General features: G+C 42.3%; 2 protein-coding genes across 5 annotated transcripts; one reads left to right on the top strand and one right to left on the bottom strand.

The window, feature by feature from the left end:
- Positions 1 to 3,804: 3,804 nt before the first annotated feature.
- Positions 3,805 to 28,586, bottom strand: LOC141148383 (interferon-induced very large GTPase 1-like). 4 transcript variants are annotated; one of them, XM_073635822.1, is made up of 4 exons: positions 27,918 to 28,586; positions 25,844 to 26,044; positions 20,607 to 20,903; positions 3,805 to 10,527 (listed from the first exon to the last, which is right to left on the bottom strand). In XM_073635822.1, exons 3-4 carry the CDS (start codon positions 20,896 to 20,898, stop codon positions 5,786 to 5,788), a joined length of 5,034 nt encoding a protein of 1,677 aa, XP_073491923.1. In that variant the 5' UTR covers positions 20,899 to 20,903; positions 25,844 to 26,044; positions 27,918 to 28,586; the 3' UTR covers positions 3,805 to 5,785. The 4 variants fall into 4 exon arrangements, with proteins under 4 accessions (XP_073491923.1, XP_073491922.1, XP_073491925.1 ...); XM_073635821.1 differs by having other exon boundaries at positions 25,844 to 26,047; positions 27,918 to 27,986; XM_073635824.1 differs by having other exon boundaries at positions 25,886 to 26,047; positions 27,918 to 27,986.
- A 17,207-nt stretch (positions 28,587 to 45,793) lies between these two features.
- On the top strand, positions 45,794 to 93,742 carry LOC141148379 (uncharacterized). Its single transcript, XM_073635817.1, has 13 exons — positions 45,794 to 45,935; positions 46,010 to 46,129; positions 57,402 to 57,541; positions 59,780 to 60,074; positions 64,012 to 64,053; positions 65,865 to 65,906; positions 66,726 to 66,767; positions 80,558 to 80,599; positions 83,238 to 83,465; positions 84,613 to 84,720; positions 88,163 to 88,476; positions 90,180 to 90,256; positions 93,576 to 93,742. Exons 3-12 carry the CDS (start codon positions 57,536 to 57,538, stop codon positions 90,219 to 90,221), a joined length of 1,161 nt encoding a protein of 386 aa, XP_073491918.1. The 5' UTR covers positions 45,794 to 45,935; positions 46,010 to 46,129; positions 57,402 to 57,535; the 3' UTR covers positions 90,222 to 90,256; positions 93,576 to 93,742.
- Positions 93,743 to 109,728: the final 15,986 nt, after the last annotated feature.

Genomic DNA, 109,728 nt, shown 5'->3' with positions numbered 1-109,728 from the left:
GAATAGTCACATGAATCTTTCAATTTCAATGCATAACTTCCTACGTCCTGTTCCCACCCCAGCTCCTCACACAGCTATGTAAATACAACACATGCATATTCTACATCTTTCCCCTTTTAAAGAAATGCATATGTAGCGCACTACCCCCGTAGGAGCTGCTGGTAGTTCATTCTTTTCTGTAGTGTGACTCCATTACCCCTCTCCAGAACGAACGACACAGCAGACAGTCCAGAACATTTGAACATTTAAACTTTATTCTTTTCCGGCACTCATTGCGGTACTGCATTACAGAGTCACTCTGAATAACTCTTATGCCGCGTACACACGGTCGGACTTTTCAGCTACAAAAGTCCAACGGACGCTGACGGACTAAAGCTGGCTGGTAATCCGATCGTGTGTGGGCTTCTCCGGACTTTCAACGTATTTTTTTAGCCTCAAATCCGACGTACTTTAGATTTGAAACATGCTTCAAATCTTTACGTCGTAACTACGACGGACCCCGAAATCCGCTCGTCTGTGTGCTAGTCCGACGGACAAAAACCCACGCTAGGGCAGCTATTGGCTACTGGCTATCAACTTCCTTATTTTAGTCCGGTGTACGTCATCACGTACGAATCCGTCGGACTTTTGTGTGGTCGTGTGTAGGCAAGTCTGTTCATTAGAAAGTCTGCCGCAAGTCCGCCGCAAGTCTGCCGAAAGTCCGCCGGAAGTCTGTCGGACAGGCTGTCGGACTTTTGTAGATGAAAAGTCCGACCGTGTGTACGGGGCATTACAGATTTGGCATGAAGTGAAACAAATCCTGTGAATACATAGTCCAGATTATATAGAGCCACTGTGCATAACTCTTAACCTGTACTTGCCTCCAGTTGTACTTTGAAGCTTTCCTTCCTCCTGTTTATTGCTACTTCCCAACCGTACAACACTTCCAAGTATTCCCAAAGAACGTTACTCTGAATAAAGTTCTTTTGGCAGACTGATTGGATTTCTCCGAGGTATTAATTCTCCAAGGTCCAACTCCCTTTGCACAGACTTCTGTATTGACCCGCACAGCAACCCTCTTTTGAGGCATTGATTCTCTAAGGCCGAAGATCTGCACCTCCTCCTCCAAGACCCGCACTTTAACACCTTTATGTCTTTTAGAAGCACTGTTTCCCTGGGTTTCCACTCACTTGTACTCCTGAGCAACCGTCCATGCTTGCCACAGAGGGTCCTATCCCAGTCTTTGTTTCTGTTAGTAGTAGCAACTTCCTCCTGAAGTCTCCTCCATCTCTCCTCTCCACATGGCACGTTCCCCTCCCCAGAGGGGAGAGCACCCGAGCTGCACCAGCCCTTACATGCTGTCTTCTTCTTTTCTCCCAATCTCCAACCCCAGGAGCATGTGACCTTTGCTTTTATAGCAGTCCCGCCTCTGCCCAAGCAAAACAATGATTGGTTCAGAGGGGTCTCCAAAAACTACCTGCCACTCTACTCCCTCAGTCCACCCACTTTCCAGAACATCTCAGAGAAAGTGATGGAAATCCTTCAGGGCAGAGTGTAGGTGGCCACACCTTCCTCTATTCTAACAAACCTCCACATTAACTAACCAGCTTACACCAACAGGGTAAAACACTGACAATTTTACCTACAGTAACACTAATCCTAACTGACCACTTTAGCACACACCTAAGTAGGTGGGCGCTACACATATATAAATAAAGTGTGTGTAATATAGAACCAGCAAGGAGTGCAGCATAGCAAGGAACAATGACAAACTACAATAAAAACGAAAGATGCTTAGTAAAAGTCAGTGTGTGATCAAGTCTTGAAACTTTGGATTGGATTATTATGTTCTTTGTGCCCTATGTATTTTCCCAGCAAACCAATAAAAACCAATAGACATAAAGTACAACTAAAATAAACCTTTTTTTTGCACATAGTACTCTCATTTTGTTTCTGAAACAATGGTTTTGGGTTGTTGGAGAAGTGCTGTCTGTGTGAAGGAGAAATGATTAGCATGGGGGTGTGATCAAATGTAATCAACAATATCTCCAAAACTAAACCAACACAAATGATATTTTTGCAGCACAAATCCGCAAGAGCAAATGGTATTTGTTTTTAAAATTTAATCACATGGGGTGCAAAGTGGGCGGGGTGGGGTTTGATTGAATATTATGTGTAATATCTTCAAAACCAAACTGGCACAGATGGCAATTTTTGCACAAATCAGCACAAACGCAGCACACATGGGATGCAAAGTGGGTGGGGTTTGATCAAATAAAAACAAACAACTGAAAAATCAAAGCAGCAGAAATAGTCATTTTAACAGCACAAACACAGCACTAACCAACCAGCCTGGTCTCATGTCTTTTAGATGTTGTAGGGGGGCTGAGTGACCTTTGGTGACCTTTAATAAATAGTAAATAACTGAAAAACAAAAAGCGGTAAAACTTAGATTTAAACGTCACAAATCATCACAAAGGCGGCACCAACCAGCCCGATTTCATGCCTTTTGTCACTTATAGGGCAGCTGGAGGAGCTTTGGTGACCTTTATTAACCAGCTCCAGACCTCCTTTTGCACATTTACTGCAAGGCAGCCCGTCTGTGGGAAACGACGTACCTGTCCTTACAAACAATAAAACCTCTCCATTGTAGGTTGGGGCAAAACACAGAGGCCATTAAGTCTGTACTGGTATCGGATGATGTTACCATCAATCTATTGGGAGTGGATATTTTGTCAGAAATACAGGCGGTCATTGAGTAGACTCCAACAGGAATTGTGGTTAGTAGTGCATTGTTGGATGAGCGCCTGGTGGCAATGGTGGCTCTATAGAACTTGGTTGTTTCCTTGGATTGGATGTGCTGGCGGAGGTAGTTCCCAAACTTTGGGCGATTGACAAGTATTATGTTGGTCAGAAGCCAACATCAGAACAGGGAGTGTTTTGCCCCAATTACCACAATACCCTTTGAGTGTGGCTCAAATGGATAGTCTCAAAATCCAAATAGACTGATACCTGCAGATAAAAGTTCTCACGCCAACCAAATCCCCCTGTAACACTCCCCACTCGGTGCAGGAGATTCTAAACATCTCCTAACCCCTACTAATTTAACCATCAAACGATGCACCATTCTAAACCCGGTGTCTCTTCTTCCTGTTTGTAATGAGGAAGAAAAGGGGGGAGATAATGGTGAAAATGACAATTTTCAAACTAACAATACTCACCTCTCTAATTCTAACCAAGTTTGTGACCTAGTAGGATGACATGTTGAAGATCACCACGACTGTCTTTCTTTGATGGAACTTGAGTCAACAACCATCAGTCCGGTGAAGGAGGCTCCCATCCCAGACACTAAGAACCTTTGTGTCGATGGTTCCAGGTATTACACCCCAGATGGTAAGCCACAAACAGGTTATGCAGTGACTACAGTCGGTAAAACTGTGAAAAAGGGTTCATTGAGCTCCCACATGTCTGGGTTATCGCCATATGAGGTTTGTTTGGAAGTCATCTAAAAACGGGGTTGTACTTTACTCAGCAACTGTCGTCTTTACATTCCCAGCTGATGGGGTATGTGCAGGCCCTGCAACGTGAGCTCCAAAAAAAAAATCCACCACAGGGTTCACGAGTCCCTTCCAGACCCTGATTCGATAACCGGTTTACATTCTATCCAACCAGGTGAATGGGTCTTTGTAAAGAAACATCAGAAGATGGGACTAGAGTCGAGATACCTCGGGCCATTCCAGGTTCAGCTGACCACGTGGACCTCTCTAAAGCTTGATGAACGGGCCTACTGGATCCAGCCACTGAAAGAAGCTGCTCACCAAAGAATGAGGAGTATCTTTTTTATTTTATCTTTAGCATAGTATATTTTTGCAAGGGTGACAATAAAAAGCATCCGAACTTATTGTTTAAAATGCACCTCCAACTGGCTAAAATGGCGAACAGGACCAACTGCTGGGTATGCTCTAAACCACCACCGAGCCTTAATACCCCGGCAATGGCAGCAGTACATGCTATATATGATGTCCATTATAACAACCTTTGTTGCAGATTCCTACCTTTTGTTATTCTGAAGAAATCCACGTGTGTTCCTCTCTGCCTCTGGGAGTGGGTCTAATGGGAGTGGTTTCATAGTTATCTGTCAGCTGTGGCAGCTGAAGGGCACTAATGAGGAAAGTTGCTGGGCCTGCATCCCTTTAAACGTGTTCCTATTGGAAAATTACATTTTTGTTGCAGGGGATGCCTGAAATCTGACTTGTATTTAGGTAGACTTCTGGGAGAATTGGTGAGCCAATCACACAAGCAGGAAATTATGTTTTTGGGGAGTGGTCAGTACACATTCTGTGTACAGAACAACTCCATGTAGCCATATTGCATTTATAGAAAATTACAGCGGCTGCAGATTGAAAGGGAAAGGTAATTTTTAATAACATTCAATTATAATATGACTTGTATCGCAATCGTACACACTATATTATTTTTTCTTTATTTGCTATTTTTTTCCCCCATGAAAGTGGAGTTACCCTTTAACCACTTCAATACCAGGCACTCCCCCTCCCTTCCTGCCCAGGCCAATTTTCATCTTTCAGCCCTGTTGCACTTTGAATGACAATTGTGCGGTCATACAACACTGTACCCAAACTAAATTGTTATCATTTTCTTCCCACATATAGAGCTTTCTTTTGGGGGTATTTGATCAGCTCTGGGGTTTTTATTTTTTGCTAAACAAAATAAAAAAGACCAACATTTTTGGAAAAAAAAACATTTTTCTTAGTTTCTGCCATAAAATTTTGTTTTCTCCTTCACTGATGTGCACTGATGAGTTGGCACTGATGGGCACTGATGAGGAGGCACTGATATGTAGAATTGATGGGCACTGATAGGTGGCGCTGATATACAGCACTGATGGGCACTGATAGGCGGCACAGATGGGCGCACTAATGGGCACTGACAGGCGCACTGATGGGCACTGACAGGCGGCACTGATGGGCACTAATAGATGGCACTGATGGGCAGCACTGATGATGAGGTACTGACAGGTGATACTGCTGGGCACTGATTGGCACTGTGATGGGCACTGATTGGCACTGTGGTGGGCACTGAGAGACTTTATTGAGGGGGCACTGACTGGCAGCTGTTGGGCGTTGATTGGCAGCTGATTGGCACATCTGATGCGGGCTGTGATGATAATCAATGTTCCGATTATCAGCAAAGACCCCCCTCGGAAGGGAGAGCCGCCGATCAGCTCTCCCTGTCAGCGCAAACCGAGGAATGCCAGCATCCACATAAATTACAAATATTTTAACAAACTTTCTTTAGAAAACCTTCCCTATCTCTGCTCTGTAGATACTGTACTGAGGTGACCTACTTAAGCTCAAATGCTGAAATCCATCAACATGAGTGCTAAAGGGAAGCTCTGTTTTAATATAGTATAAACTATAGCAGACTAAAACATAAATTTAAATGTTCATTCCTAGAGAGATATATCAAATATGTGAACATATGCATTTTCCAGTGCAGTGCTAGGAATGTCATAGTCAATGGATAAAACAATCATCTGTAATGTGTTGGTATGTTCTGAAATATTCTGAGAGAAGCAATGAGTCCATTATATCATCAGAAGAATGAGGATTATCAGAAATTCTGTTCACACCCTGATTACTGTGGACATGGTTGTAAATATTTTTTTTAATGTTTTTCCAGATACAGAAAATCAACAGAAGAGTTATTTTTATTATTAATAAATAATTTGCAGATAATGGGATGAGGAAATAGGAGGAATTACACATTGTTGATCTTTCTTCTCTGTTTAGCTATTGAACATTTTCATTAAGCTTTCCAGAACTTTTTCTCTTGTGATGGATTTCCAGCTATCTGGTATTCTTGCTGGTCTTGCATTGTATTCTTTAGCAAGCTTCTCATTAAATGTAACAAAAATATATTTCCAGTAATCTGATGACTCAATGCTGGGATCTGGTTGTATGGACCAGTCTGGATAGTATGTGCGATACTCCCTGTATGGGTGAAACATTTCTCCTGTGTCTGAATTACCAAAATGAGCATCAGACACAACAGATGTACTACATATATCTGTACTTAAGATGTTGAAAAAAAGAAATCGGTATCTCCCCAGTCCTTGCGGTCTGTGGATAGTAGCAAAGTGCTCCTTGTGTTCATCACCTCCGGCCTCACAGGGGACACCACAGAATGGACATTGCTTCCCACAGCCAACAACCTTCCTGAACAATACATCCTGAGGCTTCACCGTCACCCTGGAGAGTACAGACTTTATATCCATAGATTGCAGCTCTGATAAGACTTTTGTTTTTGTATCTTGGAGGAAGAGCTGAATGGTAGATGAAAATTGTCCAACATCAGCCGTGTTCTGGAAAGTGACCGCTTGCATCTCATTCTGTGGGATCACTAATTCTTCCTTTAGTATCTCACATACACTTTTCAGAAAATGTAAGACTGACGGACTTCTAAGAGAGTTGTCTTTAGTAAGAGCTGCTCTTATCTTTTTGTCCAGTGAAGAGAGCAGCATTTCTTGTAATGGTTTTAGGATTCGGGGCTTTGCATACGTTTCAGTGTAATTTAGTATCCAGGCTTTCGTATATTCCTCATGGTTTCCCATATAGTCCACATATTTCTGGAAGGAGTTTTTTTCAAGGAGCTCCTTCAATAAAAAAACTTGAAAGAATGTTCTACTGCTGAATTTCTTGTTGTCTGAACTTACTATGCCATCCACTATTTTCTGCCCAAGATGGCGGAAAACATGTTCCATCATTGCTGGTTTTAGGCATCGCTCACAGAATTCTTTGGCTTTAGTCTGACAAATATTCTTCTCTTGAAATATGTTGATAAATGTTTTTAAATATCCAGGCTTTATTTTCTCCACACACAGTTTTGGATCGTTCTCTCTGATGAATTTCTCATGCATCTCCTGAAAATCTCTGGAAGCTTTTCTAAGAATGTGAATCTTGATATCCACTTCAAACCAAGTGGACAAATGAAGACTTTTGGAATGTTTAGAAATCTCTGTTGTAATCATATGAAGTAATTCCCGGCAATAGTTGTCACAATAGTCCTCTCCAGTGTCCACCTTCTCTCTGATATATTTGTTACAGATATCTATAAGAGAACGAGCAAAATCATTTATTTTGTCAAAATGCTCATTTCCGGACCTAAATGTATCTTTCAGTTTTGTAAACCAACCCTTCCCAATATATTTCTCATCCATCTTGAAATCAGTCTGTGTGATATCTGCCAAGTCCTTCACACCCAGTAAGTATTGATTTACAGCTGATCCTTTATAGCTCATGTCATTCATTAGCTGCTGAAACATAGATCTACTGACAATGCATGTTTTTAATTCCTTTATCTGTAGATCTGTCAGTGTCCTCTTCCACACCTCCTCAAATTCTTTCCTTAACACTTTATTGTTCGGCTTTTTTACCATTTCTCTGCACTTCTTGAGGAGATCTGTGATTTTGTCTTCAATCAATTTCTGGGTATTATTTTGCATATTCTGAATCTTGAATTTCCCTTTCCGAATTGAGACAGCTTCATCCAAATTCAAAAAAGAACTATTTTTTAGATGGTTCTTCAGGGATGTTGTGTTCAGAATGAAGTCTTGTTTGTATCGTTCTATTAGATGAACATTTTCATTTTTATTGTTAAAGTAGTTTTCCAGCAATTCCAATACTTTACTTTCTTTACTAATCAACAAATTGCTGAGCTCATTGCTAAATTCCAAACACAGTTCATCACTTAGACTCTCTGCAGTCTGATTCTTAATCTTTGTCTCGGTACGGATCAGCCAATTATGGACAGCTTTTCGGAACTCCCATTCCCACCGTGAGTATTCTATAGACAGTTTATTATAAGCTTCTGCCACCAGACTGTTCCTGAAATTAAAGATGAATTTCTCATGTTTTACAGCTTTCCATAAACTTTCTATCCATGTTATAAATTCAGGAATAGTTAAAGGCCTGTGCAGAGATTCTTTACTTGTCACTAATTCTAATAAATACTTTTTCAGTTCAGACACATGTTCACTGTACCCAGAATTTACTGGAGCCATTGGTGGGACCCCAAGCCAGAGCCCAGGAATGTACCAGTTGTCTTTCTCCAGATTGTAGTCCATCACATCAATGAAAGTTTTATGTTCACTTTTCTTTTCCATCTCTGCAGCTACTTTTGTCATTTCATTCAGTTGTTCCAGAAGTTTCTTCCTGTCTCTCATGTTCTTGTCATGAGCGGACACATCGCTCACATTCTGATGTACAAACTGGCAGTTGGGTCTCTTCCCTACTTCTTTCATTCTAAGAAAAGCATGGACCACAATCTGTAAAATATCCTTCATTTCTGTTGTATTTTCCGTTGACATATTGATGATGGTGATATCACTCAACCCAACCACTAGTGTGGCCAGTTCATTGTCATGTTCATAACTGCCCTCCAAGGAAGCCAACTCTGGAGCTTTCAGCCCCTCAGTGTCAATCACCAGGATGAAATCACAGCCCAGCTCCTCCTGGAAGTTCTCTTTCACATTAAGAAGAGTCATGAAGGCTCCTCGTGTGCATCTTCCACTGGCCACCGGGAACTGCAGACCAAACATGGTGTTGAGAAGAGTGGATTTTCCTGTACTCTGCACCCCTAGTACAGTGATTATTCTCATTCTGCATTTTCTCCTGGTTTTGGTGTCCAGCTCACTAAGGACATCAGTTATCCACCGTAGGGGAATGTTTGACGCATCTCCATCTATCAGCTCCAATGGGAAACCATCCAACAAGAGATCAGCAGCAATTCCTGGAAGTCTAACAAATTGTCTTTTTCTTTTACCTATTTTTTTTTCTTGAACCATGGAACATTCAGCTTCATAAAACTGTCCCATCTCACGTAGGAAATGTTCAATTCCTAAAGAACTGTCAGAGATTTTCTGGTCTATCTTTTTTAGTTCTTTCTTGTTACTTAAGATATTCTTACATTTTTCTTTGTATTCAGCTTGTAGATTAGAAAGATGACTTCTAGCAATTGAATCAAGTTCAAATTTCATCCATTTTAGAAAATATCGTTTTTCAGTCTCAGACAAATGAGTGATTGCATCAATAAAAAGCATTAAACCATGGGGCAGATCATGTTTATGTTGTTGCTCATGCAGTGAAATGCGTTTCTTTCTCAGTTCATCTTGATATTGTTGTGTGTCTTTACCACTTTGCTTTGTCATTCTGCAAAGTTCCTTTTCCACTTCAGATAACTGTCTCCAGAGATCTTTCTGTAACTTCATAGTGTTCTTTTTGTAGTCCGACACATTTCTTATTTCTTCTGTAATTTTCCTGGCATGTTCCCTGGCCTTCTGACATGCAGGAATATTCTCATCCACTTTGATGTCCAATCCATGAGTTTCTTTCTCAAGGTCCCTCATTTTCTTTTCTTTTGTATTACCGTTTAAGAAATGAATAATAATACTTTGTAGTTTTTTTACAAATGCTGCCTCATTTGCCATGCCTGCATGTATTATCACATTTGATTTTTTCAATGTTAGCACTGGCATTAAGTCTTGAAGGGTCTTCCTTGTCTTTGTACTCACAGTTTTGCCAGGACCGGGAGTAACAATGAAGTAATACTGGGTGTCAGTGGTTGGGCAGGATGATAAAAGTCTGAATTCCCTCTCAGAAATATCCTCAATGAATATAAACACAGCTGATGAAATTCTTGTTAGAAACAAGAACTGGTCCCAGTTGGTCTCCAGGTCTCCTCGTAGGTTGGTCACTGTGATGGGCTCGGCGAAAACATGAGACTTACCAGAGGGAAAATACCAGGAAACTTCTACCAGTCCATCAGATATTTTCCTCTCAATGTTTCCTCCATCCATATTGTCATGTATGAAGAAGTTATTTTGTAACTGATCTGGATTAAGAACTTGATTCAGGACTTTTGATTTTGATAATTTGCTTTTTCCCAATCTGACATAAGAGAAGATTGGCATGGAAGTATTCACCACATTTTCTTCTCTGAACCCTTTACTGTCTGCTAATGACTGAGGTGTCCACTTCTTCACTATGTCCCTTATTGCCCAAAGCATGAGGGTGCAATGTGACCCATCACCAGCAGGGAGCAGCATAGGGACAGCAAACTGACACATGGACAACTTTGTTACAATCTCTTGTTGGAGAAAACTGTCTGAGCAATGCAGGAGGACACACAGGACATCCAGGGGGTGAACAGAGGCAGATGAATTATCAACTGTAACTAAAGAAGCATCAAATAGGTTGTAATCATCATCATCATCATCATCACCACTATCATATACATCAACACCAATAGACTGTTTTTTTTCAAGAAGAATGTCTCTTGCAGTCCTGTTTAGGGCCATGAGTTTCCTTAAATATCTCCAGGGAAGATCCTCTACAGTTTTCGGTGGTTTATCATTCACATTCTCTAAGCCAATACTCAGGATGTCCCTCAGAGTCAATTTTGTAGTCAGGTGAGTCTCCATGTTCATTTTTTCTGCAAACTGATGAAAGGTCGTTTTTCTGGAATGAAGTTCTGTAAGAAAATACATTTTTATTTTATTATATGTTTCTACATTACCAGTCAGTCTATTTGCAAAATTTTTATCAACTGGAAGTGATTGTAGCCACATTAGTGCATTTGTGACAGTAACAAGTGAGTACTGTCCATGATACTTTTGTATTTTCACTAACATCCAAATGTTAAGGACAAGCTTTTAGTGTGTACCTCCTTCTTCAAGGTCCAAGCAGTACTATATCACAAAATTTTAGCAGAATGTTAAAAAAAAAGACAATCTCTAAGGGAAAAAAAAAACCACAAATGTACACGGCAATGATAATTAAACTGGGATAGTTAGTGACATAAGACCGAGAGAGAGCTAGAGACTGGGGTTGGGGGTAACAGTTACAGAGGGGGTCATAAAATTGTTGGATAATGAGTAAGAAAACCCATATCTAAATTTAGGCTGTTATCTTTTGTGTCAAATAGAACTATCATTCTTAAGCCTCTTTCACACGGGGCGGATCCATTCTGATGAATTTTGTTTGCTCAGCAGAGATCGCTCCGTTAATCTCCGCTGAGCAGGCGGATGACAGGTTCATCTCCGGACCTGTCAGAATCTCGCTATCCTCTATGGCAGTGATGGCAAACCTTGGCACCCCAGATGTTTTGGAACTACATTTCCCATGATGCTCATGCACTCTGCAGTGTAGTTGAGCATCATGGGAAATGTAGTTTGAAAACATCTGGGGTGCCAAGGTTTGCCATCACTGCTCTATGGGCTGAAAACGGTCCACCTGTCTGTTTTCATCCCTTCCCATCTGATCCGACCCGGACTGATGTTGAACGTATCACCATACGTCTGTTTTCAGTGGATCTTGTCGGATCGGATGCCAGGCGGGTGTCAGCGGACACATATCAGCTGACATCCGCCTCCCCATTAGAAGTCAATGGGTGACCCGATCAGATCCGCCTGAAAAACGGACAGGCGGATCCGATCGGTCTGATCATGTGAAAGGGGCCTAAGTTCAAAAGTTTTTCTTTTCTGAATAGTTTTGAAATTATCTTTAAAAACAAAAACATTAGTAGTGTGGTCCGGTTGTGAGAAATTATGTCCCACAGGTGTGCAGACAGGTGTTCCTTAATGGTATGTCTGGGCAAACTTATCCTTGTCTGTAACTTCTGTCCTGTTTCCCCAATGTAAGATCTTTTGCTACATCTTTTGCTTTGGACGAGGTACACAACATTACTGGAGGTGCAGTTATATGATCCTAAGATATTGAAGGTCCCATTTGTGTGTGTGATACTTTTAGATGGATTGATTTTGGTTGCGCAGTTTTAAGCATTTTTTTTTATTGGAAGGTTTGCTTCCATTATTTGTGACTTCATAATCAAAAAGAAGTTTCCTGCTGATTAGTTTATGTCTGAAAGCTAGTATTGGGGGTTGTTGAAATATTTATTTCAAAGTTTCAGCCTCTGTTAGGATTTTCCCCTCCTTTTTTTCCTCCCCCTTCCCCTTTTTCCCCCTTTTTTCCCTCCTCCCCCCCTTTTTTTATCCCCTCGTTCTTCCTTCTTTCTTCCCCCCTCCCCTCCTCTTCCTTTCCCTGGTGTCTTCACTTGGCATCATCCTCCACAACATTCCTTTCTCCCCTTCTTTTTTCCCATTTTTCTTTCCCTTTCTTTTCCTCTCCCTTGTTTGTCCTTACCTTCTTCACTCCTTTCCTTTCCTTTCCAGTATCTTTTGGAGTGTTTTTTCTCGGGCTGCATGATCTTCACACATGACGTGTTTTCACACACCACACTTATGACTGATATCTACCTGACAGTAACTTATCATTTATCTTTATACTGTCTCATCTAGATACTGGCTGATATCTCATATACCCCCTTCCCAATCGCCGGGGAGACCTAGCCGGGTTGCCTTATAGCTGTATACCCTCCAAGGCTCGGGTAAGCAGTCCTATTATGACTCTATTTCATTTCCCCCATTGTACAATTGTGTAAAAAACCTTCTGGTGTTTATTATTTTCATCTATATTCACAGATGTACTGTCCTGATGAAGCAGTAGACCCGCGAAACATGTCATGTAATATCATGTCATCTGAACCTTTTTAACTTATATGTGTGTTCTTTTATTGCATTTGTAAAATAAAGTTTGTGATTTTTTACTAGTGATTTTACCATTTATGCCTACTGTACTGCAATAGTCCACTTGCCTCTTCCTTTTGGTGAGTTTGGGGTGGGGCCCATACTCCCTAATATTCTTCCTCTGTTAAGATGGGTTGTAAATCTTTGATTATCTTTCTTATCCCTTCTAGTGCTGGATTGTATGTGGTTTGTACTAGAGGTACACAGTCAACAGACAACCAACGGCCAGGGTTGTCGGTAAGAGGCCCTTGTCCTCATCAACATGGGGACAAGGTGCTGCCCCAAAGCGCCCACCCCCCCATGTTGAGGGCATGCGGCCTGGTACAGTTCAGGAGGGGGGGCACTCGCTCGTCCCCACCCTCTTTCCTGACCGGCCGGGCTGCATGCTCGGATAAGGCTCTGGTATGGTATGGAGTAGGGGGTTCCCCTTAAAATCCATACCAGACCTAAGGGCCTAGTATGCCCCTGGGGGGGAACCCACGCTGTTTTTTTATTTAAAATTTGGCGCGGTGTTCCCCCTCATGATTCATACCAGACAGCTGTCAGCACTGCCTGTCGCTCATCGCGAAAGGAAAAAAAAGTTTTCCTTTCCCGATGAGTGAGCCAGCGCAAGATGCACAGTACCCTGTCGCCGAGAACCAGCGCGATTGTGTTTCCAGCGCGATGGGATCGCGCTGGAAGCACAATCTCACAGTCAGGTACTGTACCTATTCACTGAGAAAAAAAGCCCTGGTAAGAACACTACTACAACTATAGTAGCGAATGAGCAGCCTATGCCAGGGTAGAGGGCCTAATTTATGTCTGAAAATGGATTTCTCAAAAATTGTATGATTGTTATATTCCTCAGTTTTCCCCTGGCAGTAAAATATACCTCTGATTGCTGGCTATGGGATTGACAAGAAAGGAAACTCCCCCACCAGAGGACAGACTCCGCATAGCTCCATCTTTCAAAGAGAAAGTTGAACCACAAAACCTGAAGTCCATGAAGTGACATATTTAGACTGAACGGCTACAGCTTGTATTCAGATTACACAAGTCACATGTGGTAAAGCTTCTAATCCGGGATGAATGTGTAATAGTCTGCCTGCCCCTGACCCCCAGTGTTAAAGTGGGTTCAATTGGGGTACATTATAGACCTTGTCAGAGGTGTAACTAGAACCCTCAAAGCACCGATGCATGAAACCATGGCCTTGACCATTGCCTGGGCACCTCCCTTCGAGCCCAGGGCCCTTTTCACTAATCCTGGGTCTCTTTACTCCCATCACGGGACCCTTTTATATGTTCTGCAGTGAGCCCTCTTTCTGCTGTCTTGGAACCCCCACATGGTGGAGGAACACCAGGGTCCAGTCAAGTGTGACCTTTACAAACCTGGTAGTTCTGCCACTGGGGTTGGTAGTTAGTTTGTTTATTTTTTTATTATTTTTTTTTTAGCATTACATTTTATTTATTCCTTTTGTACATTTAAAAAAAAAAATTTACAATATTTTTAAGAGCTTGGTGAGATATCAGCGATCTAAACAGACCTCTGATGTTCCACCTTTGAGACAGAGAAAGGAGATTGAGGACATAGCCCTCAATCTCCATCTCTGCAGCCTCAGCTGCACTGAATCAATGGACAGGAATAGCTCTGTACAGAGCTTCCCATTCATCCACAAATTGAAGCATAGTAAACACAGTTTACTATGCTTCAGTTATGAATGAACAGAGTCAGTGATTGGTACCAATCACTGACTCTGTCCATTTAATAAAGGAAGGGGCCAGTAAATTACATATTTACCAACCCTTCCCCATTCTCCATCCTGACACATCCCCCATAGCAGCCGGCAGGAGAGGAAAGGGAAAACCCAGCAGCGCTGCAGGGGAGTGAGAAGGGGCCAGGGGTGGCATACAGAGGAACCGATTCCCTTGATTTTCCTCCAGCAGCCACTGAATGCCTGTGGGAGGGAGAGGAGGAGAAGCAGGCGTTCAGCAGCTGCAGGAGGAAAATGGAGGGGATCAGTTTCTCTATATGCTGCCCCGCCTCCCCTTCTGTCCAGGTGTATTGGGGAGCTGCACCGGCCCTGTGGAGCATGGGGCTGGGTAACAATTGTGACCCCTGTGACCCTCGTAAGGTATGCCCCTGGACCTTGTGCTACTGATGTGATGTCAATATTTTTCTATGGGGTTCTGTGATTTCTATGTGTGCCCCTGAGGATTTCAGCACTGATGCATTGGGTAAGCCCCAGCTCTCGTAGATCTTCACAGAAAGTATTCCATTTCATGCTTATGATGTGCAGGTTTAAGGGCCCATTCACACTAGGAACTGCATGTGCGGTCCCTGTGCGATTCACATGCAGTTCTGTGCAGTGCGATTTCAGCCCCATTCAGTTTGAATGGGCTGAAACGGCATCTCATCAAATGTAGTGCATGCACTACTTTTTGAAACGCACTGCAAAGGCATCAAATGGTACTTTTGTACCATGTGATCCAGTGCGGGCCAGCGTGGGCGTTTGCGACCTGCATTTGGGGTGTCATTGACTTTGAACTGACCCCCATAGCAGATCGCAAGGGCATTGCAATAGGAACATGTCTCTACCGCACAGCATTCTAGTGTGAACGGGCCCTAAGGAAGGGTATACATAAACACAATCCCTCAAAAACCAACTCCAGTCGAATCTCTTTATGTTGTTATGGATTTATTAGGGAAGAGTTAGAACCTCTGCTGGCAAGAACCTTCGCTGACTTGTGTGTGACTATTAAAGACATTTTCCCTCAATGCTAAAAGTGAAGGGAAATTTATCCAACAGAGGCACAGACAAAAAGAAAAGCTTATTGTTAGAGTGGAGAAATGTAAGAACCCGTGACAATGATTTATTGCTCTGTCTACCTTCCTGTCCCAGGGACAACTTCGCACCACATTTCTTGTACATGCGTCACACATACAGGAAGTGAGGGGAAAACTCCTGGTGGGGTCACAGACAGAAATAGAGAAAGAAGACAAAATATCACCTGACTGTGAATGTGGAAAAAGAGTAGAGGAGAAACAGCAACTTTTTTCTGGCCCAGGGGGACATAGAGGAGGAGAAGAGGAAGCTGATAACAGAAATGGTGAGAGAGGATATTCTACCATGTTGTAGGGTTGCCACCTGTCCGGGATTCACCTGGACAGTCTGGGTTTTGAATCATGTGTCCGGATTTCAGTCCACCTGAAACCCGGACACAATATTGAGACTAGAATGTGGCTCGGAACAGGGGCTGACAGCAGGGTGAGGGGGGGACTATGTGTGCCGTATGACTATTCTCTTGGAACGCCCAAAGGTGTCCCAGTCTTACAATCCTATAGTGTACATACTAGAAAAAGATTAGCTGTGCCCCACTAAAGCGTTTGGGTTTGGCTTGAAGAAAAAATGGCAACCCTACCATGCTGGGACATTGGGGGGGTGGAAGAGTCAGAGCAGGGACAACTTATACTGGGAGGGTAAGAGAAAAACTAGAGGTGGAGTGTGAGTTTATCAAGGAAAGAGAGAAAAGGCAGACAGGAGATGATCTTAGATTGGAAAAAAAGAAGGCAGAAATAAGGAATAAACCAAAATACCTCTGCTCTACCACATCTTCAAATATAATATCCAAAAAAATCTAAATAAAATAAAACACATTTAAATATGCCCAGTTGAAGCTGAACAATGTTGTGTATTCCCACATCAAAAGAGATATAAAGTGCAGCACAACCAATGAATGTTACCTTATTTCATTAATTTATCCTCATATAGTGCATATCCTAATGATATAACGGAGAGAAAAAGTTTTGTTATAGGGTTTATTTGTATTGGTAAAATGTTTGTGTCTATTTTGGCAAAATAGAAAAATAAACATACAACAGAAAAGGATTTGATTTTTTTCATAATTCTATTATTAGGTTATGTACTATATGAGGATAAATGATTGAAATAAGGTATTATCCATTGGTTGTGCTGCACTTTTGCACTTTATATCTGTAGAAATATGGCATACAACATTGATCAGGGACAGGAGAGAGTGATAATTATATGATTGTGTACTGTTAAGGGCAGGTTGGATTTAAATGAAATCAAGTCGATTTAAATGCAATTTAAATCACAATTTAAATCACTAGTAAAAAGGCTTGATTTAAATCAACTCCATTTAAATCATAATTTTTAAAGAGCAACTGTCATCTGTGTCCCACAGCGGCTCCTCCTCTGACCCACTGTTGGCTCCTCCTCTGACCTGCTGTTGGCTCCTCCCCTGATCCGCTGTTGGCTCCTCCCCTGACCCGCTGTTGGCTCCTACCCTGACCCGCTGTTGGCTCCTTTTCTGACCCGCTGTTGGCTCCTCCCCTGACCCGCTGTTGGCTCCTCCTCCAACCTGTTGTTGGCTCCTCCTCTGACCCACTGTTGGCTCCTCCCCTAACCCGCTGTTGGCTCCTCCTCTGACCCGTGGTTGGCTCCTCCTCTGACCCGCTGTTGGCTCACCGACAGTCCCATTCACTTTAATGGGGCAGCTGGTGATGCGGCAGTGACACAACAAGATGAGGGAGGTGGAGGCAGCAGCAGGTGAGTGGATGCCCGCTGATAGGCACTGCCAGGATGGACCTGAAATGACAGGTGCTCTTTAAATGTAAGGACTCATTCTTGCTGGTAGTTAGAATCTTTAATATTTGCAAACAAAATGAAGGTTTCCTATTTAGAATAATAAGCTGTTTGGTTAGTAAAACAGCGATATCAGAACCGATTCAATCACACAGTTTTTAGTGTACATAGATTTGCAAAACAACGGGATAAAGGAAAATCTGGAACTTTGTTTTATCTCAGTATCTGGTTACTGTGAAATTGCGTGAATGCATCAATGCAGTGCATGTTATCTCAGCTTGCAGAGCTTGGATTCGTTGAATGAGTTTACCAAAAATGTAAATATTGCAGAATTTACAGCCTCATGCTACATAACTGAGCTCCATTTCATGCTGAATAAGCAAAATTGTTAATGTATCTTAAATAGAACACTATCTTTAGATAGATTTTTACTCCAAAAGCATTTTATTAAAATAAATTTGATAAAAAATCCCAAAAATCCAATTTAAATATAAGAAATCCAATTTGAATCAAAAAAATTGGATTTTTAAATGTTTTTTTTTTAATTCATTGATTTTTATCCACCCTGGTTAAGGGTAGGGCAGAGAATGATAGAGATGGCAGTGGGGAAGTTAAAGTGGTTGTAAAGTCTCAAGGTTTTTTGCCTTCTGTGTGCAGCAGCCGCCCCTAATACTTATCTGAGCCCCAATCTTGACCCAGTGATATGCACAAGAACCTCGTCTCTCCTGGGTCCATCCCTCCTCATTGGCTGAGACAGCAGTGGTAGCCATTGGCTTCCACTACTGTCAATGACAGCCAGTGAGCTACTGAGGAGAGAGCAGGGGGCGGGGCCAAGCCTCGCTCTATGTGTAAAAGAACACACAGAGCAGCAGCTCAGGAGCGAGCCTGCTTGGGTGCCCCCATAGCAAGCTGTTTTATCAGCCTTCCACTCAGCATAAGGGAGGGGCCAGGAGCACCGCCGGGGGACCCGAGAAGAGGAGGATCAGGGCTGCTCTGTGCAGCAGGTAAGAATTTTATTAAAATTAACAGAGTGAAGCTGTTAGTGGCAGAGCAAGATCTAATCATAGTTGGGGGTGCAGGGAAGGCAGTTGAGAAGGTGACCATTTTCAAGGAGCAGGGAGTAGGACCCGATCATAGTGGGGTGAGTGAGAGCAGGATCTGGTTATAGCAAGGAGGGGAAAGTTAAGCTGGAGCTCGCTGTTTTCCAGGGGGAATAACATCACTGGTGGGGTTGAGGCAGGCAGTAAGCAGTAGTTGGCCCTTCACATCAGCCACAATCAGGCCTCAGCAGGCTTCAGTATTATAAGTCTCAGGTAGGTGGCAAGAAGAGTCTTTTTAAAGGCTTAAATACCCTCCTGGCCACTCCCGGGATCATTAGTGTGTGTTGGAAAACAGGAAAAATCAGGACTGAACTGAAAGAAGAGTCACAAGGAAATCCTGGGCTGTAGCAGAGCAGAGAGGGCTGGGACAATGTCTGGACAGAGCTGTAACAAGCATGTGAAGTGGAAAGTTAGGACTAAACTATAAGAAGAAGAACAAAGAAATTCTGGGCTGTAGCAGTGCAGAGAGAGCAGGAATAAAGGTGGATATGGGGAATGTCTGGACAGATATATAATAGGAGCACTGAGGGTGATGAGGGCTCTGTATCTGGGTGCCACTTAATGAAAAGGCCCTTTGTGGCCTCCAGACATTACTTTTGATTGGTGAAATGTCTTTTTGCTTGACCATGGTGGGCTTGTGATATCTTGGACTGTAGATGGCTGTGGCACACTGTGGGACAATGGGGGCTTTGGAGGGGTCTGAGGAGCACTTTGGGCTCTGAAGAAGCTGCAGAGCTCTGGAGGGGGCTAGGGGCACTATAGGGGGCTATAAACTCTGCAGGGGCAATGTGAGGATTGGGAGAGATTTGGAGGGGATGTGGGTGTAGTGCCCTGAGGTTTAGTCAGGGAGCTCCTCACCAAATTCCTTGTCAGGGATAGCTACTGTAGATAGTTGTTAGAGATCCATTGATTTTTCCCTAAGTTTGGCCTTGTTGTACTTTTCTCTTCTGCCAATAGGTGGCCGAGAACTTGGTGGCATTAGATGTGAGGACATTTCAAGGTCACGTTATGGGTATATGGGATATCTCAGCCAATGGGCAGGGGTTTTCTTGAATCCCTTAGCCTGCTGGGAGAACCTATATATTCGGGTGAGGTCAGGTGATCTATGTTCTGTGCCACCCGGACCGCTGTCTGAAGGATGTGTGTCATATGCCCCGGGCTGCTAGGCCGGAGATTGGGCCTATCCCGGGGGCATCTGGCTGCCAGGCTGTGTGAGGGCCTATCCAGAAGTAAGAGGGCAGTGCAGGGTTGGGACTGCAGCTTCCAGTCCAACCAACAGTGACGGTTCTGCCGGCCAGGGAACTTGTCATGATCGGAGGTAGAAGGGAAGCTGTCGCCACTAAGGGTAAATCATCTTATTACCGGGGACCACAGTGAGTAACTGAAGCAAGTACCATGACAACATTCTCACCGAACGGGCACGGTGGAGAATCGGAAAACTTCAAGCAGTGATTAAGTCAGGGACCCAGCCAGTGGAGGTGACGCTTGCAGAGCAACCCAAAGAAGCGCAAAGAAGCGGCTCCTACAGGCTTCTGAGCTTTTTTGAGCTCTCATTTTTTCTGCCTGGAAACTCTCCTCAATGGGGGTTATTTACTAAAGGCAAATCCACTTTGCACTGCAAGTGCACTTGAAAGTGCACTTGGAAGTGCAGTGGCTGTAGATCTGAGTAGAAGATCTGAAATGAGGGGAAGCTCTGCTGATTTTATCATCCAATCATCTGCAAGCTAAAATGCTGTTTTTTAATTTCCTTGCATGTCCCTCTCAGAGCTACAGCGACTGCACTTCCAAGTGCACTTGTAATGCAAAGTGGATTTGCCTTTAGTGAATAACCCCCAATGCGTCCATGCACACTATAGCTTTTTCAGGAGTTTACAGGCATATGCTCTTATAGGCAGAAAAAAACCCACCAAACTCACGTTTGTGAGAGGAGTTTTCGAGCAGAAAAGACGCCCAAAAATGTGCAAAAAAGTGCAAATGAGCATGAAAAAGCTCAAAGCAGCTTGAAAACACAAACACAAAAAAATAGTAAAAATCAACGAAGGGGAGGGTTTGTAAAAAAAAAAAAATGGTTATGCTCAAAAAAGCTCTAAGAAGCTCAATAAAAACATGCAAAAAAATCCAAGCTTCTTCAAGCTGAAATCAAAGCTCAAATGCCTGCAGCAGCTTTTTTTTTTTGAGCTGCAGTATACATGAGTCCGACACTATAACTTTTACACAAAATAATTATGACAGTTCTGAATTACACTTACAGTATTTAAGAATTAATTAAAGGTAACTCACCCTCCAAAAATGTAGACACACCACGCAAGTCTGGAAACCTGGAAATCATGTTCTCAAGGTGATCCATGAACTTTGTACAGGCCGGCTCTCCCTTCTGTAGAATGAGGTCTATGAGTCTCTCCGTTCTCTCTACACGTCCCTCAGTCCTGTACAGATCTATATACTCCTGAGGGGTTAGGATGCTGAGAGATCCAACTTCATCACACAATCCGTCCACATTCTCTGCAAACACTTGTGTTAGTTTTCCTTTTAGATGCTTAATCATCTCTGACGCCTTCATGGTGCAAGTCATGATTTCTGGATTTTAACACATGAAAAAAGGACATTATGTCATGTTTACATTAAAGTGAAACAATGATGATTTTGACAAAATGTTATATTTAACCTGTGTAGCCTCCTGTTCCTAAAATTTGGGGCTATAGTGTAAATTTAGTGTTTGGCTGAGCTGTAACCAGCTCAGATTGATTGTGCGTAGTTTATTGATTCTGTCCTAAATTTGACTGTGTTGTGCATTTCCCACTGTTGCCAGTAGGTGTCACTGGTACCACTGGACAGTGTGAAAATAACAACTAGGTTGAGCTAATGAATATTCTTTTTTCAGAAACAGCCCAGTAGGAGGTTCCTGGCCGCTGTGCATTCTGGGAAGGGGTATTTATTGAAAGATGCCATGTGCTTTAGTCAGTTCTTACCTCGTGGCCCTCCAGGCCTGAGGCTACGTTGCTGCAAGCTGTGCAAGTAGGCTCAGAAGCCTGTCTGGGGCCTACTACTCCTGAGGGGGTTCTTAGGCTGTCTTGTCTAAGTGGAAGAAGCTGAGCTAAGTTGAGGAGATCCAGGGGAGGACCTCTGCTGGAGAGAGCCAAGATGAAGGCTGGTCTCTCAGAAGGGCCTGGTGACTTACTTGGAGGATGCACCTACATCTAACCTACCCTCACAGTATCGCCGGAAGGCCTAAAGGTTCTGGTATTGTGAAGCTGTTCTACAATCCAATCAAGGTAATGCGTTCCCGGCTGCTAAGTTTGTGAGAGAGACTTATCCAGGCATCTACTGGCTGCTAAGTCTGTGAGAGAGGCTTATCCAGATATCTTACTGGTTGTTAGGTCTGTGTGAGAGACCTACCCAGGTATTCAAGATCTGCTAGAAGAAAGAAAGCTGTGTTGTGTCCTTTGATTTAAGGAGTCTATAAGTGATCCTCTAAAAGGGTATCTGAAACTTCCCCTCAACCTCTTTCCTACAACCTTTCTCAAGTTTTAATTAAAGCATTGAAAAATACCTAAAGTGACTGGCGCCCACATTTGTTCTAACTTCCAATTATAGCCATGGACTCAGCCCTGGGGTGAATGTAAGTCCGCACCCTATATCTGGAGGTACCCTCTTTGTTCCCAGTATACTCAGGGGGGGGGGGGTGCTACACCAGTTCCTGCCTGCCCACAGGACATTTACTGCGGGCGGGCGGCAGGGCAAGCTGCATCACAGACATGTATGTCATCCAGCCTGTTTCGAGTTAGGGACGCATATGTGCACGCTCCCTGCTAACCTGCGCTGTCACTGGCTACTGCGGGATTGTGTCAACAGGTCCTGGTCAATAATTTATGGTTGAGACCTGCTGAACGGCTGTAGCCAATCACAGCACAGAGTCCTGTGTTTACAAACACACAGGGCTTTGTACATAGATCAGCAATCTAAATGTTTCTTCCAGTGCAAAGCAGGGAGAAAAAACAGCAAGATTATTATTATTATTATACACGATTTATATAGTGCCAACAGTTTACGCAGTGTTTTACAATGTAGAGGGGGGACAGCACAATTACAGTACAGTTCAATACAGAAGGGACAGGAGGACCCGGCTCGTAGAGCTTACATTCTAAAGGGAGGTGGGGTGGTGGTACAAAAGGTAATATATGCAGGGAATGATTTGATGGGGGTGGCTCGGGGACAGTTGTTAGGTGGGTGTAGGATAGGCTTCCCTGAATAAGTGAGTTTTGAGGGATCTCCTAAAGGTGGACAGGTTAGGGGCTGATCGGAGATACCGGGGCAGGGAGTTCCAGAGGATGGGAGAGGCTCTGGAGAAGTCCTGAAGGTGAGCATGGGAGGTGGTACCAAGGGAGCTAGAGAGCAGGAGGTCCTGGGAGAAGCGGAGGGGATAATTTGGGCGATATCTGCAGATGAGGTTGGTGATGTAGCTGGCGCGATGTTGTGAATGGCCTTGTATGTTATGGTTAGCATTTTGAATTTTATACGGTGGGGTAGGGGAAGCCAGTGAAGGGATTGACAGAGAGGAGCAGCAATCATAGATCGATTAGTGAGGTGTATTAGTCTAGCAGCAGCATTCATAATATACTGAAGGGGGGGATTGCCTGCGTAAGGGTAGGCCATTAAGAAGAGAGTTGCAGTAGTCAAGGCGGGAAATAATCAAGGAGTGAATACGTTTCTTTGTGGTGTCATTAGTCAGGAAGGGTCAAATTCTGGAGATGTTGCGGAGGTTAAGGCGGCAGGATTTAGTCAGTGATTGGATATAGTGGCTGAAGGAGAGGACAGAGTCAAGGATTACACCCAGCACCCTGGCATGTGTGGAGGGACCAATGGTTGTGCTGTTGATCTTTATAGGTAAAGTCACAGGGGGGGACCGGAAAGGAGGAAATATAACAAACTCAGTTTTGGAAAGTTTGAGAAAGTGGTGTGACATCCATACCGATATGTCATTCAGTAAGTTTGAGATCCGTGAGGAGATCGAGGGGGTGAGTTGTGGAGTGGAGAGATAGATTTGGGTGTTGTCGGCGTAGAGGTGGTATTGGAAGCCATGGGAGGTTATCAACTGGCCCAGGGAAGAGGTATAGAGCGAGAATAGGAGGAACCTTGAGGTACCCCAACAGGAAGGGGAGCGGAGGAGATGGAGTTGTAAGTGACACTGAAAATGCGCCAAGATAGGTAGGAGGAGAACCAGGATAATGCAGAATCATGGAGGCCAAGGGAGTGTAGTTTGCTGAGGAAGAGCAGTTGGTCACCTGTGTCGAAGGCAGCAGAGAGGTCTAAGAGTATGAGTATGGAGTAATGGCCATTGGTTTTAGCAGTTAGTAGGTCATTGGTGAGTTTTAGTAGGGCAGTTTCAGTGGAATGATGTGGACGGAAGCCGGACTGTAGGGGGTCGAGAAGGTTGTTGTCTGCCTCCAAGCTCATCGAGCAGCTTGTCCATGACCGAATGAGTTGCTACCTCACAAACGGGAGCAGGGACATGGGTCTTTAGTTATTCAAACAGGTGGGGTCTAGTGAGGGTTTTTTAAGTATGGGGGTAACCAGTGCATGTTTGAGCGGGGAAGGAAAGGTGCCGGAGGAGTGGGAGAGGTTGAAGATGTGGGTTAGATAGTTTAGGATAGAGCGGGAAGGTGGTCACAGTAATTGTGAGGGTCCAGGGGACAGGTGGTGAGGTGGGCCATGGAGCGGAGTTTATCAACTTTATCAAGCTAGATCAGTTAGTAAAAGCAGCACACATTACACATTGTTAGGCACATCGTTAGCCCCTTGATGTTAACCCCAGTGTCATTATTACAGTGTACAGTATTATATCTGATCACTGTATTAGTGTCACTATTGCTGTCATTGTCAGTTAGTGAACCTCCCAGTGAGGGTCTGTTAGCGCAATCATAGTCCCACTATAAGTTGCTGATCACCACCATTACCAGTAGAGTTGGGTGAATGATTCAGCCGAGCAAAGATTCAGCCCAAACATTGACTGTTCGTCTCTTCGGTGAACACTAGGACTGCAGTGTGCACCCAGTCCTAGTGTACCCTCCACCAGATGTACCCTCACATTAACCGGTTCCCGACCGGCTCCTGTACTTATACGTCGGCAGAATGGCATGGCTGCGCAAATCAACGTACCCATACGTTACTTTGAATTTGCCGTCGTGTGCGCGCGTGCCTGCCGCGATCTCCGTGAGTCGGGTCGCGGGTCCCGCGGACTCGACTGCCGCGGGCATACCCGCAATCGCCTCACGGAGAGGACGAACGGGGAGATGCCGTTGTAAACAGCATCTCCCCGTTCTGCCTAGTGACAAGTGTCACTCGATCTCTGCTCCCTGTCATCGGAGCAGAGATCAGTGACGTCACAGACCAGCCCATCGCCCTGACAGTTAGTAAACACTCCCCTAGGACACACTTAACCCCTCCCCGCCCCCTAGTGGTTAACCCCTTCACTGCCAGTGTCATTTATACAGGAATCAATGCATTTTTATAGCACTGATTGCTGTATAAATGACAATGGTCCCAAAAATGTGTAAAAAATGTCCGATGTGTCCGCCATAACGTCGTAGTCACAATAAAAATCGCTGATCGCCGCCATTACTAGTAAAAAAAAAATTATTAATAAAAATGCCATAAAACTATCCCCTATTTTGTAAACGCTATAACTTTTGCGAAAACAAATCAATAAACGCATATTGCGATTTTTTTTTTTTTACCAAAAATATGTAGAAGAATACGTATCGGCCTAAACTGAGGAAAAAAAATGTTTTTTTATATATTTTTTGGGGATAATTATTATAGCAAAATGTAAAAAATAATGCGTTTTTTTCAAAATTGTCGCTCTTATTTTGTTTATGGCGCAAAAAATAAAAATCGCAGAGATGATCAAATACCACCAAAAGAAAGCTCTATTTGTGGGAAAAAAAGGACGTCAATTTTGTTTCGGAGCCACGTCGCACGACCGCGCAATTGTCAATTAAAGCGACGCAGTGCCGAATAGCAAAAAACTCTCTGGTCAGGAAGGGGGTAAATCCTTCCGGGGCTGAAGTGGTTAAGGGCTTTGTATAAAAGCCTGTAGTAAATGATAACAGCTTAAGAGATCCTCCTGTAATTCCTCCTTCCTGTGATAGCTATTTGGCTCAAAAGGACAACTCCTTCCTCCTGGTTACCAGCCTCCTCCTCACATCTGTCACACATTTTTTTTAAAACATTTATTACAGCTTAAACTCCACAATAATCTATCTATCTATCTATCTATCTATCTATCTATCTATCTATCTATCTATCTATCTATCTATCTATCTATCTATCTATCTATCTATCTATCTATCTATCTATTTCTATACTACCCCACTGCTTTTCTCCTTCCTCCACACCAGCGTTATTACTCAGTATTCCTTATGGGATATGGCTCCACATTCATGCAACAATAAATAGAGGATACATAGTGCTCTCCGTTTGCAACATTTATTAAAATGCCCCAATTAAAAAACACTTACAAGATATTCAGTTAAAACCAGCTTCTGTATAGTCCTGCTCACCACTATGGCCGCGTGACCTCACAGGCTCGGCTCCTCCCCTCTACACGCGTATCACCCTCTGATTGGGCTTTCTCAATAGAAAGAAGAAAGGAATTCTCTTGAGTCTGACTCATGTATGAGGTGATCAGGTATAACGGTTGGTGAAGGTGTGCACATTATCTGCTGAAGACACGATTTGCACAGTGGTGGATGATAAATGAATTCAGAAGTCACAATAATTCAACGCAGAAAACTTTCAGCATATGAACTTTAATTGAACACATTATTATATAGATTTATTTATTTATTTATTTGATTATAATTTGAAATCCCTGGATATTTCGCGCAGACAACTTACAGGCACGTTGTTTCGCGCAGCCGGGCTGCCCTGCCGCAGTATATGTGCAGTGGGCGGTCTGGAACTGGTTTAATCGCATGTGATTCTTTGCAGTGCGATTTGTGGCAATTAATTTTGTATTGACACAAATTGCACCGCAAAATAACTGTTTTAGTATCAGCAGAGTTTGTACCGATACTCACACAAATGCCTGCTATCAGCACCAATACTGATACCGTTATTGGTATCAGTGCATCCCTATGTATAATAATAATATTAATAATAGACTCTACCATACATAGGTACATAGTAGGTGGGGTTGAAAAAAGACACAAGTCCATCAAGTACAACCATGGTCAATCAGGAGGAAGAAGTGAAGCTGCCTGGGATCAGTTAGTGAACAGCTTATGCCCCGTACACACGATTGGACTTTCCGACAACAAAACCGTGGAATTTTGTTCGAAGGTTGTTGTCTTGCATACACACGGTCACACAAATGTTGGCCAACAATTTACGAACGTGGGAACGTAGTGACGTACAAGAAGTACGATGAGCCGATAAAAAGGAAGTTCAATAGTCATGTGATATCTCCATTATGAACGCTAGTTCGGACGGACTTGTGTACACACAATCGGAAAGTCCGACAACAAAAATTTGTTGGCGGAAAATTTGAGAACCTGCTAGCCAACATTTGTTGGCGGAAAGTCCGACAACAAATGTTTGATGGAGCATACACATGGTCAGACTTTCAGCCAACAAGCTCACATCCAACCTTTGTTGTCAGAAAATCCGATCGTGTGTACGGGGCACCTCATCCCTTTAAACCCAAACACTTTTGAATTACACAGGTTCTGAGGCTAATTAAATGCAGATAAGGCACCAAGTGAGTTTAATTACCACCTTAATCAGCCACAGAACCTGTGTAATTAATATGTGTTCGGGTTTAAAGGGATGAGGTGGCAACCATAGAACAGCTCTGTAAATCTTGCTCGAACTTTGTAGGGCTCATAAGGAAGTTATTGTCAAGCAAAAGGCAATGCGAAGCCAGGCTAGGGTTAGCACCTCATCCCTTTAAACCCGAACACATATTAATTACTCTGTGGCTGATTAAGGTGGTAATGAAACTCACTTAGTGCCTTATCTGCATCAAATTAGCCTCAGAACCTGTGTAATTCATATGTGTTCTGGTTTAAATAAATGAGGTGGCAACCCTAAGCTGGGCACCACCATGGGGACGTGAACCAATGGCAAGAATAACAACAAAAAAAAAAAAAGAATCTCCCTATACAGGATTGTCAGCTCTCTCCAACATCTCCAATACAAACCGCCAATCTGGCTGCTGTGAGCCCACCATTTTATGGAAAAGATGTTTGCCTCTTCTGACTCAGCTGACCTATTAAACGGCTATGTACAGCGTTATAGATTGGTCCTTATTTGTGGTCGCTGACTTGCAAAGCTTTCAACCAGAAGTTACCAAATCTCGGGGAATCCCCAGAAACCCATTATAGTACAAAGCTGAACCTCGTCTTTATCAATCAGCATTGGATTGGCAGCGCCTAACTGGCAAATAGGAGCAGCTGGGAGCAAAACCTTCCGTTCCCTGAGGGCATTGTAGGAAATCTATAATTACACTATAACAATAAAGTAACTAATCCCATTCCTGAGATTAATATTTCCCAATAATGAAATCTATATGATAACAGAATTATTTCTTACCTCTGTAGAAGTGTTGTGGCTCAGCTGCTGTACAGATACTGTAGTTTCATTTCCTCTTCTGAGTGTTGTATGGATGGGAGTTGTTATACGTTTTTCTCACCTGCCCTACCTGTATTGTCAAGGAAATTCCTTTCCACTTTTCTAACATCCAATAACAATAAACATGCCACTGTGTGCTGAGAGCAATCCCTCCTACTCAGTGACACCGTAGAAGAAGAGAAGTACTCAGGGCCACTTCACACAACAAAAAGTCCAGATGCGTTCTGGATGCATTTCTGTATGTGTATTTTTGATGTGTTACGGTGCGTTTTTTTCTTCCTCTCATTTTTGTTCATCTTAAAGCGGAGTTCCACGCACTTTCTAGAAGTGGTCTTAAACGAAAGACCACCCCTTGTTTTTTGGACATTAAATTTTTTTTTCTTTAGTACTTTTTTTTTGAAGTACAGCCTGTACTTCCGTTCCATCTGGGCCGCAGCGGAGGACGTCATGTCCCCCCCGCTGTCTTCTGGGACCTGTGTGTGTCCTATCACAGAAGCCAAGCTGGCCATTCACAAAGCGCTGTGCGACTCGCCCATGTGCAGTAGGAAATTGGCAGTGAAGCCACAAGGCTCCACTGCCGGTTTCCCTTAGTTACAATCGCGGCGCCTGCACCCGATCCGATGGAAGCGGGGTCCCTGGACAGGTAGGGGTCCTTATTAAAAGTCAGCAGCTACAGTGTTTATAGCTGCTGATTTAAAAAAAAAATAAATGTTTGTGGCTGGAACTCCGCTTTAAGGCTCAGTTCACCTGTAAAAGACTCATATGCATTTTTGCTGTTAAATTTTTTTTTATATATCAATAGATTTTTAGTCAAGTTTCGAAATCATAAAGGTCAGCAGGAAAATGATTGCAGGCGCAGCCACCAAATCACATTGTGAAGAACAGAGATTTGAAATACAGTGTAGCATGAAGACGCAGTCAGAAAACTACAAACATACAAAAATGATAACATAATGTAATACAATATAATATATGATGTAATATAAAGTAATATAAATCACAGACGGATCACAGGCTGTAACTCCGTGGTGTTATTTGGCCCTGTAGATAAGAATTCACATATACCCAAGTATACTGTATAGGACCTATACACCTTAGGAGTGTAGAGCCTTCATTTAAGTGTCAACAGATCAATGGTCGTACCAATCGAGCCATGGCTTCCAAGCCTGTCAAATGCCAAGAGTGTGTCAGAATGTACAGCTATTGCTCTTTCATAAGAGTAGTGTAGATACGTTGTATTAACAGCTTCTGAGGGATTAGGGGCAAGATCTTTCTTCCAGTTTTGCGTAATGGTCAGTTTTTCAGATAAAAGGATGTTCGCTATAACCCTGCGATACTGGACCTGAAAGGTGTCGATCCCTATGTTTAAAATGGCTAGGTCGGAATTAGGAGCTGTTAGGACACCTGAAATTTCTGATATAATCTGGAAGATCTTCCTTCAGAAGCTGCGGATACTCTTACATGACCATAATCATAGTTGCCAACAGTCCCGACTTGCCCAGGACATTCCTGGAAATCAGACCAATATCCCGGGCTGAGCCTGTCCCGGACAAAGTCCCAAAAATCAGGCTCCTTCACAGGCTTTAGGACTTTTGGCACTGACAAAGATAAGCCTCCCCCTCCTGATTGGTAAATACTAGCGAGTGGGGGTGTGGCTAGCCAAGGGTTATCACGCCAGCCGGGAGCCCGCCTAGAGCAGGTTACATGTGGAGATTAGAGGCAGCCAATGTCAGAGTGGGAGCCGGCAGCACTGTTGAGCCCATGGATGGTGAGCGGAGCTCGGCGGGTCAGGACCGGGTAGTTCCTTCTCCTCACTAATCCAGGGTGGTAGAGAAACCCTAACCTGGGCACTGATAGGTTGAACTGATGGGGCTGCGCTGATGGGGCTGTGCTGATGAGGCTGAGCTGATGAGGCTGTGCTGATGGAGCTCTGCTGATGGGGCTGCGCTGATGAGGCTGAGCTGATGAGGCTGTGCTGATGGACTCTGCTGATGGGGCTGCGCTGATAGGTTGCACCGATGAGACTGTACTGATGGTAAAGGGAGGGCTTAGATGGTAAAAGGGGACTCTGATGGTAAAGGGGGACTCTGATGGTAAAGGTTTTTTTTTTTATAAAACAGTCACTGGACTGTTAGGAATTGGGTTTAAAACTGCACTGGCCAATTTCTCACAGTTATGACAGTGCTACATGTCAGCTAACAGCACTCTTTTTTTCTAACTTTTAGATGAAAAAATGCTGTTAGCTGACAAGGATGGTATCTCCTTTTTTCATGTAGCACTGTCCTGACTGTGAGAAATTGGGCAGTGCAGTTTTAAACCCAGTTTCTCACAGTCACTCCTTGCTGACACCATCACTAAAACCCCTTTCACATGGCCGGGCGCATCAGGTCTGCCTGTCTGTTTTTCATGGATCCCTATGGACAGGCGGATGTAAACAGACTCTATTTAACCACATCCCCTTTAAGCCACGACCAATATTTAGCATAATATTAACCACGCCAATTTCACCACGCCCACAAACTGAATGCCCCTAATTAACATACTACTCCACCTACACTGGCTTTCTGCAGAAAAGTGTCTCTAAAAGGTTTTTGAAATGTTGGCAACTATGCATAAATGACCTGTGAGGCGGCAACCTCTCCAGCAAAGTGAAGAACACTCAAGATCTAACTTCGCCAGCTTATATGGTGTGGGATACCATTGAACATTAATTTTCAGGGCCAGTTCCCTATGAGAAACGCAGTGAGTACAGTTATATGTGGAAGGTAACCCTTGTTGCCATGGGGAATCAGAGAATGTAGTTTGCTTCCCATTTGACCATGAGGCTATTCTTACCAAAAACAGATTTGCTATGTAGTAGCTTGTACATCAATGAGATGCCCTTTTGAGGTTTCTTTGTGGGCCCATAGGAAACTCCATAATTTAGGATGGAGAGCTACGAATGGAGATGGCAAGGAGGATAAAAAATGCCTGATGTGTACTAGCGTGAAATATATTGTCCACGGTAGGTGAAAAAGCTGAGTCAATGGGTTTGCCATCAAGCAGGAAATCCTCGACTACTGAATACTGTAGTGTGCCCTGGCACAGGGAGATCTTGAATAAGGGAAGGTAGTATGTTGATAAGGAATCGTACCTTTTAAGCATGCTCAGGGGTGGAGACAGCATGGCATGAATCCCTCCACGCCAAGGTAGATGGTGATGGGTAGGTCGGAAACTGACAACGGTTTCCATAGGTCCATAAATAGCCCATCACTCAACTTGTCCATTTTTGTGAAGTGGCGTTCAATATCAACCCATAGTGGGGTCTCCCAAGTGGAGAACCAGTGTTTTAGTTGGTCTGAGTGCATTGCAGTGTGATGGTCATAAAAATCTACCATCCCTATACCACCAACAGATCTATGCTTAATGAGAATAGAGTGGGGGCACCTAGCTCCTTTACCCTGCCATATGATTTTTTTTAAGAAGAGAAGATAGGGACGCTAAGTAGCGACCAGGTGTGGGAATATGCAGTGTCCTAAAAATATATCAAATTAGGGGGAGAATGAGCATCTTAAAGGCTGCTAGCCTGCCTACCCATGACATCTCCACTTTCGCTAGGTTGTTAAGTTCTTTATCCAACATAGCTAGGAAAGGTTTGTGATTTGCCCCAGCAATAAGGGATGCTCTTTTCAGTCCAGGTATAGGGAAAATGGCCTTGAAGTAATAAGGACCAGGGGCGGGGATAACCAAATTCAGAATGAAGGACTTTTTGTAGTTGACCTTATGATAGGAGACTGTGCTAAATTCAGATAGAATAGCTTCGGCGTGGGGAAGCGATGTATCTGGTTTGGTCAACAATAGAATAATGCCGTCAGTGAACAGGTTTAGGGTGTGTGGCCACCCTGCTAGGGAGAAGCCGGTTATATTTGGATGAGAGCGAATACTTTCTGCTAAGGGTTCAATCATTAAGTTAAAGATCAGTGGAGATAGGGGACAGCCTTGGCAGGTGCCATTAGTGATATTAAATGGTTTGGGCAGAGGACTGGAAGTCTATACTTGGGCAGAGGGAGCTGAATAAAGGGCAAGCATAGCTGTGAGAATCGGACCCTGGAATCCGAATATGTTAAGGACTTGGCGCATGTACCCCCAGTGAACCCAGTTGAATGCCCTCTCCGCATCTATAGAAAGAGGAAGAGAAGGTGTTTGACTGCGCTCTGCATGGTAGATGATATTCAGCAGTCTCCTAGTGGCATCAGAGGGTTGTCTTCACGCTATAAATGCCATTTGGTCAGCTTGTACTAGTTTGGGTATAATATTCGATAGGCGGTGGGCTACCATTTTAGTAAACAGTTTAATATCTGAATTAGGAGGGAGAAAGTTCTAAAGTTTTCTGGGGTATCAGGATGTTTCCCTGACTTAGTAAGAGTCATGTTGTGCGCCCTTAGCACCTCTGAGGGGAAGGCAGCTTTCTTAGCAGCCGCATTATACATGCAGTAAGGTAGAGAACCCATCAGGGCCTGGGGATTTTGCCTTTCGGTAAGGTTTTAAGGACACTGAGTACCTCCTGGTCTGGGAACGTACAGTTGAGGTCTAACAGGTCATAGGGGCTATGGATGGAAGGTGAAGGTGATCCATAAAAGCAGTAATTGCAGATTGCAGTGGCTGAGGGGTATTAGGGTCCACTTCTATATTGTACAATGATGCATAATAATCTGCAAATGCATCTGTAATTTCCTGGGGGTTGTTCATTCTTTTCTTGGTAGTGGAATGAAATAGTTAGAGAATTTTAAATTTAGCACACTGTGCTTTCAGGTGGGATGCTAGAAATTTGTCGGCTTTATTATGCCAGGCTAAATATTTAAGCTTGAGTTGTCACAGTAGTTGGTTATTATTTAAAAGAGTTCACAACTCTAGTCTCAGTTTGGCAAACAAGTCGGCTGTTGCAGAATTGGGGGTGTTTTTATTTTGGGCTTCTAAAGAATAAATGGATGCAAGAATGTTCTGCAACTTGCTAGATCTACATGTAGCGGTGTACTTGCCACTAGTAACAAACATCCACCATATCACCCCGCTGCCAAACTCCCATATATCACTTAAGGGACAATGATCTGTCATTCGCTTTGTTTTGTTTTTGTTTATTGGGGGGTACAACTTGGTTGGGGAAAGGGGTATATGGGATGCCCATAGAACAGATCACAGTACAGATCACAGCACAGCGGTGTAGTGGGTAGCACTCTTGCCTAGCAGTAAAAAGGGTCGCTCGTTCGAATCCCAACCACGACACTATCTGCCTGGAGTTTGCATGTTCTCCCTGTGCCTGCGTGGGTTTCCTCCTGGTATTTCGGTTTCCTCCCACACTCCGAAGACATGCTGGTAGGTTAATTTGCTTATGCCCAAAATTGGCCCTAGTATATGAATGTGAGTTGGGGACCTTGGATTGGGGGCTCATTGAGGGTAGGGACCGATGTGAGTGGGCGATGTATGTGTGCAGCACTGTGTAAATTGACGGCGCTATATGGGTATCTTAAATAATAATATACTAGACACAATGTACAGGGATAGGGAGAATTGTAGACACGCACCCACACTCACTTAGGTTGAACTGGATGGACTGGTGTCTTTATTCGACCTTAATATGTAACTATGTAACTATGTAACTATCACTTTGCCATCATATTTAGAGATTGTATAGATTAGCACATAGTTTGAGCCTGAAGGAATGATGTTTAACAGCTACAGTCCTTTTCCTGCATCACCATGCAGACTACTGCTCCTCCTCTCCGTAACTCCTGCAGACTATTGCTCCCAGGAATTGCTCATTAGTTACTGTGTAAAGAAAAAGGACTTCACCCAAGACCGTGTAAATGTGAAGTTCCCAGAAATCCTCTCCTCCTGCACAAAACTTATGCTGTAGCACATTAATTTCCTGTCACATCTTCTTCTATAAGCAAAAGAACCCACTCTGAATTGTCTCTTATGCTGGCTCTGGTTGCTTGCTGCTACTAGGCCAGAGGTCTGCAGTACCTCTCCCCGGAGGCCTAGTAGTTTAAAAGCATGTTCTGAACGGTGGACTACTGTTCCCAGCCAGCCCAACTTGCAAATCCTGTGCCGTCAGGCCACATCGATTTGACACTACTCCCCAAGTCTCTCCTCTGATCCAGGACTCGCTCATCAATGACAGTGTAATGATGAGGACTTCACTAATTACCGTGTAAAAGTGAAGTTCCCTCACAGACTTCCTGGCACATCCAGCCCTCCACTGTAGTACACCCACCGACCTCTCTGCCCTGAGTCCTTGATGGAGAACTTAACCAGACCGTACGTTCCGACAACTTCACCTGCCCCTCTGCTCCATTAGTTCCTTATCAATGACCGTGTAATGATGAGGACTTTGCCGATGACCATGTAAAGGCAAAGTTCCTTCACAGTTATCCCCGGGCCTCCTCCTGTGATCAGCGCACCCCCCCCTCCTCCACTTCACCCGGCCGACAACTCCTCCCAGTGGCATGTTACCTCAGCTTATATAAGAAGCCCGCCCCCTGCCAATACCAGTTGGGGATTGGTCAGGGCTCCCACATGAGCTGCCACTCCAGTTCCAGGCCCTGCCCCTCTTCCAGAACATTCTCCCTGGAAGCAGGGGAGGCGCCTCAGAACTAGAGCACAGATGGTCACACCCACTGCTACACTAACCACTCCCTTCCCCCCAGATCAAAACAGACATGCCTAGCTTAAAGCATAGGCCTGCCTAAATTTACCTGTGCTGACAGTCTCCCTAGTAAAAAATTGGTAGAGGGTGCTAAATACACTTCTTTTCCTGAGCGCCCAATTGAATTAAAATGTCCCCCATGTACGCCTTATGGGCATTCCATGCAATAAAAGCATCAATGTCAGATGAGCGCCCAATTGAATTAAAATGTCCCCCATGTACGCCTTATGGGCATTCCATGCAATAAAAGCATCAATGTCAGATGTGGGGTTGAGATTACATAGTTAAATAGTAGGTGAGGTTGAAAAAAGACACAAGTCCATCAAGTCCAACCTATGTGTGTGATTATATGTCTGTATTACATTGTATATCCCTGTATGTTGTGGTCATTCAGGTGTTTATCTAACAGTTTTTTGAAACTATCTCTGCCCCTCACTGAGACCACCACCTGTGGAAGGGAATTCCACATCCTTGCCGCTCTTACAGTAAAGAACCCTCTACGTAGTTTAAGGTTAAACCTCTTTTCTTCAAATTTTAATGAGTCACGTGTCTTGTTAAACTCCCTTCCACGAAAAAGTTTTATCTCTATTGTGGGGTCACCAGTACGGTAATTGTAAATTGAAATCATATCCCCTCTCAAGCGTCTCTTCTCCAGAGAGAATAAGTTCAGTGCTTGCAACCTTTCCTCATAACTAATATCCTCAAGACCCTTTATTAGCTTTGGTGCCCTTCTTTGTACTCCATTTCCAGTACATCCTTCCTGTGGACTGGTGCCCAGAAATGGACAGTATACTCCAGGTGCGGCCAGACCAGAGTCTTGTAGAGTGGGGGAATTAGCGCTTTATCCCTGGAGTTAATCCCTTTTTTAATGAATGACAATATTCTGTTTGCTTTGTTAGCAGCAGCATGGCATTGCATGCCATTCCTGAGCCTATCATCTACTAGGACCCCCAGGTCCTTTTCCATCCTAGATTCTCCCAGAGGTTCTCCCCCTAGTGCAGTAGTCATCAACCCTGTCCTCAGGGCCCACTAACAGGCCAGGTTTGCAAGATCACTGAAATACATCACAGCTGATATCATTTGCTGCTCAGTGATTGTAGTATTCTAGTCTGCATCTCCCCAAGGTAATGCATAAAACCTGGCCTGTTAGTGGGCCCTGAGGACAGGGTTGATGACCACTGCCCTAGCGTATAGATTGCATTCATATTTTTGCCACCCAAATGCATTATTTTACATTTTTTACATTAAACCTCATTTGCCATGTAGTTGCCCACCCCATTAATTTGTTCAGATCTTCTTGCAAGGTTTCTACATCCTGCAGAGAAGTTATTGCCCTGCTTAGCTTAGTATCGTCCGCAAATACAGAGACTATTTTCTATAACTATTTACCCCATCCTCCAGGTCGTTTATGAATAAATTAAATAGGATTGGTCCCAGCACAGAACTCTGGGGGACCCCACTACCCACCCCTGACCATTCTGAGTACTCCCCATTTATCAACACCCTCTGAACTTGCCCTTGTAGCCAGTTTTCATTTCATGTACTCACCCTATGGTCCATGCCAACGGACCTTACTTTGTACAGTAAATGTTTATGGGGAACTGTGTCAAATGCTTTTGCAAAATCCAGATACACCACATCTACGGGCCTTCCTTTATCTAGATGGCAACTCACCTCCTCATAGAAGGTTAATAGATTGGTTTGGCAAGAACGATTCTTCATGAATCCATGCTGATTACTGCTAATGATACCGTTTTTATTACTAAAATCTTGTATATAGTCCCTTATCATCCCCTCCAAGAGCTTGCATACAATTGATGTTAGGCTAACTAGTCTGTAATTCCCAGGGATGTATTTTGGGCCCTTTTTAAATATTGGTGCTACATTGGCTTTTCTCCAATCCGCTAGTACCATTCCAGTCAGTAGACTGTCAGTAAAAATTAGGAACAATGGTCTGGCAATTGCTTGACTGAGTTCCCGAAGTACCCTCGGGTGCAAGCCATCTGGTCCCGGTGACTTATTAATGTTAAGTTTCCCAAGTCTAATTCTAATTCTGTCCTCTGTTAGCCATGAGGCTGTATCCTGTGATGTGTCACGTGGATAAACACTGCAGTTTTGGTTAGTGAAGCCCCCCGATTCCCTCGTGAAAACTGAGGAGAAGAATTAATTCAATACCTTCGCCATCTCCCCATCCTTTGTAACCAGATGTCCTTCATCATTTTTATGGGCGAATATGGTCTGTCCTCCCTTTTTTACTGTTTACATACTTAAAGAATTTTTTGGGATTTCTTTTTTGCTCTCCGCTGCTATGTGTCTTTCATGTTCTATCTTAGCCGCCCTAATTGCATCCGTACATTTCTTGTTGCATTCTTTATAATGTCTGCATGCTGATGATGATCCCTCAACCTTGTATTTTTTGAAGGCCTTCTCTTTTGCTTTTATATGCATTTTTACATTGGAGTTAAGCCATCTAGGACTTTTGTTCCCTCTTTTAAATTTATTACCCAATGGGAAGCACTGGCTAATGCCCTTATTTAATATGCACTAAAAGCGAACCCATCTCTCCTCCATGTTCTTTGTTCCTTGGTGCGTCTACTATCTGACCCATGAAATTGTCCTGCAAGACATTTGGAAACTGGCGAGCCTTAGACGGATGCGTGGTTCCCTCCGCCCAGTCCATGTCTAGATAATTAAAATCCCCCATTATTATAACACTTCCCATCATTGCTGCTAATCCAACTTGTGATAGGAGATCTGTCTCCCCCTCCTTCCTCAGGTTAGGTGGCCTATAGCACACTCCCAGTATTATTTTCCCCTTAGCTTCATCCCTTTAGAGCTCTACCCATAAGGATTCCACCTCCTCCTTAGCTCCCTTAGTGATGTCATCTTTCACATTTACTTGTACATTATTCTTGATATATAGACATTCCCCTCCACCTTTTTTACCCTCTCTATTCCTGCGATAAAGGGTATACCCTGGAATGGTTGCCAGCCAATCATGAGAGCTGTTGAACCAGGTCTCTGAATTTCCCACAAAATCCAAATCCTCCTTGTACAACAGTATCTCTAGTTCACCAATCTTGTCCGCCAGGCTCCTGGCATTGGTGAACATGCCACGTAGGTTAGACCGGTCGCATACTATCCTCTTATTGGGTGTTCCGAGATTGCAACTGGGACTTGTTACTATATTTACCATGGATTTATGTGCTTTAGTCAACCTACCACTAATGCCCCCAATACTACCCTCTGGACTATGTTCTGCGCTGACTATCTCTACCTCTGGACCCTCTCCCCCGTCGCCTAGTTTAAAAAACCCTCTAACTTTTTGGCCATCTTTACTACCAGCAGATCTGCACCCTCCTCATTTAAGAGCAACCGGTCCCTTCTATAGTACTGATGACTGACTGAGAAGGTGGAAAAATTATTGGAGATGCTGACGGAGTACACAGTTGGAAGTTGGTTTCCTGAGGATTTTGTTATTGCATCACCTTATACTGGCACGGAGCCATGAGTTTTCCTTTGAGATCCCAAGGGATACCGTGGTGTGGTCCCACCATGTTATGTCTGCTATTTCAGAGGAAATTACTTTTTGCAGGAGCCACTTAACTAGAAAAAAAAACAATGCATAAATAATAGTTATTACTGGGCAAATAGTATGTGTAGTCCTTCTCAGACACATGAAGGCATCTCCAAGCATCATAGATATCCTGAGTGAGCAGGAGAGGGTGCAAGGAAAAGGAGCAAGCTCCCAGCGGAAGAGTTTAGGTGTGGGTCCGCGACCAAGTTCAGATTGCCACATATTCTAAGATCAGGTGTATTAGAGGCACTGTGATCAGGTGTATTAGAGGCACTGTGATCAGGTATATTAGAGGCACTGTGATCAGGTGTATTAGAGGTACTGTGATCAGGTGTATTAGAGGCACTGTGATCAGGTGTATTAGAGGTACTGTGATCAGGTATATTAGAGGCACTGTGATCAGGTATATTAGAAGTACTGTGATCAGGTATATTAGAGGTACTGTGATCAGGTATATTAGAGGTACTGTGATCAGGTATATTAGAGGTACTGTGATCAGGTATATTAGAGGTACTGTGATCAGGTATATTAGAGGTACTGTGATCAGGGAAAAAATTGGATGACTCGCGCTATATAGATTGGTGAATGTGTGACCAGATTCACCACACAAAAAGTACTAAATACAACCAGTGTCAGTGAATGCATAAACCAACTGTGTGGTAATATATCACAATCAGTGCAAACAAATGACAAAAAGTATCAGTGAGTACATAAATCATCTGTGCAATAATATATAGCAATCAGTGCACACAAATCACAGAAATAAAGTCCAAACAAAATAAATATATTGAAGAAACCATTATAAAGGCTAAAAAAATGTCCAAAAAAGAAACCCGAGAAAAAGCGAATTATCAATCACGGGTCCTTCAACCGCATGGAACCTCAGATGTGCAGGACCACCACCAACAGTAAGAGCCTGGCCGCTTACCAGAACCCCATGACCCCCCGTTACAGAGGGTCTAAAAGGGCTTTAAAGATCCTAGTAGTTCGGACTTCCCAGGAGCAGGGATGAAGCAGAGATGGGAATGGAAACTGGAAAAGGGCGTCAGGTGCTGGGATGGAGATGGATGGATCCACAGGAAGGGGGCTCACCCCTCAGCATAGTGGTGTCATCATAGGAGAAAAGAAAGGGAGGGCTCCCATAGTGTAAAATCAGATGGCAATTTATTGTAAAAAAAACGTAAACACTCTCATGTAAGTAAGACAATCAGCATCATCAAATGGAAGAACAAACTGTGGCACCGGCCGGATGACCACAGATAGCTCGTCCTGTTAGATATGCAGCAACAGTGGGAGGTGGCGCGATGATACCGCTCAGCCCTACGCTGCGTTTCGCAAAAAAATGCGTCTTCCAGGGGCACGAGCTGCTCATCGCATCACCTCCCTTAAATAACAAGTAATAAGCCTCACCTTGGAATCCCCCACACCGGACTTCTGCATTAGCCTCGAGCGCACAAGTTGCTAGTGCGCATGTGCAGGAGGGATCTAAGCTTCCTAGAGAGCCTAGAGCGTCCCCGACCTCAGCGCTACCGCGCATGTGCGGCCCCAAACTCAATATGCATCATTCGATGTCACATCGGAGGATAGGATCCGCCCGCTCAAGGAAAAGAACGCCGGATCCCTGTGCGCGTGCGCGTCCCCTGATGTCAGTCTTCACATACAGTAGACAAACGGGCAGCCTTGTATGTGGCACGGGTGGGAGTTGGGTGACAAAAAATCCAATGTATGAAAAAAGGGGATAAAAGAATAAAAAAAATTAAAAACCAACTGATGCAATGTATAAAAAACATCATCTTAAACCAGATCATCAGATTGCTGTCAGTTCAAATCGCTCCCAAAAGGATCATTTACAGCAATCCTTGGTGTTGGCATTTAATTGGTGATAGAACTGAGGAAATATATAAGTACAAAACAAATATAGGATGTAGCAAGTCTATGTAAATACACTTGCTGAATGTGAATAGCAAATGTTAAAACAGTTTAGGCGTGAATGGTGACACGCACAACCTGAACTAAAATTGTGTTGTAAGGGGACATGGACAGATTACAAAGAGCGACCCCTAGTGGCCTTAATGAAAATACACACCCTCAACGCCAGTCTTCTCATATAATAAATGGTCAGACGGCTATGTGGGTGAGCATAAAAACTAGATAAATACGAATACAATAGGTCTAAAAGATACATAAATGAATCATAATCAAATTAATGCAAGTTATGAAGAATGTCTGTAACCACAGATAAGTTGTCAAAGGCGATCACAGCCAAAAATGGTCAATGCTGGCATATAATATGTGATTGCATTGGAGAATGCATATCCCAAAAAAATTGGCATGGCAAAATGTGGGTATGACAAATTAAAACAAACTCCCTAACTTTGGGACTAAAAGATAAATTTAAAATCTATGGGGCCTGAATGGTGACACATACAGGCTCAACCTAGAAATTAGTCTTGAGGGGACATAAAGTTGTAAGTCACTGGCAAAATGACCCCTAGTGGTCATCCTAAAATTCTCATATGTCTTGGAAATGAGATACCTATATTGGTACATGGGAAGAGAAAATATTTTTGAAAAATATAAACTCAATGTGATCAGGTGTATTAGAGGTACTGTGATCAGGTATATTAGAAGCACTATGATCAGGTATATTAGAAGCACTGTGATCAGGTGTATTAGAAGCACTGTGATCAGGTGTATTAGAGGCACTGTGATCAGGTGTATTAGAAGCACTGTGATCAGGTATATTAGAAGCACTGTGATCAGGTATATTAGAAGTACTGTGATCAGGTGTATTAGAGGCACTGTGATCAGGTATATTAGAAGCACTGTGATCAGGTGTATTAGAGGCACTGTGATCAGGTATATTAGAGGCACTGTGATCAGGTGTATTAGAGGCACTGTGATCAGGTATATTAGAGGCACTGTGATCAGGTGTATTAGAGGCACTGTGATCAGGTGTATTAGAGGCACTGTGATCAGGTATATTAGAGGCACTGTGATCAGGTGTATTAGAAGCACTGTGATCAGGTATATTAGAGGCACTGTGATCAGGTGTATTAGAGGCACTGTGATCAGGTATATTAGAAGCACTGTGATCAGGTGTATTAGAGGCACTGTGATCAGGTGTATTAGAGGTACTGTGATCAGGTGTATTAGAGGCACTGTGATCAGGTGTATTAGAAGCACTGTGATCAGGTATATTAGAGGCACTGTGATCAGGTGTATTAGAAGCACTGTGATCAGGTATATTAGAGGCACTGTGATCAGGTGTATTAGAAGCACTGTGATCAGGTATATTAGAGGCACTGTGATCAGGTGTATTAGAAGCACTGTGATCAGGTATATTAGAGGCACTGTGATCAGGTATATTAGAAGCACTGTGATCAGGTATATTAGAAGTACTGTGATCAGGTGTATTAGAGGCACTGTGATCAGGTATATTAGAAGCACTGTGATCAGGTGTATTAGAGGCACTGTGATCAGGTATATTAGAGGCACTGTGATCAGGTGTATTAGAGGCACTGTGATCAGGTATATTAGAAGCACTGTGATCAGGTGTATTAGAGGCACTGTGATCAGGTATATTAGAGGCACTGTGATCAGGTGTATTAGAGGCACTGTGATCAGGTATATTAGAGGCACTGTGATCAGGTGTATTAGAGGCACTGTGATCAGGTGTATTAGAGGCACTGTGATCAGGTATATTAGAGGCACTGTGATCAGGTGTATTAGAAGCACTGTGATCAGGTATATTAGAGGCACTGTGATCAGGTGTATTAGAGGCACTGTGATCAGGTATATTAGAAGCACTGTGATCAGGTGTATTAGAGGTACTGTGATCAGGTGTATTAGAGGCACTGTGATCAGGTGTATTAGAGGTACTGTGATCAGGTGTATTAGAGGCACTGTGATCAGGTGTATTAGAGGCACTGTGATCAGGTATATTAGAGGCACTGTGATCAGGTGTATTAGAGGCACTGTGATCAGGTATATTAGAGGCACTGTGATCAGGTGTATTAGAAGCACTGTGATCAGGTATATTAAAGGCACTGTGATCAGGTGTATTAGAGGCACTGTGATCAGGTATATTAGAGGCACTGTGATCAGGTGTATTAGGGGCACTGTGATCAGGTGTATTAGAAGCACTGTGATCAGGTGTATTAGAAGTACTGTGATCAGGTGTATTAGATGTACTGTGATCAGGTGTATTAGAGGCACTGTGATCAGGTATATTAGAGGCACTGTGATCAGGTGTATTAGAAGCACTGTGATCAGGTGTATTAGAGGTACTGTGATCAGGTGTATTAGGGGCACTGTGATCAGGTATATTAGAGGCACTGTGATCAGGTATATTAGAGGCACTGTGATCAGGTGTATTAGAGGTACTGTGATCAGGTGTATTAGGGGCACTGTGATCAGGTGTATTGGGGCACTGTGATCAGGTGTATTAGAAGCACTGTGATCAGGTGTATTAGAAGTACTGTGATCAGGTGTATTAGATGTACTGTGATCAGGTGTATTAGAGGCACTGTGATCAGGTATATTAGAGGCACTGTGATCAGGTGTATTAGAAGCACTGTGATCAGGTGTATTAGAAGCACTGTGATCAGGTATATTAGAGGCACTGTGATCAGGTGTATTAGAGGCACTGTGATCAGGTATATTAGAGGCACTGTGATCAGGTGTATTAGAGGCACTGTGATCAGGTATATTAGAGGCACTGTGATCAGGTGTATTAGGGGCACTGTGATCAGGTGTATTAGAAGCACTGTGATCAGGTGTATTAGAAGCACTGTGATCAGGTGTATTAGAGGCACTGTGATCAGGTGTATTAGAGGCACTGTGATCAGGTGTATTAGAAGCACTGTGTTCAGGTATATTAGAGGCACTGTGATCAGGTATATTAGAGGCACTGTGATCAGGTGTATTAGGGGCACTGTGATCAGGTGTATTAGAAGTACTGTGATCAGGTATATTAGAAGCACTGTGATCAGGTGTATTAGAAGTACTGTGATCAGGTGTATTAGAGGCACTGTGATCAGGTGTATTAGAAGCACTGTGATCAGGTGTATTAGAAGTACTGTGATCAGGTGTATTAGGGGCACTGTGATCAGGTGTATTAGAGGCACTGTGATCAGGTGTATTAGAGGCACTGTGATCAGGTGTATTAGAGGCACTGTGATCAGGTGTATTAGAGGCACTGTGATCAGGTGTATTAGAGGCACTGTGATCAGGTGTATAAGGACTATAGCCACTAGCAGTAATCATTGTGCTCTGCCGGTCGGTCAGGCCCCCTGCTGGCAGAATACAATAGCTCCATGGGAGACATTCCCCCATCAATACTGTGTTGCGATTTTGTTTCCTTCCCCCCATGTCATCTATGGCCTGCTATAAACAAGGTATTTCATGAACAGCTCAGGTGGAATAAATATGTTTTGGCCCCGAGTCTAAAAAAGCCTCATAGAACATTAATTGCTATTTTAAACTGCTAAAGGCTATCATAAGCAGAACCCCGATAACCTGAGACCTGTCAAGGGGCCTCATCATACACGACTAATTGGAGGCCATAAATTCAATTAACAGGCGTCACTCAATCCAGACCTACTAATGGATCTTAGAAGGCCTCGTATGGGACACACATTCACAGTCTAGGATCTGATTTATGTAGAGTTGATCTTTCATAAAGTTTTCATAACGCTGGCTATGTTTCAGATATGATTAGAAAACATGTATATGATATGGGGTGCAGAAGTAACGATCAATTTCAGACTAAACACGCCTCTATTATGAGGTGCAAGAGGCAGATTCGGCACGTTCCGTCTCCTAGGCATCTGATAAATGTCATTTTTACATTTATTTAAAAGATAAATTCCATTCTGTACAATAATATACTGGTTACTAGACTATAATCTGTGAGCATATAAAAATAGTGACCGATCGCCTTTACCAGAAGCATCAGCCAAGAGACTTATTTCTTAGAAACAGGAAGTGGCTGCAAAAAGGATGCGGGAGATCAGCAACAAAGAGTGAACAAAGCTGAAAACAATAATTCAAAGTAGAACTATAGGCAAAACTTTTTTTTTATTCATTTTGTATAGAGTAAGAGATGGTTATATCCCCTGTCAGATTTTTTTTTTTCTCCCTTTCTCCGCCCTTGCGGAGATTTCCCTTCACTTCCTGTCCCATAGCCAAACAGAAAGTGAGAGGAAATCCCTTCAAATTATGGGAATTCCTTGGGGACCCCCCCAGGTCACCAGAACTCGTGTCCCCACTGGAAGATTTCCCCTCTATTACTTTTCTGGGGACAACCCAAAAATGTGGGATTTTCTTTTACTTTCACTTTCAATGATAACAGTAAACAGGACAATAGAGAGGGGGAATGGGGGCACAGACAGCAATAAAAACTGACAGGGGTTCTAATCCTTCTCTACCGTATCCAAAACTAAAAAAAAGTTTTGACTTTAGTTATATTTCCATTTATTTTAAAAAAATGTACACTTGTTTTTGATACACAGTGTTTTAGCAAATGAAATGCCATGTAACCACGTGCCTTGTGCCCCAGGGTGGCTCTCCTGCACAAGATCATAAATATATATACAGTATGTGATTCTGCACCTCTGCCTGCAGGGGGCGTGCATGCGCTGCCGGCAAGCCGCTTCTGCTGTGATTACTCAATCTGGTAAAAATCAAAAGGAAAAACACACAGAACAAAGACCTGCCTATGTAAACAAGGCAGATCACCGTTCTGATTGAGGTGGAAGGGATGGATTTTGTTTTATATGCAAAGCAGGGGAAAAAAATCCATCTCTTCTCTTAGTAAAGCACCTAACACAGTATACCTAAACACAGGGTAGGCACACATTTAACCCTTTGATCACCCTAGATGTTTCACCCCTTCCCAGCCAGTGTCATTAGTACAGTGACAGTGCATAGTTTTAGCACTGATCACCGTATTAGTGTCACTGGTTCCCACAAAATGTCAAAAGTGATCCCGTTATATGTCACTGATCGCCGCTATTACTAGTATTAAAAAAAAAAAAATCCATAAATATATATCATAGTTTATAGACGCTTTAATGTTCGGGCAAACCGATCAATATACGCTTATTGGGATTTTTTCTACCAAAAAATATAGCAGAATACATATTGGCCTAAATTTATGAAGATTAAAAAAAAAAAAAAAATGATTGGATGTGTATTATGGCAGAAAGTAAAAAAATATTATTTCTTTTTTCAAAATTGTCGCACTTTTTTTGTTTATAGCACAAAAAAAATTAAATCACAGAGGTGATCAACTACTACCAAAAAAAAGCTCTTTGTGGGAAAAAAAAATGACATAAAGTTTATTCGTGTACAGCGTCGCACGACCACGCAATTGTCAGTTGAAGTAACGCAGTGCCGTATCGCAAAAAAATGGCCTGGTCATGAAGGGAGGTAAACCTTCGAGAGGTCAAGTCTTTAATTACTGTGTTTACATCTCCTTTTATATTATTATCAGTGGCCCATACAGTAATACATGGAAGTTTAGAACCCACGTTACTGAATATAGGTGATTACACAATCATGACTCGTTCCGTCTGCTCTCCTTTTGGCTGCATTACAACAGAGTTTTAAGTCCTGCGGGGATGAGCAGGAAATCGAAACTATCAACAGAGTAATTATACACTCCTTGTATGAGAAGTGAAAGTAATTGTACAGAAGCCGCTCTCAGAGGAAGGTTAGTACACAGTCTGCTTTCCATAACTAGAATTTAAAATGTATGAAAAGACAAAAATATTTTTTTTTCGACAGAGTAGAAGGATTGAAGGTTTTACTGATTGTATCCTCACTGGAGAGACTCCACTTCTCTATTTGTCTTGGTGACCATTGTGGATGAGATACATGATGTCTGAGTTATCTCCAGAAGAAGAGGTGAGGGGAAATCTCCAATAACTAAACATGTTCTGGTGACAACAGTCTAAGAGGGGATACCTCATGGGAGGGACCTTCTCTTACTTCCTGTGGGGGGGTCCCTGGAACAGAATATAAAGGGATACAGATAGAAAATATTTAGTGGCAGGGGTCTTAACTAGTCCCTACTCCATCCAAAACTGCAGAAGAACAGAAGAAGCAAATATTGAAAATGCTTTCTTTGTGTGTGCTTTTTTTTTCTTTCTTTCCATAAACAATGGTTATTGAGAGGGGCATAACTAGAAATAGCAGGGCCCCATAGCAAAATGTTGTATGGGGCCCCCCCTGCAAACAGCCCCCCCCAAAGCTGCCCTAGTGTCAATGCAGCGTGACCTGTGCCACATACAGCGTGACCTGTGCACAATGCAGCGTGACCTGTGCCCCATACAGCGTGACCTGTGCCCCATGCAATGTGACCTGTGCCCCATGCAACGTGACCTGTGCCCCATGCAGCATGACCTGTGCCCCATGCAACGTGACCTGTGCCCCATGCAGCGTGACCTGTGCCCCATGCAGCATGACCTGTGCCCCATGCAGCGTGACCTGTGCCCCATGCAGCGTGACCTGTGCCCCATGCAGCGTGACCTGTGCCCCATGCAACGTGACCTGTGCCCCATGCAGCATGACCTGTGCCCCATGCAACGTGACCTGTGCCCCATGCAGCGTGACCTGTGCCCCATGCAGCGTGACCTGTGCCCCATGCAACGTGACCTGTGCCCCATGCAGCGTGACCTGTGCCCCATGCAGCGTGACCTGTGCCCCATGCAACATGACCTGTGCCCCATGCAGCGTGACCTGTGCCCCATGCAGCGTGACCTGTGCCCCATGCAGCGTGACCTGTGCCCCATGCAGCGTGACCTGTGCCCCATGCAGCGTGACCTGTGCCCCATGCAACGTGACCTGTGCCCCATGCAGCGTGACCTGTGCCCCATGCAGCGTGACCTGTGCCCCATGCAGCGTGACCTGTGCCCCATGCAGCGTGACCTGTGCCCCATGCAACGTGACCTGTGCCCCATGCAGCGTGACCTGTGCCCCATGCAGCGTGACCTGTGCCCCATGCAACATGACCTGTGCCCCATGCAGCGTGACCTGTGCCCCATGCAGCGTGACCTGTGCCCCATGCAGCGTGACCTGTGCCCCATGCAGCGTGACCTGTGCCCCATACAGCGTGACCTGTGCCCCATACAGCCTGGTCTGCCTGTGCCCCATACAGCCTCACCTATGCAGAGGAAGAGGCAAGCCACCCGGATCAGCAGAGAGCGGGATTGCCCGCTGTAATAGCTTTCATTTGAATTTCCCGTCTTCCCGGCGCTCATCGTCACATAGCCCCACCTCTTGGCCTGACACCTTTGATGACGTCACATGTCCCGCATTGGATCGGTGTTCTGTCTATCAAAGGCGCCGGGCCAAAAGGTGGAGCTATGTGACGTGAGCCCCGGGAACACTGGAAGTTCTAATGAAAGCTATTACATCGGGCAATTCAGCTCTCTGCTGATACGGACAGCTCGCCTCTTCCTCTCCTCTCTCTTCCCCTGTGCTCTCATCCTCACTGGGCCCCACTCGGCTGTGGGCCCCATAGCGCCCGCATGCGTCGCTATGGTGGTAATTCCGCCCCTGGTTATTGATTTGCAATGTGCCTCCAAATTTGCTGACTACTTTTCCTGACCCCTCCCTCTTTGCACATCATAGCCCTCTCCTCTACTGCTAGTGTCTAATTACAGGTTGTGTTGGTCCATCTCCTCCACCCCTCCCGTCACCTCCCTACAGAACCTTTGATGTATCAGCCAGGCGATGAGTGAAGAATACTACTTTAGTGAGAGCTCTTAGTCTGCTGGGGCTGTTGACATCCCATCCAAGATGGTGAAACTCAACAGCACTCTCAGAGCTTTTGGATGTCTATACAAGGCAATCTCTTCCAGGGAAACATGCTTAATGCTGAACTCCAGGTATAGATGTTGTACTGCATACTTATATTGGCCAGCTTTTCATAATGTAAGCATGCGTATGCCATACCCATGGAAGGTGGTAATCACTGTAGTAGTTGGCACTACTGGCTTCGCTTCAGCAGACTAACCACAGGAGGTCACCTGCTTGGCACCTCCACCATTCACAGAACAGACCTACCTCTATTTTTTCAATGGATACAAGGCATTCTCTGGTTAGATGGGGTGGAGAGGAGAGGTGTGATGTCACAACCTCAGCTTTGTCTATTCAGAGAATGCCTTGTATTCATTGAAAACATTCAAGACATTCTGTGAATGGCATTGCAGGACTCAGAAGCCTGAAACTATGACTTTAATAGTGCCGACTACTATAGTGATGTCCAGCTTCCCCAGAGGCCCTCCAGATATAAGGTATAGTACATACTTACCATGTGCCAAGCTGGATCAATGTAACTATGTAATATAAGCCATTCTTTTTTTTCGCTATCTTTTTCTTGTTCTTTTCATTTGTCTGCCCTGATTTTGATACTAACGGTAAGCTTTCTCCTGAACCTTTAAACTCTATGGGCAGTGCACTGTACTGATGAGATTGTGAAAACCCTTTCATATACACTTGGATGTTTCATGCCATTGTATTGCACATAGACAACATTTGTTTGTAAATTTGTTTGTACTTGTATGTACTTTATAATAAGTCATTCCTACTTTTACAAATCCTTTGTCATACTGACATGTTTTTGTATGGCTTTTTCTAAAAATTCTTGATAGAAAGACTTATGGTTAAAAAAAAGTCCATACCTGGAGTTCAGCTTTAAATGACCGTAAATGTAGATATAATAATATATAATCTTATGGGAAGACTGTCTTCTGTTTCATCTGTATTGTTGTCTCAGGAAATACATCCTTTACCTTCAGTCAATGTTCACTTCTTATAGTAATTATGCTGAAGCTGCTTTCCTATCACACAGTTGTGTGGTAGCAAAACTATTTTTTATATAATTTCCTTTGCACATGATTGGATATTGCAAAGTGAACACATCTTCATCATATTCACCAACCAAAGTGAACATATCTTCATATCTACTAACCAAAGTGAACACAACTTCACCATATCCACCAACCAAAGTGAACACAGCTTCGTATCTACTAACCAAAGTGCACACATCTTCACCATAACCACTAACCAAAGTAAACATATCTTCATATCGACTAACCAAAGTGAACACAACTTCACCATATCCACCTTCCAAAGTGAACACATCTTCACCGTATCCAACAACCAAAGTGAATAGATCTTCACCATAATCTAATTGAACACATCTTCACCATATCCACCAACCAAAGTGAACACATCTTCACCATATCAACTAACCATAAGTGAAGACATCTTCACCATATCCACTAACCAAAGTAAACACATCTTCATATCTACTAACCAAAGTGAACACAACTTCACCATATCCAACAACCAAAGTGAACACATCTTCACCGTATCCACCAACCAAAGTAAACACATCTTCACCATATCCACTAACCATAAGTGAACACATCTTCACCATATCCACTATCTGAAGTAAACACATCTTCATATCTACTAACCATCTTCTAATGGTTAGTAGATATGGTATCTACTAATACATCTTCACCGTATCCAACAACCAAAGTGAACACATCTTCACCATATCCACCAACCAACGTGAACACATCTTCACCATATCCACTAACCATAAGTGAACACATCTTCGCCATATCAACTAACCAAAGTGAACACATCTTCATACCCACTAACCAAAGTGAACACAACTTCACCATATCCACCAACCAAAGTGCAACACATCTTCACCGTATCCAACAACGAAAGTGAATACATCTTCACCATAACCTAATTGAACACATCTTCACCATATCCACTAACCAAAGTGAACTCATATTCACCATATCCACCAACCAATGTAAACACATCTTCACCATATCCACTAACCATAAGTGAACACATCTTCATATCCACTAACAAAAGTGAACACATCTTCACCATATCCACTAAGCAACGTGAACACATCTTCACCATATCCACTAACCATAAGTGAACACATTTTCGCCATATCCACTAACGAACGTGACCACATCTTCACAATATTTACTATACAAAGTTAATGCATCTTCACCATATTCACTGACCAACGAGAACACTTCTTCATCATATCCACTAACCAAAGTGAACACATCTTTACTGTATCAACGAACCAAAGTGAACATTCATGTCACAACACAAACATTCTCAACTTCTAATAAATCATTGTCACGGTGTCATTATAGATGGAGAAGGAATTCTATGTACAAGTTAAACTTGGATAGGAACATGAAATATAAATATATATATGTATTTTTTTAATTATAAAAAAAATACAGTCCAGTTTTTGTTAGTTATTACACTATAAACATAGGCAGCAGCACAAAACTGGGCCAAAACATAGAAAAGAGCACTTTCAACAACTCTAGTAGGCCAAACATTTACAAAAAAACCACATTTTTATGAATGTATTACATGATGGATTTAGTAAAGGAGCTTGGATTACCAAGCATCAGAAGACATACATTTTAAGAAGGTAGTTCACATTTCAATGCCTTCAAATACAGAGTACTGTAAAAAAATGTTAGATTAAAAATGTTTTTTTTTTGCAAAATAAAAATAAAAAACACGTTAAAAAGTAAAATATTAAAATATAAAATATTATAAGGAAATAACCTTAAACAACCCTTAACCACTGACGTGCGATAAATTACCGCATGAGAAAATGCGGTAGTTGCTGCACAATAGGAAAAATGCCGCATTAGTTATTTAACGCTAAATTCTTTATTGAATTGAACTTTCACAACTGATTTACCGCATGTGTTATTTTACTGCATTTTATTTACCGTTATTTAACTCTTAGTGATTTGACCCCAGTGTCCCTTACTATGTCTCTACCCACCAGGAACCTTTCTCTGCGCTAAGCAGCAGGTTCCCCTCCCTAACCCACCACTTGCTCAAATTATGTGGGATCCCCTTTATAAAGATTCCATCGTTAAGATGGCCACCTTAACTCACGTGGGAATTTGGCATCAATTCAGATACATACCTTCCCAGACAAGGCTAATGGAATCCCTAAGGGGACAATTTCCCTTAATGCACAGCAGGTGCAGGAAATAGGAATACCTGAACCTGCCTACAGGAGGATGCTTGTAGACAACAAATTACTCAATGCACCACGTTTTGCTCTATTTTTCAGCAGTGTAGCATTTTTTGGACTGACAGGTCTCCTTCAAATCCCAACCATTCCCAAAGACCTAAGAAAAGTCAAATGTCCCCTGTACCTTCCAAACGACAAGAGCAAATTAAATATTCCCTCTCCCAGCTTACTTTTAGGCTTAAAGTGGTTCTAAAGTGCATTAAGGTGAAAAACGTTCTGTGCTGCAATGTCTGATCCGATCCAGCGATGTGCATGAGAGCATTATCTCTCGCCACATTCTCCCTATTCCTTGGGTGAATTGATAGCAATGGGAGCCAATCAAATGCTGTGCCGAGCAAAAGGGGGGGGGGGCAATAGACGCAGGCAAGGCAGCTTGGGAGCGAGCAAGCCCAGGTACACTTGCTGAAGAGGAGGAGCCTGGAGTGCCAGTAGGGGACCCCAGAAGAAGAGGATCTGGGCTGCTCTGTGCAAAACCATTACACAGAGCAGGTAAGTATAACATGTTTGTTATTTTAAATAGTATACCATGTTTGTTAATTTTAGTACCCAGAATAGAGTAATGCAAAGAATAGCTGAGCCAGACCCTGGTGAAAAAAGAGAGGAGGAGGAAAATCCAATATTTTGGGGATATAAGAACCCCCTTTCTCAAGAACCTCCTACCTAAGTTACCACTGGAGCACATGTCCCTTATACCAGTTGTCGACCGCCCCATAGAAGATTTACTGCTACAAGGTGGTCGCGCTGTGCAGGATCATAGATATTTACTTGATCCTGCATTATAGGGTATCGAATCCGATCAGCGGATCCGGTAGACTCGATGTCCGTCTGTACCCGCCAATAATTCTGTACACAGGCAGAGCAGCGGTCTGCCTATGTAAACAAGGCAGATTGCCGTTCTCTCAGTATGGAAGACATTGATCCTGTGTTCCTACAGGGATCTATGCCTTCCATTAGTAAAATCACCTCCCACACTGTAAGAAAACATTTGTTAGGCGTATATTTAACCCTTTGATTGCCCCTGATGTTAATCCCTTCCCTGCCAGTGTCAGTGAGAGTGCATATTTTTAGCACTGATCACTGTACTGGTGTCACTGGTTCCCACAAAGTATCAAAAGTGTCAGTTAGTGTCCGATTTGTCTGCCACAAAATTGCAGTCCCGCTATAAGTCACTGATTGCCGCCATTACTAGTAGAAAAAATTAAACAAATAAAAATGCCATAAATCTATCCAATAATTTTTTGACACTATAATTTTTTTGCAAATCAATCAATATACGCGTATTTGGATTTTTTTTTACCAAAAATATGTAGCAGAATACATATTGACCTAAATTTATGGAGAAATTCGATTTTCTTTATTCTTTATTTATTAGATATGATTTAGGGGTGTGGCCATGGATGGTTCCAGGGGTGGAGTTTATGGTGGGGCTGAAGGAGGCCCCATCAGGTAGGTTGTACGGGGCCTCATGATTTCTATCAGCGGCCCTGTAAGTGACATCAGTTCCAGTTCCTGTTTCTGGAAGTGACATCACTTCTGGTTCCCCCCTGCACATAGACAACCCTAGTGCTAGTTAATCTTGGGAACAATAATGATTGGATACGGTTTTTGTAACCTGACAAAGCCAGGGGTGGCCCATCCATTAAGGGTGCACGGGCGCTGCCCATTCTGTCACACCACCCCCTCTATGTAGAATGGATAGATTCATGCGTAGCTACCCCTATTCAGGGGTCTGGCTATTTTTTCGGACACCGGGCGCCTGAATTACAGCGGCTCTAATCTACCTGATTAGAGCCATAGACTCTAATAGGCTTCAAAAAAGGTGGACTTGGAGAGCAGCCCAAGTGTGTGAAATGAATATTTGCTTTTCTAACACTGAACTGTGTCCGCCAATCAGGAGACGCGGGTCTAATACCCGCCACCTGATTGGCTGAAGGCACAGGCGATCCCATTGGCCACCTAGCAGAAGGCAAGAAGAGATGCACGAAGGACACAGGAGCCGTCTTCTGACCCGCGCTGCCGTCACCCGCCACAAGTCATGCAGCGAGTGGGCAGGCGGGCAGGGGGTGTCACAGTGGCTGCATTTGCTGGGCACAGTTGGCTGCATTTGCTGGGCACAGTTGACTGCAATTGCTGGGCACAGTTGGCTGCATATGATGGGCACAGTTTACTGCATATGATGGGAACAGTTGGCTGCATTTGCTGGGCACAGTTGGCTGCATACGATGGGAACAGTTGGCTACATTTTCTGGGCACAGTTGGCTGCATATGATGGCACAGTTGACTGCATATGATGGGAACAGTTGGCTGCATTTTCTGGGCACAGTTGGCTGCATATGATGGGAAGAGTTGGCTACATTTTCTGGGCACAGTTGGCTGCATATGATGGCACAGGTGGCTGCATATGATGGGCACAGTTGGCTGCATATGATGGGAAGAGTTGACTGCATATGATGGGAACAGTTGGCTACATTTTCTGGGCACAGTTGGCTGCATATGATGGCACAGTTGACTGCATATGATGGGAACAGTTGGCTGCATTTTCTGGGCACAGTTGGCTGCATATGATGGGCACAGTTGGCTGCGTATGATGGGCACAGTGAGGCTTCATTTAATGTTTTTGTTTCAGTATTTTTCAGAATTTTTCAGTTCCTTTGTGCCTCCCCAAAAATTTTGAGCACCAGCCACCACTGGACAAAGCACTGAAAATGATCCTTCAGGGCTGTCAGGGGCTGAACACTGAGCACTAATGAGCCTGTTCTGATTGGTCAGCTCTGATCTGTCCCGCAGTCCATAGGGAAAGAAGAGGAAGATTTGCATGACTACTCCAGGCCTGATACACCGCACTGTGTGTATGATGAAACTGTATCACCCACAGAGGTAAGTACAGTGAGGATGGAGGGGGTGGGGATGGGGAGGGTATAGGGTGTTAGTTCACCTTTTCATTTGTTCTGAAAAGGAGAATTTACAGTTTTGCTTAATAATCTGCTGAGACTAAACATGATTTGCTTTTTTTTTATATAGAAGGTGTGATTTTTTTTTTTTTTGGTATATTTGGAATAGTTTTCTTTATTTTGTTTTGCTCTTTTAATTTTACCCAACATTTTGTATGTATTTGATTGTTATGTGGGTATGTGGGTACTATTACATTAATAAAATGTTATTTTGCTTCATTTATGTCATCTGTTTCCTGTAAATGGATGTAATACAATGAGTCTAATTAATGGCAGTTTTTGGCACAAGAACAGAAAAAGGGGGAGGGCTTATCACACCCACATTGCTTAACACCACAGTTGTGTCTCTAAAATTCTGAATGTGTTGTGTCTGGCCTGTAATCAGCCTAAGGATTTTTTTTAGTCCAAAAAAAGATTTTATTAGTATTGAAATGGATGTGCATCTATGTTGTACATTTTCAGTCACAACAAGAATAGATAAGACAAGGTGTCTGCAATATAACATACAGAGAAGGAAAGTAATACACGACAATGGGCAATCTATTAAATTGCTGAAGACAAATGAAATGAGAATCCTAACCACAGACTGTTTCCAGGAATGAGAACAAAATAATATAGCAAAGTCCATATAATTAGAGTATAACCAGTTGAGAAACTGATTCAGCCTTCCACATAACCACATTTTCAGATTTATTTTTTTTGGCCAATCTCTGTGGTCTTAGGTCAGTTGTTTATACGGGAGTGTTTTTATTAATCGCCACTTTCCATTGCTGTAAGGTACCTTGGATCCACAATTTAGCTATCAGCTTCTTGGCATTAAAGTGGTGTTCCGGCTGAAATTATACTTTTTAAATAAAATCACCCCTATAATACACAAGCTTAATGTATTCTAGTAAAGTTAGTCTGTAAACCAAGGTCTGTTTTGTTAGTTTATAGCAGTAGTTTGTTATTTTATAAACTTACAGCAGGCCGTGGCCATCTTAAGTGTGGGCATCTGAAGCCAGACTGTATTTCTTCCTGGATCTCATCCTTGCAGATCTCGCACACGCTCAGTGCAGCACAAGCAGTGTAATAGGTTTCAGGTCAGGTTTCCATAGCAACGGCGGTGTCAGAGGAAGTTGCCGCCCCTTCCCAGAAGGCATTGCAAACAGGAAATGATGCGATGGGCCACGGCCAGGGAGGAGGAAGTGAAAAATGAATACAGCAGATATACAGTAGGTGCTGAGAAAAAAATTTAAAATATCCAATTAGTTTACAGTGCACAGTTTAGTGAGGGATGCTGAAAAAGTTGTAAAAGTGGGTGGAACTCCACTTTAAACAATACCTTGTACAAAAAGGTGTTCAATTCTAAAGACTCAGAAGGATCCAGCAGGCATAGAGAGGGTCTAGTTGTACAGGGGAACCCGTGATGTCATGTATAAAGATGATTTGCTTCCAGTAAGCATGTACAGTATATGTGGGCAGGACTAGAGTAGGTGGAAAAAAAGGAGCCAGCGGCCCCCGGACACTTAAGGCAATTTATACTTCCTTGTCAAAAGAAGTTTATTGAGTATACAATATTATAAAGATACATAAAGTAAGTTTACAAGGATCTATAAAGTAAGCTCATTGTTTTACAGTAGGGTTTATATAGGTAAATATCATGAAATTTCAAATATTAAACATTGGGTTCACGTAAACCTAAATTAAAGATATATATCATTTCCTTAGTTACTTTTGTAGGTATTTAAATGATTTATACCTACTATACATATTGTTTACAAGTAGAGTGTATATAAGTCAAATAAATTCTGATAATGAGCTTTAATCGTAAGGTGGAGAAAAGGAAAGAGAAAGAAGAAAAAGGGTAGAAAGGTAGAGGTATGGTCCACAAGGTTGTCCCGCTCGTCAGTTTATTATTCTTTTTAGTTCTCTTTGAAGCCTTAGAATGGGTGTCTCTGTAAGTCATTTAATCTGTTAGGCAATTTATATTTCAAGATGGTCTATATCTTGCTAACTGAATTTGCATTCAGTAGGTATGATGAACTATAAATTGATGGGGTAGCTTATCGGTAAGTTTTCAGGAGACCAATCAGTGGTTGTTAGAACCTCTTCCTAGGACCCATAATCAATGCCCAGCCTGACACAAAATCTTTCTATAATAAAGTTGAGCTCATGCCGCGGAGTCCTGCAAGGCTGTATAGAATTCAAAAATAATTTGTGTGGGAAAAGCTCTAACCATAGCAGCAACCAAATGGTTATCTGCAGGCATAGGTCATTTGAGCCCAAATTCCCTTGTGACTTAAACTATAAGCAAAACTCAAGAGACAACCCAAAATTTGGGGTTTTCTTGTACTTTCACTTTCAATGGTAATGGTGAACAGGACAAGTAGAGAGATTGAATCTCGCTAACGGGGGACACAGACAGGAGTGAAAACTGGCAGGTGTTCTAATCCCTCTCCACTCTATCCAAAACTAAAAAAATATATTGTACTTTAAACTGAAGGTATCAGAAAAGCATGAAACTTGGCAAATTAAATTCCTTTCTTTAGATCCGAAAAGGATTTGAGTTACCCAGCAATATCTCAGAAAAACAGAGTTTGAGTCAACATCAGGTTATAAGACTGTTGGCTTGGATAGAGGGTCTAGGGGAAAAGTATTACTGTCGGGGCCATAAGGTGCATGAACCAGGGGGCTTCTGCAGTGCACCAGTGGGAAATAAGCGAAGGCCAAGAAGCCTGGGAAAATATTTACCTTTTATTGGTTCTGTTGGTGTTCCCTAAGCTTGGTGGGTTGCTAGAAGGAGTGCAGCTGTTTGTTTTCCATGAACTTTTTTATTGCGTTAAGGTGCTGGAGAAACTTGGTTTGCCATTGAAAGCTATTTTTGTTGTTGCCTTAAAATTGTGCAAAATTATGATTAGGTGGAAACAGTGTCAGGAAAGAAATGGGGATGATGTGGTTTTGAGCAATGTGAATTTAGGAAGTTCTTCCCGTTTGCTATATATTTTTTACTATACACCTGGTGGAGCGAACGAGCAATTTCACTATAGGGATAGAGTATGGATCATCTTCCAAACTGTTATTTCATCTTTGTGTCTATCTTTCCTTGTTCCTGTTGGCTACATGACAGCAAGACTTCCATGATGATTCTGGGAAAGCAGGAAATTTGAAGCATCAATAAAACAGCAAATTAAATCTCTGCACACAACAGCTCAGGACAAGTGAAACTATCTGTACAGCAGAAAGGAGACTTCCCTCTTCTCAATGGAGGTAAGTATTCAATCTATTCCTTACACCTGCAATTTAAAGTATACCTAACCCCAAGGGCAAAAAGGTAATGCAGTTTACCAATCCTTAGATGTCATGACTGCATTCATTTTCTTTTTTCTAGCTAAGTACATTTTCAGTGAACACAGAAAATAGCAGTTGATTCTGCCAGAAATGGTGTGCCTTTGTCAGTTCCTGCACACTGAACTGATAGCGCAAACAATTGTTTCTTCCTTGCCAACTCTCTCCTTTAATGCCCTGTACACACGGTCGGATTTTCCGACGGAAAATGTGTGATAGGACCTCGTGTGTAGGCTCCATCACACATTTTCCATCGGATTTTCCGACACACAAAGTTTGAGAGCTTGCTATAAGATTTTCCGACAACAAAATCCGTTGTCGGAAATTCCGATCGTGTGTACACAAATCCTATGCACAAAGTGCCACGCATGCTCAGAATAAATAAAGAGATGAAAGCTATTGGCTACTTCCCCGTTTATAGTCCCAACGTACGTGTTTTACGTCACCGCGTTCAGAATGATCGGATTTTCCGACAACTTTGTGTGACCGTGTGTATGCAAGACAAGTTTGAGCCAACATCCCTTGGAAAAAATCCTAGGATTTTGTTGTCGGAATGTCCGATCAATGTCCGACCGTGTGTACGGGGCATAGGTCTGTGTTCCTGTGCAGGTTATATTTGCATGTACACCATCCTAGATAACAACTACATGTGATCCTGAGCCTCTATGGCTGAAAGAACTGAAATCCAATGAATAAATGATGAGGTGGCTGCATTAGATTACTTTTTTACATTTTTCTCCTGGTTGTCCTGAAAATAATACACTTCCTGTTCCAAGATGACAACCCTCACTCACTGTTCTGTATCTGTGGTGGAGGCCATGGTTTTCACCCAGACTGGACATCAGGCATGTTCAAGGAGGACATTAGATACTTACTTTATAGAAAGAGTCACTTTAAGAATGAAAACACATACTGAGAATTACATGCAACACACAGAACAAGAGAAGTGGTACTGTGTAACTGTGTAGCATCCAAACATATTAAGCACTCCCTTGGGAGCTGTTGATTAATGATGAGTTCTATTGACATGCCTATTAGTAACCATCCCAGGACTGGGCCGATACCTCTGTTGCAACAATAAACTTCAATCAATTTAAACATTTTTACAGTTTTGCTAAACTCTAATACAGGAGAGAGGGTTTGGGGGTTCCCTCACTCAAGATGGCTGTGGCTAGAAATGCTAGGGGGCTGTTTTTCAAAGCGATTTCTCAACAAAATAAAGCACGGAGAAATGGGTGGATGGATGGGTGAGTTTCCTTTGAATATTAAATATGAATTAAATTGCATTTTCAGTTTATGTTGCTCAAATACAGTTTAGTTCCACTTTAAGGATGACCTCCAGGTGGATTCTAATAGCAAGGGAGCAACCAGACCAGTCTATGTCCCTGTACAAGTAGTCATGGTTGTTCTCTCCTACAAATCTGGCTTATTGACCCTCTATGAACTGACAAAGGTACCTTAGTCTATGGACAAAAAATCCTTCTCACAAAGTCTAGACCAGGGATCCTCAAACTACGGCCCTCCAGCTGTTGTGGAACTACACATCTTATGAGGCATTGTAAAACTCTGACATTCACAGACATGACTAGGCACGATGGGAATTGTAGTTCCTCCTGAACAACTGGAGGGCCGTAGTTTGAAGACCCCTGGTCTAGACGGTAGCTCTGCATAGCTTCTCTGTGATACTATTTGGCAAGAATATCCTTTCCAGTCCAGCTTTCTCCAAATACACATTCCAGCCTCAGTTTGGTTCTTGAGCTTTAAGAACATGCTCCAGACTAATGCAAGGCCTGAGCAGCAATCCCTTCATACAAGTACCCTCATAGCAGGGGAACTCCCAGAAAAAAAGTTCAGGCTGGCTATATCCTAGCAACTAACACATACAATTTTAGCTAGGGACTCAACCTCGTAGGGCAGGGTCTCTGCCCATAAAGGAAAAACAATAGATACTGAGACTTAACCTAATTAATAAAACGAGAAGTGGTATTGTGCAGTGTCAAACATACAGAATTAGAACATATATGGAGATTTACACCTAACATACATGACAAGAGAAGAGCTATGGTGTCACATTGATGCATACAGGATAAGAAAGATACTATCATTTATGTCCCAGTAGGAGAAAAAATGGAACATTCTTATTGTTTTTGTAATTGGCAGAGTTCAGAACTTCTCAGCCCAAATATAATAAAGAAACTAATAATATCAAGACATCTTAAAGATCTGGATGAGAAGAGGATGGCAAATTTTAAGAAGGCTCTTTGTCAGCTGAAGCCTCGTCGTGGAGCTGGACTCATTAAGATGGAAAACCTTAAAAACAAATCCATAGAGGAAATTGTTGACTTTATCTTCAGATGTCACACTGAAAGACGTGGAGCATCAACCGTCATCAAGACGCTTAAAGAAATCAATGAGAATCAGATAAGGACGTCGATAGAGAAAGCTCTCAGGGATGGTGGGTACACTATAATGTTACACAATATATTCTTTATAAGGCTGGCCACGCCCACAAATGTCTCCATCATATCCCTGATTTTGCAGCCAGATGAAACTCTTGAGCAAGTATTGAGACATTTGAGCTAGTATAGGAGCAACAAGAGCTTTTCTAGAGCTGAAAACACCTTTAACCCACGCAGTGATTTTCAGTCTTCCAGCTTGAAACCTATTCTGTAGTGAGGCTTTTGCTTCCTTTCTCTATTAATGATAAGATAGCAAGTACAGAACCCTTCACCAGTCACCTTCTCTTGTAAAATACACAGTGGAGAATACCCAGGCATTTGAGGATAGACGATTGTCCCCCAGTTCATTACTATTGGAAAAGCTTTTGTCTGCCTGCAGTCATCTTAATAAAATAAAGCAGCCCTTCTCAATCAGGGTTACTCCAAAGATTGCTAGGAGTTCCTTGACTAACCAAAAATGTAATCACTATTGTAAAGAACAACCTTCTTTCAATTGTCTAGCAATGTAAGTTTTCCCTTGCTCCACTTACCATTAGTAAAAGGGACACTTTTCTATTGGCCGTCCATGTAAGGAGTGCCTTATTCACTGACCACCAGTATAAGGGTGCCCCTCTTCCAATGACCACCAATATAGGAGGCTCTTCTCCACTGGAATCTGCTGGAGGCTCTACTCCAATGGAAGTAGGGCCTTCTTCACTGACCACAAATATAGGGGGCCCTTCTTCCATGGACCACCAATGTAAGAGGGCCCTCCTTCCGGTAGGCACCAGTGTCAGGAACCCTTCTTTCACTGACCACCAATGTAGTGGGGTCTTTTCTTCTGAACACCAAGAAAAAAAGGTACATGCTACCGCCCACCAATGGAAGAGGTGGGATTCTTCACTGATCACCAATATGAGGGTGCCCTTCTATCAATGACCACCAATATAAGGGGCCCCTTCTAAGGGACACTTTTCTACTGACCACCAATGTAGAGGGAGGCTTCTTCCCTGACCACCAAAATAAGGGGCCCTTCTTACACGGACCACTGACACATAAAGACCGTTTTGATCAATATAAGGAGGGACCTTCTCCACTAACCACCAATCTAGGGGGCACATTTGTACCGACCAGCAGTGTAAGAGTGGCCTTTTTAGCTGACCACCAATATAAGCAGTCTTTACTTCCATTGACCACAAAATAAGGGGGTAGTATTCTCTGACTACTAATACAGAGGTCAATTTCTTTGGACCACCAATGTAAGGGGGCCTTTTTCAATGAACACCAATAGAAAGGGGTCCTTCTTCAACTGATCAACAATGAAAGGGGGGGACTTCTCTGCCAACCATCACTATAGGGAGCACATTTCTACTGACCACAGATGTGATAAGACCTTACTATTTTCACTGTCTGCTTTTCTTTTCTTGTCTTTATTATTATTTCATTTTAATGAAGTATGGGGGTGTTAGAAATGATTTGCCCTGGGTGTCAAATATGCCATGTACACCAAATTCTTTATTCATTTGTTTATGATTATAGCTACAACTTACTAATCATACTAGTAGATATAATAATTTAAACACCCACTGGCTTTTTGTGTTCTTCAGGAAGCAATTTATGATAGCAGTTCCTTACCCTAAATATTACTTCATAAAGTTACAATGCAAAGTTTGACAGTCTTATTATGTTTATTATATTCTCTATAATGTAACTAAATTGAAAAATCTGGCAGAAAGAGTTCCTCATATTGACTGCATTAGATGGAACCTGCAAGGTATATTACAAGTGCCGTATCTCTACACCAACCATCCAAAACCATCATTTGTATTATTAGTTACCATTATTATTTGTGGAAGCTTTAGTTGCCACCGAAGCTGTCACAGCCCTTTTTAGAACCCTTTCACACTGCCAGCGGGCCGCGTTAGCGGTAAAGCGCAGCTAGTTTTAGCGGTGCATTACCCCTGTTTAGCTACGCTTTTTGGCTGCTAGCGGGGCACTTTTAACCCCTTGTTTCGTAGGATATTTCACTCAGGTTAGGTAGCGCCACATACCTTGTTTACACTTTTAACCCTCGCTAGCAGCCGAAGAAAAGTGCAGGCGATTCGGCAGTGCTGCTTATTCATTTCAATGGGCAGGGGTGGTGGAGGAGTGGTGTATACACTGCTCCTAAACCACTCCAAAGATGCTGCTTGCAGAACTTTTTCTAACGTTCTGCAAATGCACCGCTCCAATGTGAAAGCACTCGGGCTCTCACACTGGGGCTGCAGGGGAGGCATTTTTCCGGCGCTTTACAGGTGCTATTTTTAGCCCAAAATCTCCTGAAAAATGCCTCAGTGTGGTTTTAGAGATATATAGTGTGCGCATATCTCAGTCCTACACCTTATGGAAGACTCATTTTTTATAATTAGAGAATTAGGTTATATTCTGGAAAATACTGTGTGTGTGTGTGTGTGTGTGTGTGTGTGTGTGTATATAATATTATTATTATTATTATTATTTTTATTATTATACAGGATTTATATAGTTTATGCAGTGCTTTACAATATAAAAGGGAGACAATACAATTATAACACAATAAAAAACAAGAGTATTAGGAAGGCCCTTCTCAGAAGAGCTTACAATCTAATAGGGAGGGGCAGGTGGTACAAAAGGTTGTAACTGTGGGGAATGAGCTGATGGAAGTGGTAAAAGATTAGTTGGAGACGTGATAGACTTTCCTGAAGAGATGAGTTTTCAGGGATCGCCTGAAGGTAGTGAGAGTAGGGGATAGCCGGACCGGTGGAGGTAGCGAGTTCCAGAGGATGGGAGAGGCTCTGGAGAAATCCTGGAGACGAGCATGAAAGGAGGAGATGAGAGAGCTTGAGAGTAGGAGGTCTTGAGAAGAGCGGAGAGGAAGATTTGGGTGATATTTGGAGACAAGATTGGTGATGTAGCTCGGGGCAGAGTTGTGAATGGCTTTGTATGTTGTGGTTAGTATTTTGAATTTAATTCGCTGGGTGATTGGGAGCCAGTGTAGGAATTGGAGGAGAGGGGTGGTGGTCAGTGGAGGGATTGGAGGAGAGGGGTGGCAGTCAGTGTAGGGATTGGAGGAGAGGGGTGGTGGTCAGTGTAGGGATTGGAGGAGAGGGGTGGTGGTCAGTGTAGGGATTGGAGGAGAGCGGTGGCGGTCAGTGTAGGGATTGGAGGAGAGGGTTGGCGGACGCTGAACAGTGGGTAAGGTGGATAGATCTGGCAGCAGCATTCATGATAGACTGAAGAGGGGATAGCCTATGGAGAGACAGGCCAATGAGAGGGAAGTTGCAATAGTCAAGGCGAGAGATAACAAGGGAGTGAATGAGGAGTTTGGTGGTTTCATTTGTTAAAAAGAAGCACATTTTTGAGATGTTACGGAGGGGAATTCTACAAACTTTTGACAACGATTGGACTTGAGGCTGAAATGACAAGTCAGAGTCTAGGATTACACCTAGTACCCTGGCATGAGGGGAGGATGGTTGCATTGTTGATTTTGATGGAAAAGTCATGGGGGGGGGCACGTGCGGAGGGAGGGGGAATATTAATCTCGGTTTTAGAGAGATTTAGTTTAAGGAAGTGGTGCGACATCCATGCTGATATGTCAGTTAGTAAGTTATTAATGCGAGAGGAGACTGAAGGAGTGAGGTGAGGAGTAGACAGATAGATTTGGGTGTCATTGGCGTATAAGTGGTATTGGAAGCTGTAGGTGGTTATCAAGTGACCAAGGGAGGAGGTGTAGATAGAGAAGAGAAGGGGTCCAAGAACAGAGCCTTGGGGGACCAAAGGGATCAGAGGCCACAGAGAGGTCAAGCAGTAGGAGTATAGAGTAGTGGTCGTTGGTTTTCACAGTTAGTAAATCGTTATATGATGATATATATATATACGTGGTATATATATTCTTCTGTGTTGTGAAAGTTTACATATTCATTTTTTATCTTTTAGATAGCAAAAACCGCAAGATCATGGAAACTAAAATAAATGAGGGTAAGTAAGGGAGACTTCTCTTTTACCTCCCTCTTTGATCAAGTTCTGCCATGAGAGTAGGAGCACCGTTATCGATGGTCCGGTCATAGATGTTCCCCTAATATGTAAAGCAGTGTATAAATGCAAGCGAACCACCAGATACCTAATGCTGTTTTTGACTGCCTGTAATAGGGGTCAAAAAGTTCCGGTGAGTGGGCTGTGTGCTTGTGTGTTGGTGAAGAGGAGACACTCAGGGTCACATTCGGTGTGGAACTACTGTGGTGTTGTTTGGATTCACTTGGAATTTTTAAAGGACACTATAACTATATTGTTCGTGTTAACTACCTCAAACACATTTCACTGGAGTTTGAGCACTTTATGAGAATGTTTACAAGTTTGTGGAAGTGAGAGCGCAGTTAATAACTATATTATTATTTACAATTTTTCAGGCTATTCATTAGCTTTATAAAGAGCAGCTCTCTAACCTATGTGTAAGGTTGTATTTTAGTATTTTGTTTGTTTTTTGCTTTGCATTTTTGTATTTTTAGCAATATCACAATTCTTTACTGATGCATAGATTTGTGCAGGTCTAGGATTGCATAATTCTATTAATTACAAGTAAGAATTGCGGACTAATAATGACTTGATGAGTTGAATTGTAGAGTTGCACAGGAGTTGATTTACTAAAACTGGAGAAAGCAAAATCTGGTGCAGCTCTACATGACAGCCAATAAACTTCTAACTTCCGCTTGTTCAATTAAGCTTTGGTAAAAAAAAAAAAAAAACTGGAATCTGATTGGTTTCTATGCAGAGCTGCGCCGGATTTTGCACTCTCCAGTTTTAGTAAATCACCCCCATAGTGTTTTTAGCATTAGTAGTAATAGTAATAGTGGTAATAGTAAATAATTAGATAATTAAAGTAGAATTCCGGGATATCACTAACTAATCTCAAACACCCCACCCCCTTCTAACACCTATACTAACTAACAGTGCCAGCCGGTGGTTATTTTCTTTGGTGGGGGGTGGCAGCAAACAGTAACACCCCCCCGGTCTGTCCATCCGTCTGTCAGTCAGTCGGGTCTAATGCGCTTACCCTATCTAGGCAGCGCTTCTCCCGGGCTCATGGCGGCAGATCTCCAGTTCTCCTGCGCTCCATGGGTGATGGCTCCTCCCTCCTTCTCGGTGGCCAATCGGAGGTCTTCTCTTTTTGGCCAATCAGAAAACGGGTCTCAGACCTGCTTCTGATTGGCTGGATTGAGGATCAGTGTTACAACTGTGTATATTAATTCGCTGTTGTAGCACCTGGGTGGACTCGTAGCGCAATTCTCTGCGCCACAAGACCACCTTATTTTGAAGCCTATTAGAGCCTCTGGCTCTAATCAGATACTTTAAAAAAACACCCCGCTGCTGGAATTCAGGCACCCGGCATCCGGAAAGGGGCCAGACGCCTGAATAGGTGGTGGCCGCGGTGGCCATGGACAGATTCATGCTATGCTATGCATGAATCTATCCATTATCATATAGGGGGGGCGTAGAGAGAGGAAGCAGAGCCCAGGCGCCCCTAATGGATGGGCTGCCACTGCTAACTAACCTGTTGAAGATAGATACATATACTTACCTATTCTCAGGACGTCATCCAAAGTGGAAGTCACCCTTCACCTCCTAAGTAAAGCTGGTCTCTGCATTGCTATGATTCCCAGCCCTATGCTTTATGAAGGGCTCACTTCCTTACAGAATGATTTTATATGTAATACTCCCGCTATCATATACAGTATAAATATATGACTTTCTTCTGTGCTGTAAAAGGTTACATATAGCATTTATCTCTTTAGCTTTCCAAAGCTTCAACAACATGGAAACTGAAAAAACTGAGGGTAAGATAGAATTAGTAAGATATGATGACTTGAGCTGTATTGTATAAATACACAGTGTTCTTTGCAGTCGTAGTAGTGGTGGTATTCATAGTAATAGTCAGAGGTGGGGGACTCGAGTCACATGACTTGACTCGAGTCAGACTCGAGTCACCTGTTTGAGGACTTGCGACTTGCTTGACAAAATTAAATAAATGACTCGACTTGACTTTGACTTGTCACTAATGACTTGCGACTTGACTTTGACTTGGGCTATTTGACTTGCAATAACTTGCAATGACTTGGCACCAACCAGTGCTGTATCTTGGCCTAGGCAAAAGTTGCCCCCCCCCCCCCCCCCCCACAAAAGAAAGCTCCCCCGAGTCCCGGCTTCGAGGTAGATCAGTATTTTGACTTAATTTGTGACTTGACCAAAATAAATGACTTGACTTGACTTGCTTGACTTCTAGCAGGGACTCGACTTGACTTGCTTGCTTTTCGCCACAGTAACTTGGGACTTGCTTGTGACTTGAAGGTTAAGACTTGAGACTTGCTTGTGACTTGCACATGTGTGACTTACTCCCATCACTGGTAATAGTAAATCATTATATAATTAAACAATTTGCATGACATCATCCAGTGTAGAGTCAACCTTCACCTCCTAAAAAATTTCATCTCTGCAGTCCTATGCTTCTCAGTCCTATTCTTCATGGAGGACTCACTTCTTCAGAGAATTTTGTTATATTTTACTCTCTCTCTCTCTCTCTAGTACTGTATATACAGCAAATATATATAATTTTCTTCCATGCTGTCAAAGGTAACAAATTGCATTTATCTCTTTAGATATCCAATACAGCAAGAACATGGAAACTGAAAAAGCTGAGGGTAAGAGAGAATTGGTGACTGATGATGGCTTGAGCTGTATTGTAGAATTACACAGTGTTCTGAGCAGTAAAAGTCATAGTAGTCGTACATACTAGATCTAGATCATTACTAGATACTAATTACTAGATCATTATATTATTAAAGCCTTTAGCCCCGGAAGATTTGGCTGTTCAATGACCGGGCCATTTTTTGCGATACGACACTGCATCGCTTTAACTGACAATTGCGCGGGCGTGCAACACTGTATCCAAACAAAATTGACGTCCTTTTTTTTTCCCACAAATAGATCTTTCTTTTGGTGGTATTTGATCACCTTGGCGGTTTTTATTTTTAGCGTTATAAACAAAAGAAGAGCGACAATTCTGAAAAAAACACAATATCTTACTCTTTGCTATAATATATATCCCCAAATTAAAAAAAAAAAATAATAATTTTTTTCCTCAGTTTAGGTGGATATGTATTCTTCTACATATTTTTGTTAAAAAAAAAAAAACAATAAGCGTATATTGATTGGTTTGCGCAAAAGTTATAGCGTCTACAAAATAGGGGATAGATTTATGGCGTTTTTATTATTATTATTTATTTTTTTTTACAATATCTTTTTTATTGAAGTTTTTTCAAGAAAATAATTCACAATATTATACCATGCAAGGTATTTTCAAAAATATTATCACAGTTCTGCGAGGTTACTAACATATCTCCATAAGCTTTTAAATTAAAACCACAGCTTATGTCTAAACAATCGTATATTGATTATAATCAAACAACCATATTGACAATCAATGTAATAATAAATTGGAGAATATTTATCTCAAATTATATATGAAAATAAAAAAAATAAAAAAGGATAACAGAAAAGAATACAATATTAATAAAGGAGGTAAGGACTCTGGCTCCCTGTTGCATATTAGCGAGAAAGAGCAAGGGGAAAGGAAGTACACATAAACTTTTTCTATGTAATTTTCCTGAAACTAATCCAAGGATCCCACTGTTTGTAAAAACGGTTTGTGTTTCCCTGTGTATTTGCCATAATCTGTTCGTATTTGAAAGCCTCATCAATTTTCCTAATAACATCACTAATATTCGGTGAGCTGTTAGATTTCCATTTGCTAGTAATTGTCAATCTGGCTGCCATCAGAATTTGTATCACTATTGGTCTGAGAGCAGGAGGGTATTGGTCTATGTGTATGCTTAAAATGGCTAATTCTGCTTCACCTTTCCTTATAAAGCCTGTAATTTTTGATATTAATCTGAATATTGCTCTCCAGAAGCTCCACAAGTTGGGGCATTCCCATATCATGTGAAGAAGGGTACCTACTTTACCGCATCCTCGCCAGCATTCGTTGGAGCTAATATTGGAGAATTTTGCAGTTAGATAGGGGGTGTAGTACCATCTAAGTAGTAATTTTTGGGTTGTCTCCCAGTGTGCTGTAGATCTCGTGAAACAGTTGTTGGATTTAATAGCTTCTAGCCATTGTTTTTCTGAAAAGGACATAGAGAGTTCTGACTCCCATTTTTGATGTGCTGGCAATTTAATGTATGATTCTTTTTGTTGTATTAAAGTATAGAATAAGGAAATTCCTTTTCTTGGGGTAGATTTGCCGTTCCAGTATGCCCATGCCTTATGTGGAATTCTAATAGGTTGCATCTGGTGAGATTTTAGGAATGTTGTGATTCTTATGTACATGTAGTAGTCAGATGTAGGAAGAGAATATTTTTGGGCTAGAGTGTTGAAGGGAATTATTTTTTCTCGGTCGTACATATCCGAGATTAGGGTTATTCCTTTATGTTCCCATTGTTTTGTATTTAGATCTTTAATATGTGTGCATAATGAATTAAGCGGGGTGGGAATTTCTGTAAGGTCCGTATTGTGTCTTATTTCAGAACAGAATTTCTTCCATGTATTTAGTACTAATTGTATGGTAGGGTAATTAGATTTGAGGCAAGTGTTTGAAAAAGAGTATGCTAGCAATGTGGATCTCAGAGAATTTGGATTCGACCAGGCTTGTTCTATAGTGGCCCAATGTTTAGAGGGCTGTGTTTGAAACCAATATTTCGTTTGATCTAGTATGGTAGCAGCGAAGTAGTCTCTTAAAATTGGGAGTCCCATTCCACCTGCCTTTCTATGTCTCGAAAGAGAAGACCGCGAGCATCTCGGTTTTTTGTCTGCCCATACAAATTTATGTAGTTGCGATTGGGCTGTTGTAAAGAATTTTGCTGGTATAGAGATTGGAAGAGCTCTAAAATAATACAGTATTCTTGGTAGAATAAGCATTTTATATGCTGCCAGTCTTCCCATCCAAGACAAACAAAAGGACTTTAATCTATTTAGTTCTGGTTGGATGGAGGAAATGAATGGAGCCAGGTTCACTTTAAATAGGTTGCTGCTTGGTGTCGTCAGTTGGATCCCTAAGTATTGGATAGGTTTGTCTGCCCATGGATACGGAAAGCGTGATGATAGGGAATTACGTAGTTTCTCTTCTATGTTCATGGCAAGTAGGTTGGATTTGGAAGCGTTAACTTTGTAGTATGAAATTTGTTTAAAGTGGTTTAAAATATTGTGTACTGTTTGTAAGGAGGTGTTGGGATTGGAAAGAGATAGAATCACATCATCCGCGAAAAGTGATATGGTGTGTGCCTCTTTGGAGATTTTGATACCTGAAATTTCTGGGTGTGATCTAATTTTTTCGGCTAGGGGTTCCATTAATAAAGCAAAAATGAGGGGGGATAGAGGGCAACCTTGTCTTGTCCCATTGGTAATATTAAAACTATCTGAGAACATTCCTTCTGTGTATACCATCGCAGAGGGGTTGGTATAAAGTGCTAGAATGGCTGAATTTATTTCCCCTGAGATGCCAAACTTGTCCAAAACAAGTCTCAGATATCCCCAGTGGATCCTATCAAAGGCCTTCTCTGCATCTAATGATAGAAGCAGAGAAGGCGTACCCGAGGATTCCGCTGCGTGAAGTAGGTTAATAATTCTGCGTGTTGCATCTGGTGCCTGACGGCCTGGGATAAACCCAACTTGATCATGTTTAACTAATGTGGGCAAGAATTGTGCCAGTCTGTTGGCTATGATCTTTGCGTAAATCTTCAGGTCTACATTTAGCAAGGATATAGGCCTGAAGTTTTGTGGGGTGTCAAGAGATTTCCCAGGCTTGGGTAAAGTCACAATTGTGGCGGTTAACATTTCTGGGGGGAATGAGGATGCAGAAATGGCTGATGCATATATATTTAATAAGTGTGGGCCTAGTATGGAGTGAAATGTCCGGTAATATTCTGCCGAAAAACCGTCTGGGCCTGGTGATTTGTTGTTAGGGAGGGATAGAATTGTTTTATTTAATTTGGCCATAGAGATTGGTGCATTAATATATTGTAATTGGTCTGAATTCAATTTAGGCATTGATATAGAGTCCAAAAATTTCTGGATCATCTCGGGGGACGGTTGGTGGTTTGTAGTGTCGTCTTTCAGATTGTATAGATTGTTATAGTAATCTCTAAAAGCATTAGCAATATCTTTTGGATTGGATAGCCTAATGCCTGTGTTTGGGTGAAAGATAAATGGAATTTTTTGTTTGATGGTTTTTTCCTTTACTTGATTTGCTAGTAATTTACCTGCTTTATTTCCCTGACTGTAATAATGTGCTTTCCATTTTTGAACTATATGTTTGTGTTGGGAGATAAGTATTATTCTGAGATCATGTCTGAGTTGGTCTAATTGTGAGCTGGTTTTGGGATCTGGAGCTTTTTTGTTTACTGACTCTAGGGTTTTTTTTGAAGGAGTAGGTCATTCACTTTTTTGTTTCTTTGCTTTTTAGCTACACTGCTCATTTTCATGAGGATGCCTCTTATGTAGGCTTTATGACAATTCCAGACTGTAAAGGGATCTGGCACTGATCCGGTATTATTTTTGAAGAACTCGTGTAGTTCTTTATTAATTGTATGTTTGTGGTCTGGATGTGAAAAAAGAAAGGTATCGTTTTTCCATCTATTTGCTCTTGTCTCAGTGCGAGATCCCTCCACCATAATGGAAACCGGAGCATGGTCTGACCATGTAATATTGTGTACACTGGACATACTAATATTTTGTAACAGAAATTTATCCACCAAAAAGAAATCAATTCTTGAGTATGTGCGATGTACACTCGAGAAGTAGGAATAATCCCGTTCTGTGGAATGTTGACATCTCCACACGTCATGTAGACTTTCTTTTTTTTTTATAATTGTATTTTTATTGATTTTCAAAAATTAAGTACAAAGTTTTAGCAAAACGAGCATTACATTGTCAATGCATGTGCATTATACAGCAATCATTATAGAAAAAAGAAAAACAAAGTATAAAGTAACAAATATAGGTGACAAAAAGTGTTCACAGTAACAAAACACATAGATATATTAGGTCAATTCCCTATGGTGTGAAAATAAGCGTAATATTGGAGGGAGTCTGGATCCTTGAGATCAGTTCAGGCCATATACACAGGTAGTATAGGGTTGACTTAAGATTAGGGTGAGCCTGGTGTCATGGGTAGTCCCATACTCCGAAAGATCCCATGGTTCCCATATTTCAGTGAACTTGGAAACACAATCGTGTACCGAGGCTGTCAAAAACTCCATTGTCCGAATCTCAGCCACCAAGAGTAGTAATCTGGACCGTGGGGGAGGGGTATTGGATAGCCAGAATAACGGAATAAGTCTTCTGGCGGCTAGTAATATGTAGGATATTAATTTGTTTGTCTTTTTAGATATCCCTGATGGAGGTAGGCCCAATAGATAGGTCAAGGGATCCATCGGAAGGGACACCCCCGTCACCTTTTGTATAAGAAAATGTACATCACACCAAAAAGGTTGAATCAAAGAGCACTGCCAAAAAATGTGGAACAGTGAGCCTATTTCAGTTCCACATCGCCAACAATGTTGCGAGACTGAAGGGTCATACTTATGAATTACATCGGGTGTTCTGTACCAGAACATGAGAATTTTAATGGTTGTCTCTCTCTGGGTGACACATTTGGAAGATTTAAATGTAGAGGACCAGATTCTATCCCACATCTGTATTGTAACAGGACGGCCCACTAGATGAGACCACTTGCGCATATAAAGATGTAATGTCTCTGTGATGGGAGACGACTCATGGAGGATACTATATATACAGGAAATTAAATGTAATTGATGGGGGCCTTGGGCACATAGATATTCAAAAGTAGTTGGTTTATCTAGAATTGGGGATGGTGATTTAGAATGAAAGAAATGTCTAATTTGCATATAGAAGTGGAAGAGATGTGGTGTAAGGCCAAATTTCTCACTTAAAGTGTTAAAGGTATGTAGTTTCCTTGTTATGGGATGTACAAGGTTCCTGAGCTGAAAGAGGTGAACGTTCACCCATGGGAATATCCTGCCCAAGGACATACTATCCGGAATGAGAGGGTTAAATAATACGTTTATAAGAGGGGAGCAGGGAGACATAAGGGAAAAGCGTTTAAGGCAGTTACGCCATATATTTAGAGTCAGTATCATTGGTCCAGTACACTGACGTTTATATATAGGATCCAGAGCAGGGGGAGCGCCCCAGACCAAGGATCCCGGGTGGACCGGGTAAAGTACTCCCTTTTCAATAGCAGACCATTGGTTTGGTGCATGTAAGGAAGACCAAGAGGTAATGGCCCTCAGGTGTGTAGCATAATAATATTTAGTGATGTCAGGAGCTCCTAAGCCTCCTCTGGATCTAATGGCAAACAACACTGAGCTTGCTATACGGTGCGCTCCACCATTCCATATAAACTTCAGGAAAGTTCTGTGAAGTGCTTTTAATTGTGTGGCAGGTACAGCTACTGGAAGGGTTTCAAAATAATAAAGTAATCTAGGCAGTATAGACATTTTCAAAACATTAATTCTGCCTAATAGAGATAGGGGGTATTTGGTCCAGTTCAACAGAGATTTATTAATATCTAGTATCAGGGGAGGGAAGTTTGTATCATATAGGGAGGTATAAGAAGGTAAGGTAAGTAATACACCTAAATATTTAAGAGAGGTGTTACACCATTTATAGGGGAAAGATTCTTTAAGTTGAGATATTAATGGCGATGGAATGTGTATAGGAAGGGCTTCAGTTTTAGAAGTGTTGATTTTGTACCCAGAGATAGCACTAAAAGAGTTCAGTACTTTATGTAGTGAGGGAAGGGATATTAGCGGGTTAGTGATTGTAAGCAAGATGTCGTCTGCAAATAACGATAATTTATATTCCCCCTGTCTCATCACCACCCCACTGACATCCGGGTGAACCCGAATATACTCAGCCAGGGGTTCTAGGCATAGAATAAAAAGCAATGGCGAGAGGGGGCAACCCTGTCGAGTTCCGTTTGTCATGGGAAAGCCAGGAGACAGGAAAGACGACATTTGTAGCAGAGACATTGGAATATAAGGCTTCTAGGGCTGTTAAAAAAGGGCCAACAAAACCATATATCTTTAGGGTGGCGAACATGTAGGGCCAGCTTAGCCTGTCAAAAGCTTTTTGTGCGTCTAAACTCAGGATCAGTGCCGGTCGGGAGGTTCTGTCCAAGAGATCTATCAGATCTATTGTACGCCGGGTGTTATCTCCCGCATGTCTCCCAAGGACGAAACCTACCTGATCCCTGTGTATCAGTTTGGGGATGAATACAGAAAGTCTGGTAGCAAGAACTTTAGTAAAAATCTTGTAGTCCGAGTTTAAGAGGGCTATGGGCCTATAGTTATCCGGGAGAGAGGGATCCTTTCCAGGTTTAGGAATAACTGATATGAAAGAATGGGAGAACTGTGAATGAGGGGGAGTACCTTTGAGAAAGGAGGCATATAAAGCTAGCATGTGAGGAGATAAAATATCAATAAAAGATTTATAGTATGAATAAGGCAACCCGTCCGGGCCAGGGCTTTGTGTAATGGGAGATTTTTAATTATAGCAGAAAGTTCTTCAGCTGTAACTGCTACATTTAAGCTTTCTAAATCCGTTGTAGATAGTTTCGGTAGCTTTATATTGGAAAAAAAAGACTCAAAATTTTCCTGGGTGAATTCAAATTGATTCTCCGGATTCAGGCAATTGTACAGTTTATTGTAAAAGTTGCCAAAAATTTTGGACATCTCACGAGGACAATGAGTTCTAGATCCGTCTGGTCGTATAAGAAAATCGGGCAAGGAGTTAAACGGACGAGGGCATAGCTTATTGACTAGCATTCTGTGAGGTTTATTGGAGAATTCATAAAATTTTTGCTTCGTCCATAACATGGATCTAGCTGTTTTGTTAAGTTTTGTTGATCTAATTTGTTCTCTAAGTTGAATGACTTTGCGAAGTTTTGGCACTGTGGGACCACCCAAAAGTCTCCGCTCAGCAGTTACCAGAGCAGACATTAGGGACTGTAATAGGTTATTTCTATCTCTCTTCAGTCGAGAACCTTCAGCAATCCATGTGCCTCGGAAAACAGCCTTATGTGCTTCCCACAGTGTGGAAATCTGAGACACAGATCCAGTGTTGAGTAAGAAATACTCACTCAAGCTATTTGCTAGAGTAGAGCGGGAGATTTCAGACTGCAAGAGATGATCATTGAAACGCCAATGACAGGATTTGGTATAGGTCTGAGATAACATTAAATCCAGCATAATGGGTGCGTGGTCTGACCATGTAATGGGAGAAATATCTGAATCAAATAAATAAGGGATAAGTGGGGCTGAAATAAAGAAATGATCTAGACGGGAATACATATTATGAGCTGATGAGTAGAACGTAAATTGTTTAGCAGAAGGGTGTTTTATCCTCCATGAGTCGAAAAGTCTATGTGACCTAATAAATTTACGGAAGGCGTTAGCCTGAGACATTACTCTTTTAGATGGGGTAGGACTAAAAAGTGTTTGTCTCTAGTGGGTGACATGACCAGATTGAAGTCCCCACCAACTATCATAAAAGGTTGTGAGCAATATTGGGGGGTATCAAAGAGTTTGTCAAGGAAATCAATCTGGCCCGTGTTCGGGGCATACAAATTAACCAGTGTAAAGGAGGTAGACATGTATTCACACTCTAGAACAAGAAATCTCCCGTGAGGGTCTGCATGGGACTTCCGAACTTTAATAGGACATGTTTTTCTGATCAGAATTGCCACTCCTGCCCTGCCCGTAGAGTCAGAGGCAAGGTAGGAAGTAGGGAAGAACCTTGAGGCAAATTTGAACGATCCCCGTGACCGAAAATGGGTCTCCTGGATCATCACCACATCTGCGCCTGAGGCCCCGAAATCTTTCAGGGCCATCCAGCGCTTACTAATGGAGCCCAATCCCTTTACATTGTAGGACATAATTTTTAAAGCCATGGTTGTGGTCTATGTAAGAATGCCGATATAAACACCGCTAACACTATAAACATTAGAGTATTTAAAGAAAGAAAATACATATGTTGCATTTTACGGGTATTAGTAATGGTGAGCAACCTCCCATCTCTAACTATTGAGATATAAACACCAAGGTATATCTCTCTCAAAGTGAGGTAATAATGACCATGGGGTTTCAATCTGTGAAACACAGCGCTGGATATAGTTGAAAAAATTAAAAAGGAAAAACAACAACAAAAAAATTAAAATAAAAAACAAAAAAGCAAAAAAGAGTTCAAAACTCTGTGTACCTGAGAAATAAAAATCTCTCAGGAAGAAACCTTTTGTGAATGCATCTCATGGGATGAGAAAGGATCTTCCCCCGAAGATAAACGGGGTAGGATCAGACGAAAACCGGTAGGACCAGTTCAGCAACATCGTTTCGTCGGGAGAGAAAAAGAAAAAGAAAACTCCAGAGGAAACGGAAATGCACAAAAAAAAATTGAGAAAATAGAGCCAAAAAGGAAAATCCAGAGAAGTTCAAGGGGGTTGTTTAGAAGATCGCAGACGTTGAGGGGTGGAAAGATGCTTCTTAGATTTGCCCCGGACAGGGGTCCAGATGCAAGTAGGAGTAGTCGGAGGTAGACGGACTTGTGTAGCCGGTGGGATCATGTCCTCTTCCGGGAGGGGGGGGAGCCCCAAATTTTTCAGGAAGGCTTCTGACTCTTGCAATTCACGCAGCGAGTATTGGGTGCTCTCTTTGGATACAGTTAAACGGAAAGGGAATCCCCAGTAATACGGAATCTTGAGTTGTTGCAGATGTGAGGTCAGGGGGCGTAAGTTCCTACGTTTAGCAAGGGTGATGGGGGAGAGGTCGCTGAAGATTTGCAATTTAGCACCTTTGAACATTATTTGGGATCTATTGCGAGTCGCCATGGTCAGTGCTTCCTTACTTTCAAAAAAATGAAAACGTACCACGACATCTCTTGGCCTAGCTCCAGCCGGAGGTTTTGGGCCTAAAGACCGATGGGCCCTATCCAGGCGCCAATCTATATCTACCACCGAGGGGGCTAGAGAATTGAAAAGGCTCAGGAGGTAGGCTCGGAGTTCAGAGTCACCCACTGTCTCGGGTATCCCTCTGAATCGAAGGTTTTGTCTTCTTTCTCTATTTTCCAAGTCCTCCTGTTGTATTTGTAGTTGAGATACAGAAAGGCGTAAAGTATGGTTTTCTTCCTCAATCGTTTGCACGTAATTTATCATTTCGTCGAATTTGTTCTCTAGAGTGTCTGTGCGGTCACCAATTTGGGTTATTTTCCCCCTCAATTCGGCAGCCAGTTTGCTTACCTCGGCCGAGACATTGGACGTAATCTGTTGAAGTAAAAGTTGTAGCTTGGAATCCAGGATTTCAGGGGTAAGAGTCGCATTTGAGGATGGCAAAGTGGGCGCCGGTATCTGCGAGTTGGTTAGAGAGGGGTTTGTAGCATCTTCCGAATCTAAAGAAGGATCCAGCAGGGCAAAAGGATTTACGGAAGGATTAGAGGAGATAGGTTGTGATCTGGTAACAAAACGTTCCATGTTTGGTTCTTCTCGTGGTGCAATCAGTGATTTGTAGTATTGTTGCTGTTGGCCGACTTTGCCCATGAGGTATGCAGAGGATTTAGTGGTCAAACTTGCAGGCTTACCTCCGACTCTGTGTATAGCTACTGTTGTTGTACGGAGGTCTCGGTGAGCAGGCTAGGACCCTGAGATTATTTAAGCTGCATCCTTTTCATATATAGTAGCAAGCTTCATCTGGGACCTCAAAACCCCTTGTTTGTTCCTCTCCTCCTCCCTATCATTTTACTGGGAGAGAGGAGACAGTGTTCACAATCCCCAGCACTCTGTGTGAGCCTGTGTAGCCTAAGGGGTGGGATGATTGCTACTGGGAGCAGATTGGAGTCCCAATATGGCCGCCGGCTTCCAGAGGTAGGCCGAAGCCGCGGACTATCCTAAGGGACGGCCGCCGGGGACGTGCACACGGCCGTCCCGGGTCTCCAGAACTTCCCCGGGGGTGTGGGAACGGAGGGTCAGGTAGGCCTTAGTCTCCCGGGGACTCAGTTGGGGGAGATTTTGCGGGATGCCTTACTTACAGTGTCCCGGGAGAGCGTCCGTAATCCAGGCCGCGGTCCGCGTCTGGATGGTAGGCCGGGATTTGCTTAGATCGACCGCCGGACTAATCCAGGCAATCCCTCTTCATCTACAGGGCAATCTGCCTGCCCCTCATAGACTATATCATCCGCCAGGCCGTTTGATTTGTCCCTCCACCTCTCCAGAGGAACAGGGCGGAGAGCCTGTCCGTAGGCCCCAAGATGGCGGCAGATGGTCCTGACGGCAAAGGGGGATATGGAGAGGATCTGGTCGACAGGATGCAAAAATATACTCCCAGGATCAATTGGCAATGGTCTGGGAATAAAACGTGCTGTTTGTGGCTGTGATGGGATGAGCAGGGACAAAGGATGGCTCCAGATTATTGCAGGCTGTGAGGAGCTTAGCTCACACACGTCTTTCCAGCAGCACGTCCGGACACGCCCCCATGTAGACTTTCTGAGGCCATGAAGCGCGAAAAGGTCACTCTTTCCCAACTTTTTGGGGTCTCGGCCGAGACATCTAGAGTTTTGTTTGGAATAGCATTGAAGTCTCCACAAATTATGGTGTACCCCTTTCGCACCTCACGTACCCGTTTCCAAATTCTGTTCAAAAAGGAAATTTGTTTCACATTAGGTAAGTAGACATTTACTATAGTGTATACTGTGTTGTTTACCTCACCAACCAGTATAATATATCTACCCATTACATCTACATCCTTGTAGATCTGACGAAAGGAAATAGTGTCTTTGATGAGGATTGCCACTCCTCTCTTCTTCTTTGGGGCATTGGAGCAGATGATAGTGGGAAAGTTCTGATGGGAGAATTTCGGAGGTTTGGATGCCGAGAAGTGGGTCTCTTGAAGACAAAGAATGTCACTCTGTAGGAGTCGGGCTTCTTTCCAAAGCATTGATCTTTTTTGAGGGCTGTTCAGTCCGCGAATGTTAAATGAGGAGATTTTAAATCCCATGATGTTAATCTTGAGGAGTGGGTTTAGGAAGGCCTTTTGGGTTGTTTGTCCTGTTGAAATGTATATTGCAGTAAGATTGCTTGTGCAAGAGTTCTTTTAATAGTGAGCCAGAGTCCAGATGATGTGAAGCTGTTAAAGTATTCTTTTAGAGATTAATACAGCAAAAATGAAAAATCTCCAATTAAAATTAAAAAGAAAGAAAAGTTATTAACAAAAAAAACTGTAACGATTCAACTGAATCTGGTGGGATATTATCCCGTAACTTCTTAGGAGCGAAAAGAGAACTGAATAAGGTTCCACGGGTGCACCGGAGCACAACTTCGTAAATTGGTGGTTACGTGTATTTTTAGCCTCAGTCAGTTGCATCTTGTGGCCAGGCGGGAGAATGTGGACGTGGAGATGAGGCACTTGATGGTGGATCCTCCGCCTTGTCTAGAATGTCCCAGTCCTTCAGTAACCATATGCCATCTTCCACTGTCTGGATAGGGAACGTTTTCCCATCTTTTGTAATGAGCAGTTTTGCTGGATAGGCCCATCTATAGGCGATGTGGTGATTTCTCAACGGTTTGGTGATAGTGGCCAAATTCTTCCTTCTTTGCATTGTATATGCCGATAAATCAGTAAAGAAGGAGAGGCCTTGGATGCATGGTAGTGCGTTGTCAGAATTTCTCATGCTTTGAAGAAACTTCTCTTTAGTTTGATAGAAGTGAATCCTTGCTATTGTGTCTCTTGGTAGGTGATCAGGTAAATGCTTAGGTTTCGGCAGTCTATGAATCCTGTCTATAGATAGATCTGTCACTGTAGCGTCAGGAAGCATTTCTTGCAGGATATTCTGAAAGTAAGCGTTTAGGTCTGGTGGTTTTACCGTCTCAGGTATCCCCCTGATTTTGATATTATTTCTCCTCGAACGATCTTCGAGGTCGGCCATTTTGGACTTTAGTTGGTGTATTTCGTCGTCTTTTTCATTATGAGCGTCAATCACTTCATTTATAGCACCCGCAAATTCTCCCATTTTGTGTTCTATATGAGTAACCCTGTTGTTGACAGCTTTCATTTCTGTTTTAAAATGACTTGTAAGGGTTAATATGTCCCCATGGAGGTTGCTACGGAGGGACACTAACATGTCCTTTAAGGTTGTGTCAATGACCGGCTGGTTTTTGGTAGGAAATTCCAGGATGGAGTCCTGGAGCTCCCTGGTGTCATTAAGAGATGTGTCTGTTTCTTCTTCAGCCATGTTATTTCCCTGCAGGTGTTGTTGTTTTGCTTTGACTGGGCTGGACGAAGAGGAAGATGTCTGGGAGTTAGTGTATTTCCCCTTGTGTCCCTTGTGAGAATGGGGTATGGAGCGCTGTGAGTTGCTGTTGTTGTAGCTGGAGAGCCTGCCACGCTCTCCGCCGTTATGCTTACCGGCGCCATCTTGGGACTGTGTGCTGCGGGGAAGCGTGTAAAAGTCTGTCATTCTGCTGATTTTCCCGGTTTCTTTTAGTTTCCTGGACATGTTCCCAGGGTATGCCCGACCTGATAGAGGTGAAAATCGCCGCTTTTAGAGGCTCTGGAGTCGCTCTATGAGCTCCGGTGTGCCCGTGGATGATAGAGCTCTCTCACACTGCGGTCATTCACCTCGGCTGCTGGCCACGCCCCTATTATTATTTATTTTACTAGCAATGGCGGGCGATCTGCGGTTTTTATCGGGACTGTGATATTGTGGCAGACAAAATGAACACTTTTGACACATTTTTGGGACCATTGACAATTATACAGCGATCAGTGCTCTAAAAATGCACTAATTACTGTAAAAATGTCACTGGCAGGGAAGGGGTTAACACTAGGGGGGCAATTAAGGTATTAACTGTGTTCTTTAGGTGTGTTCTAACTGTGGGGGGGATGGGACTGACTAGGGGAGGAGAGAGATGTGTTCTTAGTACTTAGTATGATCTCTCTCCTCTCCCCTGAAAGAACTGGGATCTGTGTGTTTACACTCACAGATCCCAGTTCTCGCTCTGTCATGAGTGATAGTGGGTGCCCGATGGGCGCCTCCTACAGCGTCTTAAAGGGCCGACGTACAGTTACGATGTTTCACCCAGAGAAGCCAACCTACCACGGTATAACTGTGGCGACTGGTCGGGAACCAGTTAAAGTAACTTGCATGACATCATCCAGTGTAGAAGTCCACCTTCATCTCCTAACTAATGCCTGTCTCCGCAGTCCTATGCTTCTCAGTCTTATGCTTATGCAGTCTTATGCTTCTTCATAGAATTATGTTATATTGTATATTGTATGCGCTCTCTATTGTATATAAATACTCTATAATAATATATATAATTGTCTTCTGTGTTGTAAAATGTTATACATTTGATTTATTATCTCTTTAGCTGTCCAATGCAGCAAGAACATGGACACTGAAAAAAATGAGGGTAAGATAGAATTGGTAATTGATGATGACTTGAGCTGTGTACACTACACCTTCTAAACCTGAGTTTAGGAGCTTTTGGCTTTTTTTTGCCAAAGCTCCTAAACAAAATGTGTGTCCATGTACACATAGGCTTTTACCAGAGTTTAGGACCTGCAGCAGGTTAGGGGAGCTTCAGCCTCCCTCAACCGCCCTCTCCGGAATGCAGAAGAATCGCGTTCAGGATAGGAACGTTTTGACCAATGGCAGCAAAAAACGGCAAAATTGCTGTAAAAGTGTGGCTCGGTTTTGCGTTTTACCATGGCCGGAGATCAAAATAGGTTATGTGTACACAAAGCCTTATATTATACCTCCTAAAAAATGCTGGTATCTGCAGGTTGCATATACTTACCTTCCCTTGACTTACCTGCCACTCTTTACACCTGTGAGGAGATGACACCATGTTTAAAGTGGACCTGAACTAAAAAAAAAAAATACCCTTCAGTTGTGATTGGTATTTTAAGAAGACCTAAAAGGAAACATTAAAATATACAGTTGTGTTAAATAACAAAAAACATATTCTTGATAAAGGTCTGGTATTGATTTAGAGGGGGATCCCATGAAAAAAAAGTGTGGGGTCCCCCTCGAAACCTTCACCAGATCTTTATCCAGGGCATGCAACCTGGCTGGCCTGGAAAGGGGGGCAGGGAGTGTGTGTCCCCCCCCACTCTTGAATGATCTCAGGCCACATGTCCTCAACGTTGGCAGGGTACCTAGCAGGGTAGAAGCAAAGCCAGCCTGCTATAAGGCACCTTGTCACATGTTGATGAGAACTGGTTCTTCATCCCACCAGACCTAGCCGAGGGGTGGGAGAGACTTATCAGAATCGTAAAGCCCCTTTAAAATAAGGGGTTCCACATATCTGTCTCCCCCCCTATATAAATGTGTAAGGGGTACATAGTACCCCTGGTTACTCATTCACACAACAAGTAGAAGAAATCTTCTCCTTCCCTGTTGATGACCGTGTGGTAAAAAACATTGGGTGTGGTCTAGGCTTGTGATGTCATCTTGGTTTTTGTATACTGCAATTTTCCCATTTACCTTATGTAAGTGCAAATCCCCCAAAACATAGTAAATGAATATGAAACGTACATAAATTCAAACATATGGTTCAAATAAAGTCCAGAATTGTGACGTTTTCACCACAGTGCATAAAAGTGATATATCCTTCCATTTATACAGTTGCCTCAGGTGTCAATAGTGCCTCCACCAAATATGAATAATAGTCGCTCACCTTCAGGATATGACCACTGAATGAACAGTAAGGTCAACTGCGCTTGTCCCCTTTATGGTTTAATCCTCAGATTGTACCAGGATCTCCTCTAACAACAACCTCTGAGCATAGGGTTGCATTCATAAAAAGCAAAAAAGAGAGCCACTAGTGTTTTCTGTTTAAAAACATTTAATGCTATCAACACATAAAAAGCCACTTACAGGATGAGGCACTAAATTAGTGCTAACAGAAATGTTAAACCCAAGCTGGCACAGGACCCCTGGTAGGATGGCAGTGGGATGACGTCATGAACGTGGCTCTGCCCCCTATACATGTTACGTCCTAAGGTGGGGCTTCCTGTAAGTGGCTTTTTATGTATTGGCAGGATTAAAACCTTTTAAATTGAGAACACTAGTTGCTCTTTTTTGCTTTTTATGCATTCCCATGCTCGGAGGTTGTTGTAAGAGGAGATCCTGGTACCATCTGAGGATTTAACCCTAAAGGGGTGGTTTTGCATAATTGATTACTTCTGTTAAAATTAAAATTCATACATTATGAATGGGTCTAAAGATGAACAAATGCATTCATGTCAGAAATCATGGAAAGGCTGCTTCTGTGTGTGTTGGGGAAGGAGGGGTGGCTGGAGGCAAAGAGGTCCGACAGGGTGGACACAGCCTGGAGAGGAGCAGATTGACTGGGGAAGGGTTACAAGGAAGAGAGATTGGAAACCTGAAAGGGGAAGACATTCCCGGGAGCAGTGTGATTGGCGATGACGCAGGTGGGAGAGGGGCGGTTTGGGTCGGTGCAGGCAATTTCATTATACATAAGCAAGTCCCTGTCTGTCAGTGATTCTAAAATAACAAGTTGGCATCTTTTTTTACACTTATAAAGGAGGGCCAACAGTGGCTTCAGTATAAGTAGACACAACTGAGGTGTGGAGCACAGTCAGACACACTGTGAGCACTGGTTGGGTGCATGCAACCCAAGGGCCACATGTTGGGCACCAGGAATCTAATGATTGCCAATGCTGTCCAAACCCCCCAAAAATGTGTTTTTCATTTAAACACACCTTAAGGCTATTTTTTTTTTTTACATAATTATATTGTTGAGAACAAAACAAAGTGGTAAGGATAAGAGAAAGTGAAAAAGGTAAGGTGTTAAAGAAAATGTATACTCAATATTCTGGCTAGAAAGGGTCTACTAAATCTAATCAGTATTCCTCATATGGACCATGATACACCATAGCTTTCTCTGGGACCAGGACTTATCAGCCCCTTTCCCACCAGGATCCTGATATATATATACGTAGCAAATTTGTTTGATATTGAAGCTTGGTATTTCAGAAAACTAATTTGCCATTCCAAATTTTTTTGCACATTTTTACCCAAAGCTTCCACATCAAAAGTCATAAAAGTTAAGCAAGATGACAACCAATTATTCAAGATTGCTTCCATAACTTTGGTGCCAGCCTGTGATGCTGTACCATGTTCTGAACCCCCATCAAAAAAATTAAAAAGAGACCAAGAAGGAAATGCTGTGCCAGGATCCTCAACCCACAGAGAAGCAACCACAAGTAAAAATGAGGGGGACAGTCCAGTACATCACCTACCCAAAGAAGGTAACTTGTTGATATTGTATAGTGACATTATTTTGATTTGGGTACTTCATTTGCACACCAGATACCAATTTACTGTTGTCATCTATAGCCCTGAGATGGACCCTGCTTGAGTCTCATTTGTTTTTCACCCAGGCAAAACGGTCTCCTATGACGTACTGTGTAGGGATGAGGTTCGGCTTTCATTGTCAGGTTCAGGGTGAATCCTGCGTGTTTGAGCTTAATGGTCCATTTGTATTTACAATTTGTGCAGATTCACCCAGGACATTTTTTTAAAACCATAATGCACTGCATGGCCTTTGAACTATGGTCATCAGGTTCAGGAAGGCCAAAAAGAAGCATTTGGTTAAGTCAGTCCCTTCATTATAAAAAGTGTGCGGGGGGGGGGCACAGAGCAACCACAGAGTCAGTGAATCAGAAGCTGTTGCAGGGAAAGCAATGGGAAACTGCCAAACTGCATAGGATCCACTAGAAAATTGTAGTTTAATTCTGACATGAAAAACTCTAAGCACTCTTCTGCTGACTAAATAGTCTTCCCTGCCAAGATCATATGAAGCCCATTAAGCCCTATTCTAGTGGTATGCTATACACTATGAGCACTGTGCCAGAAACATCTGCTGTAGAGTGAATGGGGAGAGAGAGAAGGGGGCTTTACAAAACCCTCTGGCAGTTGCATATACCAGCGATAGGGACTGAAGAGCCTTCTATTCAAGCTCCTACTGCCAGTTCCAAAAAGTATTACCCATCACCGGTCCCATTGGGAGTCCTGAACTTTACCCCCTTCATGCTAAAGGACTTAATGACCCCCTTCAAGTTTGTATGCACCAAAAGAGGTCTGAATACTTATCATGTGAGGCATTGCTGGAGCCAACTTAGCTTGGTTAGCTGATTGTAACCGGAGTGAGCACTTCCAGCCACCGGCCATATGAGAAGTGTCTGAATTAATGCTCAGTAGGTTTAGGAAAATGGTAAGGGCTTTGGTATCTTTGACAATGTCCTCTTTGGGTAAATGTCCCTCTACTCTTTTTCTGGTAGTAAGTCTAAAATTTAGGACTGTCTCAGCTTGATAGAGAGAGCTGATGTGATGTTCTTTACTCATAATTGGAAACTACGGTTTAATCACTACATGCCTCTTTTCTGTACCCTGCAGAACCACAACCACAAGTCAGTCCGGAACAAAGCAACATTACAAACACCATTTCCCATACAGCTCCAAACAAGCAATTGGGAGAAGCTCCTTCCCATACATCTTCCAAAGGTAGGTAATGATCTACACTCCTTCACTACAAATCACACCCAGGGGCTGTGCACACATTGATCTTCACTTTATATAGTACAGGGCAGGCATGGCAATATACATAAAGGAAGCAATTATAACTTTGAAACTCACAAATCTGTTCACTCATCCTAAATAAGCTCTCTTCTTGGTACAAACTAAGAGAAATGAGTAGCCTGCCAGGGACATGTTGAGCACAAGTATCACACTCTGCTGAGTATATAGGATCTACTGACAGGACATCCTGAGGTTGGATAGTCCTCTACCTGGAGCACAACACATTAACCCTACAGAAAATTCTACCAGGGATATGATAAACACACATCAGAGACATTGTTATCATATGTGGTTTTGAGAATAGCAGCAGGTGACTGACATGCACTTCATCTCCCTGGCGCTTCCTCTGTTTCTGGAAGGTTCTGGAAAAGAGGCAGGGCAGGGGATTGGAGTGGCAAGGAGTGTATCTGGAAGCCCCGACCAATCCCCAACTAGGATTGGCAGGGGCAGGCCTCCTATATATACTCATGGTCAGCCTGCTGTGGGAGGAGTTGTCGGGTGGAAGAAGTGATGGAGTGTTAGGCTGTCTAGGCCTTGGAGGGAGCCCCCTTTCTGGCTGACCTCGGGCCTGGAGCTCGGGAGCTGGGAAGGAACCCCTTCATACAACCCTATCTGGGGGTGTCCTGAACAGTTGCAGGAAGAGGACAACGGGGAGAACTGCTGGGCAAGTCACTAGGAGGGATCCATTCCAGGGTCAGTGAGTGACAGGCAGAGTGAGTAACTCTGGGAGAGACATGCCAGAAGTACATGTAGAGCCAGAGGGAGAGACTGTGATGTCATTGGTGTTAGAGTCAAGTCGCTGCAGCCAGGAGGATTGGCAGGACATGCACAGGACGGACTGGGACCAGTAGTCCACCAAGATTCAGTTATCACAAAAGTACAATCTTCATCGCTATTGGTTGCTACACCAAAGGGAACTGCAGACCCCTGCCAGCAAATGGCGACCATTGAACAGTTGGGGCTTATTCAGAGTGAGGCCTAACCATGTGCTCACTGTGACAGGAATCTAGAATTGCGCAGTAGTGAAAGTGGAAGTTGACTCAAGTGATGTGCTGGAGGAGTAAGCAGCTTTAGAGACTGCCAATATAGATCCAAAATCATTTGTTTGATCTAACAAGATCAGTTATCTGGGCATCCCATGTCCCTTTCCCCATCCAAGTTGAATTACTTCAATAAAAACAACAAAAACAAGCTGATGGACTGTTCATTGTCTGGCAATGTGTGACTGGAAGTGAATGCCTGGCCGAGCAGGGTGACAGGTGGAACTACTACACTCAGCGACCCCACGGGGGCACCGCTACACATGCGTGTATTTTTGTTAATACACCATGAAGGGGTTAATCACCCTAAAAATAATCCATTGTTGGTTGCTAAATGGTTTAGATAATAGTGGTGTGTAGACCTGCTAATTACACAAGAGGCACTGTGCCAGGGATGTGATGAACATAGTGAAAACACTACAATGGATATAATGTACACATTGGCGTAACATTTACCATGGAAATGGGAAAACACACACAGAGCAGCCTGCAATGTTTCTAATAAAATACATGGGGTTTGCTTCTATGGACATGTAGCATATGACATTCTCAGCTAGGTCTATGTGGAGTACACAGCCACGGATATGCAGAGTAAAAGAAGTTCTACTAACCATACTGAACTCATAATACTCACAACACTTTGCCAGGAAGAAGCTGGGCACAAGCAGAATACTACACACAATCAAAAGACTGCAAAGGACATGATGAGAACACTGATCTCTATGCTGGGGACATAATAAGCACACTGATTACCACGGCTTTTTTTCTCAGAGAAAAGGTGCAGGAACTCAACCATGCCCGCCACACACACACATAGCTGCCAAATGGCATCAAATAGTAGCTCCTACTCTGCATACAACCCCCTCCCTCCACTGCCTTCATCTTCTCCCCCCTCCTTAAAAGCTCCACCATCTGTCAATTGTCTTGTTGCAATATTAAGCTGAAGCACCTATCCGGCTGTAGTACCTCCCAGCATACAATACTATAACTTGTAAATGCAGAAGCTGGACTTCAATGTTAGTGATGATAGATGAATTGGTGATAGTGGTGAGCAGGGAGCAAATGACTTGAGCCAGAGGTGGTGGAACTGAGTTCCCCCTAGTTCCTGCTGAAAAAAAGCCCTGCTGATTACCCTGTCAGAGATGTGCTGAGCACAAGGAACACGTTCCTTGGGAAATGCTGAAATGCTGAACACACTCACTAACTCTATTAAAGAAATGTTGAGCACATTGGGCCCTCTGTCAGGGACATGCTGCAAACACTGAGCAGTTTGCCAAGGTTATGATTAGCACAGGGAGATGTTAAGTATAGTGAGCACAGTATAGTTACATATCAAAACTTAGTGGTTTGTCTAGGGCATGCTGGAAGGATGGATCACTCTACCGGGTGCATTTTGAGCACAAGGAACACTTTGCCAGGGCTACGTTGAGCATGCTGAGAAGTTGGAGCTCTACAACATATATATTAAGCATAAAGAGCACTCTGCCAGAGTCATACAGAGGATAAGGAGCACTATACTAGGGACATGGTAATTACAAAAGGCACTTTGCAATGGACAAGTGGAGTATGCCAAGTATTCTAGGTACATGCAGAACACTCTGAGCACATTGTCATGGGCATACCTAACACAAGTGACACTCAGAAAGGGAGATGCAGTGCACAAGCAACCCACTACCATGGAGGTATAGAGCACATGACAAGGGTATTGTATAAGTCCCGGGGTCACCTGGGCCAACCAAAATCCACAACCCAACTCTACCAATTAAAATGACCCAACACAACACCAAAGCTGGTTTGGCCACAGCAGCCAATTTATGAAATGCAAAGCCAAATAACAATATTAGCAATAAACATAACAAATGAAACTGGACATGGGACCAGAAGTGTTCAGAAATTAATCTCAAATTTTGTAAAAAAAAAAAAAAAAAAAAAATTTTTAATGCAGATTTTTTTCTACTGTTAATAGCCGAATTTATTGTCCAATATTAAATACCATTAAAGGGGTTTTCTATACAAATGCATTCATGACTTATGAATAAAAGCTTCAGTTCTAATCTCCTCCAACCTTCTGTTGAATTAACAGGGATTTCCATGTTGTGAATGTTTCTTATTTACTACATTATAGAGAAAGTGACATGGGTGAGACTCCTCTAGTAGTAGTAGTGGGAATCCGATCAGGAGAATTCATAGAAACAAATTTGGGGCCCGGGAGACACAAGGGGATTCAATCTACCAGCATCTACCACATAAAAATAATAGTTTTGGTTGGAATGACCCTTTCATGTGCTGTATGTGTTCAGATTCTTACATTTATGTGTCTATTCCAGAACCTTCACAGTCAGAAAACTCTCTGCCCAACATCAGTATGGAGAAGGAAATAGGCAACATCATGGCAGCCCATCTGAAAACACTGGGAGAGGACGGCATAGGAAGGTTTAAATACTTTCTTAGTTTAACAGAGGCACCTTTTGAAAAAAGCAAAATTCAGACAAGACATATTAAAGATAAATCTGTGGAGGATATGGTTGACCTCATCATTAGCCGCCATACTATGAGACACGCACAAACAACAGTCGAAAAAGTTCTTGACCGTATGGGCGAAACCCAAATAAAGATGTTAATTGTGGAAGATATCAGTAAGGTGTGTAACACAAATTGCTCCGGTAATCAAACAACTCTGCTTCTCTCTGCCATAATACAAACACTGGTCGTATATTTCAGTTGTGGGTGGGCACTGGTTGCATTGCGTCAGAGATGCAGATGTTAAAATGTAAAAAGAATTCATTTGCACATCTAAGGCGCCAACTGTCATTGTCAAAGACTGCAAATTAAACTTGATGACAGATGTGTTAATTGTTTGTAGTGTTATACAGCCAATGTGTATCTGGGGCATTTATAGTGTCTCCTTCATCGGGGCTGTTTTTTTTGGAACTGGTATTCATAAGGGAAAATGAAGTCATTCAAACCCCATCTTCTATAAAAAAGGAAGTCTGCTTATTTAGATAGCAGATTTACAGAAAATAATTTGATTTTTATTTTATTTTAAAATCATGATCACCGGTCCTTCATAATGGGGTTTTAAAATAACAAAATTACATAACAAAAAAGATTTTAAAAATTGTTATGCTATTTTTATTAATGTATTTTGTGTGTTTTGTTGTTATTTCTTTTTGTTAACATTTTGTAGACAATGGCACAAAAATAGTTTTCCTTTTTTTATAAAAAAATTTCAAATATTTTAAACTATCAAATGACCATACTAAAAAAAAATAAGGACAAGAAAACAAAACAAGACAACAAAATCTGTTGCACTGTTTGGTATTGCCTTTTTAATGTTTTTCTTTTTTTTTTTTTTTTAAGTTTCTAGTTTGCACCTTTTTTTCCTCTAATGCTTAAAAAAAATAAATAAATAAATATAATACATAAAATAAACAACCCAAACCCTTTAAGGCCCCTTTCACACGGCAAGATTGCTCGGATCCGCCTGTCCGTTTTTCAGGCAGATCCGAGCGGGCCATCCATTAACTCCTATGGGGAGACGGATGTCAGTGGAGATGTGTCCGCTGACACCCGTCTGCCATCCAATCCGCTAAAATCAAACGTATGGCGATCGCCGTTCATCTTGGTGGATCGGATCAGCTGAGATCTGATGAAAACAGACATGCTGTCCCATTTTGTACCATCTCTCCATAGGAATCAGCGTCGCTCTGACAGGACCCTCCCCCGCTCAGTGAGCAAAGACGGACCTGTCACCCGCCAGCTCAGCGGAGATCAACGGAGAGATCTTATGCTGAGTTGGCGGACTCCGCTGAGCGGATCCGCCTTGTGTGAATGAGGCCTAAAGCATATTGTGACCTTTAGCCTTTAGTTATCAGATTAAACAGCTTAAATTATGCTTTCCTTTTGACTCATTGTGAATTTTTTTATTAAATATTATACATTTTGCCAAAATTTTGGAAAAGTGAAATCGGACAAATCTGCTCATTCCTTATCAGAAACTGAACAAATATTGAACTGTACTGTAATTGTGTTGTCCCTCTTATACATTGTAGAGCGCTGCGTAAACTGTTGGCGCTACATAAATCGTGAATAATAATAATAACATTCTGACAAACATATAAAAGTATTTGTTAATTTTGTTCACCTAGTATTCACATTTTTTATATAGGAATACATCTAAATATGAGTATATTTTATGGGGAAATCATTGATAAATAGACTTTGTGCCAATATTTTATTTATTTTATAGACTTTGGTTGTATGTTTTATCCTTTTTGTCTTTTATATGTTTCAAATGTTTATGTTACTTTTTAAAATTGTGGTCTGCTGAACTTGTCTTATCAGCTACGTCAACAAGAAGAAGAAAAGAAAGTCAATGATGAGTAAGAAAATTCCGGGATAAGTGAAGCTACTTTAAAAAAGTGAGTCTTTCATATGAGCCCTTTAAAAACCAAACCTTTTTTTTTTATTTTACAATCCAAATTCTGTTCAAGACTTATAATCATAAAGCATATTTTATATTCTGATAATTGTATCAGGTTAATATCTGTAATGATAGTTATGTATATGAATTCCTGTCATGTCTTTGTTTATACTTTTCTCAACATTTACATAAAGATCAACCTTCTTGAAGAGAATTTTTATTGACCCTTTTGTTTCCCCTACATAATGCTTACAGCGGAAAAGAACCGCTTGAGTTGGCAGCTTCTTATAACTTACTTGGCTGCATTCATCTCTGATATAACTCATCATCTAAACACCAAACAAAGATATCACCAATATGAAATATCAATAGTATTACATATCAAAGAAATTGGCATATCACCATTCAAATTATAAAGGTGCAAAGGTGCAAAAAAGTGCATACAAAAATCATAAAACATAGTCCATAAAAGAGAATTCCATCATGAGAAATCTCTTGTGCAAAATGCTCCAGAAGATGTCATCTGTATGTGGGAAAAGTGGACTCCACCACCAGACAGCAGTAGTTGTTACAGTGCCCCTCTAACCAGATAAGTTGGACCAAAAATTATAATGGCCGTAAACGCATAGGAATAGAAACAAGAAGGGTGGTTTGAGAGTTGTTATTTTGGAAGCAATAAAAAAATAGAGGTCCACCGAATGGAAACTTTGATGCCGAAACCGAAAATGTAGGATGCACTTGGCCGAAAACTGAAACTGAAAATTTAAAAAAATATAATGTAAGGGTGCAATTAGGATGGCTAAGATAGAACATGAAAGACACATAGCGGAGGAGAGCAAAAAAAATCCCAAGAAATTCTTTAAGTATGTAAACAGTAAAAAAGGGAGGACAGACCATATTGGCCCCATAAAGAATGAGGAAGGACATCTGGTTACAAAGGATGGGGAGATGGCAGAGGTATTGAATTTATTCTTCTCCTCAGTCTTCACGAGTGAATCGGGGGCTTCAGTAACCAAAACTGCAGTGTTTATCCTCATGACACAACACAGGAAGCACCTACATGGTTAACAGAGGACAGAATTAAAATTAGACTTGAGAAACTTAACATTAATAAATCACCGGGACCAGATGGCTTGCATCCGAGGGTACTTAGGGAACTCAGTCAGGTGATTGCCAGACCGCTGTTCCTAATTTTTACAGACAGTCTATTGACTGGAATGGTACCAGCTGATTGGAGAAAAGCCAATGTAGCACCAATATTTAAAAAGGGCCCAAAAAACATCCCTGGGAATTACAGACCAGTTAGCCTAACATCAATAGTATGTAAACTCTTGGAGGGGATGATAAGGGACTATATACAAGATTTTAGTAATAAGAATGATATCATTAGCAGTAATCAGCATGGATTCATGAAGAATCGTTCTTGCCAAACCAATCTATTAACCTTCTATGAGGAGGTGAGTTGCCATCTAGATAAAGGAAGGCCCGTAGACGTGGTGTATCTGGATTTTGCAAAAGCATTTGACACAGTTCCCCATAAACGTTTACTGTACAAAATAAGGTCTGTTGGCATGGACCATAGGGTGAGTACATGGATTGAAAACTGGCTACAAGGGCGAGTTCAGAGGGTGGTGATAAATGGGGAGTACTCAGAATGGTCAGGGGTGGGTAGTGGGGTCCCCCAGGGTTCTGTGCTGGGACCAATCCTATTTAATTTGTTCGTAAATGACCTGGAGGATGGGATAAACAGTTCAATCTCTGTATTTGCAGACGATACTAAGCTAAGCAGGGCAATAACTTCTCCGCAGGATGTGGAAATCTTGCAAAAAGACCTAAACAAATTAATGGGGTGGGCGACTACATGGCAAATGAGGTTCAATGTAGAAAAATGTAAAATAATGCATTTGGGTGCCAAAAATATGAATGCAATCTATACACTGGGGGGAGAACCTCTGAGGGAATCTAGGATGGAAAAGGACTTGGGGGTCCTAGTGGATGATAGGCTCAGCAACGGCATGCAATGCCAAGCTGCTGCTAATAAAGCAAACAGAATATTGGCATGCATTAAAAGGGGGATCAACTGCAGAGATAAAACGATAATTCTCCCACTCTACAAGACTCTGGTCCGCCCGCACCTGGAGTATGCTGTCCAGTTCTGGGCACCAGTCCTCAGGAGGGACGTACTGGAAATGGAGCGAGTACAAAGAAGGGCAACAAAGCTAATAAAGGGTCTAGAGGATCTTAGTTATGAGGAAAGGTTGCGAGCACTGAACTTATTCTCTCTGGAGAAGAGACGCTTGAGAGGGGATATGATTTCAATTTACAAATACTGTACTGGTGACCCCCACAATAGGGATAAAACTTTTTCGCAGAAGAGAGTTTAATAAGACTCGTGGCCACTCATTACAATTAGAAGAAAAGAGGTTTAACCTTAAACTACGTAGAGGGTTCTTTACTGTAAGAGCGGCAAGGATGTGGAATTCCCTTCCACAGGCGGTGGTCTCAGCGGGGAGCATTGATAGCTTCAAGAAACTATTAGATAATCACCTGAATGACCGCAATATACAGGGATATGTAATGTAATACTGACACATAATCACACACATAGGTTGGACTTGATGGACTTGTGTCTTTTTTCAACCTCACCTACTATGTAACTATGTAACTATGTATATATATTTATATGTAATTGTATTATATTCCACTTTTTAATTAATATAATGAGTTTAAATGAATATGAATTTTTTGTCAGCCATTATTGTCACCTTTAGCACAAGAAAAGATCAAGAAAAATGTATCTCTTTAAATTCTATGTATGTCTTCACACTGGTCTGTTGCGCTTCCATTGTGGTGTTAAAAATCCTGCTTGCTGCACTTTTGTTTGGTTAGTTAAAAAAACCCCACCAAAAATGCACCTCCCTGTTAAAATGCATTAAAAACGCAGCAAGAACGCAAACATGCACCCATGTTAAGTTTTTGATGCGTTTTTTGAGTCGCGTGACCTATTAAAAGCACGCCATAAGCACAGTAAAAATGTGGCAAAATCACTGCAAAATTGTGTGTGTTTTATTATCGGCACTCTTTTCTCTTATTGGCAGAATGCCGATAACACGATTTTCGGTCGACATGTTTTGGCGGCCGAAATTTCGGTGCAATTCTAATAAAAACGAAAGAAGAGATTTTTTTTTAAAAAGTCTATTTTGCAGTTTTTGGAACACTCATTTGTTGTAAAAGTTTCAATATTTTTTGGTTCTTTCATGTTGATAAATTATTCTATGTATTCACAGTCTTTATGTAAACTTTTTTTTAATTTTTAGGACATGACCTCTAAAGTTTCTATGGTTAAAAACACCTTCTGCGGTCCAGTCTCTGAAGCATTTTGAATCATAACCTGGAACAATACAAGATGATGAAACTGTATATTGTGTCATGGATGTAGAATCAAACTTTTTTATACAATTTTATATTAAAGTGATGTACCCTATTCCATTCTTGTTGAGTCGGTTTTACCTCCAAGCACTTATTTTGCCCTATTTCAAACAATAGTCTGAGATAACATTTCAGATTTTTCAAAACAATGTTATTTGTTCATATAAATTGGTAAACTGCCATTAGGGATCAGTAAAACTGAGTCCTTGTCCCTCCAAAATGCCATGAGATTTTGGCAAAATGTATTAGAACCGATGGGGAAGGTGAAGTGAAAGTGCAGCTTGCACTAAAAAAAACAAAAACATGATTTGCTTATTTTTTCACATTTACCCAAACCCCACTATGGTAAAATGAGGGGGATTTTTAAGTGAAAAAACAAAGCCTGTAGAGAAGAAAGGAAGGCAATATATTTATCTCACCACAGGTTCAATCTGCCCCTCCGAGGAAAAGGTGACATCATCCTTCTGGCAAGATCCTGGGGACTGCTGAGTATGGGACATCTCAGAAGAAGACATTCCTGCACTGTGGCACTTCTTGAGATTTCAGGTATACAGCCTTCCCTGGGATCCTGCCAGAGAGGAGGTGGTGCAATCCCTGCAATATGAAAGAGTATATTTAACCGCTTCAGCCCCGGAAGGATTTACCCCCTTCCTGACCAGAGCACTTTTTGCGATTCGGCACTGCGTCATTTTAACTGACAATTGCGCGGTTGTGCGACGTGGCTCCCAAACAAAATTGACGTCCTTTTTTTCCCACAAATAGAGCTTTCTTTTGGTGGTATTTAATCACCTCTGCGATTTTTATTTTTTGCGCTATAAACAAAATAAGAGCGCAATTTTGAAAAAAAACGCATTATTTTTTACATTTTGCTATAATAAATATCCCCCAAAAATATATAAAAAAACATTTTTTTTCCTCAGTTTAGGCCGATACGTATTCTTCTACATATTTTTGGTAAAAAAAAAAAATCGCAATAAGCGTTTATTGATTGGTTTGCGCAAAAGTTATAGCGTTTACTAAATAGGGGATAGTTTTATGCCATTTTTATTAATAATTTTTTTTTTTTACTATCAGTGATTTTTATTGTGACTGCGACATTATGGCGGACACATCGGACATTTTTGACACATTTTTGGGACCATTATCATTTATACAGCGATCAGTGCGATTAAAAATGCACTGATTACTGTGTAAATGACACTGGCAGTGAAGGGGTTAACCACTAGGGGGCGGGGAGGGGTTAATCAGTACTAGGGGAGTGATTACTAACTGTAGGGGGGTTGGGCTGTGTGTGTCCCTAGACTGATCACAGCTCCCGAGGACAGGGAGCAGTGATCAGCGACACTTGTCACTAGGCAGAACGGGGAGATGCTGTTTACATCAGCATCTCCCCGCTCGTCCTCTCTGTGAGGCGATCGCGGGTATCCCACGACCCGACTCACGGAGCTCCCGGCCGGTGGCGCACACGCAATGACACGGCGGGGAATTCAAATAGACGTACAGGTACATCGATTTGCCCAGCCGTGCCATTCTGCCGACGTATATCGTCGGGAGCCGGTCGGGAAGCCGTTAATAACTTTTTCCTGCATGCTTTGATTTATATAACAAACTAAAGTGTTTTGGCGTGTGAGGGAAACATGAATCACCACTATTTATTTATATGGGATTTTGTTTATTGAGAATTTTGGTGCTTTGAGCTTCAAACTACAAAACTGTGTGAATGGGACTTTAATGGTTCCCCAGGAGGTTTAAAGATGCATAGACACATAGAGATGGATTTTTGGATTCTCCTCCAAACATTCAGTCAAATTACAACCTTGGGCTGAAACTATTGACACTACAGAAACAAAAGTAGGATTGCTTATGTAGCGGTACCCCTGTGGGGGCTGCTGATAGACTCTATACCCCACTGGTCACCTCGACTCTGCAAACCCTCTCTTACGTCTGACACCTTGGGTTCCATCCTGCAATGTTGCGTTAGTAATGAGAAACTCACACAGAATCACTGAACCCCTCAGATATGTTTACTGAGATGAAAAATGAACACAAAGAATGACATGAGTAAAACACATCTCAAGTTTGACAGAGAGTATTTCTCATAACTGATATAGAAAAGTGCTTAACATAAATCCTCTACAAGACCTATGTGAACAGGTATACAGAGAAACAAATATCCAACACCCTTAACACATGTATTGGATACCTTTCCTCTGAGGCCTCAGCACACAGACCAGCAATCAGTGATTGACATATGCATACAATAACCACAATGTAAATAGGGCAATATCCTACAGGTTGGCTCCCACTAGGATGTAGTTTAATGATCTAGCAATAGGATGCAAAGCAGTGGTGCATAACAAAGAGCAAATGATAAACGTTCTTTCAATTCCGGATATCTTCAGCTAGCCTGTTGTTTATACTGCAGTGTAATTTGTAATCCAAAGTAAGGAGGAGACACTAAAAGAACAGAACAAGATGGACTAATTGATGCTTTGTCTGAAGAAGTATTATCACATGTATGTTCCTCTTTAAGTGTAATAGGGAGTTGATTACACTACTGACTTTAGAGCACAATGGGTAGGAATAGGCCCCAAGCGCCGGCTGTGTGAGGTCTGTGAAGAAGTAGATTCACATCCATAGAACTACAAGTATCACCAGCCAGTCTGTAAAAGAATTACTCAGCAATATTGTTATCACTATCAGGATGGGCTGTGCCCTCTCACCACTACGGACATCAGATGGACGGGGAGGTTCCAGTCGGAATTCCCTGGTGTCGGTGTCCTGTGGAAATGGCGCAGCCACGCCAGGACTCCCAGTGAACTGGAATGCTGGTGTATCCCGATGATCCAGAGCGCAGACCGGTCCACTTTGCTGGAATAGCGGTGCTGTCCTCTGAGGTCCCTCTGAGGCTGGCGATCCGGCTCTCCGCTGTGTAGGCCGCAGACTCTCACTCCCTGTCACACAGAGCTCCTGCTGGCAGGTTCAGAATGGCGTCCAGAGGGAGCGAAATCAGGCCACATCCGCCTTTTTATTTCCTCTCCCAGCAGGCTGTTCTGTGCGCACTGCATTATGTGTCCTGTGGTCCAGATTGGTCCGGCCAACAGTGTCACTTCCTCATCCAGACTACATGTTCCATGATGCATTGCTCTGGTCGTTTTTACAGGAGGAAAAAAAGAACCACTCATAGAGTCCAGCATGCACTAGAGGGAGCCAAACCCATGCATGAAAACAACAAACTGTCTCTTAATGATAATTACAGTAGCAAACCTTGGCTACACTTAAAAATGAAGAAACAATCTAAAAAAAAATGCTGTTTGAGCTGCAATACTCATCTCTGTGGTATTGTTTCCCATACAGTCTCTTTAGCAAATGGAGGAATTTAAATACTTATCAAAACTGCTGGAGGATTCACCACTATCTTTTCTGGTAGTGAAAATCCTCTACATTATGGGAAATATTTATAAATCATGTTGGTGCCGGGTCCTGGGCCCCCCCCCCACAGTGGCAGAACAGCAGGGCCCAGTTGCAAGTAAGTGCGACTGCAGCGACCCCTATAGTTACGCCACTGCACCTTGCCATTCGAGGCAAATGTTGGCGAGTTTTTTTCTGCCAATGAATTGGCAGGCATTATTTTATTTTTTTAACTTTTAATAAACAACTTGTCAAAAAGTGTGTTTTTACTCACTATTTACCTATTTTGTATTGGGGGGGCAGTATTTGAGGGCCTCTCTTATGTTTAAATAGGGCTTCCAGATTCTAATAAGCCCCCTGCCCACAGACCCTCAGAATCACCAGACCTGGGTTGTATGGAAGAGGCCCTTGTCCTCATTAACATAGAGAAAAGGTGTTTTGCAGTGTGGCCCACCTGGCTGGTACCCCCTCCCCATGATGAGGACATGTGGCCTGATATGGTTTAGGAAGGGGGGCTACATCAGTTTGAGTAAAATTACCATTAAAGCTGATAAACGCTGATAAACATTGATAAACGCTCAAAGACGTGGCTCACCAGCGTTTAACGTTTTTGATCCATTGAAAAAATAAAAAGAATATTTAAAAAAAAAATAATAATAAAAAAATGCTAAACAACGCTAACGCGAATAAACACTTTTGCAAAAATTGTAACAAATGTTGAAAGACTCACTGCAAAGCTACTGGCATTTTTATAACGTTATTTTAACGTCCAGTGTGCATGGAGCCTAAATAATAACAATGCATGAGGGTATTAAATTATATTTAAATGTATCTACACTCACCGCTCACAGGGGAAGAGAACACACATAGACTTGATGCACCAATGTTTATTAACATTGAGAGAGGACAGCAGACTCTGCAGACACGGCCACACCGGAACACCAATGCCCCGTACACACGATCGGACATTGATCGGACATTCCGACAACAAAATCCATCCTTTTTTTCCGACGGATGTTGGCTCAAACTTGTCTTGCATACACACGGTTGCACAAAGTTGTCCGAAAATCCGATCGTTCTGAACGTGGTGACGTAAAACACGTACATTGGGACTATAAACGGGGCAGTAGCCAATAGCTTTCATCTCTTAATTTATTCAGAGCATGCGTGGCACTTTGTGCATCGGATTTGTATACACACGATCGGAATTTAAAGGATCGGATTTTGTTGTCGGAAAATTTTATATCCTGTTCTCAAACTTTGTGTGTCGGAAATTCCGATGGAAAAAGTCAGATGGAGCCCACACACGGTCTGAATTTCCGATCACACATATTCCGTTGGAAAGTCCGATCGTGTGTACAGGGCATTCCAACAAACCAGGCAAGGAGTAACAATGCACATTGTAGACACCTGACAGAGGAGGCAGCTGGAAGGAAAACCAGCAACGGGGAGACCCTGATTCAGGAAGGCTACTGCTCAAGACACAGTGACAGTCCCTACTCTGTCCCTCCCCCACAGGAACCTGATCCTATGCTAATCTGACTGTTCCTAACCAGGATATCCTTCCCTGACCTACCCACTATGCAGAATGCATGACAACCCGCAGGGGACAGTGCTTTTTATTAGCACTGCCCACATCAAAGATGGCCGCAGGATCAGTCAGTCAGTCAGCAGAATGAGTCCATAGAAGAGGGAGGGGCTAGGGCTGGACTATGACATAAGACAACTCAGAAGGCAGGTCAGTTCAATATACTCTATGAGCTGTTGCTTTGCAGTGATACCCTCCACACCCACACACACACATACATGAAATCATTGAGTCCCCCTCTTCCCAGCCCTGGAGCCGGCTCACATTGTGTGCATGTGTAGCCAACACCATAGCAAGGAATGACACCATGTGGCTGCGCTGCACAGCATCATGCATTTCTATGGTGATCTGGCTCCAGCACCATGGAAATGCATGACGCCTTGCCATTTGTTCTCATGCATCCTATCTACCAATGACGCTGGATCACTGCGTGTTATGCCACGTACACATGGTCGGACTTTCCGACGGGAAATGTTCAATGTGAGCCTGTTGTCAGAAAGTCCGACTGTGTGTATGCTCCATCGAACATTTGCTGTCGGAATTTCCGCCCACAAAATGTTTGAGAGCAGGTTCTCAAATTTTCAGCCAACTTCACTTTGTTATCGGAAAGTCAGATCGTGTGTACACAAGTCCGGCCCACAAAAGTCCACGCATGCTCGGAATCAAGCAGAAGGAGCCGCACTGGCTATTGAACTTCCTTTTTCTCGGCTCGTCGTACGTCTTGTACGTCACCGCGTTCTCACGTTCGGAATTTTGGGCCAACATTTGTGTGACCGTGTGTATGTATAAGACAAATTTGAGCCAACAGAAAAAAATCCACGGTTTTGTTGGCGGAAAGTCCGATCGTGTGTACGCGGCATTAGAACCAGCTGTCATTGCCAGAACTATAGCTTTATGGCAGCCAGGCTGGGCTGAACCTTCAAGCATAGAGACAGATCTGGGGACACTTTTTCTGGGGACAGCTTCCTGAAATGGGGGGGCTGTCCCCTAAAATCAGGGCTGTCTGGTCATCCCATAATCAGTGGCCATTCCAGCACACAATATGTACTGTAGGCATGACCCACTGTTGTTACCCAATGTAACAATGTTTGTGAAAAAAAAGGTGGAAACAAGTGATTCTTTTTTTATTTATTTTTTTAAGACAATTATTTTTGAAGCACAGTCCATTACCAAACGAAATTGACTTTTACTTCTACTGCAATATTATTAACAGTGCCGCATATAGTAATACATGACTTGTTTCCTTCTGTACTCTTTTGGCTGCATTACAACAAATGTTTAATTTCCTGGGGGTTGAGTAGCAAATCGAAACCATAGTTACATAGTAGGTGAGGTTGAAAGAAGACACAAGTCCATCAAGTCCAACCTATGTGTGTGATTATATGTCAGTATTACATTGTATATCCCTGTATGTTGCGGTCATTCAGGTGCTTATCTAATGCCGCGTACACACGGTCAGACTTTTCGTCTACAAAAGTCCGACAGCCTGTCCGACATACTTCCGACGTACCTTCGGCGGACTTGCGGCAGACTTTCTTACGAACGGACTTGCCTACACACGACCACACAAAAGTACGACAGCCTAGTACGCGGTGACGTACACCAAGTCCGACGAGACTATAAAACGGAAGTTCAATAGCCCGTACGACACCCTTTGGGCTCCTTCTGCTAATCTCGTGTTTATCTCGTGTTAGTAGAAGTTTGGTGAGAGACGATTCGCGCTTGTGAGACTCGTATTTTTCAGTTCGTTTTAACTGTTGTTCAGTCTGTGCTTGTGAGGTTTGTATCTGCTTTTCAGTGCGTTTGGTCAGTTGGCATTGAGAAATCTTTGTTTTATTGGCCGCTCGTTCCTGATTTTCAGGTCGTTCTTCACAGGCCTTGCTGTTCTTCAGTGCGTTCTGTTTAGTGCGTTCTGACCAGCCGACCGTTTTGAAACCATGTTACCTGTACATACTCGTCGTAGAGCTCGTGCATTGTATGTGCTTGGTGCTGTAGTTTATTCTTCAGCCCAAGACCAGTCCATGAACAGGGCGAGGAGGAGTTCATGGACCAAGAATTGGTTGCTTCAGCGTGACCAGTTCTGTCACATGCCTTTGCTCCGTGAGATCCGTGAGAATAATCCTGAGGATTTCAGGAACTTTCTCCGGATGACGGACCCCGTTTTTGACCGTTTGTTGGCTTTGCTGACCCCCTATATCAGCAGGCAGGATACCTGCATGAGGCAAGCCATCACTCCGGAGCAGAGGCTGGTCGCTACCTTGCGGTATTTGGCCACAGGGAGAAGCCTGCAGGACCTTAAGTTCTCGACAGGCATCTCCCCCCAGGCTCTGGGTATCATTATCCCAGAGACCTGTTCTGCCATCATCCAGGTCCTGCAGAAGGACTATATTAAGGTAAGATATTTTTCTTTTATTAGCATCACATGTTCTTTTATGTAATCTTTGATAATGTAATGTATTTCTTGCTTCAAACACTACTTACCATCATTGCAATATAGTGTGAATGTCCCCTTTTTATCCTCACACATGCTGGATTTTTTTCCTGTTATTTTTTGTCATGCATGTATATTTTCCTTCAATAACCTCCCCAGCATGAAGTGATGGGAACATATCCACCTAGTCTACTCATTTTGAATGTATTTTGTTTGAGTGTATTTAGTGTGCTTATAATTAGCAATTAGCTAGATTTCACAACCCCCCCCCCCCCACCTAAACTCACTCCAAATAGTGTGCTGCTAATTAGCAATTATCTAGATTTCACAAACCCCCCCCCACCCTCGTAAAAATTTGCTTGAATGTTCTGTGGTGTTGATTTGTCTAAAGCAAATATATGTTGCAGTTTGCAAAATGCATGTGCACTCTACAAGTGCATTTGTTCCAGTGCTTTAGTAAATGAGCAGAAGCTCTGCTGATTTCCATCATCAAATCATATGCAAGCCTCAAAGTGTTTTCATTAATTGCCCTTGCATGTGATTGTGTACTCCTTGCAACATTAATGCCTTTTTACATTACCTCATTTACTGTAAGCTGGTTAGCAACTGCACCTGCAGAGTGCGACAACTGCAGTCTTGTAGCCTTTTTAGTCCCTAAATTCCTGCGTGTCCTAAAAGTAATCTTTTTTAGGGATTTCACAACCCCCTAAAATGTAATCAATGTTCCATCAGAGGGGGTGAGCAATCTGATAAGTGTGCCTTTCCATATTAGTTATTCCAGAAGAATTAAATTATTGAATGTTATACTGATGCTGGGGAATAATGTTTTTAATTGTCTAATTTTCTTGCAATGTTAGCTTCCAAATTAATTGATTTTGGTTTTCTTGTTTGATTCCCCAGTTTCCTTCAACGCCACAGGAATGGCAGACTGTGGCATCCCATTTTGCCAGCCGTTGGGACTTTCCCAATTGTGGAGGGGCTATAGATGGGAAACATGTCCACATTGTGTCACCACCCCATTCGGGGTCATACTATTTTAATTATAAGGGGTTCCACAGTATTGTTTTAATGGCGGTGGTGTCGGCACACTATGATTTTTTATATGTGGACGTGGGGAAGAATGGCCGGATGTCGGATGGAGGAGTATTTGCCCAGACGGAGTTCTGCCAGCGTCTCCAGAGTGGTGGCCTGGGATTGCCACCTGATGCGGATAATGTGGAAGGACTCCCCTTTGTCTTCATTGCCGATGAAGCCTTCGCTCTCAGCAAGCACCTCATGAGGCCATTCCCCCAAAGAACCCTCACCCCGGAGAGGAGGGTTTTTAATTTCCGGCTGGCCAGAGCTAGAAGAGTGGTTGAGAATGCGTTTGGAATTCTGGCCAGCCGGTTCCGCCTGTTTCAAACAGCCATTAATTTGGCGGAATACAAACTTAATTTTATCATTTTATCGTGCTGCATTCTGCACAACTTTTTAAACAAACATTCTCCGAATTATATAGGCACAGTTGGGCCTGAGGCCGGACAAATAGATGCCAACCTTACGGGCCTGGATACTGTCCGTACTGGCTTGGCCCCCCAAAGTGCCCGTCAAGTTAGACAGCAATATGTTAATTATTTTATGGGTAGGGGGGCCATTGCAATGGGCCAGGATATATAATTTTTTACAATAAAAAAAATATTGATGAAATCTTGCATTATATTTATTGCTTGCTTTTCTTTTGGGCTGTCTCCTAGGTTATGGTCGAGCAGTTGTAGTGCCAACTGTATTTTAATTTTAAATGTCTAAATAAGCTCCATTGCCACTGTAAACAACTTTTTTACAATTATAACCAAACTGATACTGAGCCTTGAAATAACAAACCACACATTTATTTAATTCCTATAAGGAGATGTTTTTATTAATGGTTGTTATGCATTCAGTTCTGCATTTAGTATAAAATGTTCATAGACAAAAATATAATGATATCTTAATAATGTAGAAAAATATAATTATATTTAAATATTTCTACCTAATCCACAAAAAAATATTTTTGGCTTTTTGATTTTTGCAAACAGGCTTTTTTTTTTTTTTTTTTGGTTTTTTTAAAATCAAGTTTTTTTTTGTTTTTTTTGTTTTTTTAAAATCAAATTTTTTTTTTTTTTTTTTGGTTTTTTAAAATCAAGTTTTTTTTTTTTTTTTGTTTTTTTTTGAAAATCAAGTTTTGTTAGTTTTTTTTGGTTTTTTAAAATCAATTTTTTTTTATTTTTTTTGTTTTTTTGAAAATCAAGTTTTGTTATTTTTTTAGTTTTTTTAAAATCAAGTTTTTTTTTTTTTTTTGGTTTTTTAAAATCAAGTTTTTTTTTTTTTTTTGTGTTTTTTAAAATCAAGTTTTTTTTATTTTTTTGGTTTTTTTAAAATCAATTTTTTTTTTTTTTTTTGGGTTTTTGAGAAAATCAAGTTTTATTTTTTTGTGGATTTTTTAGGTATTTACGAGAAACAGCCCTCCTTTTTTAAATTAGGTTAAACAGCCATTTCTGTTCAGCCAAAAAAAGAAAGAGAAGGCCCAGAATGGGGTCAGCAAAACAGGAAATGAAGGACATGATTGATGTTTTGGGGTTTCAAAAAGGGCATTTAGATTCGACCCAAAACATCAATCATGTCCTTCATTTCCTGCTGCATACGATCCAGCCGATTACGCATTTCATCGATGTCCTTATTCCAGGCCATTATTTGACCAATTAGCCGTTGGGCACTTTCTGAGGTGAAATAGTCACTTCTTGTTGTACCTAAAGTGGAATGAAACCAAAAAATGTCTTTAGAAATATGCACACATACATAGTTTACCTTACCATAATAAAGCTGTTGTCTCAGACACTGACCTGGTGGGGTGCCCATGTAGCATAATTCCTCCACATCCTCGGGGGTGGTGCTGTTGCTTGAATCAAGCACAACCAGATCCCCTAAAATAGAGTAGACAAATTACATTAAACAAAAGGCAGCCATGCATAGATTACCGTAAGCTGGTGTGTCAGACACTCACCTGGTGGGGTGCCCATGTCGCCCACCTCTCCTTCCTCCACATCCTCAATGGGACTTGGGCTGATTTCCCAATCATGTTTGGCTTGGGGTGGACTGTTTTCTTGTTGGCTGAGTGATTTTTCCCCTATGTGAAACAAAAAATTATTAATCTAATTAGCACACAGATATTTTAGTACATAGTAATTTTCCAACATTTGTAGTGAAGTGGTTTGTGTAGAGTTCCTATTTTACCTCAATATTTAAAATTATAAAGACATATCGGATAGATAGATATCTAGATATCAATATCTCAAAATATAGTTAATAATCTTTTGATCTCTCTCTCTCTCTCTATATCTGGAACAAAATCTATAAATATCTAACTAAATGTAAAGAAAAAAAAAAAAGATAACTTAAAATATTCAAAAAGAATGTTTTACATTTCTATATCTATCTATCTACCTATCTCTATATTTCTCTCTCTCTATATATTTCTCTCTCTCTCTCTCTCTCTCTCTCTCTCTCTCTCTCTCTATATCTATATATATATCTATATCTATATCTATATCTATATATATATATATATATATATATATATATATATATATATATATAGAGATCTATATATATATATAGATCTCTCTATATATATATATATATATATATATAGAGATCTATATATATATAGAGATCTATATATATATAGATCTCTATATATATATATATCTATATATATATATCTATCTATCTATATATATATATATATATCTTTATATATATAGATAGATCTATCTATAGATATGTAACGAGGTTTACTAAAAGATCGTTTAAAACGATGAACAAAAAATCGTATAGGAAGGAAAAGCACATGGAGCAGTATACAAGGTAATAAACACAAGAGAAAAACACGACAAGTACTTACTTTTTTTAAGAACTTTCCGGATACGTCGGTATTGATCCGGCTCCCTGAGTTTCAGGTCAGACCATCTTTTTCTCAGTTGATCTTTGGAGCGCTGGACCCCAAAAGATGCCTGCAAAGTGTCCACGACCTTCGCCATTATTTTGGCCTTGCGCAAATTTGGCCGTGCGTACGGCCCATACTTCCCATCATAGTCGTCTTTGTGAAGAATGGCCACCATCTCCACCATCTCTTTAAAACTCATATTAGAGGCCTTAAATCTAGGCCTCATAGATTTTGTTGACGTTCCAGCCTCCGGGCTGTCTCCACTACCTGAGGTCGTCAACATATCAGGTGTCTCCGCCATTATTTACTCCACTACGCGCCGTAACAAAAAATGGGCGGAGAACATGAGTTAAAATCGAACGTCAGGGGCGGGCGACGCAGGTGGAGTTTCACACATGCGTAGTGTATAAAGAGGGGCCTTGCGCACGTGTCGTACATACGTTCTGTGGTAGGTGATAGTGGACCAGGACGTTACAAAACGAAGGTAATTTTAGATATATATTTTTTGGGTTTTATGGTCATGACTTTGTAGCAAGCGGCCTATATGGCTTGATAGATTGATGAGGCCTACATAGGGAGAAGATGATGAGGGGTTAGCAGAAACCTATAATAAAAGTATTTTTTGTCTTGTGACTTCATCTTTTCCAGATATAATGAATCCCCTATTTAAGGATCCAGAGTTCCTTACAGCTTTTATTTCGAAATATCGAGAGATGAGGAATTTGTGGGAGGTGAAACACCCTCAGTATTATGCAAAGCATGTGAGGAAGTCAACGCTGGAGAGACTTCTGTCCTTTGTCCAGGCGACCATCCCGGAAGCAACAATGGAGACATTGCTCAAGAAAATTGGGGTCTTGAGGAACATGTATAAGAGGGAGCATAAGAAGATCCAGGAATCAAGGAGATCAGGAGCATCAGCAGATGATGTTTATGTACCCAGGCTGTGGTACTACAATCAACTCCGTTTTCTGGATGACCAGAATGAAGCCAGGCCATCACTTTCAACCCTTCCCTCCACCCTTCCCTCCACCCTTCCCTCCACCCCAGCAGAGGCTGATGAGGAGCAAGCTGGGTCTTCCATCCTGGATGAACCAGATATGACCATCTGGAGTCAGGTAAATTATTTTAACAAATATTTACTGTACTAATATTAATGATGTTAACTGGATGTTATAATTGTCTAAAATAATTTGTCACTCAAAATTGTGTATACATATCAATTGACAGTAGTGGCTAAATATGTTTGGCACCTGCTTGAAATAATTAGGGTGTCTGATTAGACTCTTTTATTAAAGAGATGTATTCACATTGAATTTGCTATTCATGAGAAGCAAACTGTGTGTCATTGATGAACCCAAAAAAATATACTCAAACTATTGTCCTTTTTTTATACACAGGATGAGTCCATCCAGGAGGAATGTGGGGAAAGTGGCAGGCAGGAGGAGACCGGGCCCATGGACAGCCTGGAGGAGGCCGGATTCACCATCATCCTGGAGGAGGCTGGGCCCAGTGTCAGGCAGGAGGTGGCTGCTCCCAGTGAGGTGGCTGGGCCAAGTGAGGTGGCTGGGCCAAGTGAGGTGGCTGGGCCCAGTAGGAGCCTGACCGAATCCCAAGTGCCTCCCCTCCACCTTCCCAAAAAAAGGGCCAGGAAGGGGATGGTCACACAGGACGCATCCCTGCGCCTCATGCAAGAGGCCACCCGTTTTTTAAGGAGCCCCCCCGAAGCGGAAGAATCCTATGGCTGCTACTTAGCCAGCAGGCTTCTTCAGATGGATTGGGAGCAGCGCCTCATTTGTGAGCGCCTATTTGGGGAAACAATCCATAAGGGGCTGCAGGGCACGCTAACACGAAACACCCAACTACATGAGGCAGCCCCCCCTCCTCCTCCTCCTCCTCCTCCTGCCACAACTGAAACACCACAGCCACAGCCTCGAAAGAAGGCTACAGGGAAGGCTGCAGGGCAGCGTGGAGGAAAGGCTGCAGGGAAGAGAAGAAAGTGATGACCTGGGTTCAGTCTGGTCTGACAGAAGACGCAGGCTGTTGTAGGACCACAGTCTGGGGACATCTAGATCATCTGCTGGTGCTGTTGATCTCTGGGATTCTTGGACCAGATTGTGCTCCCTCTTATATGGACTCCGCAAGATCCCAATTTTCTTGTACACCGACTTTTTCCAGCGTTGACTTCCTCTTTATTTTATTTTGACCATGAATAAATGGATCTTTTTTGAGTTTAGCAAAAGACTTTATGTGTTTTCTTTTAAATCATTGATTTTACACACAATGTTAAATTAACAAGGGACAACAATCTCATTGAGTTTGGAAAAAACACACCAAAAATACATTACTAATGTTAATAATGTTCAAGTGGTAAGTCTTGAAAATAAAAAAATTTACATAACCAAAAACGGTGCTTTGGGTTCACTTTATATAAAAACTAAAAAATAATCACTATAAAAAAAAAAATAGAATAATGGGTTCTTTGTGGTAACTTTACAAACCTAAAAAAAAAAAAAAGAAGGGGAAAAAGTATTATTAGTATGGAAACATTGTTTTTAAAAAGCATACTATATCATTCATGAGATCAAAGAGAAAAAGAATCCAGAAATCAGTTTGGGAGAACTCTGATTATGAACAGCAAAACACCTTCGTTCTTTAGAGCATTCGTAAAGAAGAAATAAAATGCGCTGCATTCAACGATCACAGATTTTGCAGCGTGATGAATGTGCTACCTACAATACGAACACTAGTTTTACTAGACCGAGTGCTTCCGTTTAGTTTTTGCTTATGAGCATGCGTCGTTTTTTTGTCCGTCGGACTAGCATACAGACGAGCGGACTTCGGGGTCCGTCGTAGTTACGACGTAAAGATTTGATGCATGTTTCAAATCTAAAGTCCGTCGGATTTGAGGCTAAAAAAGTCAGTTGAAAGTCCGGAGAAGCCCACACACGATCGGATTACCAGCCAGCTTTAGTCCGTCAGCGTCCGTTGGACTTTTGTAGACGAAAAGTCCGACCGTGTGTACGCGGCATAATAGTTTCTTGAAACTATCAATGCTCCCCGCTGAGACCACCGCCTGTGGAAGGGAATTCCACAATTCTTGCCGCTCTTACAGTAAAGAACCCTCTACTTAGTTTAAGGTTAAACCTCTTTTCTTCTAATTTTAATGAGTGGCCATGTGCCTTGTTAAACTCTCTTTTTTTTTTTAATCAAAAAAAAAAAGTTTTTATTATGTCAAAAAGTATAAGTTACATTTAATACAGGTATGCATATATGCTTGCCATTTAGGCCCCTTTCACACTGGAGCGGTTTTCAGGCGGTATTGCGCTAAAAATACCGCCTGAAAACCGCTCCTAAACAGCCTCCGCTGTTTGTTCAGTGTGAAAGCCCGAGGGCTTTCACACTGAAGCGGTGCGCAGGCAGGGCGGTGAGAAAAGTCCTGCAAACCGCTTTTTTTGGAGCGGGGAAGGAGCGGTGTATTCACCGCTCCTTCACCGCTCCTGCCCATTGAAATCAATGGGACAGCGCGGCTATACCGCGGCAATACCGCGGCTATAGCCGCGCTGTACGAGGGATTTTAACCCTTTTTTCGGCCGCCAGCGGGGGGTAAAACCGCACCGCTAGCGGCCGAATACCGCTGCAAGAATGACGGTACAGCAGCGCTAAAAATAGCGCTGTTGTACCGCCGACGCCCCCACCGCCCCAGTGTGAAAGGGGCCTTAGAGTAGATAGATATTGATACTTTTACAGAGAAATGTGTACAGGCATACAGTGCAAAATCAGGCTCACTTCTGCATAGAAACCAATCATCTTCCAGGTTTTATTAGCTTATTTGAACACGGCGAGGTTAGAAGCTGATTGGTTTCTATGAAGAAGTGAGCCTGATTTTGCACTTTCCAGCTTTAGTAAATAAACCCCATTGTGTACTTAAAAGTGGGGCATGTCTGTACTGTCTTTATAATGCAACTTCTATAAATGCCATTACAGCTTCAATACTGCTTTTTATATCGACTTCAATAAAACAAAGGAAACAAACAAAAATTTAATGTAGAACATTTCAACCTTTAGCCTCCCTGGCGGTATGATTATTTCGGATTTTAGGTGCTGAAAGCGGTACAATTATTTTGCATGGAAATTTGGCGTTTTATATTGTAGGCCTGTAATTCTTAACAATAACACAATTAAATCTGTCCAAACAAGAGTCTAGTAGATATCCCGGGTATGATGAAGTTTGAAACACAAAAACATAAATTATAATATAATAAATAAAAATAAATAATTAAAAAAAAATAAAAATAAATAGTAATAAAATACATTTTCCCACGATTCACTATCGCTCAATTCTGCAAATGTTCTAATTTACTATCGCTGTTTTCTGGCTGGTCTAAAGCCACTTTTGACATAAAGGGACACTTTTTGGTTGCTATGGACAATCTCCAGTTTCCAGGCAGAAAGAACAGTATATGCAATATAAAACTGCATGCAGGGCATGGGCCAAAGCACTGGGGACAAAAGGGATGTGAAATCATTTCATACAGTACTGTAATCTGTAAGATTACAGTACTGTATGTGTTATGATTTTGACATTTTTTTGAATTTGCCGCCAGGCTCCGCCCCCGTGTGTTGCGACGCTCGCAGGGAACGGAGCCTGGC

Source organism: Aquarana catesbeiana, linkage group LG06, assembly GCF_042186555.1.
Source record: "Aquarana catesbeiana isolate 2022-GZ linkage group LG06, ASM4218655v1, whole genome shotgun sequence".
Taxonomy (NCBI): Eukaryota; Metazoa; Chordata; class Amphibia; order Anura; family Ranidae; genus Aquarana; species Aquarana catesbeiana.
The sequence above is the reverse complement of the archived record's forward strand: the minus strand, read 5'-3'. Positions and strand labels throughout refer to the sequence as shown.

Bases quoted from the DNA above. Each gene is read 5' to 3' on its own strand.
- LOC141148383 (XM_073635822.1), bottom strand. From the start codon at position 20,898: ATGACTTGCACCATGAAGGCGTCAGAGATGATTAAGCATCTAAAAGGA. The intron at 10,528-20,606 runs GTGAGTTACCTT...ATTTTCTTACAG, and splicing joins TGTGTCTACATTTTTGGAGG to AACTTCATTCCAGAAAAACG.
- LOC141148379 (XM_073635817.1), top strand. The intron at 65,907-66,725 runs GTAAGATAGAAT...TTATCTCTTTAG, and splicing joins GGAAACTGAAAAAACTGAGG to ATATCCAATACAGCAAGAAC. The intron at 66,768-80,557 runs GTAAGAGAGAAT...TTATCTCTTTAG, and splicing joins GGAAACTGAAAAAGCTGAGG to CTGTCCAATGCAGCAAGAAC.